Here is a 144179-nt window from a genome sequence, read left to right as displayed (position 1 = left end):
CGTCGTCTGCGTAGCAGAGTATTTTTACTTCTTTGTTTCCCATTCTATATCCTCTTCCTTTGTTGACGTTTTTGATGATTTCATCCATGATTAAATTGAAAAGCATAGGACTCAATGAGTCTCCCTGTCTTATTCCGCTGCCTATATCTATAGGTTCTGTAAGTTGTCCATCTATTCTGACTTCCATTTTGTTGTTTTGGTAGATGTTCTCAATAGTTTTTATGATATCTAGAGGGACTTCTCTATTATACAGAAGATGGATTACATCTTTGAGTCTTACTCTGTCAAATGCTTTCTTTAAGTCAATCAGACATAGAAATGCTGGTCTATTATACTCTAGTGCTAGTGATTTCTCAGTAATTTGCTTTATGACGAATATTGCATCTGTACACGATCTTCTAGTACGAAAACCCTGTTGTTCATCTGCTAAACTTATCCTCTGATTCATTACGTCTTGTAAGATTTTAATTGTAAGTTTTAGGGTAGTATTTAACAAGTTGATACCTCTGTAGTTTTCTGGCTGCTTTTTATCTCCTTTTTTGAATAGTAGAATTAGTTCGCTCGTTTTCCATTCTTCCGGTATTTTATTGTGTTTTATGATTTTGTTAATTAATGTTGTTAATTGTTCTGTCATTGCTGCTCCACAATATTTCAGTAATTCGTTTGGTATTCCATCTTTACCCGCAGCTTTTCTGTTCTTCAGCTTTTCGAGTGTTTTTCGTACTTCCTCTTCTTCTTCTTCTTTTTGTATAGACATGACTCTGTCTGTTTTTTTCAATGTGCCTCTAGTAAGTTGTCGTTCCATCGTTTTCGTGGTCTTCCCACTGATCGTCTTCCTATTGGGGAACCGTCTCTCGCTGTCCTAACTACCCTATTTGTTGTCATTCGGCTTATGTGGTCATTCCATTCTATTCTTCTGTTTCTTACCCAGTTATTAATGTTATCCACCTTGCATCTCCATCGTATATCTGTACTTCTAGCTCTGTCCTATAGAGTCTAACCATCGATTTTTCGAAGGGTTTTCATCTCCGCTGTTTCGAGCAATCTTTTTGTCCTCTCTGTGTCGGGTCGTGTTTCTGCCGCGTATGTCATTATTGGTCTGATGACTGTTTTGTAAATTCTGCCTTTCATTTCTTTTCCGATATTTTTATTTCTCCATATTGTGTCATTCAGGCAACCTGCGGCTCTGGTTGCTCTATTCACTTGATCTTCCACTTCTGTTTCGAGTCTTCCGTAGCTAGATAGTGTGATGCCTAGATATTTAAACTCCATCACTTGTTCTATTATCTGACCTTCGAGCTTTTTTGAGGAAATTAACATGTTAAATGTTCTGGCGATTATGTTGAATTGGTCCAGCATACGTTGTAAATCATCTTCACTTTGAGAGATTAGTATTGCATCGTCCGCATAGCAGATTATTTTAAGTTGTTTTTCTCCCATTTGGTATCCTTTTTTAGTTCTTACTTTTTTTATTATTTCGTCCATGATCAGGTTGAACAATAAAGGAACACGTATTTCCTGTGCACATATTAACATCTTCATTTGTGGTAATTTCTGGTGTTTCCGGTTCTATCATCATTTGTTCTTCCTCTGCATAGAGCTGTTTTAGATAGTCAATCCATGTATCCTTTTCTATGTGTTTTGGTTCTATTAGTTCCTTTGCCTCCGTTCTTTGACCTCTTATAAAGCGCCATATTTCCTTTTGGAGACCATAAAAATCATGTTCCATTTCTTTCGAAAAACGTTCCCAGTGATCATTTTTTATTCTTCTTACTACTGAATGTGTTTCGTTTCTTATAGTCTTATAATTATCGTATGCCTCTTGTGTTTTACTTGACGTATATTTTAGGTAAGCTTTTTTCTTCTCTTTACATTTTTCCTTCACTTCTGTACAAAACCATGGAGTTCTTCGTCTTGGAAGCGATTTATTTTTATTAATGTTTCTTTCACCAAGAACTTCCTTGGCTGAGGCTAATATATTAGACTTAATTTTTGCCCAGCTTTCTTCGACTCCGTCATTTTCTGTGATATACATGTTGCTGCTTTTTTCCGTTAGTCTTTTTTGGAATAGGTATCTTGTGGAGTCGTCCTGTAAGCTTTTGACTTTAATCTTGGTGGTGTATTCTGCTGTTTTGTTATCACATATATGTGTTTTCATTCTGATTTTGCACAATACCAATTTATGATCGCTTCCTATTTCTGCTGATGTTAGTGCTCTTACATCCAAGATTAGTGACGGGTGTAATTCTCTATTCGACAGAATATAGTCTATCATAGATCTTTGTCCTCTAGTGTTTTCAAAAGTGTATTTGTATTGTTCTTTGTGAGGGAAAAATGTATTGTTAATTCGTATTTAATTTATGCTGCAGAGGTCCGTCAGGAGGTCTCCGTTTTCATTTCTGATATTTTCATTATATCGCTGTTTTATTCCCGGAACTGTGTCATTGCCAGCACGGGCATTAAAGTCACCCATAATGATTATATATTGATCATTTGGGATCTCGTTTATTACAGTCTGAAGGTGTTCATAGAAGTTTTCTCTTAAGGTGGCATTCCTGTTGTTCTCAGGTGCATAGATCGCTATCACGTTCAGAGGTTTGACATCCAGTTTGACTTTTACACTAACTATTCTTTCGGAGATATATCGGCACTCTTGTACTTGGTGTACAAATTTTCTGTGAACTAGCAGTGCGACTCCTTCCTTGGCTCTCGTATCTTTTGCAACACCACTGTAAATCATCAGATAGTCATCCAGCATAATTGGACCCTTTCCTTTTTTCTTTGTCTCTTGTAGTGCACATGTGTATATTTTTTTCTACAAGCTCTTTTGTGATTTCCTGCTCTCTTGTGTTTAGAGACTTCACATTCCAAGTACCGATGCGAAGTATATTTTTCGTTTTCCATAAATTCGTTGTCCTTTTTCTCGCGTTGGTCGTCATAATGAAATCACTCCTGTTCCGAGGCATAATCCTGTTTCTATGAGCTATGGTTTTAACGTATATCAGTAGCGTGCTAACCTGGCTGTAGACCCCCTCCTCCTTTATCCGGGCTTGGGACCGGCAACAGTTCTGTCGAGCTACTCGATCACACCAAACAAAACTGCAGGCGGAGTTATTTTGGAATTGCAAAAGCATAATTTCAATGGACTATCTTGGAAAAGGTAAAACTATCAATAGCCAATATTATTGTGAATAATTATTGGACAAACTGAAGTAGGAAATCAGTGAGAAACGACCCCATATGCAGAAGAAAAAAAAAGGACAATGCAACGACAGACAGAGCCTTATGACAATGGCAAAAATTCATGAGTTGGGCTTCGAATTTCTTTCTCATGCGGCTTATTCTTTTGATTTCGCCCCCTACTATTAATATTATTGTTATTTCCAATAACAAAGGGGATTAAACAAGGATGTTATCTGTCTCCGACCTTATTTAAAATATATACCCAATCATCGCTAGAGCAGTGGAGGAAACAAGTATCCGAAATGGAAATAGACATAGGCGGTGGTAAATGTCTAACAACTTTGTTTTTCGCAGATGATCAGATAGTCGTAGCGAACGATGAGGAAGACATGGACTACATGTTTAGAAAACTAAAGAAGGAATATGAAAAATGGGGCTTAAATATGAATATGTTAAAGACAGAGTATCTTAAAATAGAGGATGATGAAGAAGATCCAGAGTTAGAAAGTAGAAGCACAAAAACATGTAAAGAATATAAATATCTCGGATCTATAATATATAAAAAGGCACTACCAAAAGAAGCATCGAAAACAGAAAGCAGCAGGGCAAAAAAGCGGTAAACATTCTAAGCTCGTTACTATGGTCTAAAGATAAGACAAAAAACGAAATTGACAATCTATCGAACCTTGGTAGAGACTATTATGACTTATGGAACAGAAGTTTGGCAGATCACGAAAAAAGATAAAAAAAAGAATAGAAGTAGTAGAAATGGATTATCTATAGAGAGCGTGTGGTATATCCAAAAAAGATCATATTATAAATGAAGATATTAGAAGGAGGACAAATACTGTATATTCCATGTAGATCAAATTGAAACGAGACACTAGTGTGATATGGTCACGTAAAACGAATGAATGAAGATAGATGGCCAAAGAAAGCTTTAAATTACTTACCACAATAAAGAAGAAGAAGGGGAAGGCCTTCATGTTGCCTGGGAAGAAAATGTACGGCACATAATGAGAGATAGAGCCATCAAAGACGGCGAATGGATAGACAGAAAATGATGGCGGTCGAAATGCGAGAAGCGGCAGAGGCTGTAGGAGCCTCGCTTATAGATAAACTATTATTATGTGTTAACAAATCTGAAGAGATAGCTCGTAAATAAAAAATTCAGTTCGAACGAAGAGATAATTAACGAAACAAACACCTATTTTGCAGAGCTTCCAGAATGGTATTATTCGGATGGCATCAAGAAGTTGGCAAAAACGTCAAACTACTGTCAAAGTGTAAAGACGCATTTCAAAGTTCCTCTCGAAAATTTAAATTTATTAGCAGTTTTTATTAGTTAAATCCGTTAAATTTTCTTTTTTAGTTTCGTTAATTTAGTTATAGTTTAAGTTTTATATAAATATAAGTCAGTTTTAGCGTTCGAAGCGATTAAATCTTGATGAGCGGACACGGTGACGGTGACCCTCCCGATCCCGGAGAGGACGAATTTTACAAGTTTAGAGAAGAACAGAATAATAATATGGAAATGGAAACAGCGGTTTCAGGTATCGATAATATTAATAAAAATGTCAATAGCAGCTCAAACGTAAGTAAAAATCAACTTCATATTTCGTCAAACTCGTCCCAAATAAACAGAAATGACATTAGAACTACCTATAAATATTTACAAACTGACACAGGTCCTTTTGAAGTAATAATTGAAAATAAAAGTGATTTACGTTTAAATGCGATTAGGGTTGGTGATATAATATTAAAAAATTGGCCGGAACTGGATAATAAAATAAAAAGAATTGATTTGGCAGGAAAACATCGAGTAAAAGTAGTTTTTGGAGAGTCAAAATGGGCCAATTTTTTAGTAGATCAAAATAAATCAAAAAGGTTTACTGAAAATAAACTTGAGGCTTATGTACCTAAATTTATGATTCATCGTCAGGGTATTTTAAGGGATATTGATAGAGACATTTCAGATGAGGAGTTAAAAAATAAAATTAAAGCCTATGACTACCTACCACTGTAAATTTACAGTAGTAGAAGTCAAAAGATTAAAAAGGAAAATTGTTGAGAATAATACTACGGTATATGTTCCAACTAAAAGTATTATTGTGACTTTTAGGGCACAAAGTTTACCTAAGTATGTAGTTATTAATAAGGTATTAATTCCGGTCGAACTATTTGTACAGAAAGTAATTTTGTGTTTCAATTGCCATCGTTACGGGCACGTGGGTGGACAGTGTCGTGGTAAGTCTAGATGTTTCAAATGTCACGGTGAACATTTATCCTCCAAATGCACGGAAAACCCAAACAATAAATGTCTTCAGTGCAAAGGAGATCATTTAACTACAAATTTTCAGCTGTGTCCTGAATATCTGAGGCAAAAAACTATTAAAGATATTATGTCTCAAAAACATTTAACATACAATGACGCAATTAAATTAATCCCCAATAGAACATATGCAAATGCAACTACTAGTGAAAATAAAACATTAAATCCTCAATTTCCCATAGAATTAGCGTCTCAAAAAGCTTTTCCACTCCTTCCCAGTCAAGCTGCTCTTCCATATTCTTCAGGTTTTTCGCAGTCTAGCCCCATAGATTCCCATAAATACACTATCTATAGAAATCCAACGAAAAGGGCCAGGCCTCAAACACCTGATCCTTGTCCCAGGCAACCAAGTGACGTCATATAACGTTGAGGAAACGTCAGTTTTTGGTTGAATATAACACGTGTTTGAAAATTACGTCATATAGACGTCTTTTGTAGGTGATTTTCAATACGTAAGATTAATGACGTTAAAATTACGTTTAAAAAACGTTTTAATTTCAGACAGCCTAAGTCTGACGTCACAAAATTGGGAGGAGCTTGCTTGTTTGTATTGACTCCAAACAATTTCGTTTGGGTATAGATAACGCTAACTATTCATAAGAAATTGCTCAATTATTGTTTACGTGGTTTGTGCCTTGTGTGATTATAAGACTTTTCATTTATATATTTAGTTGAAGAAACGTGTAAATTAAGCGATTTTTATGTGTTTTTGCTCACTGAGTTAGTTTAATGCAGTAATTCTTCTTGACAACTATTTGAGGTTATGTTTATTTGTTTTTAATTAAGCGTTAAATGAAGATATTAAGACAGCGTTAAATTAAGATATTAGTATGCTGGATAACTTGTTAATAAATTATTTATTAGTTTCCTATATATGTTGTTTCAGTTTTGACACAGTAAGTAGGTATATATAACTAGTGACAATTCTAAAATGTGAGGGCTGGTACAATCATGCAGAATTAATGATGCTTTTAGCCTAGCGCACAAGCGATCTTAAACAAGTGATAGTACTTATATCTTCGACACATGGGACGTAGGCCTATAGGTTTCATGTTATGTACCTATTTTTTATACTACTTTGAAACATCTGAAAGAGGTCACTTTTTGAAAGTATTAAAGACGTGAAAAAAACGTAGATACGATTACGTTTTAAAATCGTCACAATTATGACGTCAAATCGATGAGACAAATACACGTGATTTTCAACGTCAGTACTACGTCATAGAAACACGTCAATTGGTCATTTTTATGACGTGTTATCTACGTTATAAAAACGTCGTTTGGTTACCTGGGGTATTAATGAAGCAATCAAAATAACTAAACCAATTGAAATCGCTAGGTTACAAGGGGGTATTTTGAGTCAAGAATCTTACCGAGAGAATATTATTAAAACGAATGAAATGTCAGAAACAGAAACGATAACATTAGTATTTGAATTAGTTATGGATATATTAAAGTCTTTAAATAGGGATAATATTTTAAATGTTCAACAGTTTGAAGTGGTTAATATTATTAAGGACATACTCAATAAACAGGGATTAAGCTCGCAGACATGAACAAAACCTTTTCTATTACACAATGGAACTGCCGATCGGCAGTTTCAAATAAATGTAATTTGGAGTATTTACTTCATGAATATAAAATCAATATCGGTCTTCTTTCGGAGACTTGGTTTAAACCAAATATTTATTATAATTTCGTAGGTTATAATTGTTCACGTTTAGATAGAGAAGATGGAAAAGCTGGTGTAGCAATTTTAATTAAGGATGAAATTAGTTTTTCTGAGATAGATTTACCTCAAATGGAAAAGATTATGGCTAGGTGTGTGTGTGTTCGAATTGGTCAATTTAAGGAAGTTTATCTTGTTTCAGTTTACATAAAACCTTTGAGTAGAGTTAAGGCCCCGTCTCACCATCAAATAATTTGATCAAACTTGACAGTTAGTGACACAAAGTGACAGTTAGTGACGTCACATCCTGAGTGTTCATTGTGGATAATAATGAAAAATTTTAATTTTAAATAAAGTACAAACAAGTTAGACAACTCAATACAAAAAATTTGATCAAACTAGACTGATAGTGAGAGCACAGATTTTTAGCATTTCAAAAAAACTGCAATTGTGACGTCACTTTGACGTACTTCCTCACGTACGTCAAGTTTGCTCAAACTGTTTGATCAAATTATTTGATGGTGAGACGCGGCCTTTACACTGACACAATTTCTTAATTTTTCTAATAGCATATCAAAACCATGTATAATTGGTGGGGATTTTAATTCGCATCATTCGGGTTTTGGATCAGATCTAGAAGATTTTGAATGAAGAAACCTGTTAGAAGCAATAAACTCATTAAATCTAATATTTTTAAATACAGGGGAACCAACCCTTGTTACTAGACCAGGCCAAAGAAAAAGTGCTATTGATATTACTATATGCTCTCAAAATATCAGTCAATTATTCCAGTGGGAGGTACTTCAAGATCCCCATGGCTCTAACCATTTGCCAATACTCATGAAATGTCAACTTAGAGGAACGCCACCACCAACAAAAAGTCATAAAATATGGAAAATTAACAAGGCAAACTGGAGAAAATTTAGCACTTTTTTATATGAAAAATCATTGAATGTTATTGACGATAGTTATGACACATTATTAGAAGATATGAACGAAGCAGCTACCGTAACTATACCAAAAAAGAGTACAAATAAACGAAATACTTGGGAAAAATGCAAACCATGGTGGAATAATGACTGCCAAGATGCAGTAACGAAACGCAAGCAGTTATTTAGTAAATATAAAGAGAATCCAAATTTGGATAATCTTAATAAGTATCAAAATCAAGATGCGATCGTTAAAAGAATTACAAATGAAGCAAAGAGAGCTAGTTGGAAATCGTATTGTGAAAGTTTGAACAAAAATACTCCAATGAAAGATGTTTGGGCTAAATTAAACAGATTCAAAAACAGGAAACAAGCAAATAGACATCAAATAGAGTGGGGAGACTGGACAGAATATTTTCATAGTAAAATCTGTCCGAATTGGGTTAACGAAAAACCAAGAGAGTTCAAAAATAATTATACAAATGATCACATGCTAAATAAACCTTTCACAATGAACGAATTGCAACAAGCTTGTAAGAAAAGAAATAATACGTCTCCCGGAATAGACAACATCCATTACTCAATGATTGCTGAGATTCCATTTATAACTAAGCAGCGCTTATTAGGCATTTATAACAGTTATACAAACAAGTCGAACATACCAGACGATTGGAAAAAATATTTAATAGTACCTATTCTTAAACCTAATAAACCTAGAGATTCTGCAGACTCCTACAGACCTATTGCATTGGGGTCTTGTATAATGAAAACGTACGAACGACTTATTAAAAACAGGTTGGAACACTGGCTCGAGAAAAATCAATTATTATCAGCAGTCCAATATGCATTCAGAAGAGGACGTTCAACTCAAGAAGTTACAACATCATTTGTTACTGATGTACAATTAGCATTTACTCGTAACAACTCAATATCCTGCCTATTTTTAGACATTAAGGGAGCATATGATGTAGTTAATCTAGACATATTGACAGATAAATTATACGCCATAGGAATTCCAGAAGGGGTTATTGCGAACTTATGAAGTTATACCGTGATAGAAAAGTGTATTTAAATATAAATGGAGTGATAGGTACGCCCAAATCAACATCAATTGGATTGCCTCAAGGAAGTATTTTAAGTCCATTATTGTTTATTCTGTACACTGCTGATGTTACTAGTTCTATTACCGAAGAAACTAGAATACTTCAGTACGCAGACGACTTTTGCATTTATACGGAAAAGAAGTCGATCGAAGCTTCAATCAATGCATTAGAAAACGCCACAGAAAGAATTGCCGAATGGTCACAAAGAAATGGATTCAGCATCTCTCAAGATAAATCAGTCATGTGTTCATTTACGAGAAGACGTTATCAACCACCAAACCAAATTAATATAGGACCTTTCACATTCCCATATAAAACATCTGTTAAATACCTTGGCATAATTTTAAATCAAAAGCTCTCTTGGAAAGAACATATTCATCATTTGTCAAAAAAATGTGAAAACGCAATAAATGTACTAAGAGCTTTTAGCCACACAAAGTGGGGAGCCGATCCAAATATATCACTAATCTTCTATAGAGCACTAATAGGTCTGGATCCCGCGTATGAAAAAAAGTTGATTAATAGCAAGCTGAAAATTTGTTAATAGCTTAAGGGTGTCTAGTCGGATAAACTTTGATATATGGGAACACTGGAACAGGAGCAGTTTTAATTGTGGAACAGGTTAAAAATTTGGAACGGTCACACCACGAAAACGGCACATTTATTTTGTCCGACAGAACAGACTTAAACTCTCCGAACATAGATTAAACTCTCATGCAAAAATCAGACTGCTATTTATCACCAAATGGGAGTTTTAATGAGTGGAACATGTAGAATATGTCAAATGACAGGAATTATGACAGGTGATAAATAACAGTCTGATTTTTGCATGAGGCTTTAATCTCTGTTCGAAGAGTTTAAGTCTAATCTGTCGGACAAAATAAATGTGCCGTTTTCGTGATCTGACCGTTCCAAATTTTTAACCTGTTCCACAATTAAAACTGCCCCTGTTCCAGTGTTCCCATATATCACAGTTTATCCGACTAGACACCCTTAAGCTATTAACAAATTTTCAGCTTGCTATTAATCAACTTTTTTTTCATACGCGGGATCCAGACCTATAATACGTTCAGTGATTGACTATGGTTGTATTTTATATGGAAATGCAAATTTAACTCAATTGGAGATATTGGAAAAAATAAAAAATAAATGTTTACGACTTTGTCTTGAATGTATACAAAGCACACCAACACATATTTTAGAAAATGAAGCAGCAGAGCCTCCTTTGCATCTTAGACGGCAATTTTTGTGTGATGTTTTTATGTCAAAACTCCTAGCACAGAAAAGATCTGAGAAAATACAAAACCTCAATTCAAAAATAGATAGTCCCTTCTGGCGACGTAAAATTCATCCCAAAGTAATAAGCAGTTATCAGCTATTAATCCAATTTAATAGCGAGGTTTACAGAAATGACATCCTTCCCTTTTATAATTGTGATTATAACCTATTAGAACTACAAATTCCTTATTATTATCTTAATATTGAACCACATGTTAATCAATTTAACATAAATACGTTTGTTGAGAAAACAATTCTGAAAAGATGGCCGGAGTCCGATTGTATTTATACAGATGGATCCAAATTCGCTGAGTCAACTGGATGCGCCTTTTACCATTCAAATGAAAATCTATCCAAAAAATTTAAACTTTCAAATCAAATGTCTAGTTAAACTGCTGAGCTCATCGCAATTCTTCAAGCTTTGAGGTATATTAATATCCATCACAAGAATAAGTTTGTTATATTAACAGATAGCAAAAGTTCGGTAGACACAATAGTACAAACTAAATTATCAAGCACTTCATCAGTAGTAATTATAAAAATTTTAGAAACAATCCAGTTACTTACGAATACAGGTAAACAAATTTCTTTGGTTTGGATTAAGGCTCATTATGGAATTAACGGAAATGAAATAGTGGATAGACTTGCCAAGGATGCTACTACAACAGGGGAAACGATAGAAGAACCATTAATGCCAGTCACTGATCTACGACAATGGTTTAAGAAAAAACAAATGGAGCAATGGCAACTGGAATATATCTCTCGATTGGTGTACGATTTCATGATATCCAACCAAAAATTTATAGAAAACCGTGGTTTAACGACATTACAAATCAGCACTTCATTAAAACCTTAAATAGAGCAAGGAACAAACATGGTTTATATCCAGTTCACAAAAATAAACTAGGGTTGGCCACTTCTCAAAACTGCACATGCGGGGAGTTGGGTACTTTAGAGCATGTGATTTTCGATTGCGCAAACTTCCAGATGCTGAATCAACAGTTATATAAGAATCTACAAACAGTAGGAGTTACTCTCCCCACCAATTTAAATTCCATTTTATGTACACGAAATATAAATTTGTATAAAATTGTTTATAACCACTTAAAAAATATGAAAATTGATATTTAAAAAAAAATACTTATATAAAAAAAAGAAAAAAAAAATAATAAAAAAAATAAATATTAAAAAACAATAAAAAAAACAAAATAAAAAAAAACAAAAAAAAACAAAAAAAAAACAAAAAAAAACAAAAAAATCACAAAGAAGGCCTAAACCTCCGCGAGGATGAATCGGGTTTAGGTCTTAGCGCGAAAGAAAAAAAAAAGAAAAAAAAAATTAATATTAATTAGTGCTTTAGTATAAGTATTTAGTAATAGTGTTTTATTAGTATGTATTTTTAATGTAATGTATGTAATAGGTATATGTTTGTGATTATTAAAATATAATGTATATCAGTTAAAATTAGGAAATTGTGTTTATGAAAATAAAAAAAAAATTTGAGCTGGCCAATTGGTTCAAACCAATGTCATAAATCTAAACACACACACACACACATCAAGAAGTTGGAAAATCGTTGGATTCGTTGTACTATATTGAGGTAAATGGAGACTATGTCGAATAAAATAAAAGAAAGTTACTCATCAGACCATCTAGTCGTTCTTAGAATTCTCTTAAATGCAACCGCCTGATTTTTAAAGTTTACCTATGATATGTGCTCGCTCTTTTATGTAATAGTAACTTTAAAAACTTTGATTCATTATGATTATCGTCTCAGGATGTGATCTCAACCCAATTGGTGGTTGGATATCATCATACTATCTTTACTGTATCATCGCTGCTTTGAAAAGTTCTATAGAACTGCATTTAAACCAGTCCCTTAAAATTTTCAACCATGAGATTCTCCTTCTTACTATACTCCTTCCTCCTCTTATTTTTCCTGTATTATCAGTCTTAGCAATTTTTCATATCGTTATCCCCTCATTACGTGACGCAGATATTGTAACATTTTTATTTCTATTGTGTTGATTATTTCGTATTATTTGTCCATTTCTCTCAATACTTCCGTGTTCGTTTTCTAATCATCCCTCTGTAACGCCACATTTCAAATGACTGTTGCTTATTTATGTAGTCTTGCTTCAATGTCCAGCTTTCAAGTCCATATTGTAGTATAGAAAATACGTAGCATCTCAGAGCTTTTACTCTCAGTTCTAATCTAACTTCTTTATGCAGAGAATTGTTTTTATTTTTGAAGTGAAAACTTCTTTAGGCACGTTGTGCACTTTCTTTGGATAGGGGAAAAAGCATTGAATTCGCGACCGTCATCGCGACCCTCATCGCGACCGTCATTGCGACCGTCATCGCTCATGCTATATATTATGTGTATGTATATATACATTGTGTAGACGTATTTAAATTTATAATAAATTAAAACCTATTTTACGATGGGGAAAAAAGATTAATTTCGCGACCATCATAGCGACCGTCATCTCTTCGGCGAAATAAATTTTGTATATATATATTAATTTATTATGTGTATGTATATATACATTGTATAGAAGCATTAAATTTAAAATAAATATAAAACCTATTTTACGATGGGGAAAAAAGATTAATTTCGCGACCATCATAGCGACCGTCATCTCTTCGGCGAAATAAATGTTGTATATATATTAATTTATTATGTGTATGTATATATAAATTGTGTAGAAGTATTAAAATTTAAAATAAATGTGAAACCTATTTTTGGATGGTGAAAAAGGATTTATTTCGCGACCGTCATAGCGACCGTCATCTCTTCGACGAAATAAATTTTGTACTTTTCTATATTATGTGTATCTATACATAAATTGTATAGAAGTATTTAAATTTAAAATAAATGTAAAACCTATTTTTCGATAAAAAAAAAGGATTTATTTCGCGACCGTCATCGCGACCGTCATCTCTTCGGCGAAATAAATATTTTGTACGTATATGTATTGAAGTAAAAACTTCTTTAGGGACGTTGTGCACTTTTTGGATGGGAAAAAGTATTAAATTGGCGACCGCCGTTGCGACCGTCATCGCCTCGAAGAAATAAATTTTTGAAGTGAAAACTTCTTAAGGGTTGTTGTGCACTTTTTGGATGGGGAAAAAGTATTAAATTAGCGACCGTCATCGTTTCGACGAAATAATTTTTGAAGTGAAAATTTCTTTAGGGACGTTGTGCACTTTTTAGATAGGGAAAAAGTATTGAATTAGCGAACGTCATCGCGACCGTCATCGCTTCGGCAAAATAAATTTTTAAAGTAAAAACTTCTTTTTGGGACGTTGTGCACTTTTTAGATGGGGAAGAAGTATTGAATTAGCGACCGTCATCGCTTCGGCGAAATAAATTTTTGAAGTGAAAACTTCTTTAGGGACGTTGTGCACTTTTTGGATGCGGAAATATTATTAAATTTGAACGGGGAGAAAGTAATAAATAAGCGACCGTCATCGCTTCGACGAAATAAACATTTGAAGTGAAAACTTCTTTAGAGACGTTGTGCTCTTTTTGGATGGAAAAAAGTATTAAATTATCGACCGTCATCACGACCGTCATCGCTTCGATGAAATAAATTTGTAAAGTGAAAACTTCTTGAGGGACGTTGTGCACTTTTTGGATGGGGGAAAAGTATTGAATTAGAGACCGTCATCGCTTCGACGGAATAAATATTTGAAGTGAAACTTCTTTAGGGACGTTGTGCACATTTTGGATGGGCGAAAAGTATTGAATTAGGGACTGTCATCCATCGCTTCGACGAAATAAATATTTGAAGTGAAACTTTTTTAGGGACGTTGTGCACTTTTCCGATGGAAAAAAGTATTAAATTAGCGACCGTCATCGCTTCGATGAAATCAATTTTAGAAGTGGAAAGTTCTTGAGGGACGTTGTGCACTTTTTGGATGGGGAAAATATTATATTAGCGAACCTTCATCGCTTCGACGAAATAAATTTTTGAAATGAAAACTTCTTGAGGGACGTTGTGCACTTTTTGGATAAGGAAAAATTATTAAATTAGCGACCGTCATCGCTTCGACGAAATAATTTTTTTAAGTAAAAACTTTTTTAGGGACGTTGTGCACTTTTTGTATGGAGGAAAAGTATAGAATTAGGGCCGTAATCGCTTCGACGAAATAAATATTTAAAGTGAAACTTATTTAGGGACGTTGTGCACTATTTCGATGTAAAAAAGTAATAAATTAGCAACTATCATCGCTTCGACGAAATAAATATTTGAAGTGAAAACTTCTTGAGGGACGTTGTGCACTTTTTGGATGGGGAAAATTATTAAATTAGCGACCGTTATCGCTTCGACGAAATAAATTTTTGAATTGAAAATTTCTTTATGGTCATCACTTCGCTGAAATCAATTTTGTACATATATAAATTATGTGTATGTATACATAAATAGCATAGGGCATACGCATCGCGCATATCGTATATGATATAGGTACAGCACTTCTTTTAGGATGGGGTAAAAGCATTGAGCTCGTAATGTATATACTATAAGAAGTTTTCACTTCTGTCGGCACTCCCACGAGTGCCTTCAATTTTTTTCTTACTATTGGTATCCTGGCCCTTATTTCTATTGTTTGACCATTGTTTTCTGAAATCCAGGTTCCCAGGTATTTGTATTTATCAACACTTGCTATCGGTACATTTCCCAAATGTATGTTTGTTTGTATATTTATTTTCTTAGTTATTATCATATATTTAGTCTTTTTTAGATTCATTTTTAGTCCATATTTTTTACAGAAACTGCATGTCTTATGTTGTTAAACTGTTCTTCTGTTAATTATTATTCCTTCACTTTCGTATAGTAATGCTTCTTCAAAAATGGATTCACTATATACAGTGTGTCCACGGTTGGGGTGCCCAAGAGGAAATATTTTTTTAGTTTCAATTTTAGCGAAAAATGTCATTCTTGATAAAAAGTTTTGCTTGTTCTAAAACCCCATAAAACGAAATAAAATTCAAGTTTTTCAAATCCTGCCTAATTTTATAGCCAATTTTATGTAAATCCCTATAAATTTTTGCACTAAGTTCGAAATTGTAACAATAATCTAATGTTGCCAAGCCACAATGTAGCTTAGTAACTGTCAACTCCGATAAATAATCTGCGAATTGTCATTTTTTTTTCGGCAATGTTAAGCGTTCAATAAACAATTTATCTTGTGATAAATTCCATTATTAAAATTATTGGATTAATAATTATTTAATTATTAAATAATTGGATGTTTCAAGAAGAACTACAAAGTCTGGCTTGATAATCCACAGAAGCGAAAGGGTTGTTCTCCAAAGCGAAAGTCATTGTTACAATTTCGCACTTAGTGCAAAAATTTATAGGGATTTACATACAATTGGCTATAAAATTAAGCAGGATTAGAAAAACTTGAATTTTATTTCATTTTATGGGGTTTTAGAACAAGCAAAACTTTTTATCAAGAATGACATTTTTCGCTAAAATTGAAAATAAAAAAGTTTTTCCTCTTGGGCACCCCATCCGTGGACACACTGTATACAATGAATAGTAATGGAGACCTAATACATCTCTGCCTAAATCCTTTACTGATTTCAATTACTGAACCGAGTTCGTTTTCTATTACAATTTGTGTTCTTTCATTCCAGTAAAGGTTTGTTATTATCCGTAAGTCCCTTTTGTCTACGATTTTGGTCTTTAGAATTTGGAGTAATATTTTATGTCTTAATTTAAATTAAGCAATCAAAGCAAATAACGCCTCTCTGGTTCCTAATCCGTTTCTGAACCCAAACTGACTATCATCTATTCCTTCTTCCAGATTTTTATTTATCTTTTTGTACACTTGTACACTTTTTGTACATCTGATTATCTTTTTTATTGTGTTGACATTTTTCTTCCAATAAATCTAAAATTTTCTCCGTCATCAATTGTTTCTTTTTGTATCTGGTTTGTATCAGAATATCTTTTTGGTTTTTATCTATTTCGGTCTTTATTATTAACCATTTTTTTATCCGTTTCAGTGAAAGTAGGGCATCATCAGGATTCTGGGTTAAGTCCGTATATTTATTCTCAGTCGTGCTAGATCAGAAAGCAACTGAACTTCAAGGGGAAATCCTTTGTCTTTAATGTATGCAGATGATGTGTTGGAACGAAAGCCTGAGAGAGAAGTGGAGAAAAGATTAGAGCAGAGAATACAGGCGCTTGAAGAAAAAGGATTAAAATTCAATTTGACAAAAACAGGATGTTTAGAATATTCTTGTAAAGATGATATTCCAAATGAATATAATTGAATAGTTAGCTTATTTAGGCAAGGACTCACAAAAGATGATAGTTTTAGGTATTAGGATTGATACTACTAAACAATGAGGAAGTAGATGGAGATACAAGTAGTAAAATTAGAGCAGGATGGATGAAATGGAAAGAGGCAAGTGGACCTCTAGAAAAGTACCAATAAGACTAAACAGTAAGTTCTGTAGGACTACCTTAAGACCAGCTATAAATGCTTTGATGTATGGTACTGAATGTTGGGCAGTAAAAAAGAGGGATGAACAGAAATTGCATGCTGCTGAAATACGAATGCTTAGTTAACAAAGTGGAGTAACTAGAAAAGATAAAGTTAGGAATGACTATATAAGAGGAAGTTTGGGTGTCCCTCCTATCGGAAACAAAATGTGAAAACATGGGTTAAATTGGCTAGGGCATGTGCAACATAGAGGACCGTCCCCCGGTATGGGAAAAGGCAGAGAATAAAATGAAGATGAGGAGTGTTCTAGAAATAAGAGTAACCTCTAAACAAAAAATTATTAAAAATAAAAATGTATACCATTTTTATTCAGTTACAATGCGAAACCAAAACTGTCTTAATTTTAACTTAGATCAGAGAGTGCAGCCAGCACTCTTATCGACAATTTCACCTCTTGTTAGAGGTTCATCAGAGACTGCATAGGCTGCTTTCTCTGGTCCAGGTAAAAATTTTTCGACATATTAATCCCCCATTGCAACTGACGAGAAGGTAGTAGGTGCGTAGCGGCATCTGCTAAATAAAAGACTAAGTTTTTCAACCTAATGAAAATATTTGTAAAATAAATATTTTTAAAAGATTTTTAATTGAAAAACTTATTGGCCCATCTTCCTGGTGGTACCACGCTGCAGACGGGGGTTGTGAATTGCATAGTGTAGAATTCCTTCCCTTTTGTCTTCACTGCAGCATCCATTTGGCTTGCATATTGTAGAAGCCTTGGAGGTATCACCAGGAAGATGGGCCAATAAGTTTTTTAATTAAAAATCTTTTAAAAATATTTATTTTACAAATATTTTCATTAGGTTGAAAAACTTAGTCTTTTATTTAGCAGATGCCGCTACGCACCTACTACCTTCTCGTCAGTTGCAATGGGGGATTAATATGTCGAAAAAATTTTACCTGGACCAGAGAAAGCAGCCTATGCAGTCTCTGATGAACCTCTAACAAGAGGTGAAATCGTCGATAAGAGTGCTGGCTGCACTCTCTGATCTAAGTAAAAATTAAGACAGTTTTGGCTTCGCATTGCAACTGAATAAAAATGGTATACATTTTTATTTTTATATTAGTATTACTCCTATAGAGTAACTAGGTCCATTTTCCGTTGGAACTTTACCACGCTGCAGACGGGGGTTGTGAATTGTATAGTGTAGAATTCCTTCCCTTTTGTCTTCACTGCAGCATCCATTTGGCTTGCATATTGTAGAAGCCTTGGAGGTGTCACCAGGAAGATGGGCCAATGAGTTTTTCAATTAAAAATCTTTTAAAAATATTTATTTTACAAATATTTTCATTAGGTTGAAAAACTTAGTCTTTTAAAAAATTATTAAATTTTATATTAAAAAAATAAAAAAAAACGAGTGCCGATAGAAGTGAATACTTCTATCCGTGTCCGTGCCATGTCCTCCAAGAACATTGGCGATCATTTACCCTTATATATACAAGCTATACGCTCCAGAGGAAGCTGAAGCTGTTTTCACTTGGAAGATCCTTTTTATGGGGGATCATCCCATTCTGAGTTTGGTTTACAGTTGCTGGTGTGACTTCGCTGTTTCCACTACGTTTCTCCATTCTTCTCTCTTCTTGATTTTCCTTCCTATATTTCTAATTTCCATACTTCTTAAGTCTTCTTCCTCTTGTTGTCTCCATCTGAGTTTAGGCCTGCATCTGGTTCTTGTACCTGGTGGTATCCATTCGGTTAAAACTCTTAACGGATTGTTCTTCTCTACTTCTCTCTTCTCATTATGTGTCCATACCATCTAATTCTCTGTGCTTTTATTGCTCTAACTATGTTCTCTTAACCCATCCATTCTTGTATTTCGTGGTTCATCCATTGTCTTGTCTCCTCTTCGTTTTCCCTCTTGGGTCCCAGAATTTTTCTCTCAAAAACTTTCAGCTGCTCTTCTTCTCTTGCTGTTAATTTGAATGTCTCCAAAGCCTATAGCACTATTGGTCTTATGGTCGTTTTGTAGATTTTCATTTATGTATTTCGGCTTATCTTCTTATCTTTGAAAATGTTTTTATTTCTGTAGAATGCTTTGTTTCCTGCTTGGATTCTTGTTTTCATATCTACACTTTCATTTCTTCTGTTGACTAATACTACCAAATATTTGAACGTTTCAACCTCTTCGAAGCTGTGTGCATCTATGGTCATTTCTTGCAGTTGTGTCTTCTTTTTCTTACTTGCATTCATGTATTTTGTTATATTTTCATTTATTTCCAGTCCTCTCAGTTTGGATTCGTTTTCTATTTCTTGGAAAGTTTTCTTTAATGCCCTTTTATCTGTTGCTACTATGGTTATATCGGCCGCATATCCAATTATTTGTACTGCATTTTTGTTTATAGTTCCTGCGTTTGACAACTTTTTTTATTATCTTGTCTAATGATAGAATAAATAGTACCGTTGAGAGCGCATCTCCTGGTCTTACTCCATTTTTTATTTTTATTATTTCTGTTCTCTCTCTTCCGGTGTCTATTGTTGCTTGGCAATCTCGCATTGTCATTATTTCTATCATTCTTATAATTTTATTTGGTATTTTGCTCTCTTATAAGTCTTGGATCAATGTTCTACTTAATTTGTCAAAAGCCTGTTTAAAGTCTAGGAAAAGTATATGTGCTTCTCCGTCGTACTCGTATGTTTTTTCTATCGCTTGTTTTAGTGTATGGATAGCATCTATTGTGGATCTTCCTTTTCTGAAGCCGTACTGGTAGTCTCCTATGCTTTGTTCTGTGTATATTGTTAGTCTGTCTCTAATTATACCAGTCATTACTTTATATGTTACATTCAGTAAATTAATTGCTCGGTAGTTTTTATATATCCTGTGGTCTCCTTGTTTTGGGATTGTCACAATAATTCCTTTCTTCCATTCTTCGGGCATTGTTTCCTTATTCCATATATTCTGTATTAGTTCATAAATCTTTCTGTATAGTGCCTCACCCCCGTATTTTATAAGTTCTGCACATATTCCGTCGTCTCCCGCTGTTTTCCCGTTTTTCAGTTTGCATATTTTATCTATTACTTCTGTATAGGTCAATTCTTCTTCTTCACCTTGTTCCGGGTTCATTATTGTTTCTCTTTCTTCTTCTATATCCGTTTCTTGATACATTTCTTCGAAATACTTCTGCCACGTTTCTGCTTCTATGGCTACATTAGCTGTCCGTTTTCTACTACCCAGCTTTAAGTATTGGTACAGTGGTTTTGAATTGTGTCTTTTATTTTCTGTTTCAATCTCGTTCATAATTTCGTCTACTTTTATATTTTTCTTCGATTTAAACAATTTCTTTGTCTTTTTCCTTTGATCTTGGTATTTTTCTCGTTCCTCTTCTTTGCCTGTGCTTACCCATTTTAATCTTGTTTTATTCTTTTCGTCCACTGCTAGTTTGCACTCTTCGTCGAACCAATTGTTTCTTCTTTCTTTTTGCATTTTTCCAACCACTTTCTCTGCTGCTTTGTTTATTCCTTGTTTGATTTTTTCCACTGTTCCTCCATTTCTTGTTCCTCCTTGGACTGCATCTCTGCATTTACTTCTTTTACAAATCTTCTTTTTACTCCTTTCTCTTTCATTTATCTACGTCCCATCTTCCCTGTGCTTTTCGTATTTCATTATTTGTTGTTTATATTTTACATTTTGCAATCACTAGAATATGGTCCGAATCGATGTTGGCCCCTCTGTGAGATCTAACGTCATTTATCGACTGTTCGTGTGACTTTTTAATAAGTACATGGTCTATTTGATTCCCCTCCAGACTGCCTGGTCTCATCCATGTTATCTTGTGTATGTTTTGGTGTTTATATCTCGTGCTACTTATGTCCATGTTTAATGCCGCTGCTAAATTACATAATCTTTCTCCATTATTGTTTGTTATGCTATGTAATGAGTTTTCCCTTGCAATCTCCCTAAAGCATTTTTCTTTGCCTATTTGTGCATTGAAATCACCTATAATAATTAGTATGTCTTCTTCCCGGGATTTTTTCGGCATTTTCTTCTAGTGTTTGATAGAACTGTTATTTTATTAAGTCATCACTGTTTTCTGTGGGTGCATAGACATTAATTATGGACAACTTGCTCGGTTTGATGTTTACTCTTATGTATGATAATCTTTGACTTATGGGTTTAAATTCCATAACTTTATGTCTCATTTCCCCTAACACCATAAAAGCAGTTCCTCCATATCCTTGTTTTTCTTCTCCAGCATACCATACTGTATAATTTTCTTTTTCGATTTTCCATGTCCCCCCCACCTGGTTTCCTGAATTCCTGCAATATCTATCTTGTATTGTTTCAACTATGTCGCTATGTCGCTAGTTGTCGCATTCTATTTTGTCTATTTTTTTTGGAACATTTTCAATTTTTATGAGTTTATTTTCTCTTGCATTCCATTTTAGCGCCTTTTTTTCTACTTCTCATTTTAATGTTGTTCTGAAGCTATTTCCTTGTGGCATTTTTATGATTAATTATTTATATGGGAAATAAGCCACAATTAAAATGAAAAAAATAATTTTATTAACGTTTCGACGCCCAAATCGGGTGCCGTTGTCAAAATACAAAATATTACTAAAATAAACTAAAGTGTTGTTGCTAAGCAAAAAAATTCTTCTAATAATTTATTTAATTTCACTCATTTATATTGGCAATTCAGACATATATTATACATTTTAAAGTAGAAGACTTTAAAATGATATTGCCAATATTTATGAGTTGCGTTCCTGGGACGACTTACTGAAAGATAGTTCATTCGATTACATGAAATTAACCCCAACTCAAGAATATCCGTCATAAAAAATTATAGCATGTGATATGTCTTTAAAAAGACAACCAAATGCAACGACAGTAAAATTCTCGCGTTAGAGACTTCATAGTAAATCACAAGGGAAAACCAGGAAAAAACCCTGTGATACTATCCCGACATCGTAAGTATTTGGTCTTACATTAATTTACTCTCAAAAAATAATACCAAATTCTGACCTGTAACATGTTTAAATTATAAATATTATTAATAATACTAGATATATAAGTAATACTAAAATATAAAATATGTACTAGCTCGATATTATTGACTTACTAATCTTGGTATTTTCTTTCTATTGACTTCCTCTTTCAGTATGGGTAACCACATCCTACTGCATTCTACCGAGGAATTTGCGACACAATTGGTTTCATTTAGCATAATTAGAGCCGCTTCTTTGATTTTTCTCTTTTTACTATCTGATTCTTTCAGGACTATACTTGAATCTCTCCACTGAACTCTATGTTCATTATCCCATGCGTGTTGACATATTTGAGATCTCTCAAATTCTCTATTTTTAATATAAGATTGATGTTCACTTATTCTAACGTCTAATGGTCTTGATGTCTCACCTAAATAAAATTGTTCGCATTCACAAGGTATTTTATAAATGCAATTTTTTGTTCTTTCTTGATCATTGTTAGGTTTAGTTTTAGATAGAATAGATCTCAATGTGTTTGTTGTTTTGAATGTTGTTGAAATGTTGAATTTATTTCCTATTGTTTTAAGTTTCTCGGATAGTCCTTTTATATATGGTATTGATATTTTCCTCGTATTATTTCTGGTGAATGTTGTAGGATCCCGTTCTAAGTTGTTCTGTTCCATTCGATCCAATCTTGACAATTCCTTATTTATAAACGATAAAGGATAATCATTTTTTAATAAAACATAAAACTCAGTAGAATGCAGTAGGATGTGGTTACCCATACTGAAAGAGGAAGTCAATAGAAAGAAAATACCAAGATTAGTAAGTCAATAATATCGAGCTAGTACATATTTTATATTTTAGTATTACTTATATATCTAGTATTATTAATAATATTTATAATTTAAACATGTTACAGGTCAGAATTTGGTATTATTTTTTGAGAGTAAATTAATGTAAGACCAAATACTTACGATGTCGGGATAGTATCACAGGGTTTTTTCCTGGTTTTCCCTTGTGATTTACTATGAAGTCTCTAACGCGAGAATTTTACTGTCGTTGCATTTGGTTGTCTTTTTAAAGACATATCACATGCTATAATTTTTTATGACGGATATTCTTGAGTTGGGGTTAATTTCATGTAATCGAATGAACTATCTTTCAGTAAGTCGTCCCAGGAACGCAACTCATAAATATTGGCAATATCATTTTAAAGTCTTCTACTTTAAAATGTATAATATATGTCTGAATTGCCAATATAAATGAGTGAAATTAAATAAATTATTAGAAGAATTTTTTTTTTGCTTAGCAACAACACTTTAGTTTATTTTAGTAATATTTTGTATTTTGACAACGGCACCCGATTTGGGCGTCGAAACGTTAATAAAATTATTTTTTTCATTTTAATTGTGGCTTATTTCCCATATAAATAATTTCTCATTTTAAATTTTGTGTTTCTGCTTTGTTTTGCTTGAGCTTCTGCTTAATATCTTCCAGCTCGGTTTTCATATCCTTGATTTCATCTTTAATTCTCTTTTGCTTTCCAGGATATCTTCTTTAATTTCTTGCCTCATCTGGCTCAGCAATATCTTAATCTCTTCCATGTCCGTTAGTATTGTACTTACTTTTTTTATGAACGTGTCTGGAGCTTTTTTACTTTTATGTTGCTCTTCTTTGTCTTCTTCAATCGAGCTGTCGTGCTCCGGTTTGTGTCTTTTTCCTTCGTTTTTATTTTCTTCCGTCCTCCGCTTTGGGAAAAGGCAGAGAATAAAATGAAGATGAGGAGTGTTCTAGAAATAAGGGTAACCTCTAAACAAAAAATTATTAAATAGTATATTAAAAAAATAAAAAAAAACGAGTGCCGATAGAAGTGAATACTTCTATCCATGTCCGTGCCATGTCCCCCAAGAACATTGGCGATCATTTACCCTTACATATTTAATATTTTTTTTGCCTTAGGTTTAAGATCTATCTAGCCTGCCAATTGGTTAAACAAGTAAAAAATACCTTTTATAAAATAGTAGGTGCATATAGTAAAAAAATATATAATATTTATACCGGTCAATTTCCATGTCGTTAATTCACTCGATTTTCCAAACTTCCTATTGAAAACACTATTATTGATGACTGTACAATAAGGAATAAACATGGATACACGCTAAGATGCCATTTATGGCGACTTTTTTTAAAAACAGACAATACAGGTAACGGTTAAAGGTAAATAATATAAATGGAAAGACAGTACGAAATTATTTAATTTTGTTTAATGTACTTATTTCATTTATTTGAATTTTTTGATTTCATTAAATTTTATTTAATTTCTTTATTTTATTTAATTTTATATAATTTTATTAAATTCATTTAGGTAATTTTATTTTTAGCCAAATCGATCCAGTCGTTTATAAGTTGTTAAAAAAATATATTATGTAAAATTGTAATAAGGATAGATGCATGTATATTACCTATGTATATTACTGTATACCGCAAAGTTAGTTCACACGTCTCGATTTTTCGAATGACGCCAAATAGGATTTCAAGCCGGGGAAAGCATCATATCGAGGGATGAGTAGTATTCACTTCAAAAATGTATCACACTATATTTTTCAGAAAATCTCGACAAATCAGCCCCAAGGTTTTATTAAGGGTGTGCAAGTAGTTGGAGGGGATAAGAGAAACGATCGTGCGCGAATAGCGGAGAAATATTGCAACTTTCTTAAATAATTCATATTGTCAATTGAAATTGTCAAATTGACGTACATTTCATACCTATACTGTCATTGAAGAAGAAAAATTATATATTGCTCCACGATATTGACATGATATGCAATTATTATATAAAGGTAAATTTAATTAATTGTATTTTGCTTGCAGTACTGCATTTTAATAACTAATTTTATTTACTACATATATGATTGTTTACTTTTTAATAACATAACCTGAATCTTACTGTGTCTTCTTATTATTTTTTGGACTATAGCCTTGACAATTATCCAGTAACCAGGACTAATATAATTGGCCAATATAATTAAAAGTGCGAAGAAAGTTGCTGAGCGTAGAAACCAGGTGTCGCTTTGCCAAACTTGCAAGGTCCCAATAAAATTAGTATACATAAACCAGTTAGTGGGAGAAACAAAGAAAAATCATATTTATCTGAAGCCTTATATAATATTGAGCCATATAGAGACTCAATTCACAGATATGATAAATTACCCTGTTATGAATTTGGATATGAGATGCAACATCAACCAATTCCAGTAATCAGTTTAAATATTTCTAAAAATAACATATATAATAATAATATTATTATTTTCACAGCGGAAACGAATCATTTAATAAACAAGTACCAGTTTGTATTTACTGATGCATCTAAAAATCAAAACGATCATGTGGGGTTTGGAGTATACATGCCAAATTTAAACTACTCCTATTCTTCAAAATTACCATCTGAATTAAATATATGTAATGCAGAAATTAGTGCAATAAATAAGGGGATAAGTGTGTTCCTAGAAAAAAATATTTCAAAAGGTATTCTCTTTAGTGATTCTATGAGTGCAATAGATAAGTTGAAACAAATTGGATTAAGTGCTAAAACAGATAATGTCACATTATTAACCAGAAGATTAATAGTGGAATCCAACAACAGTGGCAATAAATTCAAATTATCTTGGATCCCAGGACATAGCGGAATTGAGGAAAATGAATATGTTGATAAACTAGCAAAAATTGGAAGTAGTCTCAAAATCCCTGCTAATATAAAAATAAATTATAATGGCATACTTCCAAAATTGAAAGCCAGAATCAAAGAAAAACATAACAATTTCTGGAAGAACTCCATTCAATTAAAAGGGAAATGGTATGGAGAAATACAAACATCATTCCCGGATACACCATGCATGGTTTAAAAAGTTTCCATATATTGATAGAAGACACTTAACGAACATAATAAGAATGGTATATTTGGAACTCATTTACATCGAATCAACATTAAAACACATCCATACTGTGAGTGTGGACAGGAAGAAGATCTAGACCACATTTTTCTTCATTGTCCAATTAATAAAGTAAATTTATGGGATATACATAAAGAGCTACAAGCTGCAGGAGCATTTGACACTTCTAATATCAAAGTCATATTACAAAATATTTAAAAAAAAACAAATAGAAGTTTTAAATAAATTTTTAAGCATCAACAAGATGAACATATAAATAAAAGAAGAACTAAAAGAAGCTAACCCAAAGTTATAACTTTTCTGTTAAATTGCTATCTAAACTCCTTTGTTGTGTTATAGTTATTGTGTTATCTGTGTTTTACTGACATTCACCAATACCATTAAATTCATAGAAACAGTATTGCATATTGCCATGAGCAAGACCAAAGGCAATGCTAAGAAATGTGCTGGCAAATGCACTAGTATGCACGCCAAAAGTGAAGAAAGAAGAAGAAGGTCCCAATGAAACCACCCCGAAGGCGGTCATGAATTGAAAATTCACAATCTTTGTTTAATATTAGTATAAAATCATGTGCCGCACTACATTTTTTGAAAAAAATGTACAATTACCCGATATGGCTGAAACCACCCTAAATCCAGTCGATAAATTAAAATTCGGGATCTATACTTGAAATCACCCTGAAACCAGTCAAACAACAGAAAAGTATGTCGAGATATGTACTTAGTTTACTTCTTGTGGTGCTGTCTCCTTTAGTGGAGGTTAGCGACTACACTGGCAAATCTGTCTCTGCGTCCAAAGCGGCTCTAAACAAGGATGAATCAAGGCTAGTCGAATCTCTGATAAGTTTAAGCCATGAAATCTGGCGCCTACCTGGATACCGTTTCCGTCGAATCTTCCCCTGGATGATCAGTTAAGCGAGGCGGTATTTTTCGTTTCTCATTGTGTCCCAGGTAAACTAATTTTTCTAACTTTAATTATCTGTAGTAGCTCCCTATCCGTACCTATTCTCATCAGAATCTTTTACTAAAGAAAGTTAAAATAAATGTATAGAAATGTATACTATGGTATACAGCAGGGGTGGGCAAATACTTTTAAACGCGGACCAAAATGAAATTTTCGTAATGTCTACCGGGCCGGATGACTATTGGGACCGTGCAAGTTCGGCAAAGCGACCCCTATTTCTACGCTCTGTACTTTTATTCGCACTTTTAATTATATTGGCCAATTATATTAGTCCTGGTTACTGGATAATTGTCAAGGCCATAGTCCAAAAAAATAATAAGAAGAAAAAATAAGATGCAGGTTGAACAATAAAGAAAACAGAAAGAATTAAAGGTTTTTGTCAGAAAAATCTTAAATCATCGCGTTAAAATGTTATAAATTAAGTACAATAATTATACTGTAGATATAGTTAGTGTTATTATTATAGTTATTATAGTTAGTTAGTGTGAATATTAATTTAGTAGTTAAGTTAAAAGTTAAAACGGGATAATACGTTAGTAGTGAATAAGAAATACTAAGGACCTTTCTGTAAGTTTTGCCTTTATATAATCATAGTAGCAGTAGTATAGTTAGAGTAGAAGCTGGCTTAGTAGGAGATGGACACAAACTCTCCCGGTCCCCCTGACAAAGGGGGCGGGATCTATGCTTTGCTTTCATTGAACTCGCAAAATTTTTTAAATTCCATACACATGCTAGCCCCGAGACATAAAAATAACATTAATTTAATAGAAAAAGAACTCTGTGCTTTAAAAAATAAATTTCAAAAGGATCAGATCATGCTAACAGAAGTTAATAACTTATCATCTAGGATTGAAAATATTAGTAGAAGAAAAGTTGAATACAAGGACACTGACTTCGGCCCATTTGATAGAGAGTGACAAGGGAAAAGCAGGTAATATCCATCCTATGGATATTGGGAAAGTATTTCATACAATGGGTACGACTGGAATTAAAGAAATGATTAGAAAAGGCATGAATAGAATTGGAGTAATTTTTAACACCTCCAAACAGGTAAATATGGTACTAAATAGCACAGAAATCCTTGAGAAAGGATTTCTTGCTTATATACCTCAAAAAATGCTAACATCAAGGGGTATTATTAGAGATGTAAGTATAAAATTTATACTTACATCTCTAATAATACCCCTTGATAATATCCCTTGTACCCTGGGATCAAAAATGGTCAACTCCATTTTTAAAACAGTGGAAATAAACACGTATATGTGACAAACACAATAGACTGGCGTTTCCTGATACATTATTATTAATTGATACACAAACTATAATATGTTAGTATGAAAATAATAATGTATCACGAAATGCCAGTCTATTGTGTTCGTCACATATACGTGTTTATCTCCACTGTTGCAAAAATGGAGTTGGCCATTTTTGATCCTAGGGTACAGAAATATTTCAATGGAAAACATAGTTAACGACAGTAAATTACAAAAAAACGGGAAAATTATATCGGCCAGAAGACTTAACAGAAGAGTTTTAGATAGCAATGGGACCGTTACATACATTCCAACAGGAACTGTACAATTACTCTTTGACGTAAGAACTCCCCCTAAAGAAATAATTATCTATTCAAACTTGGTAACAGTAGATCCATACATCCCTAATGTACAGCAATGCTTCAAATGCCTAAGATTTGGGCACTCACAAAGACAGTGCAGGGAAAAGCAAGATGCCCGAAATGTTCCGATGAACATACATTTCAAAACTTCACAGTTTCTGTACCAAAATGCCTATACTGCGATCTCGAACACCGTGCCACAAATAAAATTTGCAAAGAATTCGAAAGACAAAAAAAGATAAATGAAGTGATGGTCTTCCAAGATCTCACCTTTTTTGAAGCTGCCAAGCTGTTTCCCCAATTAAGGAAAAGCCAGAAAATTCGAGAATGTTTCAGAGGAGAAGTAGGGATTTTCCTTCTTTACTATCCAGTTCACCCAGAGCATTTACTCAAGCACTTCAAAAATCCCCATCCTCCACTTCCCATTTCCAGAGTCAAAGTCATGTGGTCCCAGTTAAAAGGAAAAATAAAGTAATTCTTAAAGACATTAGTTATGACAAAGAGGCGCATAAAGCTTTATTAAATGAGGATCTAAGCAGAAATTTACCTAGATTACCGATTTTAAACAAATTAAATGATTCACAAAAGTATATGGGATCACAAGGCCCAATTTTTGCACTCTCACTAACAAGCAATCCTGTACATTCTCAGGATAGTGTATTTTCAAAAAAACGTTGATTTAACCTCTGATAATAATATGGATTTTGCAGGTTTTGATGAGTCACATAATACATCTAATTTTAGTAAAAGTAGTGTTGACTGAATTGTCATTTATTTCTTACAGATAATATAATATATTAATTTTTATATTAAAAAGAAAAAATAATAATAATAGTAACAAATTGTATATATAGTTATGATATTTAATATTTTGCATTGGAATATTAATGGTTTCTTTAACAATAAGCAAGATCTAATGGTGTTTCTTAACGAATATGATGTTAATATCATTCTTCTAAATGAAACACATCTGAAATTTTCACAGCACTTGCATATTCCCAATTTTTACTGCTATAGGGATGATAGGATTGATGGATGGGGTGGAATAGCGGTACTTATTCATCAGTCTCTGGCAGCTGATAGGATAGACATTTCACATATTCACTTGCCTGAAAAATGGCAGGCTATCATTGTCAAATTTGAAAAAAAATTTATTATAGGATCGTATAAGACACCAGATGTTCGTTTTCGTAAGGAGATCTTTAGAGAATTGGTTCAAATGTGTGATAAACCGTTTTTCTTCATAGGTGGCTTGAATTGCCAACATTCTTTATGGGGTTCGTCATCTAACAATCCGAACGGCAATCGTCTTGCAGATCTTTTGGAGGAGGATAACTTGTGTTTTCTCAATACAGGTGAGGCGACAAGAATCTCACCGCCTGACTCAAACAGTGTCCCTGACGTAGCTATAGCATCTCCAGGTTTGGCTGTGGACTGCCTTTGGGGAGTTTTTCCAGAGATAGGAGCAAGTGATCACTTTCCTTTTGTAGTGTGTTACGGACAGGATAGAAATAGTCCCCAAAGAAATTACCCTCTTCAAGATCGCAGTATCTTTAATGTGAAAAAAGCCAATTGGGAACAATTCAACCAATATATTGAGTCTAACATTAACAACATCCCTAATGAGTCTTACACAGATTTTCAAAACCTAATATTAGACGTAGCAATGAGGGTTCATCCCTAAGAAAAAGCGTGTTAAGGCCGCGTCTCACCATCAAATAATTTGATCAAACAGTTTGAGCAAACTCCGGAAGTACGTCAAAGTGACGTCACAATTGCAGTTTTTTTGAAATTCTAACAATCTGTGCTCTCACTATCTAGTTTGATCAAATTTTTTGTATTGAGTTGTCTAACTTGTTTGTACTTTATTTAAAATTAAAATTTTTCATTATTATCCACAATGAACACTCAGGGTGTGACGTCACTAACTGTCACTTTCAGTTTGCTCAAACCAGTTTGATCAAATTATTTGATGGTGGGACGCGGCCTTTAGATTCCATAAACCACAATTACCTTGGTGGGATGAAGAGTGTTCAGTTTTAATTAAATCAAAGAGGGAGGCAGTCAAGAAGTTCAAACAGGTACCTTCTTTAGAAAACTCCATTAATTTTAAAAAAATTAGGGCACATTGTAAAAAAGAACTTAAATCCAAAAAGAAAAAATCATTTGTTGTGTTTTGTTCCACAATTTCCCCTGATACTCCAATATCAGTAATGTGGAGAAAAGTGAGAAGTTTCCATAAGGCTTTCACTAAAGCCTCAGTTAGAACTCCTAGTAATTCATCGTTAGGGGAGGAAATGCTTTGTTCATTGACTCCACCTGTATTTGAGGACATTGCGTCTCACCCAGTGAAATCTAATCGAGTGTGAACTCTTCACTTTAAACTAACTTTCATTGGTTTTGGTTGAACGAAAGGATACTGTGCCGGGCCAGGATGGTATAACATTTTCTATGTTGCAACATCTTCCACAGTCAGCCATCAAGTTCCTGTTAAAATTTTTCAATTTATGTTTAAAGGAGGGAATGCATATTCCCACTCAATGGAAATCACAAACAGTGTGTTTAATTCCCAAACCCAATAAAAATATAAATTGTCTTTCGGGCTGGAGACCAATCGTTTTATCATCGTGTGTTAGTAAACTTTTAGAGAACATGATAAAAATAAGGTTAGATTGGTATGTAGGACATTTTATGATCCTATCGCCTTTCCAGACTGGCTTTCGTAAAGGTAGAGGGGTGTCTGAGAACTTAATTCATCTGGTCAATGAAATCTCAATGAATATCTCAAAAAGGAAACCAGCAGCTGCTGTTATGTTAGACATTTCTTCTGCATATGATAAAGTGTCAATCATCCAATTATTGGACGCTTTGGGAGATCTCAATTTGCCATGGTTACTTATTGAATTGGTTAAACATTTATTGACTAATCGTTTGGTGTCTCTTCGTGATCCTATTTCCTTAAATCTGCTAGGACCAAGAACTACCAATGTGGGCCTTCTTCAGGGTTCCCCTTTGAGTCCAGTACTATTTAATATTGTCATCAATATAATCTCATTTTGTGTGCCAGAGGATGTTCTAATTACTCAGTATGCAGACGATGTTGCCCTCTATTGCTCCGGCAACAGCTGGGTGGATGTTGTGGAAAAATTAAATGGTACAGTAGAAAGTATTTCTAATAAACTTCATGATATGGGAATGTGTCTGTCATCTAGCAAAAGTCAAGCAATTTTTTTTGATAGAAATAGGAATAATATTCCGAATTCACTAATATCAGTGAATAACACACGTTTAGATTGGAAACAAGAAGTTTCTCATTTGGGAGTTATTCTAGATAGTTCCCTTTCTTGGAGAAGTCAAATTGAAAAGATGGCATTGAGGGCTTCCAGTGGAGTCAATATTATTCGTTGTTTGTGTCGAACTTGGTGGGGAGCACATCCTGCAACTTTACTCACTCTATATAAGACATACATTACATCACATCTTGACTATGGATCCATTTTTCTGGGAGGTTGTACACGTTCTCTACTTGCAAAATTGGATAAGGTTCAGTATAAAGCTCTTAGAGTGGTGGGGAGATTTATGAGGTCTTATCCAGTTCATATAATTTTGTCAGAGTGTGGAGAAACACCGTTAGATCTCAGAAGAATATGGCTAGCATCTAAATTCATTTTAAAAGTAGTAGCCTATGACAACCCAATATATGCCTCAATTGAGCAATTTCACAATGTCTTTCTGGATTACTTTAGTTTTTGGAGAAGAAAATATTTCCCACCAATACTGGCTGCTTTCCAGAATACTTTACATGAAATTCATGAGGTAGCACATAGCTCCTTATTTCCTTGTCACTCCTTTCCACTTAATATTCAGATTTCTCCTATGGCTTATGAAACTGTCAATATGGGCAAAGAGGCAAATAACCAAATCAAGTTTATGGAATGGTACCTCAATAACTGGTCGGAATATAAACTTATTTTCACAGATGGATCCAAAGATAAACAAGGTAATGTAGGTATTGGGATATACCTTAACGAGAGAACACAGTTAACAGCAAGATTACCATCCGCTAATTCAATTTGCTCAGCAGAAGTATTTGCCATTAAAAAAGCATTAGAGTTAATCCAACAGAATAATTTTACAAAGTGCCTCATCTGTAGTGATTCTAAGAGTGTTCTAGAAAAAATCACAAGACCAAGCTACAAGGCGGTAATAGACTCACAAACTCTCCAACTAAAACAAAAACTATGTGAATTTGATGAACAACATAGAGAAATTAAATTTGCATGGATTCCAAGTCACACTGGAATTATTGGGAATGATAGAGCTGACCATCTTGCGAATCTTGGAAGAAAGCTGCCTATTAGTGAAGAACCAAAGGCCCCCCCCCTTAAAGATTTTCAAATTAAATATAAAGAAAACCTATGGATTGGTTGGGAAAATCGATTCCAACAAATAGGACAGGCAAAAGGAATTACTTATTGCTCACAAGTTACAGTTCCATATAAAAAGGCATGGTTTACAAAATTTCCCAACCTGGGGAGGGGTATAATCACACAAATGTGTCGTATGAGAAGTGGACATTGTAGTGTTCCTGTACATTTATTTAGATTGAAGGTAGTGAATTCAGACCAGTGTTTATTTGTCAGTGTAGGAACTTGACAACATGTTTTATTGGAATGTACTAGGTTCCAAAGAGAGTCCCAGTTGCTTAGAAGGGAACTAGAAGGGGTTCCGACATTAACTGATGTGTTGTTTAAAAATTTAAACTCAAAGACATTAACCGCAGTGCAAAAGTTTTTAACATCAACAATGACTCGTGTGTAGCTTGCTTAAAAACTTTATGACTTTATGCTTGCTTGCAATGCATGTGCTTTGTGCTTAGTGCGGTTTTGCGTGGTAGTACTAGAACTAGACCATTAATAGTAGAACTTTAGTTATGGAACTTATAAACAATTACAAAGTTTTTTATCTCTTAATTATTTCAGATTCAGGAGCTATGAGCTTAAGCCCAGATGTACCTCAGGTACGGCTCTTGAATATTCAAGTCTATATTCACGGATCCTGGCCGGATAGCCCTGGCAGCTAAGGCCATTCAAATGAAGAGAAGAAGAAGAAGAAGATGCAGGTTATGTTATGCAAACGTAAACAATTGTATGTAGTAAATAAAATTAGTTATTAAAATGCAGTACTGCAAGCAAAATACAATTAATTAAATTTACCTTTATATAATAATTGCATATCATATCGATATTGTGGAGCAATATATAATTTTTCTGCTTCAATGACAGAAGGTATGAAATATACGTCAATTTGACAATTCCAATTGACAATATGAATTATTTAAGATAGTTGCAATATTTCTCCGCGACTCGCGCACGGTCGTTTCTTGTTTCCCTTCCAAGTACTCGCACACCGCGAATACCGCGTACGTAAGCCATGCACACGCTACTGCTTTTGGTGAAGAAAAGATACAAAAAAATTGCTTGCGGGATATTTCGACCCCTTGATAAGCAAAAGCAAGGTTACTACGCGGGTCTTGATTTAAGTATTCACCTAAAAAAATAATATAATAGCCAGTTTAATTCTAAAACCTCATACAAACAACCTTTAGGCCTGGATCCCGCGTACCAAAAAAAGTTGATTATAAACATGATCCAAGCTGAAAATTGGTTAAGGAGATGGGTACGCAGTTTCGGCTCTAATGCTATTTAAATGGGATTCTTTTTTTTCAAATCCTGAGAAAACTTAATAAGTATTTTTGAAAAATTTAAACGCAGAATGAAAGATTGCGTTCTTACCGAGGGCCGAAAATCCCTGAAAACTTCTGTAATGTTTATTTTAATAAGTTACAGGGGTGAAATACTAAGAGAAAATGTAGTGTGATTTTTAATTTCAAATATCTCGTTCAGAAGAAACTTTTTATTATTTATTCTAAGGGGCTTTCGGCCAAAGACATGCTAACCGTAGACAAGGCATACTGAGCAAAAAAGTGTAACGCGCCGCAGTCGATCGGTGGTCTATCTATCTCTTTTTATTAAGCTATACCCCTCATATGACGGACAAAGATGGCTAGACCACTCAAAATGAATATTGACCAATGGCGTCCTTGATATCGGCGTTACATCCCGATGCACAGAGCGGCCCATAGCTAGCCTAATCTACAGGTTATTATATCTATGCTTTCTGCTCTCGATAATAATTTATTTCTGCGTTTCTTTCTCACTGCGTGAGTGTTTCATTCTGCGTTTAAATTTTTTAAAAATATTTATTAGTTTTTTTCAGGATTTGAAAAAAGTGGACACCATGTCCGTGGTGATATTTTCCAGATCGAACATTCACTATTTTTGTCATACAACACACTGAGTCAAATATGATGACAAGACAGTGACAATTTTAAATATTTGACATGGCACCGGAAATATTTTGAGTTGTTGATTAAATAATATTGATAGTGTATTTGATAAATAAAATTGACTTAATTAAGTCAATTTTATTTATTTCTTAATAGGTGAACTTAATAAAAAGTTAATTGTTTTGTTTGTTATTTATGGACGATCCAAGCAGAGAATTGACCAGGATATATTTTGTGATCCAAGTATTTTGTTGTTAAAAATGTTCAAAATTGTATGCGTTCCATAGTAACAATATATTATTAAAAAATCACTTAACACTTTTCCTCTTTTCTCGATTGAGTATTACTTAGTTTTTGTTGTACATATAAATTGTTACAATCACTGAATACATAATTAGTGAAAACATTATCGTATTTATTAACGGAATTAATAATTTGCTATTATACAAGTAACAGTTATCCAAGAACATTCAAAAGCCAAAGTAAATGACATGTCAAGTAGTAATGTTTACATATCCATACCAGTGAGAATTTTACTACACGTAATTTGCCGTGTAAAGATACAAAAAGTAGCGATAGCAGTAAAATATTTGCGAATTATGTACCGATGGCCTTAAATAGCTTAACGGTGTCTTTATGGGACAAACTTTGATGTACGGGAACAGGGGAAGTGTTAATTGTGGAACAGGTTAAAAATTTGGAACGTCAAGGCCGCGTCTCACCATCAAATAATTTGATCAAACAGTTTGAACAAACTTGACGTACTTGAGGAAGTACGTCAAAGTGACGTCACAATTGCAGTTTTTTTGAAATTCTAAAAATCTGTGCTCTCACTATCAGTCTAGTTTGATCAAATTTTTTGTATTGAGTTGTCTAACTTGTTTGTACTTTATTTAAAATTAAAATTTTTCATTATTATCCACAATGAACACTCAGGATGTGACGTCACTAACTGTCACTTTCAGTTTGCTCAAACCAGTTTGATCAAATTATTTGATCAGACTACGAAAACATCCCATGTATTTTGTCATATTACTGTCATAATTCCTGTCACTTGACATGTTCTACGTGTCGTAGGTACTTATTAAAATGCCCATATGCCCAATTGGTGATAAATACCAGTCTGATTTTTGCATGAGTGTTTAATGAAAGGGTAACAAATCCATTGGAAGTTCTGTCCGACAAAATACATGGGACGTTTTCGTAGTCTGACTTTCCAAATTTTTAACCTGTTTCACAATTAAAACTTCCCCTGTTCCAGTGTTCCCATACATCAAAGTTTGTCCGACTAGACACCGTTAAGCTATTAACAGATTCCAGCTTGCTATTAATCAACTTTTTTTGGTACGCGGGATCCAGGCCTATACCATTATACCAATTTCAACAAACAAAACCCGCTAAATTTTAAATTAAGACACCCACCGACCAATCACAGCAAACGTAGACTGTTTTGATTAATCCATATTCCGTGGCGCAGAATAGTAAACAATTGTTTTTTGTTCTGTGCAATGGTTTTGTGAGTCTGTGACGGAAGTTTTTAAAACGCCAAAAAATAACTCAGCTGTCAGTTGTCACGCTGTCATTATTATTATTACCTTCAAACCACAAACCATACATACTCATAGACGTTTCACGTAAATTGTCAAGGTCAAGACAGCAAATTAGTTACCATTCCAATCCAGAGATGTCGCTGTCAGTCAATTCTTTTGTCATATTTAAAACTGACAGTTGACAATTAAATTAATTTGTTATTTACTTTTTATTTTACAGTTTGTGGCTTAAATATTTTATTATAGTGGTGTTACGTTTTTAATTAGATTTAATCACAATTTTAATCAATTGTATTAACCTCCTCTCCGTTTTTGTGAGTAGAATTTTTAGTTTACATTGATCATTCCGTGTTGTGTTTCTCCACATTTAAAAAAGAATATAATAGATCCTGAAACAGTTTATTCTAATAGACAAGTGTGTCATCAACATTTTGGGCCTATATATTTTTGGAAGTTTGTAAAAGAATATAAGGTATTTATCTAAACAATCATCCTACAAGATTCTTTCAAAAATTTTCATTCAACTCAATTACACATCAGTGCTTTCACGTGACACATGGCAGTAGTGTTTATATCATTTTGAAAACAAATTGGAACATTTGAAGTTTTCAGTAAAACATTGAATTGTCTTTCTGTTGTTTTAATTTCCTGCGAAATTTCATCAAAAATCCCGCAAAATTTATAATTTGAAATTCCTACATAACTCAAATTTGTCAATTTAGTTCCCATTCCAATCAAGAGATGGCGTTAATTCGATCCGAAAGATTAACATGGTCGTGAAACGTCTATAAGTATGTATGGTTTGTGCTTCAAACATGAAAGTTTTTGTGTAGTACTGTGACTCTGGTTTTAATTATTGTTTTAAAACAGTTAAATCCTTTAATTTTAGATTAGTGGCAAATGTGTTTTCACAAAAAACTAAAGATGTTAGAAAAGGATTTTTTTGTGCCTTGATGAAAACAGTGTCCACAGGAAAATGGCGCCATTTTAATCTGTTGTATTTGTTTCATTGCATTTTAAAATACCTATTTATATAAATTTAGACGTTGATAAGAAAGTTGTTAGCTTTTATATATTTCTTTATACCTAATATTTTTAATACTTTAAAAATGAGTAACTTTTCCAAAAATCCTGCTGATTCAGGCTATTTTGACTTTTCTCATTCTCTGTCTGGAGAAAATACTTCTTTTCAGAATGAGACCCCTTCCAATAGAAAACGAAAAGCTTCTTGTATTGAATTTGAAAATCTGGAAAAGTCTCCACCATTTTCTAGTACCTTAAATGAATCTTTTATGAACAATTTTGATGAAGTTCTAAAAAAAGGTTTGGGTAAGTGAAATCATATAATATTATATCTTACATTTAAAATATTATTATATTCTGATTTAAACCACATACATAGCTTGCATCCCCTTTAAGATGAAAATTTACCTAGATATCTGTGGTATCAAAAGGTTTGAGCTCTGGAGAAATATTTGTATACATCTAGATGTCAGATAGATTTAAAAGAGTTTTGATAGTATCAGATTGTTAACAAGTTATAACAATCTTGAGCAGATTCTTCTTGTAGTGCCTATCCATTTCGGATGTTGGCAACCATCTGCCAATCTGTACTTTGCACACTGCTTCTCTGACAAGATTTGAGTTGTTGTGTTGAACCACATGTAGATTTTTTAAATTCTTTGCCTTCCTGGTCTTCGCTTTCCTTCTAATCTCCCCTGTAAGATTAGTTGTAGCGGTCCATATCTCCAGCTGTCCTCATGATTAGTGTTGGAAAATTCTCGAGAATGAAAAATTGGAGAATATTCCCGAGAAATTCTCAATATGGAGAATTTTCTGAGAATTAACCCTATGACTCGGTTAGGGATATTGTTAAAGATGAAATAGGGTATTAAAAATCATGAAATTATATGAGACAAAACAGCAGTGTTCTTTATATTATAAAAAATACAAAAACAACAGAAAAGACAAAATGTATTTGATTAAAAAATTAAATTTTCTTCTTAACAGCAAATAATGGATGTGGTGATCTAATCTGAAAAAGATGAGGCCTCAGATTCAGAATATGTTTTTATCATTAGCTCATCGTGGTCATCTACATTCTACATTTTAATGTACTGTCAATACAGTCATGGATTGGTCTATGTCTAGCAATTTTAAATTGTGAGCAATAAAAATTACCTTACTAGCCCATTTAGCAGTAAGCCGGTTTCTTTTAGAGGAGTGGATAAAACCATAAGTACTGAAACTTCTTTCAGTCACTGCACTGGATGAAGGCATGCTTTATATCAGGGGTGGGCAAAAGCCGGCCGATCCGGCCTTTCTGCTTATGTTATCCGGCCCGTTGAAAAATACTGCAAGTAATTTTTTTCGTAGGTAGAAATTTTGCGCCTACGAAATGCTTTTATCATTTTTTCAAATCCTGAGAAAACTAATAAGTATTATTGTAAAATTTTAAAGCAGAATCAAGATTACCGAGGACCAAAAGTTCCTGAAAAGTTCTATGTGTATTTTATTAAGTTACAGGGGTGGAAAAAATAAAAAAATTAGTCTAAAAATCTTATTAAAAAAACTTTTTGTTTATTCTAAGGAACTTTCGGAACTTGCTAATAATGTAATCTTTCATTCTGCATTTCACTTTTTCAAAAATATTAGTTTTATCAGTATTCGAAAAAAATGAATGCATTTAAAAAGCATTGGTCAGAAATTTTGCGCCTACGCTCTTAATCTCTTTTATGTATTAATGTTCGTAGTGTTCATATAAATAATGAATCTCTATCTTCTGCTTTTCTTAAAAGCGTTTGTGTTTAACCCGGTCTAGGAGTGATTATTTTTTGGCTAGGGCATTGTCGTCTATCAGGACCCCCTTTCCTTCGATTTTACCCTTCATAATTCGCTGCAACCACTCGTACTTATCAATTCTAAGTATGTGTCCCAAATATGTCTGTCTTTCGCCTTTTAATGATAGTTAAAAGTTCTATGTTCCTTCCCATTCTGTACAACACCATTTCGTTTGTAATATGATCGGTCCATGGTATTTTCAAAATTCTCCTAAAAAGCCACATGACAAAAACTTCCAGCTTTCTCATTAAGTCAGCATTGATAATAATCCAATAAAGGAGAATAGAGTGAACCGTGAACGTAACATTTTACCATCTGATATCGGATTTCATTTTTTATCTGGATCCTTGCTATAACTTAATATGGACCACATTTCTTTAAAAATTTCGTAACATATTTTACTGAGCACAAATTCTTCGCAGGTACAGTAGAACCCCGATTATCCGTGCTCCTCAGGACTAGATGTTGGCACAGATAATTAAAAAGCACGGATAATCCGAACATTTATTTCTTATTATAATAACATATACTTACATATGTATGTATATCCATACATATATACCTACCATAAAAAGACAACAGAACAAATAAATCTTTCATTATGAGTCTCCCTCTCCACGTATAGAGTTTCCATCGAGTGATTTACAGTGACGCTATTTTAATAAAACCTCAAAAATGCAATTTAAGTAATACAAAATCATAGCACGGATAATCCGCAGCCCAGATAATCTGCACCCCGGATAATCCGCGCACGGATAATCAGGATTCTACTGTACACCCAAGTAAGACAATTTTTTATTACTGTTATTTATTATTAAGTCAAATTTCTTTGCCCAAATTCTTTAAAATGATACTTATAGTATTTTTGTCAAAAAAATTATGTGGGCAGAAAAAAAACTCCACCAAAAACATTCGCTTGTGCACAGCATACCCATAGGGTATAGTCCTCCAGGCCGGGAGACATTTTGAAAATTTCATTTTGGCCCGCGCTTAAAGTATTTGCCCACCCCTGCTTTATATCAACTTTTATTTAGTTAATTTTTTTCCTAAACATGTACCTTTTCACCATATGATTGGGTCTAGTTTTTCAATTGATTTTACAAAGTATGGTTTTCCAAAAAAATCACTTCCTAGACCAATAAAGTGCCAAATCTGCCATTATTTCAGCTGAGTGATCACCATGCTTTAAAGTTGCTAAATGATGTATAAACTCAGTTCCTCAACTTGTTCTTCTCTGCTTAAATGAACACCATTCTAAATATTTGCACATTAATATTGCACCAAAACAATAAACACTGACACTGTAAACATCCTAGCTAGTATTTCATGGGATTCCCCAGCCCTGGCTCCTTTGATTTTCGGGGATTTTATCTAAAATGTGATTCTCTGGCAGGCCAAAGCGAAAAAGCATTTCTCGAGCGGAGCGGCAAGTAGGTGTTTGGGCTTCAAGAATAATAATGTTTGGGATGCAAAAAATATATGGGTTGTTGTAAATATAGAAAAATCTCGCTGAGATATTTCTGGCAGAGAATATTCTCTTTTTACATCACTACTCATGATGTCACCTAGGTATACGATTTTGGCTGTTTTTATTGTAGTTAATAGCTCTTTTTCTTTTTGCATTTTCAACAAAAAACACCCTGATTGGTAATGTGATTGATATAAGACATCTTCAGGATTCAATGTAAAGCCACATTTTGAAAGCCCCAATTTTCTTGCAGGTGGCACCTGTGAGAGTCCACTACTCAACTCCATACACTATAGGAAAGATATAACGTAGTAACCTGATTTTGAAATGCAGACTTGCTTTCTTCCTACATTTGATTTCTAGAGAGTGGTACCAATTTTCATTGATGTTTGTACCATGGTAGGTGTAGTGATGTTCGAAGAGAATATTCTCGGCCAGAAAATTCTCTCGAGAATATTCTCAGCAAAAATTTTCTATATTTTCGAAAACCGAAACAAAAATAAAAACTAGATACTGGTCAAATTATTATAATTTAAAAAATATGTAGCTACGAGGGTCGTTTTTTTTTTCAACCTCCGTTTGTCCATAAAAAATTCCTGTGAAGCGTTTCGCCATTGCGGTGCGCAGTGGGCGACAGCGCATCTCCCCTGCTACACTCTACATTAATCCTGACTTCCAGGCATCAGTCTGTAGTGTGCTACACACGAAACAACATGGCCGCGACAATTAGTTCTCCCGCCAAGTGTGAATTACGCGCTGTCATTCGCTTTCATTTGACACATCAAGGATGTGTCAAATGAAACTTGTGGAAATTCCATTGCCAACGATGTTAAAGTGAAGCGACAGTTGTTTCTCACCGCTTCATCAACACGTTGAACAAGCTCATCTGTAACGACAACTGCGACCTTGACCCCCTTCGTAATGCACATCATTTCGTCCTTCTTTGAATTTTCGGCACCATTCATGCACAACTCCATCACTCATAAATCCTTCTCCGTACACTTGACACATCCTTCGATGAATTGCAGCTGCACTATTGCCTTCTGCCTGCAAAAAGCGAATGACAGCACGTAATTCACACTTGGCGGGAGAACTAATTGTCGCGGCCATGTTGTTTCGTGTGTAGCACAGTACAGACTGATGCCTGGAAGTCAGGATTAATGTAGAGTGTAGCAGGGGAGATGCGCTGTCGCCCACTGCGCACCGCAATGGCGAAACGCTTCACGGGAATTTTTTATGGACAAACGGAGGTTGAAAAAAAAACAACCCTCGTATATTGTTTTTGCCAATCACATGAACCACTAGCAAGGGTGTTTACAGTGTCAATATTTATTGTTTTGGTGCAATATTAACGTGCAAATATTTAGAATGGTGTTCATTTAAGCAGAGAAGAACAAGTTGAGGAAACTGAGTTTGTAGATAATTTTTAGCAACTTAAAAATATGGTGATCAGTCGGCTGAAATAATGGTAGATTTGACATTTTATCAGTCTAAGGAGAGATTTTTTGGAAAACCATACGTTGTAAAATCAATTGAAAAACTAGACTTAATCATATGGTGAAAAGGTACATGTTTCGGAACATAATTAACTAAAATAGCAGTTGATATATTAAGCATGCTTTCATCCAGTGCAGCGACTGAAAGAAGTTTCAGTACTAATGGTTTTTTTATCCACTCCTCTAAAAGAAACCGGCTCACTGCTGAGCGGGCTCGTAAAGTAACTTTTATTGCTCACAATTTAAAATTGTTAGACGCAGACCATGACTGAGTTGGCCACTCGTGAAAAACAAAATCCCACAACTCATCAGTACATTGAAATGCAGATTGTAGATGACTAGGATGAGCTAATGATAGAAATAGATTCTGAATCTGAGGTCTCATCTTTTATCATATCACATCAATTATTTGCTGTTAAGAAGAAAATTTCATTTTTTTATTAAAGAAATTTTGTGTTTTCTGTTGTTTTTGTATTTTTTTATATACAAATAACACTGTTGTTTCGTCTCATAATTTTGTAAGATCATAGATAAGATTAAAACCCTATTTTTCATCTTCAACAATATTCTTAAGTGTGTCATGGGGTTCATTCTCAGAAAATTCTCCATATCGAGAATCAGTACATTGAAATGCAGATTGTAGATGACTAGGATGAGCTAATGATAGAAATAGATTCTGAATCTGAGGTCTCATCTTTTATCATATCACATCAATTATTTGCTGTTAAGAAGAAAATTTCATTTTTTTATTAAAAAAATTTTGTGTTTTCTGTTGTTTTTGTATTTTTTTATATACAAATAGCACTGTTGTTTCGTCTCATAATTTTGTAAGATCATAGATAAGATTAAAACCCTATTTTTCATCTTCAACAATATTCTTAAGTGCGTCATGGGGTTCATTCTCAGAAAATTCTCCATATCGAGAATATTCTCCGATTTTTCATTCTCGAGAATTTTCCAACACTAGGTAGGTGTATGTGTTTACTCCTTTCTATTTGTTGACCCTTCACACTGATTTATCCTAATTGTGGTTCCTTTTTAGAGATCATCATACATTTTGTTTTCTTAGTGTCTTTACAGTGTGTAGTTATTGAGGTGGTATATATCCAGGTTAATGGTGGTTCAATATTTCAATTGTTTTAATCAGATCACAGTGTGTTAATAAAACTTCTACATGTTTTACAATCAAACCATTTTTAGTATTAACCTATTCACTGCTACACTATTTGTTATATGTTCCCCAGGAGAGGAGCATTTTTTTCAAATAAAACTATTGTTTTGATATTAAATAATAAATATTTATTGTTAATAAGTCCATACAAAATGTTTTTTTAATCTTTTTTTTCGTGTCACATAATATGAGTGCCATTTAATCTCTCACCCCCCGTATCATCCCTTAATTTTTTTTAATTACTTCCACCTTTTTTATTTGATATTTGGATTCTCTTCTTTGTACTGATTTCAAAAATGTATAACCCTTAATGCTTAAAGTGATTAATTTATGAGAAAAATAAAAAATACAAAAGCAAGAAAACTGGATTGAATAAAAATTATTTTTTTTTAACAATTTTATAACATTTAGAATGATTTCACTACCAAAAATTTTAACAGTAATTATTCAAAAATTTTAACAATTATTCAAACTTTCAAGTCATTTTGAATAATTATTGTTAAAATTTTCGGTAGTGAAATCGTGAAATGTTCATTCTAAATGTTTGCATCTAATAAAAAAATAATTTTTTTCAATCCAGTTTTTTGCATTTGTATTTATTTTTCTCATAAACTAATCACTTTAAACATCATGTGTTTACATTTTTGAAATCAGTACAAAGAGGAGAATCCAAATATAAAATAAAAAAAGGTGGAAGTAATTTAAAAACAAAATTAAGTGATGAGAGGGCCCCTTTCCCGGCAAGCTTAAATATGGCATAATCTTTCCCCCTTCAAGTATTATTTGACATGTTTTTGCGTTTTTTCTAAAAATCAGTGGTTTAAAAGTTATTTAAGGTGGATAGTTTTATCTGAAGAGCACTGTATATTTTTTCATACAATTTAATTATGTAAAAAGAATATACATTCATTGGCAAAATTAACTGTCCATCTTGTAGAGAGAGAGAGAGAGAGAGAGAGAGAGAGAGAGAGAGAGAGAGAGAGAGAGAGAGAGAGAGAGAGAGAGAGACATTATTGATACAATGTACCAAAAGGCCATCGACCGAAGTCTTTCAGCCAATTTACACAATTAATATACATTATTACAATATATGTTTTTTGTTAATATTAATACAATACAATAATTAAAAAAAAATATTTGTATGTAGCGGTAATCACAATATCACTGACAATTAGTTACAATACAGATGATGATTTGAATAGAGTTGTTTATTGTCTTGATGTGTAGCAGATTTCTTCAAAAAGAGTTCTTCCTGGATATCTACGGGCACTGTCCTCTGGTATCTTCACAATGTGGGGCTCAATCAAATTTTTGTTACTGTCATTAATAAAGAGATATTTAAACAGCTTATTGAGTCTCTCATTAATAGGTTCAATTCCAGTTTCCTCGTACAGCATTCTGTTGGATGGATTGTGAAGTGGATTATCAGGATGACGCATTCTAGTAATTTGTCGAAGGCTAGTTGTTTCAGCCACTTTCATATTATTTTTGGCAGGGCCTTTAGAATTATAGAAAATTGCAGAACCATACTCCAGCATGGGCCTGCAAATCATTTTATAAATATTGGCTGCTGTTTCAATCGTAATTCCCTCATTCTTGTATGTTAAACTTGTATTCTTGTATTTCTTTCAATTTGAAGAAATCATCAATATTAGACGATAGTTTATGAAAGATACAGGAGTATCTTAATACATAATACATAAATATAACAGGAGCCTTGAATAGTACAGGAACAGCTTTATTAGAGGCTATCACAGGTCTCCCTCCACTGGAATTATATATTTCGGCGGTAGCCTTTATGACCATTCTGAGACTCAAAGCAAACAATACTTGGAGACCGAATTATGTATTGAATAGGCACACAAACATTACTGGCACTATACTTAAGGAATCCATCTTTATGATGAACTCATAATATGATGACACCAGAACTAATCTTCACTGAGAAGATTAACACAATTATACCATCTAGAGAACAAAAAGTCCCAAATATGGTTCACTGATGGATCTAAAACTGCCCATGGTACTGGATCAGGAGTCTTTGGCCTAGGTCAACATACAACGGTGTTCCAGGAGGAAGTTTTTGCTTTGGTGGCCTGCATTGATGAAGACCCTAAAGCTAAGAGAATCAACATTTACACAGATAGCCAATCAGCTATTCTGGCTGTAAAGAACACTCTCACCAAATCAAAACTGGTAAGAAACTGCAAAGATCTCCTCAATAACCTGGCAAAAGACAATAAAGTGTCTTTAATATGGGTGCCGGGTCATGAAGGGGTGCATGGGAACGAACGAGCAGATATGGAATATTTAAAAAAAATAAAAAAGCGGCAAAATTAATGTTTCCACGACTAATTAGCGGCAAATTCAGCACCACCTCGATTTGAATTTGAAACATTATTCGCTGTTGTGATTCGATAAGTTCATATGAAGTTAGCGAAACATCGAATATTAAGAAAAAAGAGCGGCAAAATTAATTTTTCCACGACTAATTAGTGGCAAATTCAGTACCAACTTGATTTGAATTTGAAACATTATTCGCTGTTATGATTCGCTAACTTCATATGAAGTTAGCGAAACATTGAATATTAAAAAAAATAATAAAAAAGCGGCAAAATTAATTCTTCCACAACTAATTACAGGCAAAAAGCGGCAAATTCCTATTGTGCTGGCCATATTATTTGTGAGAAGTGATTCGCTAACTTTATGTACATGGCGGCAGCCCCCATTAATAATAATCATAATTTTTTTTAATTAGACTATGATTTTCAAAATTATGTTTGTTTGAATTTTTTCCAAAGATTTTTAAAAATTGGATTTTAGTTAAGCATCCCTTATACATTGAGAACATTTGAGTTGGAATAAATTCATTATCTCGAGAATGGCCGAATTTTGAGAGAAATCCTGAGACAGGTCGATTTTTATTTTTTAAATTATGACCTTTTGGCATATACAGGGTGATTGATTAGTGGGGTAAAGCTCAATAGATCCGCTATAGTAATAGATAGCAATAAAAGTTATTAACAAAAATTTTAGCCACCTTTGGCAGACCAAACTTATGTTTTTTTAAATGGAACACCCTATATTTTATTTTAAATTCGAAGTCCTGTTAACTTCTCCATCACAAAAGTATAAAGGTTTGTTATGTTATACAGGGTATTTACAAAGTTATAATCAATTTTGTATGAAAATCATAACAAGTTCAACTCCCTGTATAAGAAAATAAGCAAAACAGCAACAGTTTATTAATGCCATATTTTTTTGTATTGTCAAAATTTTCAAGAATGATTGATATTGCTAATTTTCTTTATATCAAATACAGTAATTTTAAATTGGAACACCCTGTATTTTATGTCACTATTGAAAAGTACCATTACTGTACTTTAATTTTTAGATAACATTCCATATGTCTAAATTTATTGGTTTTCGAGATATTTTCATTTTTCAATGGATCAGTAGCGTGGCCACCCAAATCACCAGAATTTAATTAGGCAATCCATCGATATGTCAAAGATAAACCACGTGATCTTTGGTTGGCACACAAAACTGTTCTTAACTTAAACTCAATGTAATTATTGATTTTTCTTATATGTTTTTTGTCATGATTTTGAGGTAGACGATTTTGTCATGATTTTGTCATGATTTAAAGACATTCATTAGATTAATTATTTTATAAACTTTACGTTTTTGGTGATTTTGAGTGCTGACAACATGCCTGTGACTTGTATAGTAGTGAACTGTGGAAGTCCAACTGATCGGGATAATGTTAATTTTAATTTGTTTTTTGTCGTGATTTTGAGCTTAATCTAGTATAAGACATTCATTAGATTAATTATTTTATAAACTTTACGTTTTTGGTGATTTTGAGTGCTGACAACATGCCTGTGACTTGTATAGTAGTGAACTGTGGAAGTCCAACTGATCAGAATAATTTTAATTTTAATTTGTTTTTTGTCGTGATTTTGAGCTTAATATAGTATTTAAAGACATTCATTAGATTGATTATTTTATAAACTTTTCGTTTTTGGTGATTTTAAGTGCTGAAAACATGCCTGTAAGTTGTATAGTAGTGAACTGTGGAAGTCGAGCTGATCGGATAATGTTAATTTTTTTCGTGTTCCCTCTATAGGGCTTTTCATTCACAGTCATTTGTTTTGAGCTTCTGTCATATGTCGTATAATCCGTGTATAGTAATATTATACACGGATTATACATATACAACATCTAACAGAAGCTCGAAACAAATGACAATCGATGAAAAGCCCTATTAGAAACTCATTTGTTTCCTCGCCTAACTAAATTATCAAAAAACAGGACGCACTCATGCTAGGAATTATGGTTTTTATTAATATTATTACAATTATTTATATGTGACACTAACGTAACTAGTGACATTAATTTTTAGGCCAATGTGACAAACTTTATTAATACTACATTTTAACATTTATCCCCTATTTTGTTAAAACAATATTATTTTGTTTTGTTATTTATTTATTCCATATAGACCTGGATCCCGCGTACCAAAAAAAAGTTGATTAATAGCAAGCTGAAAATTTATTAATAGCTTAACGGTGTCTAGTCCGACAAACTTTGATGTACGGGAACACTGGAAGTTTTAACTGGAACAGGTTAAAAATTTGGAACGTCAAACTACGAAAATGTTTATGTAATTTGTCAGATAAAACTTCCAATTGATTTGCTACCAATTCATTAAACTCTCATGCAAAAACCAGACTGGTGAAAAAATCACCAACTGGGCATTTTAATGAGTAAAACACGAAGACCATGTCAAACTACAGGAATCATGTTGGTTAGTAATAGCAGTCTGATTTTTGCATGAGAATTTAATGAAAGGATAACAGATCAATTGGATGTTCTGTCCGACAAAATATATGGGATGTTTTTGTAATCTGATGTTCCAAATCTGAGTTTCCAAACTGTTTTACAATTAAAACTACCCCTGTTCCAGTGTCACAATACATCAAAATTTGTCCAACTGGACACCGTTAAGCTATTAACAAATTTTCAGCTTGCTATTAATAAATTTTTTGGTACACGGGATCCAGACCTAATAGGTTTGTTCGTAGTATGACACAAACGATTAGCAACTGCTGCCAACCATCAGATGCATGAGCAGTTAACAGTTAGCGTTGTGCAGTTAATAGTTAGCATTCATAGACTACGAATGCGCATGTGTCTGATGGTTGGCAAGAGTTGCTGATCGTTCTACGAACAAACCTATCAGTAAGCACAATTTGTGATATCCATGGGTAGTTACTAACCGAAAGAGGTAGGATTCGATTTTTAAAACATTTATTTTAGAGTCAAAACATAGTCATACCTGAAACGATAAATATATATTTATCATTACAAGTTGATACTAATTACAAAAATAAATACACATTTAAAAGACCAATACATAATTACTCATGATGAAGAAGTACATTATAATTAAAAATGAATAACCATTTTCATATCGGTGCAACACAATACCAAAGCCATCTTATATTTCAGTTCGTTTAGTGAGCGCAACAAGCACTATGACTGAACAGTTTCAAAACTCATTAGTTTTTCATCAGATAATGCATATATGTTGCTATCTCCAAACCATGTAGCTGTAACATATGTACATGCATCAGGTTCTTCTTCGTCTGTCTTGCCCTGGGCATACTCAGCTAAAAATAGGATTGCTGCAATATGGCTGCAGACTTCTCTATTACCGGCCATACGCATACAATGTGCATTTGCTATGACATCAGAACTGGCTATCACCCCACCCAAGCATTTAGTCGTTTAGCATTAGATTTTTGGAAATGCTTCACCTAAAAAAAATATTTTATTTTTTTGGAAATTCTTCAACTACAAAAATTTATTTTTATTAGAGTATTTGCGTTCTTTACAATGATTGAGAATATTTTATTTAAAATCAGACATTCATAATATAATTTTAGAACAATCATGACAGTAATTCAAATAGATGGCAGTAATGAATCATTTTCAGAGAATTATGGAGTTCGCAGTTTACAGATTAGGACGACGATATGTCTGGTTTCATCCAGATATATAAACGTAAATAAATCTAATATTTAGAACCAATTTATCAAAAAGACACTAATACTGTTATCCATATATTTCTTAATGGTGAATAAATAAAATAAAGGCATACCTTTCCAACAATAATATGGAAATCAGGAAATCATTAACAATTTTTACTCCATTCAAAACAAATCCAGCTGTAAAATATTTATGTGCCTGAAGGCTTTTGTATGCTTTCATCTGCTGCTTAGAGTAGCAACTGTGAGACTTCACCAGATATGTATAAATATCTATAATAGTAACTTGATGGACTGCACTTTACTGTAAAATCCAATTCTGACTGAATTGCGTATGGATCTAAATCCCCAATTATTTTCAGCTTCAATAAATATCTAAAACAATAAAAGAAATAATGTTATTGCTTGCAAAATTCATCATTATTGATAAATATCGGGGCAAAATGAACAGTAAATAAAAATTGTTTCACCTACCTTTCTCGCAACATCTGGAGTTTCCAATAATAATTTCCTTAAATAATCAGTTTGCATTGTGGTAAAGTTTATAAAGTTCACAAAAACAGGAAACGAAATCCAAATGAATCCAAAATAGACAAAATAAGACGATAAACAATGAAAAATCATTGAAAAATAGATAGAAACATAACCTCTTTGTTAGTTTGTGTGCCAACCAGAGGTCACGTGGTTTGGATTGCCTAATAAACTGGACCGATTTTTTTGGGGTTACGTTAATAATGAAGTTTGTAAAATACCTCCAACAACAAGGGATGAGATGAAAAATAGAATACAAAGTGTATTTCGATGTGTTAAATTACAAATGCTTCGTAGACTAAGTAGCTCATTCAATGATCGTTTTTAGGCATGCATAAATATGTGTTAGGAGGTAATTTTGAACACCTTATGTAATTAAATATTAAAAATATTTTATTAAAAGTAGCTTCTAATTTTTTCAAACATGTTTTTTTTGCAAAATGTATTACTGATAAATTATTTTTTGTTCTTTATTTGTTACATTGTTACATTTACATACAAAAGTAGTGTTTAATTGTCTTCACAAAATGTTGTAATTTGTGTTTGTTTTTTTTTGTAAAATTTATTACTAATTTTCTTTCTTTATTTGTTACATTTACATAAAAAAGTAGTTTTTAATTGTTTCAAAAATGTTGCATGTGGTGGTTGTGTTTTTTTTTGTAAAATGTATTACTAATAAATTATTTTTATTTCTTTATTTGCTACATTGTTACATTGATTACCGGATTGATAATCAGTAATCGTCAATTGTCAATTCAGTCATGGCTTACTTAAAATTTAGATAAATTTAGACACCTAAAATAATTTGCTCTGAAAATTGAAAATATCTCGAAAACTAATAAATTTGGACATAGGGAATGTTACATAAAAATTAAAGTACGGTAATGTTACTTTTCAATAATGATATAAAATACAGGGTGTTTCATTTAACATTACTGAGAAAATTATGTTCTTGCGTTTTGACTCACTCTCTATTTGATATATAGAAAATTAGCAATGTCAATAATTCTTGAAAATTTGGACAATAAATAAAAAAAGGCATTAATTAACCATTGCTGTTTTACCTATTTTTATTTATACAGGGAGTTGAACTTGTTACGATTTTCATACAAAATTGGTTATAACTTTGTAAATACCCTGTATAACATAACAAACCTTTATATTTTTGTAATGGAGAAGTTAAGAAGATTTCGAATATAAAATAAAATACAGGGTGTTCCATTTGAAAAAACATAAGTTTGGTCTGCCACTGTGTTATCGAACACAGTGGCATATCGTACAATTGATTGTCGTCGTGTGATGACGTAATCGATGATTTTTTTAAATGAGACTAGGGGTCGTGTGATAGCTCATTTGAAAGGTTATTTAATTCTCTATTCAGTAATATAAACATTAACATAATTATTTATACAAGTAAAACAAAAAAAAAATATTAAAAAAATTTACACAAAAAGAAGAATGTAAGCAATTTATTTAATTACAAATACATTTTACTGATGTCAGAAAAACAGATAATATTTATTTCACAAATAAATATTGCTTTTAGCTTAAATTCAATGTCCAAACTGCTAAGAGACAGGTGGGTGGCAGTTTTAACATTGAATTTAAGCAAAAAAATATATTGATTTGTCAAGTAAACATGTATTTCTGTTCTCTGACAGCACTCAAATGTATTTTGAAACAAATGAATTACATACATTCTTCTTTTTGTCTCAATTAATTTAATTAAAAAAAATCTTTTGGGCACCCTGTATAAATAAATATGTTAACGTTTATATTATTGAATAGAGAATTAAATAACCTTTTAAATGAGCTATCACACGTCCCCTACTCTCATTTAAAAAATGATGACGTCACTAGTATGATATATATGCCATAATTTAAAAATAAAAATCGACCTGTCTCAGGATTTCTCTCCAAATTCGCCACTTCGCGAGATAATGAATTTATTCCAACTCAAACGTCCTCACTGTATATTAAAGATAGTTTTCACTGTATCTTTCATAAAGTGTGGTCCAAGATTGACAATTTCTGTAAATTGAAAGAAATACAAGGTGGATGGTTAATTTTGCAGGTGAGTGTATACATAAAAAGACTATCGGATTTCTGAATGAAATTTTAGATCTTTTTGGGTTTGACTGCCTTATAATATTCATTCCATCGCTAGTAGCCCAGTAAATGAACGGGAAATTCGGCGATACCGTCTAATTTTCAGGGGCAACTCCGAATTGCATGAAAATTTGGATTTAGGTTCTACTTACCCTCCACTTCAAAGTTGAAATTGTGCCGTTGGTTGCTTTTACTTGGGGAGTGACAGTCACCCCTTCTCGGGGGTGAAAAAACATACGTTCAAGATAAGACCGAAAATAGATAAATTGACTGATTTTAAGCAACTTTTGTTCTATAGAGTTTTTTACTTAAGTCAATATTTTGAGTTATTTGCCATTGAAAATGTTGATTTTTCGACAAAAAACTACGTTTTCAGACGGTTTTTCGCAAATAACTCAAAAAGTAAATATTTTATCGAAAAAAATATCCTTAGCAAAAGTGTAGCTTATAAAAAACCCAAAAAAATGGTGTATCAGTAAAGTCTATCAATCAAATAAAAACAAAGTTGTAGCTCATGAAAAATACGTCCCTATTCTTCTAATTTCAAATCGAATATTTCAAGGTGAAATCACCGAAAAATTAAGCACTTTTCGGGAAAAACCCATTTAAACTTTTTTAAAGTGTTTATAAAAAGCTTTGTTTTAATTATTAACAAAAGTTTTAAGATTAAAAATAAGCGAGTTACGCTCAAAATAAAGTTGCCCCTCTTTTTTTTGTAAAAAATCATGAAAATCTCGCCGTGTTTAGCTCCCCAAATGAAATTAATCGCTACCGCTTTACAAACAATTTCATTACCTATCTATTTTTTATATGATCTGTCAGTCTCATCGGTTTAAAGGGTTTATTTTTGAAAGGGTTATAATTGAGAAAGCTTGAATGGGTCACTAATCACGAGTGTATGCAACTTTTGAATAGCCATATCTTAACCAATTTTTGTCTCACGGAGAAACAAAATGAAACTAGCATATTTATAATAGCAAAACCTACATTTTTTTACTCTTAAGATTTTTCTTATCACTAACACTTTTTAAGTTATCTTGAAAAAATGAAATTTTTCAAAAATTTTTTGAATTTTTTTTTTTTTACTATAAAACCAAATGTTTTCAAAAATAAGCACTTCAAGCCAATCAAACTTACAGATCATATAAACAATACACATACAGTTAACATAGATGGTAAAGCCGAACGATTAATTTCATTTAGGGTGCTAAATAGAGGGAGGTTTTCACGATTTTTTTTACCAAAAAAAGGGGCCAACTCTTTTTTCAGTGTAACTCGTTTATTTTTGATGCTGAACACTTTTGTAAAAAACAAATAATAAGTTTTTTTTTCGATACTTTAAAAATGTTAATAAGGTTTTCCCGAAAAACGCTTCTTTCTTCGGTGATTTCACGTTGAATTATTCGATTTGGAATTAGACGAATAAGAACGTATTTTTCGTGAGCTACAACTTTGCTTCTACTCAATTTGTGGACTTTACTGGTACACAATTTTTTTCGATTTTTTATAGGCTACACTTTTGCTCAAAATATTTTTTTGGATAAAATATTTACTTTTTGAGTTATTTGGGAAAGACATTTTAAATCGCGAATAACTCGAAAAGTATTGACTTACGTAAAAAACTTTATAGAACAAAAGGTGCTTAAAATAAGTCAATTTATCCATTTCCGGCCTTATTTTAAACACGCGTTTTTCACCCCCCGAGAAGGGGTAAATGTCACCCCCCAAGTAAAAGCAACCAACGGCACAAATTCAACTTTGAGGTGGAGGGTAAGTAGAACCTAAATCCAAATTTTCATGCAATTCAGAGTTGCCCCTGGAAATTACACTCCAAAATGGTCATTTATTGGGCTATAGTAAAATATAACCAGGGCAATTGAAAACCAATGATAATATTACAAAGTTCAGTTACATAATATGCTCACGAAGTCTCAACTACATGCTTCCTACCAGTGCTAACAAAAAGCTGGTGAAATTAGTGTGAACATACTTATGTCAATTATTATGAGCGACATGTGCACTGCGCCAAGTATCATCATGGTACGCAGAGGTGACATGAGCACTGAATGGGTTAAAAGTAAAAATATAATTTGTGTTCTTGCTATGTACCCAGATTGTAATTTAATGTTTACTGTTTTAGATTCACCTGCTCAACGTACCAGCAAATCGCATAGAACCAATGAACAAAAGAAATTCTATTCTGTTCCCAATACTCCTGACCAACAAATAAAATATGGTAGAGATACTTTAGCAAAATCAAATACAAATAGTTTTGTGAAAAATTTCTCTCAGTTTGGTATGCAATCTCAGTCACCTTTACATAAAGAAGCTTATGAGATCTTGTATCCAGAACTACCCCCGTTAGAGTGCAAAAAATCTACCACCCCACTAAAAATTGACAAATCCAATTTACAAGCAAAGAAAAGGCTATTTTATAAACCACAACAGAATCTCTTAAATAAGATAATTTCAAACCATGTTATTATGAATAAAATACTCAAAGATTTATCAAATGGTGATTTATATAGGCTGGCCAAAGTTTCTAAAGCATTTAAAGAAGCCATTTTAAGGGATATAGATGCCTCAATCAGGTTTGCTGTTTCTACAGATTATTATAAAGGATATAAAGAAAATTACAGAATTACACCTCCGACCTCTCCTGAGCAAATTGAGTATGATACTGAAGCTCAAACTAGTCCAAGAGCAAAGCGATTTCAAGAATTCTACAATGTAAGTATTTGTTTATATGTATTAGGCAGTATTTTTTTTTCTTTACCCATCACCCAAATTTTTTTTCAAATTTCAAAATTTTTCTTATATATAATTATTTTATCAGTACCTAGGTAATATTATTCTTGATATCGAAATGTTCATGAAATTGTTTTATATCGTTGTATTTTTGAATTTTGACCTGTCGTATAAATAGATCACTGAGCGTTAGTGTTATCATAATTTTAATCTTAACATGTGCTAATGTCACTGTCACTTAAATCATAAACATCAAAATTCAAAGCAAACAAGATATCAGCGACACGCCATGTTGTTTATCCTTGTTCAACTTATAGCCAGGGTAGTGTCAAATTTGACCGGAGCATTTTAGCATGGCTGTTTTCTTTTTATTTAGGTAGGTGTTCCAAAGCTTATTAACAAATGATGTGTCAGCTGGCCCAAAACCGGGGATTTTAGACAAGAAAAGGTAAAATATGAAACTTGATGGAAAAACGCTACAATTTATGTCAAATATTTATCTACGTGACTTACAACTCTTAATATCATTGCTGACTTCTCTCCTAGCTTTCACTCAGGCAATCCGGGTTCAAATCCTGGCGTTGAAATTTTTTTTTGTTTTTAAGATTGACATTTTATTTTGAAAAATAATTATTTTTATAATACCACGTTTGTATTATTTATACGAGACAATATAAAAAAATCTGTATGTCTTATAGAATTATCCATAGAACTTATGAAATAGAACTATTCATTTGATCATAAATATTATGATTGACCTTAATAAGCAAAAGTTGTTGTAAATGAACCCCTGAAGCTTCCTGAGTTAGTACGACCAATCTAAGTGAAAAAGGGGGTTGCCCTCCCCACCCCTCCCGATATTTTTTTTTTATTTTTTGGACAAACCGTTTTTTCTTAATGTAATATGATGTAGAACCAAAAGATACATACAACCCTAATTTTTCACTTTTCTATCACCAACCCCCATTTTATAATAGCAATCTAAATGTTTCCCTGTTCTCTATAATAGGTATATAAAAATGGATGTTTGTCTGTATGAGGAGCGATCAATCAAAACGCAATAAATCATGTTTTTTAGAATTTGAGTTAAATTAATACTAAATAGCTTTGTCATGAAATATATCCAGTGGTTACAGCCAATTCCTTCCAAACGCAATATATCCAATAGAAAATAGCTATCGAAAGTGTGCAAATCAATCAAAACACAATAAATCCAATATTCCGCTGAATAACGCCCTTATTATAAACATAATTATTTTTCAAAATAAAATGTCAATTTTAAAAACAAAAAAAAATTCAACGCCAGGATTTGAACCCGGATTGCCTGAGTGAAAGCTAGGAGAGAAGTCAGCAAGGCTATTAAGAGTTGTAAGTCACGTAGATAAATTTTTAACATAAGTTGTAGCGTTTTTCCATCAAGTTTCATATTTTACCTTTTCTCGTCTAAAATCCCCGGTTTTGGGCCAGCTGACACATCATTTGTTAATAAGCTTTGGAATACTTAACTAAATAAAAAGAAAGCAGCCATGCTAAAATGCTCCGGTCAAATTTGACACTACCTCCCTGGCTATTATTGTGGTTTCTATGAACAAGCTGCTTATTTTGCGGTACTAGTTTCTGTGCATTAAAAAGAGACAAACAAATAAACGATTGATTTGGATTGCCCGTTTATTTAAAAAAATATATATATAATTGTCAATTTAAAAACAGAAATTTTAATGATTCTCCCAAAAGATATTAAATTTTAACCTTTTTCGAAAGAAAAGTGTTCTGTTATTATATTTGATGGTAAAAAATTTAATATTTTTCGGAATAATCGTTAAAATTTCTGTTTTTAATTGACAGTTTTTTGACAATTATTATAATTTAAAATAAACGGGCAATTAAAATCAAAAAATCAATCGTTTATTTGTTGGTGCAACTGTACACTAGTATAAAAAGTAATTCGTGAATAATTTTATGGATGGAAAAACTTAGAGTGGAGCACTATATGAAAGGCTTTATTGATATCAGTATAAATAGCATCCTTTTGACTGCATTTGACTATTGGTTTGGTATGGTATGTTGGTGGTTTGGCCTTACAATTTTCTCCTGGACATTGTCTCTGCTCTTCACGTTTCTCCATGAAGTGTTTTTTCTCATCGAATTTAATATCTGTAAATACTTTAGATGTTGAAGTTCTCGATCTTCTTACTATACTTTTTGCACTATGATTCAAATTTAGATAGGACACTGCTACAGATTGACAAAAATCTAATAAAGTAATATTTGACGTATGGTGTATTCCACGAATATACGACTGTTTTGGATTATCGCGACAATGAATATTTTAGTGTGCTACATAAAAAGTACGAAAGTATTTTGCCATAATAATTACTCCAGTAAACAACAAAATAATTTGCAATTTACTTTCGTTCTTCATATTATTTTGCACAGTAAAATATTCGTTGTCGCGATAATCCAAGAGGGTCGTATATTCGTGGAATGGGGTATATTGACTCGTCTTTATAGAAGCCATGAATGTACTAATGCCATACGCCATACCATTCAATATATTTATTTATTTATTAAACAGTAAAACCTTTTTTTTACAATCATACATAAAATACTGAAATAGAACATACAAAAATAGTTAAATTAGACAGGGGTGGCCAAGCTTCTTAATAGTCCGAGCCACTTTTCACAAGTTGAAATTTTTCGCGAGCCGCAATAAAATACTTATTCAAAAAGTATCTATGTAGAGAAGGTATTTACAATTTTTTAACAGAACTTTTACTTACTGAAAACCGAAATACAATTACGAAATATTTAAACTTAATTACATTTTTGTTTTCCTTCTTTTGATAATTATTTAGAATTTGGTGATTAATATGTGACTTCTCAGTAATTCTTTTAGATGCTGGTTAGGTAATATTGATCGGTGTTAGGATTTCACGAATTATAAAATGGAATAAAATGGTCCACACAAGTACGTTGTTCCTAATATGGACATAATTCGACAAGCATTCTTTTTTAGGGTACCTTCTTGGATTCTGGTACAAATTTCCAAAATTCGGTATTCGGCGTCGACTTATAGTTTTATTTTCGAGCTTGATCTTCTTGCGTCTCTATCAATTTTAATTCTCCAGATGTTGTTTGGGCCATATATTGGTAACAATAAAAAATTCACCTTATGAACTATGTTCATTTCAAATAAATTCGGAAAAAAAATGAAGAGACGATTTAACATATTTTAAGTCTTCAAATCTATTTTGGAGTTCGGTCAATATTCCTTCCGGCTTTTTTATATACCTACTCGTTAAGTTTTTCTAGTATAATATGGTAAAAAAAAATTTCTAAGTCGAGTAAAATGACTTAAATAAATGCAAAATGTGTACCTAATACAAATTACATCTGTAGCAAGAGTTATACAAAAATCGGTCTGGATTCGGTTGATTACTGACTTTTACATTGCGCCACTCTTATGTAATGTTCGTTAGCGCAGTTTTCGATGTGTCATATCATTCTTATCTTGGATGGAAATGGAATTTGTTACAAAGTCTTTCATGTTTGTTGTCAGTAAATTAAAAGACATTTTGAAACACATATTATGGAACGATAATAATTTTTTAAATCATATCTAATACAAAATTGAAAAATAACTCGGGTACAATCGAGAGCCACAAGTAATCCTTCAAAGAGCCGCATGTGGCTCGCGAGCCGCAGTTTGACCACCCCTGAATTAGAACATATAGAAATATTTGATATTTAAAACAAACAGTATTGAATGACAAACAGTCAAATTATAGTATTTTTACTACAAAAGCGATATTACGTATGTCAAAATTTTTGACGTAAGAGAATTGTCAAAACATTAGAATGTGACTTTTCATTATTGCCATGTTTATAATAAATTTGGCAATAATGAAAAGTCACATTCTAATGTTTTGACAGTTCTCTTACGTCAGAAATTTTGACCTACGTAATATCGCTTTTGTAGTAAAAATACTATAGTAGATTGTCCACCTGTCTAAGAAATTTCGCTAAAGAACCCCCTGTTACATCTAGATTATAACAATTACCCAATCTCATGGGCCGTGGCAATGGAGCATGGTATCCGTAATTGGTTATATGATTATTAGGGGCAAACAAAACATTGTTCCTTGTAACTCTTAGCCCGACCGCACATCAAAGAAACATGAAACGTAAATTACGTTTCATGGAAATAAACCACTGCTAAACAAATATACGTCCGGCCTTTTATGAAACTCTCCGAAAATAAAAATGTGTCATGAGCATGAATCACACTCGTTTCATTGGTAGGCGGACTTTGAGATTTGTTTAGCAGTGTTTTAGTTTCATGAAACATGTTTTTCATTTCATGTTTAATGTTTTTCGTTTCATGTTTCTTTGGTGTGCGGCTTGGCTAAAAGGCACACGAAATCTAAACAAGGATAACAGTTCTTCTGAACCAACAATTCCGGATATAACTTTAAACAAAAAAATTAAGTCACCTGACAATCTACGGTTTGCCAGAGATGTAAGTTTCAGAAGATTTTGTAATTCTGCGTAACTATACAGGGTGATTGATTAGTGGGGTAAAGCTCCGTAGATCCGTTATAGTAATAGATATCGATAAAGGTTAATAACAAAAATTGTAGCCAACTTTGAGCTTCATATTTCAAAATTAATTACAATGTTACAGGGTGTTCGATAACATAGTGGCAGACCAAACTTATGTTTTTTTTTTAATGGAACACCAGGTATTTTATTTTATATTCGAAATATTCTTAACTTCTCCATTACAAAAATATAAAGGTTTGATATGTTATACAGGGTATTTACAAAGTTATAACCAATTTTATATGAAAATCGTAACAAGTTCAACTCCCTGTATAAATAAAAATAAGCACAACGGCAATGGTTTATTGATGCCATATTTTTTTATTTATTGTCAAAATTTTCATCAATGATTGATATTGCTAATTTTCTTTATACTGAATACAGGGTGAGTCAAAACGCAAGTTTATTATTTTCTCAGTAATTTTAAATAGAGCACCCTGTATTTGATATCACTATCGAAACGTACCATTACCGTACTTTAATTTGTATACAACATTCCCCATGTCTAAATTTATTAGTTTTCGAGATATTTTCATTTTTCCATGGACCAGTAGCGTGGCCACCCAGATTACCAGAATTTAATAAACTGGGCCGATTTTTTTTGGGGTTACTTTAAGAATGAAGGTTATAAAATGCCTCCAACAACAAGAGATAAGATGAAAAAGAGAATACAAAGTGTATTTTGAAGTGTTAATTTACAAATGCTTCGTAGTGAAGTGTAAGTAGCTCATTCAATGCCCCTTTTTAGGCATGCATAAATGTGTTAGGAGGTCATTTTGAACAACTTATGTAATTAAATATTTAAAATATTTTATTAAAAGTAGCTTTTAATTTTTTCAAAAATGTTGTATTTTGTGTTCGTTTATTTTGTAAAATTTTTTACTGATAAATTATTTTTCGTTCTTTATTTATTACATTTACATACAAAAGTAGTTTTTAATTAAGAAGACTAAGTTTTCACTCTAATGGCATATAAAACAACATAATGCTATCGTACACCCCACTAGAATGAAAACATTGAGAACCTTCTCTGGTTACACCTCCGAGGCTTCTACAATATGCAAGCCATACGGATGCTGAGACTAAGGAAGATGAGGGAGTTCTACAATTTACAATTCACGTCCCATCTGCTCAGCGCGGTGAAGTTCCAACGAGAATGGTTCCCTTCGTACTCCAATCAGAGTAAATGTAAATCAAAAATGAATAACCATTTTCAATTTCGTTGCAAAACGAAAATACAGCCGAACCATATTCTAGTCCAATCAGAGAGTGCATCAAGCACCTCTACCGGTTTCGAAACTTATTAGGAAACTTATCATCAGGAGGCACATATGCTGCTCTCCCCGATCCAACCAAAACAAAACCCCAGCGTGCAGTCCCGGATTTCAACGAACGAAATGGCATTAGAGTGAAAACTTAGTCTTGTTGTAGCAGTTGCCGCTAGGGCATCTATGCCATTTCGTTCGTTGCAATCCGGGACTGCACGCTGGGGTTTGTTTTGGTTGGATCAGGGAGAGCAACATATGTGCCTCCTGATGAGAGACTAATAAGTTTCGAAACCGGTAGAGGTGCTTGATGCACTCTCTGATTGGACTGGAATATGGTTCGGCTGTATTTTCGTTTTGCAACGAAATTGAAAATGGTTATTCATTTTAGTTTTTAATTGTTTAACAAATGTTGTATGTTGTGGTTGTGTTTTTTTTGTAAAATTTATTTCTAATTATATTGTTACATTTATTGCCAGATTGATAATCAGTAATCGTAAATTGTTAGTTTTAGACAATTCAGTCATGGTTTACTTAAAATTTGGAAAGATTTAGACCCGTAGTTAATAATTTGCTCCGAAAAATGAAAATATCTCGAAAACTAATAAATTTAGTCATAGAGAATGTTATATAAAAATTAAAGTACGGTAATGGTATTTTTCGATAGTGATATAAAATACAGGGTGTTTTATTTAAAATTACTGAGAAATAATGTACTTGCATTTTTACTCACCCTGTATTCAATATAAAGAAAATTAGCAGTATCAATCATTTATGACAATTTTGACAATAAATAAAAAATATGGCATCAATAAACCATTGCTTTTGTGCTTATTTTTATTTATACAGTGAGTTGAACTTGTTATGATTTACATATAAAATTGGTTATAACTTTGTAAATACCATGTATAACATAACAAACCTTTATATTTTTGTAATGGAGAAGTTAAGAATATTTCGAATATAAAATAAAATACCTTGTTTCATTTAAAAAAAATATAAGTTTGGTCTGCCATTATGTTATCGAACACCCTGTAACATTCTAATTAATTTTGAAATATGAAACTCATACCCCGCTAATCAATCACCCTGTATGTACCTCTAGCATATCGCAAGTTTAAATGCAATATGTCTAAAAAAAATTTTAGCTTGTTTTTAGCTTGTCGGAAAGATTCTTTGTTTGTCTTCACTCGCTTTACTATTTTATTTGGAAAAATAAAATAAAATGTCAATCCCTATTGTCCTCTGCACCTCTAGCACAGAAATCTGCTTCTTCGTTTCCTAGAATACATGCCATGGAATCCAAGTAGGATGTTTGTTCTTTTTTTTTTGACAATACCTAATAAAGACCACAAAGCGACCAGTCTGATGTTTTGGGTACCGCTGCTGAATTGTCGGAATTAATAAATACTGCCTTATTACATGTATTATCCTTTATCAGTGCTTGAAGGATGGCATAAAGTTGGGCTGTATACATACTATTAAATGCTATAAGAACACGCTTAATATCGTTCTATTTTACAAATGTATCTCTTCACTCATGTCAAATCAAATAGCATACGACCCCCCGAGCTTCTTTCCAAGAGTTTTTGTATATTGTATAAGACACTTTGCTAATCTATTTTCCCGTAAGGTTCGTGTTGCTTGGTATTCACATGTTTATAAATGAAATAAATAAATTATTAAAACATACGCAGTGGCTTGCATATTCAGAAATGCAATCTAACGTATCAAGTACTACTGTTGATCTTAGTCAAAATTATAAGAATACTGCTACTTCCACAAAAATGCCAAAATTTGTAGCCAAATCTAATAAGCTTTCCACTTATTGCTTCACCGAGTTTGTGTCCATATTATTTCACAATCGTTTCATTTATTTAAATTATTTATATATTATCCAAAATAATATCCGTTAAAATATTTGTTACCTACTGTAACATAATTTCTCCTAAATGTTTTTAAAATATAACAACGTGGAATGAAGTAAACACTTCTGTTGTATGTAGGCATATGAATTTATTAAAAATTCTTAAAATTTATCCGCAAAGGAGTGGAAGTACAAAACGTTTTCGGTCAAACTGACCATCACCAGTGTAAACCTGGAAATAAGTGAACCACTAAGATTAAAAAGCAAAAGGGTGAAATTTTGACAGTTGAAAAAATAAGAAATTGTGGTTTCTTACGTCCAGTGTACAAGTAATTGTAACAAGCCACTTCAATAGGTGTAAAAACCTCTAAATTACATTATTGTTACATTCTATATTAAAAAGTAGTCGACATAAAGTCGATGTCTTAAGATTTTAAAGATCACATGTGAATGTATTTTATCCTTGCTCGAAAATTGCACAAGGTACTTGTGTTCTAGTGAGAGGTTAACGACCAACTGAATATTAGACAGTTTGGTGTCAGAAATGTATGACAAGATGTCAAAGGAAGTTAGGTGGATGTTTTATCTGTCATCCGAAAATTTTTTTAACGAAAGAGCATTAGAATTTAATTTTAAATTGGTATATTGAAATATGCAGGTATTAAAATAGTTGATTGTGAGTTCTAATTTGTAAATAAAGGTTAATGAGTTGTAATACATTCATTAGTACAAACTGAAATTTACAAGCAAAATTCTGCTCAATAATGTGATGAATTCATCACAATATCACAACTTTACTTAACTAAATTTAATTTTTCCACTCAGTTAATTTTGAAAAACAGTATATGATGTCATATAATGTTTGAGCAGACTTTTGCTTTTCGGGAAAAAAATCGGGAAAATCACCTCTAATTAGCATCTCAAATGAACGTAATCGTTACCACTTGGCAAGTTTCTTCACTCCTCTTTTAAAATCTGTGGCTAACGGACTCGCATCCAAGCCATTTTTTCACACACACACACACACACACACACACACACACACACACACACACACACACACACACACACACACACACACACACACACACACACACACACACACACACACACACACACACACACACACACACACACACACACACACACACACACACACACACACACACATACACACACACACATACACACACACACACACACACACACACACACACACACACACACACACACACACACACACACACACACACACACACACACACACACACACACACACACACACACACACACACACACACACACACACACACACACACACACACACACACACACACACACACACACACACACACACACACACACACACACACACACACACACACACACACACACACACACACACACACACACACACACACACACACACACACACACACACACACACACACACACACACACACACACACACACACACACACACACACACACACACACACACACACACACACACACACACACACACACACACACACACACACACACACACACACACACACACACACACACACACACACACACACACACACACACACACACACACACACACACACACACACACACACACACACACACACACACACACACACACACACACACACACACACACACACACACACACACACACACACACACACACACACACACACACACACACACACACACACACACACACCACACACACACACACACACACACACACACACCACACACACACACACACACACCACACACACACACACACACATACACGTTCCGCAATATTTGTGGCATCGCATACTACATCCTCAATTGTGGCACATGGGAGTAAACATACTATGATACTGACACCCTTTGTGCAGAGTGTTTATGGATAGGATTCACTTCGTTACACTCCATGGTATGAAAGATATCGTCCAATATAATTGTGGCACCGGATTCCATAATTATTTTGTAATCAGAAACTGTGTATAAAAGATGCCACAAATATACCCGTAACAAATTTCTGTGTTTCGGGGTTCCATAATTATGGCTCTTTATACAGTGTGTTTAGAGGCCATGTTGCCACGTTTGTTGTAGGAACAAGTTACTATTTTACCTTTGTCTGTGGTATAGATACTCTTTTGGTTCCTATTACGATTTTTTGTACTTAGTTCATCATAGTGTGATAGATATTTATTTCTACGCATAGTAAAAAGAACATTATATTTTATACTTTTTATTGACAGTTGATATAATATAAAATTTAATGTTTTTTTCTTCTTTTGCAAGCTTTAATTTCATTATAAACGCAATCTTTAATATTCTTCCAATTTCTTCTTTCCAATGTAGCTTTATTATCGACAATACATTGCATACATTGTTCTTTATTAGGAACAATTCCTTTTTTTATATTCACTCTGAAAAATATGAGGACTGCTGACTTTTCCTCCTTTGACCAATTTATCTTTTCTCTTCTATTCTTCCGTATAGGTGACACTGAAACATAATTTTGGAATTAGTATTAGTATTATTACCTTTAATAATGAAAACAATTTAAACACATACAGTATCTCCCAAAATAGCAGGCCAATTTCACGTAACCATATATACAAAATGTTACTTAAGAGGAAACAGTAGCGATCAACAGGTAGCGAAAACGCGTTCCAAGATTGCGGCTGTAATTTTGAATATTTTTTCGAGATATTTGGCACACGTATTCGTAATATAATAAAGAATAGCGGTACAGAGCCCAATTTGAAAAATATATTAATATGTGGAAATTACTCTGTAATTAAATACAATATTAAAAAAACGAGCCTGTACCGCCATTAAGAAGAAGAAAAAAAAATACACTTTCTTCAAATAAACTTTTTTATCCGATGCCTAGATTTTGTGTCATTTTGGAACTACTAATGAAATAAAAAATTTTAGTAGTTCCAAAATGACACAAAATCTAGGCATCGGATAAAAAAGTTTATTTGAAGAAAGTGTATTTTTTTGTTCTTCTTAATGGCGGTACAGGCTCGTTTTTTAAATATTTTATTTAATTACAGAGTAATTTCCACATATTAATATATTTTTCAAATTGGGGTCTGTACCGTCATTCTTTATTATATTACGAATACGTGTGCCAAATATCTCGAAAAAATATTCAGAATTACAGCCGCAATCTTGGAACGCGTTTTTGCTACCTGTTGATCGCTACTGTATCACCTTAATGATAGGCCGTAATATTAATTCAATTCTGTAAAGTGTAACTAACCTTTTTTTGCGATTCGTCTTTTCGTTGTTTGTTCTTCAGGCACTCCCGCTACATTATTTGGATCTATTTCAATATTTTCGTCCTCACTTTCTGGTTCAATGTTATCTGCTTCGTCCTCCAAATACGGCAAATCTAGAGAATAGTAAATTTAAGAACATATTTATTTTATAAATAAGCTAGATTTGCTCTAAATATACAAATTAATTCCCCTACATAACGCAATGTGAAATATTCTTATATACAAAATATTAGGGTATTGAAAATAAACATTTTTTTTTAATCTTGAATATTTTGCCTATCTGGGTCCATTTCAATTTAGGTAAAGAGAAATAAGGATTTACTCACAATCAATTTATTCCATCACCGACGACCGGATTCGCATACTATAATTTTCTATGCAGCCTCAGGTCAACGGTACATGGCAAACTAAATGCCGAAACCCGTAGTAGGGTGTTGTCTGGTACAAAATATGTAGCAATTATCCCAGTATTATATATGTCCAATTTTTTGGTGTTAAATTCCATTTAATTATATAAATATTTCAATGATACAAATTAAATTAATCTTACTTAGATGCCGATACAAGGAATATTATTAAATGTTTGAGAAAACACTGCAAAACTTCGTTATGATTAGATGGAGACAGGTGATTATTGGCTTTACGGCACTAATTGACGACTATCGGGAAAGTGAAGATTAACAACTAGTATAGTAAGCTAATATTTAAAGTTAAAGTGGAAAGAAATTATACATAATTACCTAAGGCAATACGTACAAATAAGGACGCAACCTTTGTTCAATGTGAGCGAAGTGGAGCAACACTTTATACCGTTTTGTGTCTTAAGTTCCCGATTATATAATATGTGAAATAGAAAGTGTTCCGATGATTCGCAAGTATGAATATACTTAAGTTGAATAGGTGAAGTTTGGACAAAAATATATATGTGATGTTGGATTACAAAACTTGTCTCCTGAAGATATTAGCATAATGAGCGAAACACGTGTCTGGCTATCCAATAAGCTGGTTTTGCTAATGGTAAAACTGTTGGACAAAAATGCCAAAATTGCAAACTTCGAGATTTTAAAAAACAATCAAGTAATAAAATGAAAAGTAAAATGTTAATGACAGTTTGAAAATACATAATATGTTCAGGATATTTAAGGCTGTTTTATCAGTTGAAGCCCATTGCAATTTTAAATGGACGTATCACTTACTTTCCCAGACTGGTTACGTCAGACACAAACTTGAAATTGATTTGAAGTAGGGAGTGCGACCGACAATTTGATCTTTACTCAGTGGCGCCGGCGGACAAGTATTTTAATGACAACAAAATGCATTATTCTCCATTCAAATTAGTTTTGTCGGGAATACCTTTTTAGATTGATTTTATCGTAGATAATATTTTAAAAAGAGTTATCACATTTTTGTCACATAGTTTGGCCTAGGTCAAACTAGTTTATCCTGATATAATAAAGATTCACACTTCAGGATAAAGTAGTACGGCCTTCTTCTTCTTCTTCTTGTAGTGCCTATCCGTTTCGGATGTTGGCGGCCATCATGGCAATCTCTACTTTTCACACTGCTGCTCTGAAAAGATTTGTAGTGGTTGTGTTGAACCACGTACGTAGATTTTTCAGCCAGGAAATCCTTCGCCTAGTACGGCCTAGCCTACACTAATTTAGCCGAGTCGAAAGTAATTTGACGAACATGTAAGGACTTTTACATGCGGGGAATTCCAAAATTACGTCCTTTATAATCCAAGGATGGTACTAAAAGTGAGAAATTTGACCTAGGCTGTCTGTCCGTCCGACCGCGAATATAACTGCTCCGTCACTATACTAGGTGGAATGACAAATAAGGTGTCAAATGAAAGCTTATAATCCCAGGATGGTACCAAAGGTGAGAAATTTGAGATAGGCTGTCTGTCCGTCGGTCCCTAAGACCGCGAAAATAACTGCTCCGTCACTATACCAGGTAGAATGAAAAATAAGGTGTCAAATAAATGCTTATAATCCAAAGATGTTATTAAAGGTGAGAAATCTTAGCAAGGCTGTCTGTCCGATCGCGAATGTAATTCTTCCGTCAATATACCAGATATAATGACAAATGAGGTGTCAAATGAAAGCTTATAATCCAAGGCTGGTACTTAAGGTGAGAAAGGACCCCGCAGAAACCTTATGGGAAATGGCTCTCTGTCGAACGCTCTGATACTTTGGATTCTGGTAGTTTTTGATATGTAGAACAAAAGGCTTCATGGGCGCGTAGCTCCAAAAAATTATAGTTCTGAGATATAAGCCTCTGAAATTATAGGTACAGTGAGGACGTTTGAGTTGAAATAAATTCATTTTCTTGAGAATGGGAGACTCTGGAGATAAATTACGAATCAGCTTGATTTTTATTTTTAAATAATAATTTTTTGGCGTATATAACATACTAGTGACGTCATCCATCTGGGCGTGATGACGCAATCGTTGATTTTTTTTAAATAGGAATAGGGGTCGTGTGATAGCTCATTTGAAAGGTAATTCAATTCTCTATTAACTAATGTAAACATTTACATAATTATTTATACAGGGTGGCCAAAACTTTTTTTAATTAAATTAATTGAGACAAAAAGAAGAATGTATATAATTTATTTATTTCGAAATACATTTTATTGCTGTCAGAAAACAGAAAAAAATGTTAATTTGAAAAATAAACATTGCCTTTCGCTTAAATTAAATGTTCAAACTGCTAAGAGGTAGGTGGGTGGCAGCTTTAATATGGAATTTTTTATAAACATTTTTTTCTGTTTTCGGACAGCAGTAAAATGTATTTCGAATTAAATAAATTATATACATTCTTGTTTTTGTCTCAATTAATTTAATTAAAAAAACATGGGCACCCTGTATAAATGATTATGTTGATGTTTATATTAGTAAATAGAGAATTAAATAGCCTTTCAAATGAGCTATCACACGACCCCTATTCCTATTTAAAAATATCATCGATTGCGTCATCACGCCCAGATGGATGACGTCACTAGTATGATATATATGCCAAAAAATTATAATTTAAAAATAAAAATTGACCTGATTCGTAATTTATCTCCAGAGTCGCCCATTCTCGAGAAAATGAATTTATTCCAACTCAAACGTCCTCATTGTACATATAACTTCAGTGGCTTATATCTTAAAACCATGATTTTTTGGAGCTACGCGCCCATTGAGTATTTTGTTCTACACATCAAGAACTACCACAATCCTAAGTTTCAGAGCATTTGACAGAGAGCCATTTCCCATAAAGTTTCTGCGGGTTCCTTTGTTCTAGGACTTCCGGTTCTAGACGCTCACTTCAGGCCAAACTAGTTTGGGCTTTAGTAACATTCTTGGATTATAAGCTTTTATTTGACACCTCATTTTTCATTCTCCCTGGTATAGTGACAGAGCAGTTATATTCGCGGTCGGACGGACCGACAGACAGACAGCCTAGGTAAATTTTGTCACTTTTAGTACCATCCTTGGATTATAAGCTTTCATTTGACACCTCATTTGTCATCCTACCTGGTATAGTGACGGAGCAGTTATATTCGCGGTCGGACAGACCGACAGACAGACAGCCTAGGTCAAATTTCTAACTTTTAGTACCATCCTTGGATTATAAGCTTTCATTTAACACCTTGCTGAAAAATCTACGTACGTGGTTCAACACAACCACTACAAGTCTTTTCAGAGCAGCAGTGAGAAAAGTAGAGATTGCCATGATGATCTCCAACATCCGAAACGGATAGGCACTACAAGAAGAATAAGAAGAAGGCCGTACTAGTTTATCCTGAAGTGTGAATCTTTATTATATCAGGATAAACTAGTTTGGCCTGAAGTGCGTCTTTATATCAGGATAAACTAGTTTGGCCTGAAGTGTGCGTCTTTATATCAGGATAAACTAGTTTGGCCTGAAGTGTGCGTCTTTATATCAGGATAAACTAGTTTGGCCTAGGCTAAACTAGTTTGGCCTGAAGTGTGTTTATTTATATCAGGATAAACTAGTTTAGCCTACGCGTGATATGATAAACTAGTTTGACCTAGGTCATACTAGTTTATCCTAGGCGGTTAGGACAAAGTAGTTTGGCCTAGGCAAAACTAGTTTGTCCTGAAATCGGGTTTGGCCGGTAACATATAGGTACATCATTTTAATATATTTATAGGTTGCAGTTACATAAGAAAAGTATCCAATTGATGAATAAAACACAAATCGTGGATAGTAGTATAATTTTCTGTCTTATTTTAAAACACCCTGGGACTCATTTCTTATCTTGTCAACTTATATCCCTAAACTAATGTAATACTTAAAAATACGCGTAAACTAAAGAACTTGTAACTTATACTACTAAACTAATAATATTTTAAGTACTTAAAAATACCCGTAAACTAAATAAGTTTAATATTTTCAAAATAACTAAGAATACTGTAAACTGTAAACACTAAGTAAGCAAGTTGATGAAGAAAATACAAGAATGAATAACTGGAAATGGATTCTAATTCAAGCGAACTGACCGACTGACCGTACGTTCATGAGATTTGTCGTCACGAAGGCGATAACGATGAAACTAAGCACCAATGCTGCGAACACGTTTCATTATTAGATTTCAATATTTTTAGCAAATTTTCTTCAAAGTTGGAACACGCTTTTCTCGATTATTACTGGACACAGAAAGGTGAAACAAAAATCAACGATTACAGAAAAAAAAAACTCTTTCAAGTGATGGGAGTAAAAAGTTTGGTTATAATAGAACGTTAAAGATTATAATCTAATTTTTCAACAGAATTTTCAAAAAAATAAAAAAAGTAAAACCATCATTTTAAAGGCAACATAATTTCGAATAACGTGTCCAAATTTCGAGACATTCTGTCGGTAAATAACAGAGAAAACACTGTCCCTAGGTTTTGGTGCACCGATAAAACAGCCTTAAATTCAAAATTTTCATGGATGCGATTAACTTAAAATTTGAGTTATTGTAAAACAAAAATATTTTACAAAGTGAAATTATTAAAAATCCTAATAATTAGCTAATTTTTATTAAATTTAGCCAAATACTTATTTTCAGCAATATTTTATTTTGTGTAGCCATTTATGAACTTTAACCCCATGAATATTTCACAAATGCCTTAAGGTGGACAAATTAAGAATTTCAACATGTTGAGAGTTTTCTTACCTTCTATGGAAATATCCTCAATGCGTTTTCCGGCAAATCGGCTGGCTTCACCTTTGTCTACAGCAATCAGTAGCCTGCTGACTTTAGTTAATTCTACTGCACTTTCATGCAATCTGTAAAATTCTCTATGTACTCTTATGTCATGTCCTAAATGTCTTGCCAGCCAATCATATTCATTCTCTGACATGTTGAACAACTGACAAACCGTCGCTACATACTTCCTTAGCTTTGTTCCACTGATCAGTGACGCGTTTTCAAGTTGTACTTCCTCACATGTCTTATTCAAGCAGTCATGACCTCTGAGGTGGCTTAATGATGGATTTGATCTCGCAAAAATGTATTTTTGTTTTGCGAAGAAATGTTACACTGATACCGGTGTCGAATCAGCAAATCGATAGACTCTTTTATTATGGGCGTCAAAATTACTGGAACTTTTCTTCCTCTCTTTCCTTCTACTTCAACGACAGTTAGAGTATCGGCCAACTTGCGCTCAATTGGTGTCAATGATTCCTTTATATCATCTGTACTTTGATCTTCCCACCTTGGTCTGTTAATATAATCGCTCATCTTGATCCGTGCCGCTTCTCCGGAGCGTCGTTTGTTAAAAAGAATGATACGGGATAAAACTAGAGTAGCAAGCCTTACCCAGGACTTGTGATTTCTCTCTTCACTTTCAATTTCTTCTTTAGCTGACAAAATATAAGTATCTATATATTTGTTCAGCTTGAGCAAATCGTTAGTTATTGGCAGCAATTGTGCTGCATTCATCTTTCTCTTGTTTAGTGTAGCAACCGCACCTGACGATATCCGAACATTCCATTCTAATTTCATAAGCTGCATAAAGGAGGACAAGGATTTATTTCACTTTACATTCCCAGATCGTAAAGCACTGCCCCTCTCTATTGATATACATTTCTGTAAACTATACCCAATTTTGAGCGCCAAACTCGGAATTTTAAATTGTGGCCTCGATGTTTCGTCATCAACTGTAGTGATGCTGACCTCCTTTGTAGCTTGAACGATTATGTCAAATTTCTCAGGAACAAGAAAGTCACTTAATGATTGTAATGGATTTTTATTTAGCTTTCTTAAAGCTACTGTTAAACGTGCCAACTGTCTCATATTTTGACGTATTAACTCATTTTGCGTTTTGCCATACTTTTCAAACTGCATTGATCCATATTTTAGTATTAATGGATCATTTTTTGCTATTTCACCAATCTGGTCTGGGATAAAACTATTCACTATAGATTGATAAAAATCCTTCGTAAATCCGAAACCATGAATATCATGTATCAATGCATTACTTTCAGATATAACATGCTTCGGTTCTGAATATTTCTCGCTGTTCAGTTTTTCTGTGCAAACATATTTGATATGGTGCCATAGATGTTTTTTCAGACAAAAGCCCAAACAATTAGGGCACGGCCCATATTCAGAATGTTTAACGAATTTTGCTTCATTTTTAGTTGGCTGTCGCATAAGTATTAATTCTCCAGTTTTGGTAGCTAATACATTGCAATTGTGATAAAAATCACCCACGCGGATAAGCTCGAGGAATCCGGCACGACGCTCTTTTGAGTTCTTTGGATATGCTAAGCATTTTGCTACTTCGCTAGTCTCTGAATGTAAAGTTTCAAAGTGTCTACCCATATGGATAACTGACTTGTCACAAATAAAACAGACGTGAGTCTTATCTCTAATCCTTTTCCCGTCTTTATTTGATGCTGCAACTACCTTTATACATGTATCTTTAGTCGTAGTTTCTTTTCTATATGACAGTATGGATTTATCACTTGCTTCCGTACTTTTCACAGTTTCTTCGCTTATTCTTTTTTTGTCTTTCTCAACTACGTTTTCATTCTGCTCTTCAGAATGCACATCATGTAAGCTATCCAAAAATGTATCCATGACTGACTTTTCATCAGGTATTCCGTTATTCGTTGTTACACATTTTTGTTCCCTACCTATTTTTATTTCACCAAATTTTTTGCTTCCAATATAGTTCGCCGTATTAGAATTATCCAATCCATTTATATCCTCATCTTCTTTTTCATTTTTTTCTTTCAAGTTACGTACTTTAGAATGTGTAGCTTGTACACTTTCGAAGAATGTATCCATAATAAACTTTTTATCAGGTGCCTCGCTATATTTTGCTGCATCTGCTTGCTCGCTGCTTGTTTTTATCCACTTAGATTTGTTAGTATGCTTTGTTCTGCATTCAGCATCTTGTGTCACCAAATTCTGCAATATTACAATTTTTTTCAAATGTGAGTTGTTTTCGTTTGGTTTGTTGTTGTTTTTACGTTTTCGAAATCTCTCGTTTTCAGATACTGCCGAGTTTGACGAAGATGGAATATATTCACTCCCTGAGGTCTTGTCTTGATCATCACTTATCATAATATCCCCTATTTGTCCGTCCAAAGAGAAACCTGTAATTTAATTAAAATTCATAGAAAAGTTGTAGAGAATGTAAGCTTCTTAGCTTGCCAAAAGGAGAGCCGAAACGTGATTGGAAAATAACAAAATAGAATTTAAGCCAAATAAAAAAATATTAAATTGTTTATTTTTATAATATAAGATATCTGGATAATTTTAATTACAGTCGCCAAATTACAAATTATTAGATTTTTTGAATTAGAAGTACCTTTGTCTTTGGCTAGTATTCAATATTAACATTAATAGAAGGAAACGAATAACATTCTTTGTTCAATACAATTAACTAAAATGTTAAAATACCTTGGGAAATTAATTATTACACGTATAAATAAATCACTTAGAAATATCAATGTTCCTGTGATACTTCTAAGTGAATGATCAAGAATTTAAACTGTGTAGCCCAAGTTAAATTAGCTTTTAAAAAAAGATACTAATTAAAAAAATAACAAAAAAAAAACAATACAAATAATTTAAATTTATTGTTACGTTTCAAACTTTATGACTTTGCAATATTATTCTTGATAATCAGTTAAAATTCAATTGTTTCAACTCTAAAATTGTCACTGTCGTCCTTACATTTTAATTTTTAATATAGATGTGTTCTTTTATCACTACTCACTATATAAAACTCCTTTATTTGTCCTGTTTATACGGAATCTAGGCCAAATGTCCTAACAATCCTTTCTATCACTTTTGGCTGCCAAATTATCCGTGTCTATGGATTAAACAGAGAAATAGGAATTCTACGAAAACCTAAATAAATCATGGCATTCTGTTAATACTGGGAGACAAACGCATAACTGGGGAAAGAAGGATAGTTAAAAGATATAGTCTGAAACGGGAACGGATCTCTATACGAAAAAACAAATGACAATGGCAACAACTACAGAATTTGTTAAGACACAGCAACACTAAATATGACTTTCATATCGACAACATCTGAGCTTCCAAGAAAACACAAGGCAACCTAGAGACACCCATGAGAGAAATAAAATCAAATTGATTACGTCCTAACAACTAAAGAGTACAAATACAAAAAACACTGGACATGAGATCTTACGGAGTGGCAAACGCAGACACGGACAGAAAAGATGAATGAAAATATATACAACCTAATGAGTCAACCCAGAAACATAAACGAAGGATGACAAGAATTAAAAAGCAAAATAAATTAAACAACAGATGATATAATAGGAAAGAAAAAAAAACAACAAAAAGAAATAAAGACTGGTACGATTAAGACTGCTTAAAAGAGAGAACACTAAAAAACTCTATCAAAATGACATGGATCTACAACCCTTCAAAACAAAACAGGGAAGAAAATAGCGGATAACAAAGCCAACGCAACAAATAAAAATAAGAAAAATTACTGCTTAGATGAAAAGCTACAGGATATTGAAAAGAGCAGAAAAAAATCATAAAATAAAACAGTTTTGCAAAAAGTCAGACCAACAAACAATATGCTCAGCAATAAAACAAGAGGTATAAAAAACCAAAAAGAAGAAATTTGGAGATAAACAGATCAGCAAAATAGGGGAAGAATATTACGGAAAAATTATACTCGCTACGGTGGAAACAAACTGGAATAAAGAAGTAAAACGAATAATACAAGATAACGACGAAGCAGAAATTGCCACAGATAAAGAATTACAAAAAGAAAAATAAAAATCTCCAAAATGGAAAAGCAGCAGGAGAAGGTGAAATAGAAGTGGAATTAATAAAATACGAAGGATGAAAATTACTTAACAAAATAAACAAGCTAATACAACAAAAATATAAACATACTATCAGATAGTTGGAACAAAGGTGTTATAGTACCTATTTATAAAAAACAACATCGGGAGGAGTCCGATAATGATTAAATTCAAGCAAACATACTAAAGATTTAAATTATGCGCTGAACGAATATTAGGATATCAGAACATTTCGAACAAATTCGAGAGAATACAACAGAGAAGTAAGACCAATCCTAACATATGCAGCGGAGACAAGGACCGATACAAGAAAGACGAAACAAAAAATCAACAATATTGAAATGAAAGTAATAAGATCAATAGCGGGCATATCATTAAGAGACAGACAAACCAACAGAAGTATACGCGAACAATGCAAAATTCAAAATATTAACAGGTGGATAAAAACAAGAAAAAAAAACTGGAACGAACATGTAAACCGAATGGGGCCAGATAGATTAGCGAACATCTGTAAAAACAACAAACCGTATAGCAGAAGACCTGTTGGAAGGCCGCCAAAAAGGTGGAAAGATAATGTACAGTCAACGACGACTGAAACAGAATAAGAGGCAGACAAACAGGAGTAATCCTAGTCGCACGAAGAAAAGGAAGAAGAAGAAGACAACAGAGAAATACACGTAATATTCATAGATTCCAAAATTGATAGTACAATTAATCGGACGAAAATGATGGAAGAGCGAGAGAATCTTGGAATCCCAGAAAAATTAAGACCTATGCCAACAATAAGTCTAAAGAACACCACAGCAAAGATGAGTTTCAACGGAACAGCTTCTAAGGAGATCAAAGTAAATAAAGGCCTGAACTAAGGCGACTCTATCTCATCAACACTGTTTAACCTAATATAAGAAACAATAATAAGAAGGACGTAAACAAAAACATTATTACAGATCAACTTCAAGTAATAGCATGTGCAGATGAGCTAGTCATCATAGCAAAGACGAGGATAACACTTATGAGAGCAGTTAAAAATTAGATAAGAAAGCAAAAAGAATAGGCCTAGAGAAAAACCAACACAAAACAAAATGCATGACGATAGGGAAGGACGACACAACAACTCAGAAATGTCTTGTAACATAAAACCATAAATTTGAAACTGTTCGACCTTTAGCTACTTGAGAGTAAAAACAGGGAAAATCTGAAAATAGAGAACAGAGGAAAGAATTTTAAAAGAAAAGAAAACAAATGGAATAAATAAAAATCTGCTAAGAAGCAAGAGTCTAAGTAAGAGAACAAAGATGTACCTGTACAAGAACTTAATAAGACCTGTTGTTAGATATGGGATGAAAATAATAATTTACAAGAAAGAGAAAGATAGCCGTCTGAAATTTAAAATAAAAAAAAAATTAAAACAATACTGGGCTTAATGTAACAAAAGATGGAGAAACAAGATTGAAAAAAAAATGCCGAAATTGAAGAAGAATTAAAGGTAGAAAATAATAGATATCTCTTCGCTTAAACTGGATAGGACATATACAGAGACGACCACACACCACACAAAGATATGCTGAGAAGGATAACTAAATGGACACCACCACAGCCCAGGTATAAAATAAGGTCTAAAAGAAGGTGGCTGGATGATGTAGAAGAACATATAAGAATAATGAAAGTTAAATACTGGAAAGTTCAGTGCAAAGACAGGAAGAAATGGAAAAGAGTCATGAAAACAGCAAAAAAACACAGCTAGCTATAAATGACATAAAGGAATAATCCACCTCACCCAAGAATAGGATTTTGAACGTCATGTCGTTACCTATACCCTACCGATTGTAATGCTTAATGAATCAATAAATAAATGGATGGTTAATCGCATGATAAAAAAGATGTTTTGTATATATCCAGGACAGTTAGTCATGTTAGTCAAGAGTTTACACATACAAGGACTGAATATAGAACGAAAAGAGAATAGTATTGTCCAAACCATTACCAATATTCAAATATAATAAGTATTGTATATGGCCGTTATCGATCGACATTATCAGAGGTTGTCGTATTAATCATATTCCAGAAAAATTTTGAGGTTTTAACTTAAACTTCTTATTAATTAATCGCTTAATGCCTTTTTTTCTGTACAATACATATTCTGGAACCAAACTGTCTCTTTCCGGTTAGAAGTAATTCGTGAATCAATTCATAACAATAACAGCAAAGAACGAGGGAATACTGCACACGAACATTTACGTACAAAAATTGTTAGTAAATCAGAGAAAGGCGAAAGAAAAGGAAACGATTCAGAGCATATTCTGTCATAAAAATAATGCATGAGTGTGTGGATTGTCCCAAAAAAACAGCTACTTATCTGCTTAAGTGATTATTTCAAACATTTCCATAAACAAAATAAATAGGTTAATATTTCTTTATAGTATCCTTTAATGTTTACTAATAGCATATAGTTAACTTTCAATTGTAATGTTGACATAAAATTAAAATAAAAACTAATATTTAAATTTTCTGTATATCTTTATATATAATCTTTAGTATCTTTAAATTTTTGGAAGGAAAATTTTATAAATTCATTTTACTATAGAATATAAGTTATTTTAACCTATCTGGAATTTCCGTCTTATTTTAATATTCTTAAAATATTTATATCCTAAAATGTACCTAATATAAATTATTTGTACTAAACAGATAATCCAAGCAATATGTTTTGAGCAGTCTTTAATTCCCGTCTAATTTGAATAATAATGTATACCTAAATTGTTTTCCAAATTTTCAGGTACTAAATATAAATCTTTTTGACAATAGGGTACCGCAAGCTATCTCGACCCTTCTTTACTATTAGGTAATTAATGCAATAAGTAACATTATTTCAATTTGAATACTTCTTACCTGCAAACCATTCTGTGAAATTGTATTATTGTATAATTCTATTGTATTTACTAAGACTCAACTTGATTTCAGTTATTTTGAATTCATAATAGACCTTCCAGGGATATTAGCAATTTGGTGATGTAATAAACAAAATATGCAAAAGAATAAACGTTTTTTTTTACTTATAAACAATATATAACAATAACTATTAAGTAAATCTTGAAATGTTTATATCTACATACTTGTGATATTGTCCCTAATCTCATGAACAACTAAAGTTTTTTATCCGTTTTTAGAAAAGGTATTAATAATTTTAAGAAAACCAGTTTTGAAGCTATTTTTGCAATAATTTAGCAAAAAATAAGCTCTTATTTTAAATGATTCTATGCTTTTTAAGAAAAAATGTGTCATTTTTCCATATAATTTATCGGTTTTACTTAGTAATTAAAATCAAATAGCGATCTTACATTGTTTATATATTGTTTATAAGTAAAAAATTACGTTTAATCTTTTGCATATTTTGTTTATTACATATTGTTATCACTAATTTTATCAAAAGCAATTGTTAGATACCTGTGTCAAAGACTGTTACTTCCCTGGTATATAAAATGGACTCACGATTCGAAATCGCTTAGCGATATGCTGACGACTCGGATCCGAATCAATTTTTGAAAACTGTTAAAATTTATAAATTATGTAAGATATCGCTTTATTTTATATTTGATTTAAGCACAAATATTTAAAGATTTAAAAAATATATATTGATTAACACAGAGTAACATTTCATCAGTAACAGTTTGATAAATTAGTTATCTAAAAACATGGGCCGACATTTTTAAATTACATCAAGAGACGACTGAGACTGAAGTAGCAAAATGCTAGAGAATACAAAAGAGGGTCGTACTGAATTTTTAGGCTTATCTGCTTGGGTGACGACCAACTCAAAATGCAGCAACATTTTAAAAATTCTGATTATAGGTCGTGTCCTAATTGTTTAGACTTTAGTATAAAAAGCAACTATGAAACCATATCAAATATGTTTGCAAAGGAAAAACGAAAAATATTCTCAACCGAACCATGATATATATCGAAAGTAATGCCCTGATACAAATAGTCATGGTTTCGTATTTACGAAAGATTTTTATCAATCTAGCTTTATTTCATACCAAATCTGTGAAGTAGCAAAAAATATTTACTTAATATTGAAAAATGGATATTTATAGAAAGAGTCACTAGGAGGCTTTTTTGTTCGTGAGAGATTTGACGTTATCATTCGGGCAAGAAAGGAGAATATCATGACTACAAATGATGACCTAATATCAAGCTCATAGTTTAAAGTCAAAACTTAGTTAATTTTACAAAAATATATATCAATAGAGAGTGAGTGCTTTGCAATCTATAAATGTTCACCTTTCTGAAACTATAAATTATATTGGATTATCAAGTGAGGTTCCTACACTATACACGAGAATGAAAAGCACAACATATCTGATACTATAATATCAGAGAACTAAGAACTAATATCAACAGACCAGTGTGAAAAGTTTAAAATACAGATGAGATCGAAAAATCATTGGGAGTGTTCAGCAAACCTACTAAATAACAGTAGTTATGGAGTTTCTTTATTAATTTGGCAGCAGTTTTGGCTGTCAAATTCGATAACATGTTGAGTAATGATTTAGTTAGCATAAAATCGCTGCACCATTTTACGTTGGATAAACGCTACCATTGACCTCAGTTGAGTGCAAATTTCATAGTATCATTAAAAACAGACGAACTGTCACAGATACATATAAAATATGAAATTAATTGCCCAGTTGGATTTGTACTTTAAGAAAGGCCACCGGAATGGCCGAAATATCATTTAAAGAGTAATTTCTACATTATGTCTGACTTGATTTAAGAGCTAGGAGTTCTATTAACATTCAGGGCACGATACTGGGTTTGTACCTAATATTGAGTTATTGAAGATAATTTATTTTATTCTATTATATTCTATTTAAAAAATGAACTATTAATGACAACTTAAAAAATGCAGCTCTAACAATTGCTTTTGATAAATTTGTTGATAACAATATGTAATAAACAAAATATGCAAAATATTAAACGTCATTTTTTACTTATAAACAATGTAAGATCACTATTTGATTTTAAATACTAAAGGTGAAGACCGGCAAATTGTATGGAAAAGTGTGTGGACTTTTACTAAAAAAGCACAAAAAATCATTTAAAATTAAAGTTTGTTAAGTCATTTTTGTAAATTTGTTGCTTAATTATTGCAAAAATAGCTTCAAAAGACGTTTTTTTGAAAACAATTAATAATCTTTTCTAAAAATTCACAAAAATCTTTAAAATGTCAAGAAGTTTTACTCAATACTTATTGCAAAATTAAAATTATTTATCCGAGAAAGCTTTTATCTACAACGTTATTGTGCGTAAAGTATTAGATGTACATGAATTTTGAAAGCACAAATTGAAGAATAAGGTTTACTTTTTCAAATTAAATTAGTTATTAAATAAAAAATTATTATTAAATATTGAAAAATTGGTTTATAAAAGTACTGTGATTTTAAGCTTATAAACATTTAAAATAACTCAGACGCAACAACATATAGGAAGTTATTTTTTACTCGAAATGTCGGAATTTTTATACGAATTTAGAACAATTCAATGTCTTAAGACGCGCGACGCTTAGAATCCGAGTTAGCATTTTGTTTATTTCTCGATTTTATTATTTCAAAAACTGAATTCATAAAGTCAAAATAAAAGTCGCAATATATCTGGTTCTACTCAACAAAAATTGATGTTTCAGTTCAAGTTAACTTATGAATCTATTTAATCGAGGAATTTGTTTAAACAATTTAAAATAAATATTTAATTTGCAAAATTTTACTTTCTTCTTATTATTAGTAATAGAAAAGGTTATGAAAAGATAGGTAACTTAAATATTTATGTATTATAAATAAATAAACAAAGATAAATAATATCTTTAAAAAATAACCTTTACAATATTTTTTATTTGAAAATCAAATCAATCCGTGTTTGTCTTGAATTATGCTTATTATTTCACAATAATTACTTTTCTTGACTAAAAAAGATTATAAATATATTTTAAACAAATTAGTTGCTATAGGCTTTGTTTAATTATAAATAAAAATAGTAAAGTTAAGTATGTAACTTGCATAATTAAAAAAAAATTAACAAGTATCGATTTGATTTTCAAATAAAAATTTATTTTTTTAATATTTATTTTTACAAGATATTGTAGAACTTACCTGCTATTGCGATTTGCTGTTCTGTTACAGAAGTACCATGAGTAGTCTCATATTTCGGAAGAAATAATAGATTTGTTTTATTAGAATTATTCACTAATGATAATATCCTTTTACTCCTTGTCGACATCGCCATCGTGTATAAGAAAATTTTTGCACTAAATTGTGGCACCTACCACACACTTATACACATTATTTTCAAATGAGAACTAAAACTGTTTTTAGGCAACAGCGCAAAGTCATCTCAGATGGCGCTACTCTACGACCACGCCCATGGTGCCACAATTACGTGTGTAAATGCATTCTGCCTCATCCTGCATTGTGGCAACATACACAGAATTAACATGATACACTTTTTATTTAAGCTCTATTCGGTCCTATGTAGCAAAAAAAGTAGCTATTCAAAGCAAGTGATGACAAAAAGTATTTATACTTTTATTAGATAGTAAAGACTACTAGAAGAAAGAAGATAGTAAAGTATAAAATTGTGGTAACGTGTGTAAGTTACCACAATTTATGAAGTTACCATAATACAGGAATATGTTCACACAAGTTACCACAAATATCCACACACACACACACACACACACACACACACACACACACACACACACACACACACACACACACACACACACACACACACACACACACACACACACACACACACACACACACACACACACACACACACACACACACACACACACACACACACACACACACACACACACACACACACACACACACACACACACACACACACACACACACACACACACACACACACACACACACACACACACACACACACACACACACACACACACACACACACACACACACACACACACACACACACACACACACACACACACACACACACACACACACACACACACACACACACACACACACACACACACACACACACACACACACACACACACACACACACACACACACACACACACACACACACACACACACACACACACACACACACACACACACACACACACACACACACACACACACACACACACACACACACACACACACACACACACACACACACACACACACACACACACACACACACACACACACACACACACACACACACACACACACACACACACACACACACACACACACACACACACACACACACACACACACACACACACACACACACACACACACACACACACACACACACACACACACACACACACACACACACACACACACACACACACACACCCACACCCACACCCACACCCACACCCACACCCACACCCACACCCACACCCACACCCACACCCACACCCACACCCACACCCACACCCACACCCACACCCACACCCACACCCACACCCACACCCACACCCACACCCACACCCACACCCACACCCACACCCACACCCACACCCACACGCACACAAACACGCACATGCACATGCACACGCACACGCACACGCACACGCACACGCACACACACACACACGCACACACACACATGTATTGTTTATATGATCTGTAAGTTTCATTGGTTTTAAGTCCTTATTTCTGAAAGGGCTGTAGTTAAAAGGGCTTGAAAGATTCACTAATCACAAGTGTATTCAAATTTAGATACACCAAATCTTAACCAATTCTTGTCTTACAGTAAAACAAAAAAATACAAATTAATCAAAAAAGCATGCCGACTTTTTTTATTGTTTCAGATTTTTAGTATCTCTAACAATTTTTAAGTTATTTTGAAAAAATGCATTTTCTCCAAAATTAAAAATTTTGAAAATTTTATTTCAAAACCAATTTTTTTCAAAAATGAACACTTTGAACCGATGAAACTTCAGATGAAAGATCATATAAACAAAACATAAGTAACTTGTGAAGCGATATCTAATGATTAATATCATTTAAGTTGCTAATTAGGTGTTGATCTTCCCGATTTTTTTTGCTAAAACAAAAGGGACCAACTTTATGTTGAGCGTAACTTGTTTATTTTTTATGCTAGAAATGATTTTTTGTAAAACAAAAGAAAGCTTTTTTAAACACTTTAAAAAAAAGTTGTAATGAGTTTTTCCCAAAAAGTGCTTAATTTTTTGGTTATTTCAAGTTAAAATATTCGATTTGGAATTTGACGAATATGAACCTATTTTTCATTAGCTATAACTCTGCTTCTGTTAAGTATAGAGACCAAATATATACACCATTTTTTTCACTTTTTTACAGGCTATATTTTTGCTAAAAATGATTTTTTCGACAAAATACTTACTTTTTAAGTTATTTGCGAAAAACCGTCTAAAAACGTGGTTATTTTATTGAAAAATGAACAAGTTCACTCGCAAATAACTCGAAAAGTATTGACTTGGTGAAAAAACTCTAAAGAACAAAAGTTGCTTAAAATTAGTCAGTTTATCGATTTCCGGACTTATTTCGGACATAACATGTTAGCTATGCGTATGCCAAATTTCATGTTAATCCAAGCGGTTCTTCAAAATTTACAGCAAAAACCGTGAAAGAATGTACTATTTTTGGTTATTTCACTTTGAAATATTCGATTTGGAATTGGACGAATAAGAACCTACTTTGCATTAGCTACAACTCCGCTTCTACTGGGTATGCAGACTTCATTCTTACACCATTCTTTTCACTTTTTTATAAGCTATATTTTTACTAATATGTATTTTTTTCGATCAAATACTTACTTTTTGAGTTATTTGCGAAAAACCGTCGAAAATAGTTATTTATGAAACAGTTCGTGAAGTATGTTTTTTGCGAACGCACGCGATGTTTAGAGCACGAGCGACAGCGGAGCGAGTGCTATACATCGCGTAAGTTCGCAAAAAGTACTTCACGCACAGTTTCATACAATATTTTATCTACGATAAACAAATAAAAAAACTGTAACTCTTCGTTACTGGAATTCATTTCTATTCTACAATTTTTAGAACTTTGACCATGACAACGCGAAAGTTAAGGATATTTAATTGTATGAAAGTGTGCCAAAGAACAGTGCGAAAAAGTAAATCCCATTTAAAATACATATTTTACTTCACGCACTGCTATCTATTATGACAGTTTTCACAAACTATAAACTTATACATAATATGAGATAAGTAGATAAACATGTTTTTTTGTTGTTAAAAATGAACATATTCACTCCTAAATAACTCGAAAAGTATTGACTTAATCAAAAACCACTATTCGCGGTGTGCAAGTACTTGGAGGCGATACAAGAAACGATCGTGCGAGAATAGCGGAAAAATATTGTAACTTTCTTAAATAATTCATTGTCAATTGAAATTGTCAAATTGACGTATATTTCATATCTACTGTCAATGAAGAAGAAAAATTATATATTGCTCCACAATATTGATATGATATACAATTATTATATAAACGTAAATGTAATTAATTGTATTTTGCTTGCATTACTGCATTTTAATAACTAATTTTATTTACTACATACAATTGTTTACGTTTTAATAACATAACCTGAATCTTATTTTTTCTTCTTATTTTTTTGGACTATGGCCTTGACAATTATCCAGCAACCAGGACCATATGACTGGCCAATATAATTAAAAGTGCGAATAAAAGTGCAGAGCGAAGAAACCAGGTGTCGCCTTTCCGAACTTGCACGGTCCTAATAGAACAAAAGTTGCTTAGAATTACAATTAGTATGCTTAATTATTATAGTCATTTTATCCAATTCCGGACTTATTTTGAATGAATGTATATTTTTTCACCCCCTGAGAAGGAGATGTAGAATTGTAAACTTGTTCTTACATAATAATAGACAATTTCAACTACCTATTCCCAAATTTTCATCCTTCCTTTATTATTTTTGGGTCAAATTGTTCTTTGATCGGGCTATAGTAAGAAAGATCCAAACAACAACCTCCACATCTCTTCCGATTCTGAGCAACTCTGCCTTCACTCATCTCAGTGTTAACACCCAGTGTGCTACAAGAAAAGCAAATCATCACTCACATGTATAAAACTAGGGTCAGCGCTATCAAAATAACAAACGAGAAAGTTACTCAAGCACTTGGACCAGATGGAATTCCTGGGGAAGTGTGGATAGCTTTAGGAAAAACTGGAACAAGTTGGCTAACAGGTTTGTTTGTAACATAATTATAGAACTGGGATATATTTCAGATGAATGGGGAAGCAGTATATTAGTACCTGTTTACAAAAACAAAATACAAAAGTTACAAAAACAAATTACAAACTGTATGGCTATAAAACGACTTTTTTTTTTTTTTTCGTGGAATTTATGGCTTTGGTGAGGACCAATTAGCCAGACTATGTTAGATTGTATAAATAGTTTGTGTAAATTGTTTCATAGTATCAAACTTGAGCATGATGTATTCATTTGTTTTGTTAGTAATATGTAGCATTAGTAAAGTGTATGGTGTTTAATTTTTTTTTTCCTTCCGCGCTAGAGCATCAACCCGGTTCAACGCCGCGGAGGTTTTAGCCCTCTTTGTGTGTGTTTTTATTTATTTTTTTTTGTTTTCTTTTTTTTTGTTTTTTTTTGTTTTTTTTTTTTTGTTTTTTTTTTTTTTTGTTTTTTTTTGTTTTTTTTTGTTTTTTTTTTTAATTGGTTAATTTTTTTTTTTACTTGGTTTATTTTTTTTTTTTTTTTTTTTGTATTCACCTTTTTTTTTTTCCTTTAATGCTTTACATTTAGTTTGTTTTGCAGAATTGCTTACAAAATTGGTTAGTAATTTTACAATTTTAGTTTACAGTTTATGATGTGTTGATGAAGTACATAAAGTATATTATTATTTCCTGAAAAAATAATACAATTTAGGTCTATTGGAAGGTTTATCTTGTAGTGAATTAAGTTTTTATATAGATTATTAATGTTTACAATATTTATTGGACATTCAAGTAAAACATGTACCAATGTACCCATTTTACCACAACTACACAGTGGATCGTCTGTAATTTTTATTTTGTGTTTATAATAAGGTGTTAGTGCATGGTTTGCACGTATTCGATTTATTGTGGCGACAAAGTTTCTGTTTGGTATTTTGTGAAACCATGGTTTTCTGGGGATCCTTGGCTGGTGTTTACAAAAGTTTGTTCCAGTTGTTGATGCACTGTATAGGTTTTGCCACATCTCATTTATTTTGTTCCTTTGATTTAAGAATAAATCGGACGGGGGTAGTTTAAGATTTAGTTCTTCTCCTGATGTTGGAGCTGTTTTTGCTAAGGCATCCACCATTTCATTACCTGTTATGCCTGCGTGTCCCTTTACCCATAGATATATGACGACTTTATTCTTGATGTGTATCTCATTATGTAAATACAGGATTTTTGCTTCAATATGATTAACTGATCTATTTATTTTAACATTTTTAAGTTTATCTACTGCACTTTTGCTGTCCGTACATATTATAAATTTGTCGTGGTTAGAGCCGAGTACGTATTTCATAGCTTGCACTATTGCTGTTAGTTCTGCAGTGTATATGGAAGCTTCCTTTGGTAAAATAAATTTTTTGTCAGTATTTTCCTCAAAATGGTAGAAGGCACAACTGGTATATTCTTTTGACTTTGATCCATCAGTGAATATAGAATCATAGTTTGGCCAGTATTTGTTTTTTGTTTCGTTGAACTTTGTTTGATTGATACTTGCTACTTCTTCACTTTCAAAATAGTAGGTTCTAATTTCACGTGAAAAAATTTGTTCAGGTGAGTAAATTAAAACTGGAGGGAGTTGGTTGGAATAGAGTATATCTGTAATGTCAGCTATTTCTGAGAAAGATTCTACTATGAGGGGGGTTTTCTTGAAGTGCCAGTATCTATGGGTCAAAACTTGAACTGTTAGTGACTGTACACTATTGAGGTAAGAAGTTTTTTTTGAAATGGTTTTTATCATGAATTTTCTGCTCAATAGTTGTCTTCTTAGTTTAAGAGGAGGTTCCACGGCTTCAGCTTGTATAATGTTTATGGGCGTTGACTTAAGATATCCCAGGCAAACTCTTAAGCATTTATTTTGTTGTATCTCGATTTTATTTAGATGTGTATCTGCTGCTGTTCCATAGAGTTGACTTCCATAATCCATTATTGATCGTACCATTGTTTTGTAGAATAGTAAAGCCGTATTTGGGTCTGCTCCCCACTTTGCTCTACAAAACGCTCTTAGGATATTTATAGAATTACTTGTTTTTTTTTGATAATTTGGTGGATACAGTCCTTCCATAATAGTTTTCTATCTAGATGCAGACCAAGATATTTTACAGAGTTACTAATACAGAGTTTATATTTTCCTATTGTTAGTTGTCTTTGATAGTTATTTCTGTTTCTAGAGAAAATACATATATTGGTTTTGGACTCGGATATGGAAAGTCCCATGTTGTCTAGGTATTTTTGGATTTTTATAAATTCAGTGTTGATATTTTCTATACATTTGTCCTCTGATTTGCTACTGGTGTAAATAACAACATCATCAGCGTATTGAATGATTTTAGACTTTTGTGATATAACATTTTCTATATCCATTGTGTACAGGCTGTAGAGGATTGGGCTCAGGATACTACCTTGTGGTAATCCAGATCTACATATTCTTGATTCCGAAATTTCTTGATTTATCTTTAAGGAAACTGATCGATTAGAGTAAGCTGATTTTATGAAGTTGGCAAAGGAGATTGGTAGACCAATATTGATGAGCTTCTCTTCTAGTATATTTATTTGAACATTATCATATGCTGAAGTTATATCCAAAAATGTGGCCAAAGTGCTGTATTTGTGTGTGAATCCTAGATAGATGTCATTTACTAGTATCGTTAGGGGTTCCAAGGAAGATCTTCCCTTTCTAAAAGCATATTGTGAGTCAGGTAATATTTTTTCATTTTCTAGCCAATATTCAAGCCTGTTCTTTATCATTCTTTCCATGGTTTTAAATATACACGATGATAAAGCTATGGGTCTATATGAATCTGCATTTCCATTCTGTTTTCCAGGTTTTTTGATAGGTACTATGATGTATTCTTTCCACATCGGTGGAAAAGGAATCCTATTTATCCAAATCGAATTGAACAATTCCAACAGGGCTTTCTTATGGTCTAAGGGCATTTTATGCAACATATTATATGAAATGTTATCCGCCCCGGGAGATTTATTATTTGTTGATTTAATGCAATGATCGAGTTCCCATAATTGAAATAACGATTGTAGGAAAGAAGTGTTCCTATTTACAGTAGCTATTTGTTGAGTAATGTTGTTTTCGACCCATGGAGGTGAGATTTTTGTGTGGAATTCGCTTATCCAGTCTTCTTTGGGGTCCATTAGGGGTTTATTCGCTTGTTTTCGGTTTTTATATCGGTTTACTTTGTTCCACACTTCTTTAATTGGTGTATTTTGATTTAGATTTTGGCAGTAATTTATCCAACTTTTTTTCTTAGTTTCTTTAAAAGTTTTTTTAGCTACTGCATCAAGTCTTTTATATTCTGTTAGATTATTAAGATTTGTAGCCTGTGTGTAGGTTAAGAAAGCTTGTTTTCTTGCTTTAGCAGCTATGTTACAGGTTTCGTTCCACCAGTCCTTTGAGCAATGATTTCTATTTTGTGCGTTTGATTTTCGTAACGGAATTGCTTTGTCGGCAGCTTTGTTAATATTGTCGATAATGCCCATTAGTGATGATTTTGGTTCTGTTGCTTCAAGGGTAGCGGTGTATACATCCCAATTAGCAGCCTTGAGTCTCCATATATTATGTTTTGTCTGTTTAATTTGCGCAGGTGGGATATTCCTTCCAAATTGTATGTGTATTGGTAAGTGATTAGAGCCATAAGGTTCTTCTAAAGTACACCACGTAATTAGTTGTGTCAGATCCTGTGTACAGAGGGTCAAGTCTACAGCTGACTTCTTATTGTTTGCTAATGTAGGTGATCCGTCGTTTATAATTACTAGGTTGCATTGTTCGATAGCTTCCAAAAGAATCTTGCCATAGATATCGTCATATCCATCGTTCCATGCCAAACTATGTGCGTTAAAGTCGCCCCCAATTATGAATGGTTTTGGAATTTGTTCCAAAAAGTTAATCCACTGTTGTAATGATATTCTAGTTCTCGGTTTAAGGTATACTGAAACAAAGTAAATTTTTTTATGTATATATGGAAAATTTACCGAGATACAAGTATGCTCAAAGTTGATTGTAGTTGGAATTGAGACTTCTTGGTATATTAAGTCTGATTTTAATAAAATGGCAGAGCCGCCGTACCCGTCGTCCCGGTCACAGCGAATATTGTTGAAGCCTTTAAAATTATAGTATTTTTCTGCTTTAAACCATGTTTCCGATAGAAGTGCAACGGAGTAGTTGCCCCTATCTAGTAGATATTCTAAGTTGTTTTTATTAGAAACTGCCGAGCGGCAGTTCCATTGAAGGATATTTATTGCATGGTTGAGGTCTGAGAATGTGATGACGTGTTTCCATTTATAGTTAATTTGACTAAGTTTTCGAGTTCTTCCTTATTTATGTTTATACTTTTTGTTACTAAAACTTTTGAGACAATTTCTATAACTAATTCTAATATTGAATTTATCATGCTCAAGTCTGAAGGAGATGCAACTGGATTATTATTAATATTTCCCTTATAGTTAATGCTGTCTAATATTCCTCCCGTAGGTAATTGAGATCTAGGGGAAGATATAATTTCATTATGCAAAATTAATGTTGGATCTGGACTATTTGGTCTCTGTCTTTTGAATGTTCGAGAATTTGTATTATTTGAATTATTATTGTAGAATATATTATTAGTTGACATTTTGTTAATTGGATTTGATGGGAATTGGGTGGGTGTATAATTATTGGGATTTAATGGAGGGAAAGTTTTGAGGCAGGAGAGGTTTGTAGTTTGTTCCGTATTTATGGATGTTACTTTTGCATAGGAGTTTCTGGGGAACTGTTTGTTTGCGTCTTGATAACTAATATTATTGGAAGACATAGCGTCTTTAATAAGTTTTTGACGCTGAAATTCTTGACACGCGCTTAAATTTGTAGTAAAATGATCCCCCGAACAGTTAAAACATTTTGGAGTGAGATCGGTCTTTTTACAATCTTTTGAGTTGTGGGATTCTTGACATTTATCGCACCTAGCCTTGCTCTTACACTGCCCACCTGTATGTCCAAATCGAAGACAATTAAAGCATAATAGCACCTTTTGTTTGTATGGTTCGACTTCCTTTAGTACCTTGTTGATTGTTATATATTTTGGTAGCACTTGTGACTTAAAACTAACTACGCATGTTTTTGTTGGAATGTATTCAGTACCGTTTTCATCTACTTGTCTTCGATTTAATCTTGTGACTTGAAGGACTTCAAATTTACAGTGTAAATCGTACATTTTTATTCTGTTTTTAACATACTCTACTGAAAATTCTGTGGAAATATCTTTTATTACGCCCTGTCTAACTAAAAGAAACTTAGGAATGTATATGTCTAGATTATTTTTTATAAATATTGCTTCATTTTTTTTAGATATGATATAGTTAGCCGATTTATAATCTTTAAATTTTATACGTATTTTATTTCTTCCTACTGCGTCAATGCTTACAATTTTTTCATCAATTTCTTTAAAATTTGTGATAATAATGTCACCTATCCTTAACGCGTTTAATCTGCCTTTAAAATCGGGTGAATTATTTTCTAAATACGCGTAAAAAGGTCCTAGGTCGTTTTGTCGGTAAAGAAATTCCTCCCTTTTTGTTCCTACTTCTTTGTTAATGTTATTTGTTATTGAAGTGTGTACATTAGCAAAGTCATTATCGATAATGGGTTTATTATTAATAAGTTTTGTGGTACTTATCTGTGTAACTGGAACAAGATTTTGGAATCCTAATAGCTCCTCCTTTGAAGATGTTGCATGTTCTGTATCCATTTGGGTTTCTAAAACATTTTTATCGGGGGCGTCGCCCCCGCTAACTGCACTCATAACTTTTTAATGTTTTTATTCCGATTTCGCTTTTTTATTTGGTGTAATTAATTTACTTTTAAAGTTCACAAAATATTTATTTAAATATCTAATTTATAGACACCGGTTTTAAAAAACAAGCTTCTTTCCTACGCACGTCTGACTACCACGACGAATGGAAGCTAAGTGATAAAACGACTTAGTCTATGACTTATGACTATGACTTAGAACGACTTAGAAAATATGGGAGAGAGTAATTGATAGAGAGATATGTGTAGAAACACTAATATCTGATAATTAGTTGGGTTTACAGGAAAACTACAGGGTAACATTCGCTTTTGCTTAATGTATACGGATGGTGTAGTGTTATTAGGAGATACTTTTTTTGAGAGGTGAGAATCTTCCTTCTTCCTATCGGACCAAGAGCTAGTCGGAAAAAAATCATTTTTAGACGGCTGATTCTTTCATATATTGTTCCTTATGCTTCCTCGAACACCGTACCGGCCATCTGGCTATTGATACAGGTTGCGTTCATTACTGCGCAGCACACTTGTACAGGTAAACATATCGAATTTAAAATTATTGTAAGACGAAAAATTTTTTTGTCATTACTTTTTAAACATTATTAGAAATATGAACTGTAATTGCCAGACATTTCTGTGGTTTAAAAAGTAATGACAAAAAAATTTTTCGTCCTAAAATAATTCAAATTCAATATACAGAGTGATTGATGAGTGTGATAAAGCTCAGTAGATCCGCTATAGTAATAGATAGCAATAAAAGTTAATAATAAAAATTGTGGCCAACTTTTACCTTCACATTACGAAATTAGTTAGACTGTTACATGGTGTTCAATAACATAGTGGCAGGAACACCCTATATTTTATTTTATATTCGAAATCCTCTTAACTTCCCCATCACAAAAATATAAAGGTTTGTTATATAGGGCTTTTACAAAGTTATAACCAATTTTTTGTGAAAATCGTAACAAGTTCAGCTCCCTGTATAAATAAAAAAAAGCACAACAGCGATGGTTTATTGGTGCCATATTTTTTTGTTGATTGTGAAATTTTTTAAGAATTGTTGATATTGCTAATTTTCCTTATATCGAATACAGGGTGAGTCAAAACGCAAGTACAATCTTTTCTCAGAAATTTTAAATGGAACACCCTGTATTTGAAAAATGTCATTACAATATTAAAATATATGTATAGGCATAGGGAATATTTTTGTATAATATTCCCTATGCCTAAATTTGTCAGTTTTCGAGATATTTTCATTTTTCAGAGTAAGTTATTAATTAGAGTGTTCTATTTAAAATTACTGTGAAAATAATGTTCTTGCGTTTTGATTCACCCTGTATTCGATATAAAGAAAATTAGCAATATCAACCATTTTTATAAATTTTGACAATCAACAAAAAAATGTGGCACCAATAAACCATTGCTGTTGTGCTTATTTTTATTTATACAGGGAGCTGAACTTATTACGATTTTCATAGAACATCGGTTATAACTTTGTAAATACCCTGTATAACATAACAAACCTTTATATTTTTGTGATGGGGAAGTTAAGAAGATTTCGAATATAAAATAAAATATCCATTTAAAAAAAAAAAAAGTTTGGTCTGCCACTATGTTATTGAACCTGTACCTGTATCTGTAACATTCTAACTAATTTTGTAATGTGATGCGCAAAGTTAGCTACAATTTTTGTTATTAACTTTTATTGCTGTCTATTACTATAGCGGAGCGGATCTACTAAGCTTTTTCACACTAATCAATCACCCTGATTTTGTGTTTACCTGTACAGGTGTGCTGCGCAGTAATGAACGCAACCTGTATCAGTAGCCAGATGGCCGGTACGGTGTTCGAGGAAGCATAGGGAACAATATATGAAAGAATCAGCCGTCTTAAAATGATTTCTCGAAAACGTTGCTAGCTCTTAGACCATATTAGGAGATACTGAGTGAGCGGCCGTGGAGTAACGGCATATTCGCTGGCCTCATACGCCAGTGCACGTGGGTTCGAGCCCTGCCAAAGACAAACCATTTTCATTTCCAATAATGACACGAGCCGTCTCACCGTGCCTCGGAGAGCACGTAAAGCCGTCGGTCTTCCTGGGCTAGTGTACATCGGCACTAGTTACTTGAAACAGGGTTAAAGATGTAAATGGCGCCGGAACTGTCCGAAAGGATCTCCCCGGCAAAAATTCCAAACGATATTATTATTAGGAGATACTGAAAGTGATTTACAAGTGATTTGAACAAAAAGTGGAATAGTGGAGATAAGCTCTTAAGAGGATCGGTACGTATTTTCGGCTGCAATGCTATTCAAATGGGGATTCATTTTTTTCTAATCCTGAGAAAACTAATAAGTATTTTTGAAAAATTTAAACGCAGAATGAAAGATTACGTTATTAGCGAGGGCCGAAAGTCCCTGAGAACTTCTATAATGTTTATTTTAATAAGTTACAGGGGTGAAAAACTAAGAAAATTTAGTGTGATTTTTAATTTCAAATATATCATTCAAAATAAACTTTTTATTTATTCTAAGGGACTTTCGGCCCTCGGTAATAATTTAGTCTTTCATTCTGCGTTTAAATTTTTCAAAAAGATTTATGGTTTTTTCAGGATTCGAAAAAAATGAACACAATGCCGTGGTAATATTTTCCAAATCTATCTTTGTCTTACAACGCACTCAGCCGAATATAATATTGTCAGCATATATTGTCAGTCAGACACTGACAATAGGGCTTTTCATCGATTGTCATTTGTTTCGAGCTTGTGTCATGTGTCACATAATATTAATATATCTACGCCATACGTCTTTGGTTTGTATCATTGGTATATAGCGATAACGTATGACGTAGATATATTAATATTATGTGACACATGACAGAAGCTCGAAACAAATGACTGTGAATGAAAAGCCCTATCAGTGACAATTTTAAATATTTGACATTGCATCGGGAATATGTTGAGTTATTGATTAAATATTATTGATATATAGTGTATTTGATAAATAATTGATTTAAGACGTGAACTTAATAAAAAGTTATTTATTGTGTATTATTTGTGGAAGATCCAATCATAGAATACATCAGGATAATATATTCTGTTATCCAAGTATTTTGTTGTTAAAGATGTTCAAAATTGTAAGCGTTCCATAACAATATATTATTAAAAAATCACTTTAACACTTTTCCTCTTTTCTCGATTGAGTATTAGTCTTTGTTGTACAAATAAATTATTACAATCACTGAATACATAGTTAGTGAAAAAATTATCACATTTATTAACTGAATTAATAATTTGCAATTATAAAAATAACAGTTATCCAAGAACATTCAAAACCCATCTCTTTAAATTAATGATGACATTTTCAAGTAGAATGACATTCTAGTAATGTTTACATATCCATACCAGTGTGAATTTTACTACACGTAATTTGCCGTGTAAAGACAGAAAAAGTAGGGATACACGTAAAATATTTGCGAATTATGTACCCATAGCCTTAAGGAAAAAAATTTAAAACTTGTAGAACAAAAATGTAATATTTAAAATGTACATTTAAAGATGAAGTTACTACATAAAATGATAACTTTGGATGGTGAAATGATTGTGAAAAGTAATAGTTTTAAGTGCCTAGAATCGGTATTATAGAGTGCATGCAATATAATAAGGGTGGGATGGATGAAGTGAAAGGAAGCGAGCGGTGTGTTCTGTGATAGAAAGATTCCAATTAAAGTAAAAGGAAAATTCTATAAAACTGCTATAAGAGCAGTATGATGTACAGAACTAAATTTTGGGCAGATACTATTCTTAGATGAAGAAGGGATAAAATTAAGGGAAGGCTAGAAGTGACACCAATTGACACATCAAAATGAGGGTGCCGGGTGCATAGATAAGATGGTTCGGGCGTGTTCAATGTTGAGATGTTAAGTAATTACTCAATATGAAGATTTGCTGATTTGCGTGTTCCTGGGGGAGTAGGGAGTAGGAAACATATTGTCAGTAAAGAGGATTGATATCGATGTGACTCGAGATAGAAACTGGGGAAATATAGTTAAAGAAGCCGACTGCGTATAAGGTTTAAAGGCATTATTTATTTTTATTATGTTTTCTTGAATAATCCGAAGCGAATTGTCATTTATGATTTATTTTTATTCGCTTTTTTTATACTCTGGCAATTGACAATCTTTTGTTTATGACAGTTCATATTCAGATTGATGGTTTCGTCTGAGATCAATTTTAATCAAATTATTTGGTAATAAGTACATTTGCAAATAAAACAAATACCTGAATATTAATTTTTAAAAACTTATTTTAGACTGGAAAAAGCCTTTATAAGAACCAGTCCCTCATGAAATGTGTCAAATGCCAAGAACTTTCTGTGGTAGAACATGATATTGCTCAATGCCAAAATATTAGATGTGGTTATATTGTTTGTAGAAGATGTGATAGTTTTTCCTTTGATCCAAGACAGTTTAAGGACACTTGTCAACACGCCCAGTTGTTGAATAGTAGCAGACCAAGGTAAGTCTAATTTTCGACTAGTATTTTAAATTTGTGTTGATATTAGCAATTTTAATATGTTCGGAAAAAATTGGGAGCTATGAAAGTTTAATGGGAAATTAAAGTTGCAAACGCTAGGTTATTGTTGGGTTTATTTGAGTGGGCACTTAACCACTATTCCACTCAATCTAAGATATCTATTATGGCTCATCCCTAGATTAAAGTTGACAGTTCTATTAAGTTTTACAAAAAGTTGACAGTTTTATTAGTAGTTTTACTAAGAGTAACGCAAAGAAGAATGGAGCGATCAATGATAGGGGCCACTCTACGAGACAGGATTAAAAACAAAGAGCTAAGACCAAAGTCATAGACGTCATTGAAAGAAGCTGTAACTTAAAATGGAAATGGGTTGGACACGTTGCCAGAATGAAGGACGGAAGGTGGACTCGCAAACTAGTTGAATGGAGACTAAGAGCCGATAAACGTAGCAGAGACTTAACGAAAGACAACAAAAGACTGGATACAGAAAGCACAAAATAGAACATTTTGGAGACAACCGGGGAGGCCTACGTCCAGCAGTGGATCGTGAGAGACTGATGATGGTGATCGACTTGATAATGCTTAAATGTATTGAGTCTTATCCTATCTAACTCTGGGCAGTTCCACATAACATAATCTGTCGTCTCGTCTGTCTTCTTCTTGATGTGCCTATCCGTGACGAATGTTGGCGATCATCATGGCAATCTTGCTGCAAAAGCTGCACAGATGTTGTGTTGAACCAGGTTCTGAAGTTCTTTAACCAGGATGTTCTTCCTCTTCCTGGACCTCGCTTTCCAAATATTTTTCCAGCAGGATGGCTTGTAGGAGGGCATATCTGGATTCATTTCGCATAATGTACTCGTCTGTAGCATGATAAAATCAATGGTGGGGCTTGACGAATTGGTCTTGCATCTCCAGTATAAATTCTATGTTAAACGCCCTGTAGATTTCTTGGCTTCAAAAATATCGTATTTTTCATTAATAAATTCATTAACTTTTTCTAGTTCTTCAGTTGTTAAGTGATCAACATTTTTTATTAGTTCTTTAGCCAGGTTAGCGTCAACTTGGCAACTTAAGCTGTATTCTTTTTCAAATATTTTTGGCACTTGTTTATTTTTTCTATTGGCGTACAGAGTGCTATTTGTTGTTCTTTTTTAAATTTAAAAGGCTTTTTGGATAAATTAGCAGCCCTTACTGGAATCATCTCAGCTACATTCACGAGACATCTGGCTATCAAGATTCCGTCATCAACAAGTTCCTCGCTTTCCACAACGCCGAAATGTAAACCTTCAGGTTTTTGACTCAGTCTCGTCAGGACTATACTTTCAGAATTTTGAGGAATTTCTGTATCTTTACTAACTACAAAATTATTGAGGTATCGATTCTTCAAAATTTAGGACGATTTCTTTATTTTCAATAAACAAAATTTTATTTTGAAGATCTGTGAAAAATGTGTTCTGCATAATGTCCATCCCAAGTACGCATTTATCTTTAATATCGGCTACAAGAAATATGTGTTTGATCAAAGTGTTACCAATTGCTATGGTTGCCGTTATTTATCCATGAATTGGAATAGTGTGACCTGAAGCTGATTCCAGAACTAAGTTTGTTTTAGTTGGCTGTAGTTTTCTATTCAGAAATCCGGTTCGAATAAATGATCTAGTTGCACCGGCATCAATAATAAAGGTGCATTTTTTATTGTCAACGTAGCCCTTAAGTAACAAATTCTGTTAATTTGTATTTAAAGTATAACTGGTAATTTGGGAGCTTTTATTAGATACAGCCGACGCCCACCCTTTAGTGTCGACTTTCATTCGTTTCCCTGGCTATTGTTTGGATATCTGTGGTCAGTTGTGGGAGATCGATTTCTTAGATACCTATCTCTACTAGTATTTATAGTAGGGCTATGTGATGGGCTTCTGGATGTCAATCTAGGCAATCTTCTGACCTCATTCTTGTATTCTTCTTTTCTTGCTTGGGATCGGCTTCTGCAATTGATTTGCAAATGTCCCATTCTTCCGCACTTAAAACATCTTCTGTTTTGATTTCGAGCTTTTTGTTGGAGATTTTGAAGTATGTTTAACATCTGGGACAAAATAGATTGTTGGATATCTGTGGTAGTGGTACTTCTTCATTTTCTCGAAATCTTATTTCTTCTAATTTTGGGCGAGATCTGACTTTTCGCCGTTTCAAAGAGCTGTTGCATTTCATCATGTAGTCCATCTATGAATGCCTGTATACCAATTTGTTCTAAAAAATCTTTAGGTGGTGAGGGTATGCCAAGTGCAGTAATCTTTTAATCTCTGCTTCAGATTTTTACAGGCTTTCATTATGTTTTTGATGTCTAACTTTCAACTGACTTTGGAAAACCTGCTTTAGATGTTGCTGGCCATATTAGTATGATACAATTGATCCAAAAGATGGCATAACCCAGACATCCAAAGTGAAAGTTATCCTCCAACATCAAATTGTTCTATATGGTCCACATAATGTTCAGAAAAAAGTCACACCATTTTGAGCGTCGGGTTTGGGGGGAGAGGGGGGAGAAATCGGTAAATTCGTAGTTTTTTAAGCTTTTCTTCAATATTTCTAAAACTATGCGGTTTGACATGAACAACCTACTATACAAAAATGTTCTACATTAAATTTGAAATCAAAAAGGCCCCATGCATAATCCTTTTAAAATTAACAAAGTTACGGAGGTAGTATAGTATAATTGGTCCAAAAAATAGGCCTAACCCAAACATCGAAAGTAAAAGTTTTCCTCCAACACCAAATTGTTCTATATGGTCCAAATATTGTTCAGTAATAAGTTTCACCATTTTGAGCTTCCGATTTGGAGGTCAGATGGGAGAGAAGTCGGTAAATTAGTAGTTTTTTTACGTTTTTCGCCAATATTCCTAAAACTATGCTTTAGCGTAAACAATGTTCTATACAAAAATGTTCTACATAAATTTTAAAACAAAAAAGGTCCTATACTTAAGTGTTAAAAAAATGAACCGTTCCAGAGTTACGGAGGGTGAAAAGTGGAGGTTTTCGATACTTTTTATATTTTTTTGGGCAATTGATGATGATTTTGGATGGTGAGGTTGACGTTTCTTCAAGGGCTTATCAATAACATACTACCGGCCACTGAAAGAGCAAATTGTATTTACAAAACACAAAACACAATCCTGTTAAAGAAAATTTCTTTCATGACTAATAATATTAAAAATTGCCCAAAGAATATAAAAAGTATCGAAAACCTCCACACATTTCACCCTCCGTAACTCTGGAACCGTTAATTTTATAACAATTATGTACAGGACCTTTTTGTTTTAAATTTTATGTAGAATATTTTTCTGTAAAACATTGTTTACGCTAAAGCATAGTTTTAGAAATATTGACGAAAAACGTAAAAAAACTACTAATATACCGGCTTCTCCCCCATCTGTCCCCCAAACCGGACGCTCAAAATGGTGTAACTTTTTACTGAACAATATGTGGACCATATAGAACAGTTTGGTGTCGGAGGAAAACTTTTACTTGGATGTTTGGGTTAGGCCTTTTTTTAGACCAGTTATACTATACTACCTCCGTAACTTTGAAACCGTTCATTTTAGAAGGATTATGCATAGGTTCTTTTTTATTTCAAATTTAATGTAGAACATTTTTGCATAGAAGGTTGTTTATGCTAACCCTCATAGTTTTAGAAACATTGACGAAAAACGTAAATAACTACGAATTTACCGATTTCTCCCCCTCTCCCCCCAAACCCGACGCTCAAAATGGTGTGACTATTTTCTGAACATTATGTGGACCATATAGAACAATTTGGTGTTGGAGGATAACTCTCACTTTGGATGTCTGGGTTTGGGTCTAAATTATACCATACTATATCTTGTCTCTAAAGCTTGTAAGAGAGAGGTATAACTATATGAGGTAATGAAGCTATCTGTCTTTCTAAACTAGATTTTAAATCTTTGTGTTGTTGTTTAATTGTATTGTCTAAATAGTTTTGCTGTTGATCTATTTTATTATCTAAATCAGATTTTAGATCATTTTGTTGTCGTTTTAAATCGTTTTGTTGTGCTTGTAATTTATCTATTCTAGTATTAATGTGACTTACCTCTAACTGAAATTTTTCATTAATTTAAGATAGACTATTTATGATTTCTACCTCTCCTCATCTTCCTCTTCTTTTCTACGCTTCTCCTTTTCCTCTTTCTCTTCTTCTCTACGTTTCTCTTCGGATATCTTTCTCAAATTTAGTAGATCTTGTATTTACCATAAACAATTATTGAATATCTTCTTATCCCACCGCTGCGCTGTCGCCAATGTTACGCTTCTTTAAAAATAAACTTTATTCAGATTCAACAATAGTACAATACTTTAACTTTTACAACACAAAGACAATCTGACAACTTTAAAATCTCGAATACAACTATTTCTATTCGCGGTGTGCAAGTACTTGGAGAGGATACGAGAAACGATCGTGCGCGATTAGCGGAGAAATATTGCAACTTTCTTAAATAATTCATATTGTCAATTGAAATTGTCAAAATTGACGTATATTTCATACCTACTGTCATTGAAGAAGAAAAATTATATATTGCTTCACAATATTGATATAATATGCAATTATTATACAGGGTGTACCGAAAAGATTCGTCATAAATTATACCACATATTCTGGGGTCAAAAATATATTGATTGAACGTCACTTACCTACATACAATAGTGGACACAAAAAAAGTTACAGCCCTTTGAAGTTACAAAATAAAAATAGATTTTTCTTCATATATCGAAAACTTTTAGAGATTTTTTATTGAAAATGGACATGTGGCGTTCCTATGGCAGACACATATTAAAAAACAGACAACGATGAAATTTGTACGCCCCATAAAATTTTTATGGGGTTTTGTTCCCTTAAACCCCCCAAAACTTTTGTGTACATTCCAATTAAATTATTATTGATGTACCATTAGTTAAACACAATATTTTTAAAACTTTTTTGCCTCTCAGTATTTTTTCAATAAGCCAGTTTTTATTATGTTTACATAAAATTTTATGGGGGTTCGTTCCTTTAAACCCCCCAAATGTTTGTGTACGTTCCAGTTAAACTATTGTTGCGGTACCATTAGTTAAACACAGTATGCTTAAAACTTTTTTGCCTCATAATTTCATAAATTGAATACCTTCATAAATTTTCATATTACATTTACATATTATTACCATGTATTTATAATCATACTTAACCATATACAAATAGGTGGTGGATTTGACAAATATTCAAAATATCTCGATAAAAACTGGCTTATCGAAAAAATATTAAGAGGCAAAAAAGATTTAAAAACAATTTATTTAACTAGTAATACTACAATAATAATTTGATAGGAACATACACAAAAGTTTAGGGGGGGTTTAAAGGAACGAAACCCATAAAATTTTTATGGGGTGCACAATTTTCACTATAATTTTTTTTAAGATACTCCTGCCATACGAATGCCACATGTCCATTTTCAATAAAAAATATCTAACAGTTTTTGATATATTGAAAAAAAATTGATTTTTATTTTGTAACTTCAAAGGGCTGTAACTTTTTTTATGTGCACATTTGTACTAAGGTAAGTTATGTTCAATCAACCTATTTTTGACCCCAGAATCTGTGGTATAATTTATGACCAATCTTTTCGTGACACCCCGTATAAAGGTAAATTTAATTAATTGTATTTTGCTTGCAGTACTGTATTTTAATAACTAATTTTATTTACTACATACAATTGTTTAACTTATTAATAATATAACCTGAATCTTATCTTTTCTTCTTATTATTTTTTTGGACTATGGCCTTGACAATTATCCAGTAACCAGGACTAATATAATTGGCCAATATAATTAAAAGTGCGAAAAATGTTGCTGAGCCTAGAAACCAGGTGTCGCTTTACCGAACTTGCACGGTCCCAATAATGTCAAACACATTAGTTTTATATAGATTTTCTGACGTCCTAGACGTCACCAGAAATTTCTGGGTTATTCCATGACATCTAGAACATTCTCGTACGTGACTGCTTCTTATTTCACGTCAAGGAACTTTTTCTATGTAGGATCAATCTACGGAACTGTAGTAACAGTATGTTACTTTCCCAATGAAAAACCCTGTATATACAGTCGAACCCGCTCATTATAACACCGGTTTAAGGAATAGAAATTTGAGGTCCCGAAATGGTGTTAATAGCCACTAATGATCGGTTATTAGAATATTCCGGTAATAGGAATACTTTTGTGACACGAAGGCTAGAAACCAGCAAATGAAAGAGTTTTAAACACCTTTAAGAGCATTTGTAACTTATGATAAGTTTCTTATTAGCCCAGTAAATGAACGGGAAATACGGCGATACCGTGTAATTTTAAGGGGCAGCACCGAATTGCATGAAAATTAGGATTTAGGCTTTACTGACCCTCCACTTCAAAGTTGAATTTGTGTCGTCGGTTGCTTTTTATTTTTTAGGGGAGCAAACAACCCCTATTATAAAAAAATCGTATAATTGTAAATTAAAGCGGGTAATTGATTCAAATCATATTTTAATAAAATGAAGGAATGTTAATTAACATGAAATAACATAGTTTAAGATTTTGTCACAGTTTAACCCTTAAATTTCACCCCCTAGAATAGTTACAATTCAAACAAACAATGTAATTGAATACCATGTCGTTACTGATTTGCATTCAAATTTGGATTTAGGTTATATTTACCTTTTATTTCAAAATGTGAATACTGCCGTTAGTTGATTTTAATTTTTTAGGGGTGAAAACTACCCCTATGATAAAAAAATCATATAATTGTAAATTCAAGCAATTTGGAATTATCTAATTATACGGTCACATTAAACTTAGATTCCTTTACTGATTAAATTTTTTGCCACATAATTTCTACCGTTATAAAAATGACCCCTTGAGAAGAAATTCGAATAGTTACATTGTTATACAGTGTGGGCCAAAGAAAACAGTCCACCTCGATATTTGGCAGTATTTATTAGATTTTAACGAAATGACGAAACAGGTTGATTTTTGATCTAATGGTGACACATTTTTACGGTACTTACATCTGTCATTTGTCAACCCCTCCCTTCCACTTCCCCACCCCTTATCTTTACATAGGGAATAGGACTCGTGTGGTAGCGCATTTGAAAGGTTATTCAACTCTCCATTCAGTAATGTAAACATTAACATAATTACGGAGTTCAAATGCTTGAATTATACATTATAAATTCGATGACTAAAATGATACTGCCAATATTTATGAGTTGCGTTGCTTCGACAACTTTATTGGAAGATAGTCCTTTCCTCTGTAAATCAACTTTAACTTTTGTAGTAAAAATTGTAGTATTTGATCAAAATTCTCGTGTTAGTGATCTCATAATAAGTCACGAGGGAAAAACCAGGAAAATAAACCTTATTTTACTAACCCGGCATGGTAAGTATTTGGCCTTACATTTAGTTTACTCTCAAAATTCACTACAAACTCTGATTTTATATGTAAGTTATTTTAAAATATAAATGTATCCTAATATGTTATGGACTTACAACGAAATTACAAAAACCATAGATAAATATCTTTTAAACTATCTCATATAATAGTACAAAATCCTTTATTTTAAGAGAAAAGACATCAAGGAGAATCCAAAAATGCAAAAATATACAGAGTATTCCATTTAAAAAAACATAGGTTTGTGTCACCCTGTCAATACGAGTGGCCTTGTATATTTGAAAATATATTTAGGGTATGGTCCTATCTGTGCCCCGACTTTATCTAAATAACTTTTTTCGTATCTCTTACTGCAAACGAGTAATTGGACTTCCTCGCACTAATGCCTCATCCTGTATGTTGTTGGTTTTTTACTCATAACTAGGTTACTTTTTAAGCTATAAAGTGCTAAAAAAACCAATTTGTAGGTTTTTCTAAGGACAATAAGAGTACTAAATATATTTTTTGAATCCCTTATTTTTTAAAAGAGTTTGAGTTAAAAGGGCTTGAACGAGTTACTAATCACCAGTGTATGCAAATTTTGAACAGCCATATCTTACCCAATTTTTATCTTACATAAAATTTAAAAAAAAAAAAACGGAGTGTTTATGCGGGTAAAAACTATATTTTTTTACTGTTTGAGATTTTTCGTAACACTAATACTTTTGAAGTTATTTTGAAAAGAATGTAATTTTACCAAAATTTAAAAAAAAAGTTTTTTTAATATAAAACCAAATTTTTCCAAAAATAAGCACTTCAAACCGGTCAAACTTACAGATCATATTAGCAATACATATATAAAGTAAATGGTAAATCAGTAACGATTAATTTCATTTGGCATGTTAAATAGGGGGAGATTTTCACGACTTATTATATATAAAAAAACGGGCCAACTTTATTTTGAGCGCAACTCGCATAATTTTGATGCTACAAACTTTTATGAAAAATAAATATATTTTTAGACGCTTTAAAAGAGTATTTATGAGTTTTCTGCGAAAAGTGCTTCATTTTTTGGTTACTTCAGCTTGAAACATTCGATTCGGAATTTTACGAGTAAGAACGTATTTTTCATGATATACAACTTTGCTTCTTCTGGGTTTATAGTCCAAGTGAATACACCAATTTGTTCCTTTTTTTACAGGCTACATTTTTTCTAAGAATATTTTTTTCGATAAAGTACTTAGTTTTTTTGTTATTTGCGAAACACTGCCAGAAAACGTGTTTTTTTTTTTGTTGAAAAATGCACATTTTCACTCTCAAATAACTCGAAAAGTATTAAAGCAGTTAAAAAACCTTATAGAACAAAAGTTGCTTAGAATTTGTCAATTTATCCATTTTCAGACTTATTTTAAACATATGTTTTTTCACCCCCGAGAAGGGGTAAATTTCACCCCCCAAGTAAAAGCAACCAACGGCGCAATTTCAACTTTGAAATATAGGGTAAGTAGAACCTAAATCCAAATTTTCAAGCAAATCCGTCTTGCCCCTGAAAATTACACGCCAAACCGGTCATTTACTATTAGGTTTCAATATTTTTTTCACTTTCAGAAATTTACTTGGAGATGTAAGCAACAATTGTACGGGGACAAGTGATTACATGACTGATATTTCGAATTCAATTTTCTCATCATCGTTTAGTCTCAATATAAGTAAACTAGATTCTTCAGGGACATTTTCTGACTTTGAAGTATCGACCCCAAAACAAAAGGTGAAGAGGAATTTATCGAAAGCTTTTGTGCCACGCTCAGAGGTAAGCATTAATTATAAGTTTATATTTTTATCGCCAACCGTCACTAAAGTCATTCATTATGGTACTCATTTGCGGCAGTAAAGTAATACTTTATTGTACTGAAAGAAGAATTTTACTTTACCTGCCGCGATTAATCGAGATTGAATGTAAGTGGTCGATGGCCGTAATCGATTATTTATTTGAGTAACTTACAATTTATTTACTTTAGTTATTTAAAAATATTGTACACAATTTGCGATATTATCGATTAAGAGGATGGATACGTATTTTCGGCTGCAATGGTATTTAAATGGGGATTCATTTTTTCGAATCCTGAGAAAACTAATGAGATTTTTGAAAAATTTAAACGCGGAATGAAAGATTACGTTCTTACCGAGGGCCGAAAGTCCCTGAAAACTTCTATAATGTTTATTTTAAAAAGTTACAGGGGTGAAACACTAATAGAAAATGTAGTGTGATTTTTAATTTCAAATATCTCATTCAAAAGAAACTTTTTATTCATTCTAAGGAACTTTCGGCCCTCGGTATAAAGTAATCTTTCATTCTGCGTTTAAATTTTTCAAAAATATTTATTAGTTTTCTTAGGATTCGAAAAAAATTATTACATTTAAAATACATTGAAAACTTTGACAGGCGTCAAAATGTTCCTTTCCTCTTAAAGGGCCTAGCCGGGTAAGATGATGAAAAGTGCCCCCAACTCGATTCGAATTGCATATAGGTCACCGTTTAGCATATATAGTGAAACTCACTTTCTGAAATTTTTAGCCCCCTAGGTGGTCATGTGACCCACCTAGAGCCTAATTAGGGTTTTTATGTTTTTATTTTTTATCTCAGCCGCATCAAGAACTAGCGAAAAACTTAATAAAAAAGTTATAAGTTTCAAAAAGTTCTGTCCGAAAATAATTTTTTTTTTAATTTTTGGCGGGAGATTTAAATTTTAGAACGATTTTAAAATTCTAAATGAGTATAAAAAAATAACTAAGACATTCGTTTTCACGAAAAAAATATATAACGTGTATTTTTGCATAATGTTTCACCCTGAATTTTTTCAAATTTTTAAAATTGGTGAAACGCACTTTTATAAATAAAAAACCGCATTTTTTGGGTTTTTTTTCGATTTTTGATACAATTTTATACATATTTTTCAAAAAAGGTAACACCGTCACTAGAATAGGTAAAAAACTGAAAAATAATTGGGGTTTGCTTAATAAAAATTTTTTGTAACGCCATCCATTTTCAAGATACAGGGCGTTGAAGAAAACACAATTTTACACATTTTGTACGATTTTGCCGAAACTACTGGCAACATTGTAATAAAACTTGGCGGGTTTTAAGAGGTAGTTATTGAGCATGTTTTGACATACAATTAAGGATTTGATATTCATCATTGGCGCGCATAGGGGTAATGGTCTGAACTTTTCAAAGAAAAAAAGATAGTACGCCACTGACATATTTCAAATTAACGATCAATTTTGAATTCCTCGTTCAATTTGCAATAAAAAAACTAGCTTCTCATTTTTTCATACGACGCGCCGTTTTACTGCAAAAAATAAAATATCTTAACGCTTCCAAAGTATTCGAATTAGTTTTTATAATGGATGTATGAGTTTATGTAGATGTACTCTAGGTCTGGATCCCGCGTATGAAAAAAAAAGTTGATTAATAGCATGCTGAAAATTTGTTAATAGCTTAAGGGTGTCTATTCGGATAAACTTTGATATATGGGAACACTGGAACAGGGGCAGTTTTGATTGTGGAACAGGTTAAAAATTTGGAACGGTCAGACCACGAAAACGGCACATTTATTTTGTCCGACAGAACAGACCTAAACTCTTCGAACAGAGATTAAACTCTCATGCAAAAATCAGACTGCCCTTTATCACATGTCATAATTCCTGTCATTTGACATATTCTACATGTTCCACTCATTAAAACGCCCATTTGGTGATAAATAGCAGTCTGATTTTTGCATGAGAGTTTAATCTCTGTTCGGAGAGTTTAAGTCTGTTCTGTCGGACAAAATACATGTGCCGTTTTCGTGGTCTGACCGTTCCAAATTTTTAACCTGTTCCACAATTAAAACTTCCATTGTTCCCATATATCAAAGTTTGTCCGACTAGACGCCCTTAAGCTATTAACAAATTTTCAGACCTACTCGTAGAAACTACTAGAAGTTTGAATACTTTGTAAGGGTTAAGATATTTTATTTTTTGAATAAAAATGGCGCGTCGTATGAAAAAATAGAAACACCGATTTTTTGTCACAAATTGAACGAGGAATTCAAAAACGATTGTTAATTTGAAATATGTCAGTGGCGTACTATCTTTATTCTTTAAAAAGTTCAGACCATTACCCCTATGCGCGCCAATGATAAATATAAAATTCTTAATTGTATGTCAAAACATGCACAACAACTACCTCTTAAAACTCGCCAAATTTTATTACAATGTTGCCAGTAGTTTCGGCAAAATCCTAAAAAATGTGTAAAATTTTGTTTTCTTCAACGCCCTGTATCGTGAAAATGGATGGCATTACAAAAAATTTGTATTAAGCAAACCCCAATTATTTTTCAGTTTTTTACCTATTCTAGGAACGGTGTTACCTTTTTTGAAAAATATGTATAAAATTGTATCAAAAAACGAAAAAATGCGGTTTTTTATTTTTAAAGGTGCGTTTTACCAATTTTAAAAATTCGAAAAAATTCAGGGTGAAATATTATGCAAAAATACACGTTATATATTTTTTTCGTGAAAACGAATGTCTTAGTTATTTTTTTATACTCATTTAAAATTTTAAAATTGTTCTAAAATTTAAATTTCCCGCCAAAAATTAAAAAAAAAATTTCGCACAGAACTTTTTAAAACTTGCAACTTTTTTATATAAAGTTTTTCGCTAGTTCTCGATGCGGCTGAGATAAAAAATAAAAACATAAAAACCCTAATTAGGCTCTAGGTGGGTCACATGACCACCTAGGGGGTTAAAAATTTCAGAAAGTTAGTTACACTATATATGCTAAACGGTGACCTATATGGAATTCGAATCGAGTTGGGGGCACTTTTCATCATCTTACCCGGCTAGGCCCTTTATGTCAAAAAGTGAAATTATGTAGTATTTTGCAATTATATTCATATAAAATAAATTAAAACTTTAACGACTTAGTAATTATTCAATTTTGATAACTATCGATTAAAAATCGACAGCAACCATCTTGCAAAAGTTATCTGTCATCACTATCATGAAATTATTATGACGTTTAAAATTTAAATGTGTTAGGAGGTCATTTTGAACAACTTATGTAATTAAACATTTAAAATATTTTATTAAAAGTAGCTTTTAATTTTTTCAAAAATGTTGTATTTTGTGTTCATGTTTTTTTTTTGTAAAATTTTTTTCTGATGAATTATTTTTGTTCTTCATTTGTTACATTTACATACAAACTAGTTTTTAATTGTTTTCACAAAATGTTGTATTCAGTGTTTGTGTTTTTTTTTTGTAAAATTTATAACTAATAAATTATTTTTCTTTCTTTATTTGTTACACTTACATACAAAAGTAGTTTTTAAGTGTTTAAAAAATGTTGTAAGTTGTAGTTGTGTTTTCTTTGTAAAATTTATTACTAATAAATTATATTTCTTTCTTTATTTGCTACATTGTTTCATTTATTACCAGATTGATAATCAGTAATCGTAAATTGTCAGTTTTAAACAATTCAGTCATGGCATACTTAAAATTTGGAAAGATTTAGATTAGTAAATTAATAATTTTCCCTGAAAAATGAAAATATCTCGAAAACTAATAAATTTAGACATAGTGAATGTTATATAAAAATTAAAGTACGGTAATGGTACTTTTCGATAGTGATATAAAATACAGGGTATAAAATTACTGAGAAAATAATGTACTTGCGTTTTGACTCACCCTGTATTCAATATAAGGAAAATTAGCAATATCAATCATTTATGAAAATTTTGACAATAAATAAAAAATGTGGATTCAATTATCCATTGCTTTTGTGCTTATTTTTATTTATACAGTGAGTTGAACTTATGATTTTCATATAAAATTCGTTATAACTTTGTAAATACATGTATAACATAACAAACCTTTATATTTTTGTAATGGAGAAGTTAAGAAGATTTCTATTATAAAATAAAATACCTGGTGTTCCATTAAAAAAAAACATAAGTTTGGTCTGCCACTATGTTATCAAACACCCTGTAACAATCTAATTAATTTTGAAATGTGAAGCTCAAAGTTGGCTACAATTTTTGTTATTAACTTTTATTGCTATCTATTACTATAACGGATCTACAGAGCTTTACCTCACTAACCAATGTTTGGTTGTGAAAATTTGGTTTAAAAAACATCTAGAGCGGCACATAGGACTACAAAAAAAAAACATGTTAAAAAAGTTTGATCGTGGTAAGGTTAAAAACCTTACCATCCGAAGTGGATGTTAACAGAATGCAGAATGGAGGCCTGTACTGACAGCCGACTGAGATAGAATGTGCTCTTTTAGATGTTCTTTTTTTTTTTCACAAGTGATAGTTTACATTTGTCATTTATAGGAAATTAGAATATCTAAAGCCCGTTTTACAGCTTGCAATTATACGCAAGAAAGTTGCCAAAAGACATGCGCAGTATGTCGTCAGCTGATTATTTCCTGCAACTTCTTGCAATTGCGCGATAATCGGTTTGATGCCATTTTCTGTGCAAGTTTTCATGCAAGTCTAGGGGAATTTGTAGGAAGTTTGATTTTTCCACAATGTCAAATGTCATAATCACTGATTGACACGGATACATGTCGATCAGCAGTTTTCTGTTTTTGAAATATCAACATTATTTCTTACATATTTCTAACTTGATTTGTTGATTATTGGCTTTTAGAAATATATTTCCCCTCTTCTTGTTCAACCAAGATCTTATGCACCATCTCTGTTCTCGGCGTTCTAAATTAGTAACTAAAAGACTGGCTGCAGCAATAGTAATACTGAAGGTTGCTCCCACTCTCTTTTTCCTTTTATATTTGGCTATTTTTAATAGTCTTGGCAGTTAGAATTTTGCTAAATAGTGTTAAATAAACAACAATAAGTCATAAAAAATCAAACAGGTCAGTATAAAAAAAAAGTTTATAAGTAAGGCTAAGAGTAAAGATTTCAACATTAATTGCAAGCCGAATTGCAAGGTGTAAAATAAAATCGAACATAAAGACCTTGCAATAGACTTGCATGAAATTTAGTCATGCAAGAAATTATTGCAGCAAGTTTTCTTCCCAGCTGTAAAACGGGCTTAAGTGTTGAAAATGTTTGGGAAAAATGAATAATCAAATTGAGAAATTTTTCGAAGTCTGTAGTTCCATAGACCTGGTTTTTAAAACTAAAATACATGAAGGACGTGAAGAAACTTGATGATGAAGTTATCATATTGTAGCCTAATAAAATAAAAAAAAAATCAAAATGTAAATTCGTACAGGTTAAAACAAATTTTATATTAAAGTTTAGGTGGGTACAAAAGATATTTTCAAGAAAGTATCCAAATCATACAAGGGGATCATTTTTTAAATAATTAAAAAGGGGTAATTTTTGCAAAAAAAATACTTTTTTAACTGCTGAGGTAATTCACTTATTAATGAAGGTCTATGGGATTCTTTTCTGCAAAGTTGAAGGGCAAATCTTTCACATAAGACTTACTATATTAAATTTGACCCCCTATTTATTTAAATAATTGTATATAAAACTTTGAAAACAAATTTGCAAAAAATTATTTTTAGCGTTTTAGATAAGCACTATAAAATATCTTGTTTTACAGATTAAGTTGCGCTATGTTACCAGTATTAAGCAAAAAAAATTGGTCGGAAAATATTTAATATTTTTTGAGATATTGAATTTGTTTTTTAAATGTTACTATACATTCAATTGCAAAAACGCGGTTGTTGCCAAAGAAATATTCACCTGCTTAAGATCTCATTATTTTTATTTTTATGTATATTTTCGATAAATGTATTGATAAATTTAAATTTCAGTTAAACTCCCCCCTAAAATGGCATTTGAAAATTATTCAAATTTGTTTATAATTTGTTTTTTTAATAACGTCGCGGGGATTAACTATTTTGAAATTCCGTTTCGATAATTGGGTTCCTGGGAATTTTTTACCGTTTTTTCTTCTTCTTTTTTTTCTTGTAGTTATATTACTACGGGCCCTTTTAGGGCTAAATTTTATTAAGAATATCGAATCTCTAAGTTGTAGATTGTAGACCTAAAAATATTAAGATTTAACTAAAATCTCTTAAATAAAATGTGGCTACTTACTGAGTTACAGGGTGTTTTATTTAAAAATTTAAAAATTATTGTTGCCAAGTACTTTAAAACTATTTGACGTATCCTTATCATACTTGGCAGAAAGTGTGGCTATTATACACCCTACTAAATTGTGATTAATAAACGTTTCTAGCTAGTTCCAGAGGCGTACGACAGGGGATAGTGAATGATTGACCCTTTCCAAATTCTACGCCACTGAGTGAATTATTATTTTAGCGAAATTTTTCGATTCTCCAATACTTTGTATGTAAGTAGCTTTATTGGTATCGATAAGGTCATCAGTTTGAAAGATATTGGAAGTTTAAACTGAATGAATGAATGAAGCAAAATAACTATGCCGTTTCATTTTTAACGTCCAATATCTCGAAAACTAATGACTTAAGCGTTACCAGTAAAGAGTATATTATTTACTTAGAAAGTATTGGAGAATCGAAAAATTTCGCTAAAATAGTAATGACCTCAGTGGCGTAGAATTTGGGAAGGGTTAATCATTAACTATCCCATGTCGTACGCCTCTGGTAGTAGCTAGAAACTTTTATTTATCACAATTTAGTAGACTGTATAGTACTCACACTTTCTGAAAAGTATGATAAGAATACGTCAAATAGTTTGAAAGTACTTGGTAAAAATAATTTTTAAATTTTTAAATAAAACACGCTGTAACTCAGTAAGTAGTCACATTTTATTTAAGTGATTTTAGACCAATCTTAATATTTTTAGGTATAGAATCTACAACTTAGAGATTCGACATTTTTAATGAAACTTAACCCTAAAAGGGCCCAGAGTAATATAACTCCAAGAAAAAAAAGAAGAAGAGGAAAAAAGACAAAAATATTTGTTAATTAGTGAAAAATTACCAGGAACCCAATTATCGGAACGGCATTTCAAAATATTTAATACCCGTGACGTTATTAAAAAAACAAATTATAAACAAATTTGAATAATTTTCAAATGCCATTTTAAGGGGAAGTTTAATTAAAACTTGAATTTATCAATACATTTATAGAAAATATACATAAGAATAAAAATAATAAGATTTAATACAGGTGAATATTTCTTTGGCAACAACCGCGTTTTTGCGATTGAAAATAGAGTAACATTTGATAAACAAATTCCATATCTTAAAAAATATTAAATATTTTTGGACCAATTTTTTTTTAATTAATACTGATAACATAGCGCAACTTCTCCTGTAAAATAAGATATTTTATAGTGCTTATTTAAAACGCTAAAAATATTTTTTTGCAAATTTGTTTTTAAAGTTTTATGTATAATTATTTAAATAAATAGGGGGTCAAATTTAATTTAGTAAGTATTATGTGACAGATTTACCCTTCAAATTTGCAGAAAATATTACTATAGACCTTCATTAGTAATTAAATGACCTCAGTAGTTAAAAAAGTAATTTTTTTGCAAAAATGACCCCTTTTTAATTATTTAAACAATGATCCCCTTGTATGATTTGGATACTTTTTTGAAAATATCTTTTGTACCCACCTAAAATTTGATATAAAATTTGTTTCAACCTGTACGAACGCATTCTAGTTTTAGTTCTCGTGTGAGTCGGACGTGTCAATAGCCGGTGCTGACGAGTAATCTAAACGCTTTACAAATACGAATAATAAGTATCGATAATTATTCAAATAATATATAGACTAATAACTCGCGTTTTTGTTTCTATTTTTTAATTAAATGAGTGCGGACACGGGCGGTAAACCGCCCCCTGAACCTGATGGACCTCCCAATACCACCCTTAGTAGTCCAGATATTGAAATGGAATCCCCTAGCAATTTTAAAGGTTTTAGTAAGGCTGAACTCAACCAAACTGTAAGTACTTCCGATCCTATTAAATCTAACGATGACAAACAAAAAGAAATTTTTAAGTATACCATAAATGACCGTGGACCGTTCCATATATATGTTGAAAATAAAGATAGCGATCTTAAAGGTAAACTTAATGCATTAAAAATTGGTGACATTATTCTTACAAAATTCCCAGAATTAGATAATAAAATAATTAGTATCGATACAATTGGCAGAAATAAATTAAGAATTAAATTTACGGATTCTAAAAACGCTAATTACCTTATCGACAAGAAAGACGATCCGGTTTTTGTTAAAAACAATTTGGGTGTTTATATACCTAAATTTATTATTATTAGACAAGGTGTTATACGGGATGTCTCAACAGAATTCTCCGATGAATATCTTAAAAATAAAATTAAAAAATTCGAAATAAATTCTAATTTTGAGGTAGTAAACGTTTCTAGAATAAATAGAAAAACGGTTACCGATGATAAAATAAATTATGTTCCTACTAAATCGTGTGTAGTAAGCTTTAAAACACAAGTACTTCCAAAATACGTTACTATAAATAAGGTGTTGAAAGAAATTGAACCATATCAACAAAAAGTCCTGCTTTGTTTCAACTGTTTGCGATTTGGCCACCAGGGGAAGCATTGTAGGAGTAACCCCCGTTGTAACAATTGCCAGAAAGACCATAATACAAAAGAGTGTCAGGAAACAACATTAACCCCAAAATGTTTTAGTTGTATGGGAGACCACTTCACAACAAATCTTAAGTCATGTCCAGAATTCAAAAGACAGAAATTAATTAAAGAATGCATGACTAATAGTAATATTAATTACCATGATGCCAACAAACAAATTCCCCGCAAATCTTATGCAGACGTAACATCAAATAACATTATTAAAGATTTTCATCAACAAAATTTGCCTTCTTCTAATTACCCTCTTGTTAACCAAAGTTTAAATAGCTCTTCTGTTACTCGTCCATTCACATTTTCGGCCAATAGTAATCATAATAAATATACAGTCGTCAAATCTTCTAAAGGCAGCAAAAGGCAGAGACCAAATAGTCCTGTCTTGACACAGTCAGATCCAGAATACACATTTAACTTTAGACAATCAGGAACTAATATTCCAATTATAAATAGTCCTTCATATAAAAATAATTTAAATTCAAATTCTCACACGCTACAAACAGAGTCAAACTCTGATATTTTAGATATAATTTTTACTATTGTTACCGAACTTTTTAAAAATTTTAGGGAAACTAATAATCCCAATGTTACTAAACAAGACTTACAGCAAATATTAATTAGTAAACAATTATTAAACGTGCACAATATACCAACTACTTCGTCGTCTTCTCAGCTATAAACAAACTCAACATTTTACAGTGGAACTGCAGATCTGCAGTTGGCAATAAAGAAAACTTAGAATATCTCTTAAATACAACAGAAACTACCATAGCAGCTTTGTCAGAGACCTGGTTCAAACAGGAAAGGTTTTATAACTTCCAAGGTTATAATATTGTTCGGTCAGATCGTATGGATGGTTACGGTGGGGTAGCCATACTAGTAAAATCCAATAGATTATTTTCAGAAGTCGTAGTACAGAAACCAGCAAGAATGATGTGTACATGCATCGAAGTGAAACTTCTACCTAATAACAAAGCAGTGTACATATTGTCAATATACATTAAACCAAAGACTCGGATAGAAGTAAGAGAATGGATACAATTTTTCGAAAACTTACCACGACCTTTTATAATTGCTGGAGATTTCAACGCTCATCATCTTTCTTGGGGTTGTGAGTTTAATGATGTCTATGGTGTTTCTTTGCTCAATGCTATTAATCACTGCAATCTTGTGTATCTCAATGATGGTGCACCCACACTTGTTACGTCAGGTAGAAAAAGTGCCATTGATCTGTCTATTTGTACGCAAGACATAGTACATTTAATATCTTGGTCAGTCATACAGGATCCTCATGGATCCAATCACCTTCCTATATATATGAAGTTTAATAACTCTGACTCAGGCGTACAAACCTATGGTCCAGTTCACAACATATGGGTTCTTAAAAGAGCCAACTGGAATCTGTACACGACAACACTAGAGGAAATGAGCACCGCATGTAACTACAACAATTTCATAGACACGATAAACTCAGCTGCAAACATTTGTATCCCGAAAAGAACAATAATAAGAAATAAGTACTGGAAGCACAAACCAAAACAATGGTGGAATGAGACCTGCAACAACATTGCTCATAGGAGAAAAGAAGCTTTCAGATTATGGAAAGAAAACCCAAACATACAAAATTTACTTGAATTCAAACGAGTTGATGCCATCGCAAAAAAAACATTCAAAGAAACAAAAAGAATTCAGTGGAGGAAATATGTTGAGAGCCTAAATCAGACAACTCCCATCACTGAAGTATGGAAAAAGGTAAATAGTTTTAAGAATCGTAAGCAGCAGAATAAGTTACCTATTGATCTGGAAGCGAATTGGATAGAAGAATTCCATGCCACAATCTCACCAGACTGGGCAAAAGAATGCATAGAATACAATCAGTTATCTTTAAAAACTGTTCCCAGAAACAACTTGTACTTACTTGAACGTTTTGAGATGTGGGAATTAGAAAGATCGTTGAAACTATCTAATAATACTTCACCAGGCGAGGACAATATAACTTACTCCATGCTGTTTCACCTCCCATTTAAACATAAAAAGTCTCTATTAGAAATCTATAATAGTATCTGGACTGGTGCAAGTCCTATTCCGGATAGCTGGAAGAACTATATAATATTACCTATTAAAAAGAAAGACAAACCGCTAGACCTCTCAAGTTCGTACAGACCTATATCCCTGGCATCTTGTATTCTTAAAACTTTGGAAAGAATAATAAAGAATCGATTAGAACAATGGCTAGAATTTGAACACATCCTACCAAACTCACAATATGGTTTCCGGAAATGTAGGTCCACTCTCGAAGCTATTACTGTTCTCGTTACAGATATACTGACAGGATATACAATAAAAAAACATACAGCTGCAGTTTTTATTGACCTTTCCTCGGCTTTTGATAACGTAAATTTAAACATTTTATACCATAAGCTGACATTAATAGGAATACCTCATGAAATATGTTCATTTTTAATTTCACTATACTCCGATAGACGACTTTCACTAAAATTAAACCAAAATCTTCAAGGATCCCGAACATCGAATTTAGGACTCCCTCAAGGCAGCATACTCAGCCCGCTACTTTTTATACTATATACAATGGACTTCGAAGTAAATTTGAATAACGTGAATATGATACAGTTTGCTGATGATATAGTTATCTACACCAACGGTACTACTATTTCAAATTGTCAGAACATTTTAAACACAAACCTATGGTCAGTTAAGCACTGGTTAGATTCAAACAACTTAATTCTTTCTGAAAAAAAATCTGAAGTGTGTATTTTTACTAAAAAAAGGGACATAACTCAAGTACAGTTACAACTGGGACCATATCTTCTTCCAATCAAAAATTGTGTTAAATACCTTGGACTCTATTTGGACAGAAAATTACTGTGGAAAGATACCATCCACCATGCAATAAAAAAAACCGAGAACGCTATGAATATTTTGAGAGCATTCTGCCATACCAAATGGGGAGCAGATCCAAATACCGCTTTACTGTTCTATAAAACAATGGTTAGAAGTATATTAGACTATGGCAGTCACCTATATGGAACAGCAGCACATACTCACCGAAACAAAATAGAGACCCAGAAAAACACAAGTTTGAGAATATGTCTTGGTTATCTTAAATCTACCCCAATAAATATTATAGAAGTCGAATCTGTAGAACCTCCACTATCTTTCAGAAGGCAGCTAATTAGTCATAAATTTATGGCTAAAGCCATATCCAAAGAAGCCAGCTATCTTCGTAACATTCACGACCTCACTGTCCTAGTACTCACCCATCCATATTGGCACTCAAAAGCTACTCCACTCCTAGTAAACAGCTATACCACACTGGCACAAATCTCTAACTCCCTGTCTATCAACAAAACTATACCTATCTACACCGAACCTCCCCATGTTTTCTTTTCAAAACATATAAAAACATACTACCTGGACCCAAAAGAAAACTTTCTAGAAACCATTAATGGAAGATGGCCTGAACACCAATACATATATACTGACGGATCCAAGTTGAATGGAAAAGTAGGCTGTGCCTTTTATGACGCAAACTCTTCCCAATATTACAAGTTCAAGCTACCAGATGAGTGTTCCATATATACCGCCGAAACAATTGCCATAGCAAATGCATTTAGATACGTCCAGTCGAGAAACACACAGAATCATGTTATATTCACTGACAGTAAAAGTGCAGTTGACCGAATAACAAACTTGAAATCATCGAAAAACCTTACTAACATAGAGGCAGAAATATTAAAACTGAACTTTGAAGCAACAAAACAAAGGAAAACAATAACTGTAGTGTGGATTAAAGGGCACTCAGGAATAAAAGGTAATGATGCAGTGGATACACTAGCCAAATCAGCCACTGACACAGGCTACCATCTAACCACCAATATTGTTCCATATACAGATCTTACCTCCAAGTTTACTTCACATTTAAAACAATTGTGGCAGCAAGAATATAATTCATCAGTCACAGGGCTTAACTATGTCGGCCACCAAAATAACATACCATTGAAAAGCTGGTTTCATGAATTAACCAAACGAAACTTCATTGTTACAATAAACAGAATAAGATCTAATCATGCTATGACTCCTTTGTACAAATATAAAATAGGACTGGATGAAAACCCATATTGTCCATGCGGAGAAGTTGGTGATATGAACCATGTAATCCTAGAATGTTCAAGAAATAAGAAGAGCATAGAATCATTTTTCGAAGAAATGGTAAATCTCAAATTTTGTTTGCCAACCAGTCTAAATTGTATAATTTTTAGTAATAATATTAACTTATATCAATGTTTGTATAATCATTTAATTCGTTGCAAAATGAAATTGTAAAAAACTAACACCATTGTAAGCAATTCTGCGATACAAAATATTATTGTAAGTGTGTTCACGAAAAAATTAACAGAAAAAAAATAATTAAAAAAAAAAGTTAAAAAAAAAGTAAAATAATGATAAACAAATAAAAAAAAAACAAAAAAAAACAATGAAAAAAAAAAGGAAATAAAACTAAACAAAATACTACATAAATAAAGCATTAAAAAAAAAACAAAAATATAATTAAAAAAAAATAAAAAAAAATATACATATAAAAAATGCACTAAACAGAAACACACATTTTACTAACACAATAACATTTATCCTAGGGTGTGAGAATTTGAAAAATCTATTTATATTGGATCAAAAAAAAATGCTCCCTTTATATTTCATAAATAAAAAATAAGTCTGGCTAATTGGTTCATGCCAAAGCCAATTATATAAAAAAAAAAAAAACCTGTACGAATTTACATTTTGATTTACATGTAGTGTAATTTTATTTTACTAGACTATTTCTACGCTCTGTACTTTTATTCGCACTTTTAATTATATTGGCCAATTATATTAGTCCTGGTTGCTGGATAATTGTCAAGACCATAGTCCAAAAAAATAATAAGAAGAAAAAATAAGATGCAGGTTATGTTTAGCAAACGTAAACAATTGTATGTAGTAAGTAAAATCAGTTATTAAAATGCAGTACTGCAAGCAAAATACAATTACTTAAATTTACCTTTATATAATAATTGCATATCATATCAATATTGTGGAGCAATATATAATTTATCTGCGTCAATGACAGAAGGTATGAAATATACGTCAATTTGACAATTTCAATTGACAATATGAATTATTTAAGATAGTTGCAATATTTCTCCGCGACTCGCGCGCGGTCGTTTCTCGTTTCCCTTTCCAAGTACTTGCACACCGCGAATTGTTAGTTAAGTCACGTTAAGTGAACTATACTAAATTTAAATTCAAGATGCAGTAGAAATAAACAAACCAAGACACGTTAAATGCTACTAGGAGCACTCCCGAATCATAATTTACAATGTATATACATTGTAAATCCCAAATCATGATTTTCAAAGTTTATACATTGTAAATTATGATTCGGGAGTGCTCCTAGTAGCATTGTCGACGTATGTAACGTGTCTTGGTTTGTTTATTTCTACTACATCTTGAATTTAAATTTGATTTAAGTTTGTATCGAGTGATGGAAATTGTACAAATTTGAACGAATTTTGAAAATTTCCTATTTTAAAAAAGAATAAGTTGCCAATAGATTAATTACTAACATTGTTACAAATTGATAATTAATAAACAATTAATGAAAATTTAACATTTTATAATTAATGGTAAGGGAGCCCAAGCGGGGATTTTTACAGTTACTCGAGATCAGATTATTACATGGGGAGAGACCTTGTACCCTGAAAATGTACCTCTACCATATCTATATTGGCTCTTATTGCAGGGGAGTTCGTTAAGGGCAGGGGGGCGAAAAAAAATATATCCTTAGAAAAACTCGAAATCGTCAGATTAAGATAAGGTAAGTAAAGTACATGCAAAACAGTGTATATTTCAAAGATCTGACAATTTGAGTGGGGCGTAAGGGAATGGGTGAGTCCCAAAGTTTCACAAGAAAAAAGCGAATATTTCGCGAAATGAATGACGGATCGAAAATCTAAAAAATACGTACTCGATATTTTTCAAAAATCTATCGAATGATACCAAACACGACTTCCCATGGAGAGGGGTGCGAGGTAAATTTAATATTTTAAATACGAATCCCGCGATATTTCGCGAAATGTACACGTATTCAATATTTTTGAAAAATCTATCGAATTGCACCAAACACGATCCCCCACGGAGGTGGAAATGGGGAGTTACTTTATTAAAATCTGTGGCAGGCCCCATTTTTATTGCAGATTTGGATTCCTTACGTAAAAATAAGTAACTTCTATTCGAGAAATTTTTTCGAATTATGGATAGATGGCGCTATAATCTAAAAAACGATTGTTGGAAATAGAAAGCTAAATTAAAAATGGAACAAGTCCCCACTAAAATGGAAAACTTTACTTAACTTTTTTTGGTTTTAGGACCTACTCTTCACAACCCAATAGGTCCCCAAAGCGCTCGAGTGACTGCACAATTAGCATACTTTGCTCCCCTACCATTAAGAACTCTGAGAACTAACAAAAATTTCGATATAATTACACAAGTAATGTCATTAAATTTTCTGCGCAAAAAATGGAAGCGAACCATTAAACATAGTTTTTTGTGCTCATTTCAAATGTGCAAAGGGCTTTTGAAAATTTCAATATGCAGGGTATTTTTTCAAGCTCACAATTACTTTATATTTTGTGTTAATCCGGACCTGCATGTAGTAAGTGGGTCGTTCCAATGAAGTAAATAATTAGTGATTATTTATTCATTAACTTTAATAATTTATTGTTAAAAGTTAATAATAAATGTGCTTTTTAATCTCACAGTTCTTAAAAATTTCAATATAATTTCAAAATTAGTCATTAAATTGTCTGGGCAAAAATTGGAGCGAACCGTTAAACTTAGTTTTTTGTACTCTTTTTAAATATGCAAACGGATTTTGAAAATTTCAATATACATGGTGTTGTTTCAAGGTCACAATGAATTTATAATTTTTTTTAATCCGGACCTGGATTTTTATGTTGTTCTGAAGCTACAGTCGGAAAAATGAAAGAATACCCATGAACGATCAAATCAATCACTTATTTTGTATTTGCTATCTTTTTCTATAACAAACGTTTGTTATTTATAGAAAAATACAGCAAATACAAAATAAGTGATTGATGTGATCGTTCATGGGTATTCTTTCATTTTTCCGACTGTATTTACTTGTGGCGTTTTTGTAATCAACTATATTAATGTAAAATAAGCCACAATTAACTAAAAAACAAATTTTATTAACGTTTCGACGTCCACATCGGATGCCGTGGTCAAAATACAAAATTTTAATAAATTAAACAGAAATGTTGTTGCTTGGTAAAAATTCTTCTAATAATTTAATTTAATCTGCCTCATTTATATCGGCAATTCAGACATATAGAGTGCGTCCATAAAGTAACGCATAAATTCATTATTTCGTAAACCGGCGACTTTAACGAAAAATCCCGAAACATGTCGATTTTTATTTTTAAATTACAATTTTTTGGCATATATATCATACTAGTGACGTCATCCATCTGGACTTGATGACGTAATCGGTGATCTTTTTAAATGAGAATATGGGTCATGTGATAGCTCATTTGAAAGGGTATTCAATTCTCTATTCACTAATATAAACATTAACATCATTATTTGTACAGGGTGTTCAAAAAAAATTTAATTAAATTAATTGAGACAAAAAGAAGAATGTATGTAATTTATTTAATTCAAAATATGTTTTACTGTTGTCAGAAAACAGGATAAACATGTTTATTTGACAAATAATTATATTGCTTTTTAGCTTAAATTCAATGTTAAAGCTGCCACCTGCCTCTTGGCAATTTGAACATTTCGTTTAAGCGAAAATCAATGTTTATTTTTTAAATAAAACATTGTTATGTTTTCTGACAGCAGTAAAATGTATTTAGAATTAAACCAATTACATACATTTATCTTTTTGCGTCAAATAATTTAATTTAAAAATTTTTTTGGACGCACTGTATAAATAATTGTGTTAATTTATTAACACCCCTCATTTAAAAAAATCATCGATTACGTCATCACGCCCAAAGGGATGACGTCACTAGTATGATATATGTGCCAAAAAATCGTAATTTAATAAAAATTGACCCGTTTCGGGATTTCCCTTAAAGTCGCCGGTTTACGAAATAGTGAATTTATGCGTTACTTTATGGACACACTGTAAAAGTAGACGACTAGTAGTGTAAAGTAGAAGACTTTAAAATGATATTGCCAATATTTATGAGTTACGTTCCTGGGACGACTTTACTGAAAGATAGTTCATTCGATTACGTGAAATGAGCCCCAACGCAAGAATATCCGCCACAAAAATCATAGCATGTGATCTGTCTTTAAAAAGACAACCACATGCAACGGTGAAAGTAAAATTCTCGCGTTAGAAATTCCATAGTAAATCACGAGGAAAAACCTCGTGATACTATCCCGACATCGTAAGTATTTGGTCTTATATTTAGTTTACTCTCAAAACTAACTGGATTTTTATTGTGATTAGTAGTTTGGTTGTTAGAGTTCTAAATAAGACATATGAAAATGTAAGGCATATAAAATATACAAGGTGGTTTCAGGGTGGTTCAAGATCTTATGTGAAAAACTAAAGTTGAATGTAAAATCCAAGGGACCCCCTATTCTTGTCTAATTGATAAAAGAAGTAAGGAGCCAAAATGTGAAAGCTATAAGTCACTTGGAAGGCAGTGCTCAATAGTGTTTAAATAATGAAAACGGGAATATTTTTATCGATTTTTGAAAAAATTACAAGACATGTTAGGATACAAAAACTTATTAATTTGTTTATTTTACATGGGAACCACAATCAGATAGGTACTGCAAATGTGGCTGCAGGGCTTTTTACAGTTTTAGCTATATCTTCATCAATGACGTTGTATTTCCCAGCCTCTTTCCAAAAAATTAGGTCGTTGAAAGCTGCATTGGCGCTGATTGGAGCCTCAACCCAGTTTTTCACATACAAAAGTGTACCGAAACGGATAAATCTGTCTAAGTTTTCTTTCTCCTTGTTTGTGAGATGGTAAAGTCCTTGGCCTAGGAAAAGGTACAACATAAGCATAAATAAGCTTAGCCATCCGCCGAGCATGATGTATAGGCCCAGGTGCTCTCCAGTGAATTTTTTCTATTGGTTTTCTTAACACCAACAGCGTCAGTTTAATAAGTTCGAGGTAGTCATCTCGAGGCTGGTCTTTCTTACTAAGATGATGTAGCAAGGACTCGATGGCACTGTTTTTTAACTCAGCTTCTCCAGCATTCTGCTATCCATGATTCCTTCAACCTTTTAAATATTGGAATTTCAGGAGAGCTTGAAGGTCCCAAACATAATGCAAATACTTTGCTCAAAATGATTTCCATTATGTGATGGCGAAACGGCAACAATAGAAGTTCTTTATTCAGCTTATTTTCAAGGAAAGTGCATGGCACCACTCTTAAGACCAGTATTGACGGCTGTCGTGTCAAAGTCCATACCAATGACTTTTTCATCAAGATCCCACGTTTTAAGAGTTTTAAGTACTGCATCACCTGTATTCAAACCTATTCCACTAGCCAATTTTGGCACCCCCAGTATTTTCTCATTTCCACCAGCATAGGAAACTAGCACTGGTAGTCTACCTACCTTTTGTGAACCTAAAATGTCGGGCAGGATTTTGCTGTCCCAATGAACAACAATTGGTTCTTTGATGTCTAAGTTTGATATAATCTCTGTTGAAAAATTCTGTCTTGCTGCTTCTCGTTTCCTTTTTGCAGAACTTCTTGAAAACGGTAATTCTGCAGGATCATGTCCAAGTGCGGCAGCAATAGGAATGATAAGCCTTACAGCTTCACAATCGGAAACTTTATTCGTGTCTAAAGCCGCTGCCACATTCATGTCAAAAAGGCTCTTCTTAACCTTTGGTTCAGAAACGTCTTCGCTTTTGCCGTCTAAAACTTTGTCTAACTTTTTTTTGGAAGAAGGTTGATATAATTCATCATCAGAAACATTTTCAGAACTGCTTTTGGCACTTAAACTATCATTAAAGACATCATCGGGTGGAATAATAGAGGAAGACGTGGATTTTTCATAAGAAACAGCTTTTTCTCTTCTCTCCTTTTCTTTTTCAAATCTTTCCAGTGTTCTTTCTTGCTTTTATATATACTCTTTGTCTTGAGATGAAATGATCTGTTTCTCTCAGTTCTTTGGTCAATTAAAAAATCTTTGTCTTGTTCTCATGAGAATTAGAGCATCCGAATGGACATTGTACGATATTGTCTACATAATATGTCTATATAATATGATTGCTCATTTGTTCTTTGTTTTTCCGTGTTTCTTCCTTTATTTTTATTTAAAAGTAACCACTGTGAGTGCACACGTTCCAATTCTTCAATTGTGCTATGACTAGCGTTTCTGTCAGATTTTTTTCACTTAAAAAAAGTGAAATCTTAACAAAACTTTTTTGTTGTAGGAAGTTGGTTCTTCTTTGTTAAAGGTTCTAAGTCCTTAACACCGATTAAGTAAATACTGTCTGCCTGACGCGTCTTAAGTGCAGTAATTTTGATTTAAATATATTTCAAACCTGAAACAAAAAAAGGCGTTAAATACCAGAAAAACAAATATTTGATGTTTTATAACTCCTTTCCACTCCAGTACCCTCATCTTGAAACTGCTGAAAATGTTTAATATCAACTGTAATAAAGAGATCAACAGCTTTGTTAACTTCTTAATCCTGAAAATCAAACAAACATTTTCTAAACTTAAGTGTTTTACAGAACTTTATGAAAACTAAATGTTGCTGAGCACTGCCTTCAATATGTTTTAGATTCTAGAGTGTTAAGATTTGGCATAGATTATTCTTTTAGTAGCTATAACAAAATGGGAGGGTCCCTAGGTCTCTAAAAAAAAACTTTAGTTTTTTGGACCACCCTAATACCGTTCTAAAGTTATGGGTCCAGAAAGAAATGAGCAGAATCGATAAAACACCTAAAAACAAAATAAAAATTATTAACACTAACGCCCAGTTCCACCAACGTGACTTAAGTGAAAATTTGATCTTAAGAAACAATTTTTACTTAAGAACAAATATTTTTGCTTAAGCTTAAGTCACCTATTATGACGACTTAAATAAAAATTTTAACTTGACGCATGCATTGAAATTTATTTTCTGTCATATATTGACAAATAAGTGAGGTTAAATTTCTTCTGTTGATATTACGTTAGGATAACTCGCATTTTTGCGATCTATTTTGATTTATATATTCCTATTCTTTGTAAATTCTACCGTAATGTATAGTATAAAGTAGTATATAATAGTTTATAGTATATAATATAGTGTTGTATAGTCTCTTTATCTTTAGTATACACACCATTGGTTTTTTTTTTATTTTCAATGATGTCCTTGTATTGGGACATCAAGGAAACCAATTCCTCGTTTTTTGATCAGAAAAGTTTACTCTTTTTTTAATTTTTCCATATTCTTATAAACCATTTCCATACTCTGACAAATCAAAACTATTACATACCTACCTTAATTTTTAAAACTCTCTAAATTTTTAAACCGTTATATTTTAAAACGAACAACTAAATTAATGCTAAACTAACTAATAAAACTAACTAAAACGATATAATAACAATTTACAATAAATATTGAAATGGCATTTTGTAATGTCTAATGACATTATTGTCAAAAATGGCACAAATGTTCTTTTTTGGTGTTTTTTTCATTAAAAACGAGTCAAAAGGTTAAGAATTTTTGACAATTTTGCAAAGTTGGTATCTCTGATACTTTAAGTTTTTTCTTGGCTAAGTTAAGTAAAAACTTGTATGGTGGAACGCAAATTTCAACTAAGAAATTTTTTTGACTAAGCAAAACTTACGTAAGATTTTACTTAGATCACGTTGGTGGAACCGGGTGTAAATAATGGACTTAGTTCTTTATTTAAATTTAATTTATCATGTTTGCATTACACATATGTATTCTTTTTCAGGTGAAAATTTTTGCATCATCAAATTCCTGCATTGACATGCCACAACCGAAGAAATTTGTACGTCGAACATCACTAATTCCAGTAGTACCATTGGAGGCTACAAAAATCAAACCTGATACTGTAGATTTGCCAAGTCCTCCTAGAAACCAACAGTATTCAGTTTGTTCAAGACAAAGCAAACGAAATTTAAAAAGATTGACCCGGTGAAGTTACTTATTAAGTTAAAAGGGACTAATATTTGTGGATCAATTTACCTGGATTAGATATTATAGACCATGCTGTATCGTCGCCCTCGTAAATTATTCCGATTTGTTTTTTTTTTGGACAAACTTACTCAAAAAGAGGTCCTTATAACAAATCCACAGGGTGCCGGGAGGTGCCGCGATCGGAAAATTGTTTAGAAAATTTTTTAAAACAAATTCAAAAATCAATATTTTTACTTCGGACAACTTTTTTTTAGATTCTTTGGGTCATTCTGAGAGAAAAAGGTCTGTTGTGATTTTTCTCTAAAATTGATAGTTGTCGAGTTATATGCGATTTAACACTTTAGCTCCCATGTGCACCACCCGTGGGCACAGTAAGTTTTCTGTTCAACCCATGTGTCCCACCGATGGGCACAAAATTTATCCTTGTTCATTTCGGTGTGTACCTGTCGTAACCGCAGATATAGATGATTTGCATTAAAAGGTGTGGCCTACGGGTTCTCTAGAATGCCTGTGGACGATGGTTCGATAATCTCGCCATTTTTTGAGTAATTAAAGGTTCTGCTATTTTGCCTATCATTGTATCATCTGCACGTGCTGTTAGCCTCTAAAATAAAGGTTACTGTAGTGCGTAAAATGAGTAAATCGTGGAAAAATAAACAAAAGTTAAGTTAAGATGAACTTAGACGAATTTTAGAGAAGAGCGATTTTTTTGAAAATGGCAGCGAGTCGGAAAATTTGTTGGACGATTCCAATTTTGAACAATTCAGTGATGGCACTAGTGAATATAGTTATCTAGAAACTACAAATGTTGTTAATAAAAACACTTAAAAAATATATAAGGTGCACATGGGTTGTTCGAAATAAAATTAGTCAAGTAATTCTTGCCAGCCCATGTGTACCACATATGACCACACTTATTTTTTTGAAAAATCATGTTCCTGTTTTAACAAAAATGTGTTTTAATTGTTCTTAACATTAATCTTCATGTCTTTATATCAAAAAAGTATAATGGGCTGGCACAAAATTTTTCAAATTATGGCCTGGGAGTTAAAGTGTTAAAATTTGAAAAACGCGAAAATGTCCATTTTCAAGACTTAATAGCTGGGTTAAAAATTATTATTATGAAAGTCAGAAAGTGACTAAATCAAAGCTTAAAGCTCCCCCTACAAGAGCCCGAAGAGATGTTTGTCATTATTTTATTACTAAGCTGTTAATTGCACCATTCCGGCAGTCCAATGGTGCATCTTACTCGCACTCACATTGACGGCCGCCTCAATACGCTCTTAGCGCTTATTGATAATAATTAAATTAATGACACAAATTTCTTCGGGATCATGTAGGGGGGCTTTAAACTTTGATTTGGTCAGTTTCTGACTTTCATAATAATTATTTTTAAATGGTTATTTTCGCGTTTCGACAACACTGAATTTTAGAGAAAAATCACAACAGACTTTTTTGCTCAGAATGACTCAAAGAATCTAAAAAAAATTATGCGAAGTGAAAAAATTATTTTTTTGAATTTGTTTAAAAAAAATGTTTAAACAATTTTCCTACCGCGGCACCTCCCGGCACCCTGTGGATTTGTTAAAAGGACCTCTTTTTGAGTAAGTTTGTGCAAAAAAAAAACAATTCTGAATAATTTACCTAACGGGGCGACGATACAGCCTGGTCTATTACCCTTTTCGAATATATACAAATATGCCATTTATATTGATATTGTTCATTGTGGTAATCCCGAGTATGTATGGTCTATTGTATATATAAATCAGTTTTTAAGAGTTTTTTACCCAGTGTTATCTATTTAGGTAAACTGATGTGATAGTTTTTCATTCCTTTAAATTTTTTTATGCGGAATTTTGACAGTTTGCCTTTGTAGCATTTACATCGCACTTACGTTTCTGTAAAGTATCTTTATAAAAGTACTAGTTTATACATCATACGTCAGATTCACATAGTTATTTACATTGTTGCTAAATGACAATAAAACTATTAAAATTTTTATTTATTTCTTTTATCTTTCTCCACCATGAATTTGCCTCCTTCTCGGCGATCAACGGCGAACGGTTCATTGAACTGTGTGGTAACCATAATCTAATCTTTGGAGAAAACTTTGTTCCCGCATAAAACGATCCTCCAAATGTCATGGAAATCACGTAACAACCGCACTTTCAATCAAATCGACCACATCGCAATAAGTAAACAGTGGAGAACATCTCTTTTAGATGTTAGATCACGCTAAAATCCTACCTAAAATCATTAGAATAATACAAATGATGTATAACCGAACAACATTCCAGGTATTACATAAGGCTCAAATCATCATCATTCTCTTTGCCTTATCCCTATGCGGGGTCGGCTTCCCTAATTGCATTTCTCCACACATTTCTATCTTGGGTCATATCAATGTTAATCCACTTTACCAACATGTCCTGTCTTATCGTCTCCCCCCAGGTCTTCTTTGGTCTTCCTCTCCTACTCCTTCCAGGAATCTGCACTTCAGCTATTCTTCGTATTGGGTGATTAACGTCTCGACATTGAACATGACCAAACCATCTTAATTGGTACCACACCTAGACTTCCCCTAATATACTCATTGCTAATTTTATCCTTCTTTGTCACTCCACTCATCCATCTAAGCATTCTCATTTCCGCCACATGCATTCGTTGTTCCTCTTTCTTTTTCACTACCCAACATTCAGTTCCGTGCATCATAGCCGGTCTTATGGCTGTTTTATAGAATTTCCCTTCAGCTTCATTGGAATTTTTCTGTCACACAACACACCACTCGCTTTTTTCCACTTCATCCATCCAGCCCTAATTCTACTGCATGCATCTCCATCTATTTCTCCATTACTCTGTAATACCGATCCTAGGTACTTAAAACTATTGGTTTTCACAATCATTTCACCATCCAAAGATGCCATTTTATTTGTAGTAGCTCCATCTTTAAATATACATTCCACATACTCTGTTTTTGTCCTACTAAGTTTTAAACCTTTTTCCTCCAGAGCTTATCTCCACTGTTCCAGTTTTTGTTCTAAGTCTCTTTTACTATTTCCTACTAACACGACATCATCAGCATACATTAAGCACCATGGAACGTTACCTGTAGTTTCGCTGTTATCTGGTCCAAAACTAATGAGAATAAATACGGACTAAGCACAGAGCCTTGGTGCAATCCTACTTTCACATGAAATTTATCGGTCTCTCCCACACCTGTCCTAACGCTAGTCGTTACTCCCTCATACATATCCCTCACAATCTTTAAATATTCACCAGGGACTCCTTTCTTATTGAGTGCCCACCACAGAATCTCTCGAGGAACTCATATCATATGCTTTCTCAAGATCAATGAATACCATATGAGCATTTGTTTCTTTACCCCTTTATTTTTCCATCAACTGCCTTATAATGAAAATTGCACCTGTTGTTGATCTACCCTGCATAAAGCCAAATTGATTCTCGGATATTTCGGTCTCTTCACGTATCCGTCTATCAATTACTCTTTTCCATATTTTCATGGTGTGGCTAAGCAGTTTTATAGCCCTGTAGTTTGTACATTGTTGTATATCTCCCTTGTTTTTGTAAACAGGTACCAGTATATTGCTTCTCCATTCGTCTGGCATTTGTCCGACTTCCATAATTCTATTAAATAGACCTGCTAGCCACCTTGTTCCTGCCTCTCCCAATGCTTTCCATACTTCCCCAGGAATATCATCTGGTCCTACCGCTTTTCCTTTCTTTAGTTTTTTGAAGTGCTTGAGCCACTTCCTCGTTGGTTATTTTGGTGACCATTGCTGCTACTGTCTCCGTTGACTCTACAGGCTGTCTGTCAAATTCTTCATTTAATAAGCTGTCAAGCTTATTAAAGCTACATAAGGCTCAAATGACGAACAAAATAGAAATAGAGAAGGGGGTAAAACAAGGCTGTATACTCTCACCACTACTCTTCAATATATGTCTTACTTAATACTTACACCATAAAAAAAAAAACGGAATCCCTTGGAACTACTTAAATGGTAAGAAACTGGCCGATATGGAATATGCAGATGATATATGCCTGGTATCACATACAATAGATATGAAGAACATGCTACGTAAACTGGAGAAAGAGGCGGCAGAAATTGGTCTCACAATGTCAGTAAGACAGTTAAGATGAGAATAGGTCAATTCCGACAGGAACAAATATACAGTGTTCCAACGAAAATTTGACCCCCCCTCCCAGTAACTCAGAAACCAAGAGTTTCTTCAGAATTTAAAAAAAACATGTCAATTTGTATCGAAAGGGGGACGAATTTTCATGCAAAATTCGTCCCCCTTTCCCTGTCCCGCATCAGCCCCCCGGTTTTTTTTAATAGCAAGTGCAGTCGAGTGGCACATCATTTGAAAGGTATTTTTTTTTTCTCTACAGGACCCTCTAATTTTTTTTTATTTGCGGAATAACTTGAAAGATAATTTTGGATTTAACTAATTTATAATAAATTTGTTTAAGTCCAAAATTATCTTCAAACTTATTACGTAAATTAAAAAAAAATAGAGCGTCGTTTAGAGAGAAAAATTACCTTTCAAATGATGTGCCACTCGACCACACTTGCTATTAAAAAAAGGTGGTGGTCGATGCGGGGCAGTAGGGGGTTACATTTGAGGGCATGAATTTTGCAAGAAAATTCGTCCCTCTTCCATTAAAAATTGACGTGTTTTTTTATATTTTGAAGAAGCTCTCGGTTTCTGGGGGGGGGGGGTCAAGTTTTCGTTGGAACAGACTGTATTATCAATCAAGAAGAAGTAAAACAGGTTCAAGAATTTTGCTACCTAGAAAGTATAGCTGGCGTACATGGTAGCATTGAGGCAGACATTAAACATCGACTTAGAAGCACAACAAGCATTTGGAACACTCCCAAACATATGGAGGTCAACACAAATTAGTCAAAACACCAAAATAAGACTATTTAATAGTAATGTTAAAACAGTATTATTGTATGGATGCGAGACTTGGGCAATAACAGAGGGAACTGTCAAAATCTCCCAAGTATTTGTAAACAGGTGCCTCAGAAAAATTTTGAAAGTATATTGGCCCAACATTATAACAAATCAAGAACTCTGGACGAAAACCAAACAAGATCAAATTGAAATTGCAATTAAAAGGAAAAGATGGAATTGGCTGGGACACACCCTAAGGAAGGAAAACGCAGACATAACAAAGAAAGCTCTAAAATGGACAAAAGAACAATTGAAGCTGACTACGGTATGAGAAAGACCTGGGGAGAGGTAGCAGCTATGGCCAGAGACAGAGTCCAATGGAGAAGCTTCGTGGATGTCCTATGCTCCTTTACGGAGTAACATGAAATAATATTGGAACAGGAAAGAACAGAACAGGCCTATACGAAAAAAGTTCAATGTTGAGAATCTGCAAAACAACGAGACAAAAATAGAATCCGTACGAGAACTAAGAGCCAAAAAAGACGAAACGTATGATACCTGAAAACATGAGCCTAAATAAATACGCAAAGAGGGGATCATCAGAGAAATATGGAGCAAAATAGAACACATTAAACTAATACTAGTCCTGATTGTTCGATTGGATTCGTAATGGTCTTGGTGTATGGTCAGGTGTTGATTTTAAGAAGTGTTGCTGGCTAAATGGGCGCAGTTCCCAAAGGCCATAAAAGAAGAAAAAAAATCCAGAACAATGCATTGTTAGTATGAAAATATGGCCGGTTTCTCTACAAAACAGTGCGTCTTCATACTTATAATGGATTTCTGTTAAAATGTCTATTTATGGACATGTCCGCCTTCTCTTCTCACCGATTCAACTTCTTTTCTACGGCACTACAGCCCAAATTGAGCCTTGGCCACCTTTATTTTTTGCCTCCACCCTTGCTTGTCTGTGGCTGCTCTTCTCCATACACGGACTCCTAAAAGGGCTTGTGCGTCGCTGTTTACTGTGTCTTCCCAGGCCTTTCTTGGCTTTCCAACCGGTCTCTTTCCCTGCATTCAGTGCTCTTTTTGCCTATTCTCTCCCATTCTTATCACATGTCCGGCCCATTGCAATCTTTGTATTCTAATGAAGTCTGACAGGGGTGCTTCATTATAAAGTTGATAAAGTTCGTTGTTGTATCGACTTCTGAAGATTCCGTTTTACCTCAGGTCCTTGTATTCTCCTCAGTACTTTCCTTTCGAATGTGTCGAGTTTGTTTTTGGATGTTTCTTTCAGGATATTGTTCTGAAGCTATTTTCTTGTGGCATTTTTATAATCAAGTATATTCAAATGGGAAATAAGCCACAATTTTAAGACACAAACCGACAGCCAAATTGTGGCTTATTTCCCATTTGAATATACTTGATTTCTTTCAGGACCCAGGCTTCACTGCCATAGCATGTTATTGGTCGAATTAAAGTTTTATAGATTCTCATCTTTGTATTTCGGTGGACACTTTTAGACCGAAATATATGGGAGAGGGCAAAATAAGCTCTGTTTGCCTGCGTTATTATCTTCCGTATTTCTCCATCTTCTGATCTGTCGGCATATATTTCTACTCCCATGTATGTAAACTTTCCAACCGTTTCAATGTCATCTTCATATATAATGTTTTGTGTGACTATATTTCTTCTCGTCTGAGTCATTATTTTTGTTTTTTCTGTTTTATTTTCCGATTCAACTGTTATACATGTTTTTGAGTCCCTTAAAAAAATGAATTTTATTTGTGTGTAGTGTCCTTAAATACATATCTACTGGCGAACCCACATATTGGCTCACAGACACAAACAAAATTCCAGATTTGGTCGATTTCTGTGTGACGAAAGGAATACCACTTGAATCCTAGACAGCACAATCTTGTTTCGATCTTTTATCCGACCACTCTCCTGTCTTGGTCATGATATCCACGAATATCCTCGAAACAGAACCTCTACCATATTTTATCTAAGTAGTAAATATACCAATTGGATTAAATTCCGGGCTATCCTTCATGAGAGACTGGATGTATGTAAACATCCCACTAAAATCTGATGGCGAAATTGACGAAGCAGTAGATCAATTAAATGAGATAATTCAGGAAGCTGGCTGGCAGTCAACACCTACACAACCAAAAGCAATCATACACAAAGACTTACCCAACGAAATAAAAGAAAAAATCGCAGAAAAAAGAAGACTAAGGAAAGTATGGCAAAGAACCCGCGCAACCCAGGATAAAAATAGATTAAACCAAGCTACAGCCCGACTAAAAACTTTGTTAAACAACGACATAAAACGATATCTACAAAATCTATCTGCCACGGAAACCTCCGAATACTCGCTATGGAAGGCAACACGAAAGATTAAAAGACCACAACTCTCTAATTCGCCTATCCGGGCCAGTAACGGACGATGGGCGAAAAGTAACAACGAAAAAGCTACAGCCTTTGCCAAATACCTGGAGGAAGTGTTCCAACCAAATGCCAAAAACAACAACCCTAATGCAGAAGATAATATTCAATTGTATTTAGAATATCCATACCAACTAGAAGCACCGTTGGAGAAATTCACATCCAAACAAGTTTTCAACAAAATCCAAACAGATCTGAATCCGAAAAAGTCCCCAGGGCTCGACTTAATCACTGCAAGAATTCTAATTAAAAGACACATATTTTTAACGCAATCTTAAGAACTGGTTACTTTCCCCTTTTGTAGAAAATGGCACAAATCATTTTAATACCCAAACCTTGCAAGCCTGTAGAAGAAGTTAAGTCCTATAGACATATCAGTCTACTTTCAGTGATGTCAAAGGTTTTTGAAAAACTCCTACTAGACAGATTACAGCCAATCCTCGTGAAAAAGCAGCTAATACCCAACCATCAGTTTGGATTTAGACAACAACATGCTACCACCGAGCAAATTCACCGAGTCTGCAGTTCCATAAACAAAGCCTTAGAAGAGAAGCAATACTGCTCAGCAGCCTTTTTGGATGTCTCGCAGGCTTTTGATAAAGTCTGGCACACTGACCTGCTATACTTAATAAGAAAAGTCCTTCCTCTCAACTACTTTCTAATCCTCAAGTCCTATCTCTCCGACCGCCATTTCCTTGTAAAAGTAAAAGATCAGTGCACTAGCTTATATCCAATCAAAGCTGGAGTACCTCAGGGTAGTGTCCTTGGACCAGTTCTTTACCTACTCTACACAACAGATCTTCCTACAAGCCAAAACATCATCACCGCTACATATGCAGATGACACAAATTACATAGGTAATATATAAAACCATTAGCGGAGGTGATCTACGTTTCTTTCGGTGCATGAAAATAGTCCAGTGGTACGGTAGGGGTTTGAATCACGAGCATAGTTGGCCGTAGCGCAAGATGTGTCATCAAATTTGTAAACATCAGTAATTACGGGAAAAATTCCAACCGTACATTTCTGTCTAAAAAAATGTTTTTTTGTTCGCCTCGGAACAACTTATGATTCCAGTATTTCTTTTATTTTGGAATGTTCAACATCCCCCTCTGAACACCGAATGCCATGTACATTTTTGTGTAAGTAGGAAGTGGATTTTTATGTTGATTAGTTAATGCGGCAAACGGTTGTGGAGGAAGCTAGGACAAATAATCCCCACAAATTATCCCTGGACAAATAATCCCCACAAAAAATTTTGGACAAAAAATATCCCAAGAAATATTTGCTGCCGAATAGTTCTCCCGTGAATGCAATTGTCTCAAATGTTTTTCATCCTCAGTGCATGAGAGTTATAGCAATCGCCATGAAACTGCACGAAAATAATGATTAGCAGATAATATTAAGCATGAATAGGGAACTTGCATAAAATTTTAAATTTGAAAAAAAATTTGTAAGTCACAACGGAACATAATTTAAAACATGTATCAAAGATAAAAAAGTTGTTTTTGTTTTCCGTTTGGGCCCCTAAAGACGATTCTAAATTCAAATTATTGCAGCTAGCCCAACACACGTCGTGACGTCATATGGTTGTGTGTTTACATTCTGCACCAACAAAGTAAACAAAATTGTATATAATTTTAAATTAGACATTATTAACGTCAGTAGAAAATACGTTTAGATTGTTTGAACTATTTTCAAAACAGAAAACTTGTACTTTTACAAAATGGCACTAAACAACACTATAGTGTTTTCTTTTATTTTTAATGTAAACCTTCTTTCCTTTCCTTCAAAAACTGTATCAAACTCCAATATCAACAAACTGGTATAGTCTGTTCGCTAAACTCAGACGCAACTTTCTAGATATTTTAATCGGTAATTTTGCCAATTTTAGTAAAATTGGCACAAAATAATTACTAAATAGTTAATAATCACTAAATAGTTAGCAATTTTGCCAATTTTTGCAAAATTCGCAAAAAACAAAAAAAATATCGACTAAAATATCTAGCCAGTTGCGTCTGAGTTTAGCGAACCGACTATATATATTATTACAATGACATACGATAAATGCCATTAGAATATAAATTTTTCTCTTATTCCGCGACGATGAGCTGGCCAAATACCAAGTATATGAAGGCCAATAAACTAAAGAAGGAGAAGAAGAATATGCCTATATACCATAAATATAACCATAAAGTTCAACTGTGTGACGTCACGGGTCGTTTGAACTATTTTAAAACACAAAAGATTTTAAATCTGTACTTCTAATAGTCCAGAAAGCCACTGCGCATCCGCTAGGAAAAATATTCTAATTCGGATTTTTTGCACAATCTTACTCAAAAAGGACTCCCTTTAACAAATGTGCATGTTGCCAGGACCAAAAGGTGGTCAAAAATTTTTTAAACGTTTTTTTTTTGTTTTTTTCCTAAAATTATTTTTTTGCATGGAAAAAAGTTTTTTTAGGTTTTTTGGATCATTCCAAATAAAAAAGGTCTTTAGTGACTTTTCTCTAAAAATGATAGTTTTTGGCATATAAGCGATTAAAAATTGAAAAATTGCGAAATCGGCCATTTTTAACCCTCAAAAACTATGTGAAAAACTGAAAATTTGAATGTTGCCAAGGTAGGTAGATATTCTTTAAACATCGATTGATGAAATCCCAAAGAGTTTTTTGCAATACAGTATTCAAAACTCCTTCGTTTTTTAATTGCTAATCAAGCGTGCGCGTGCGCGACAGTATGGTGAAAATGAAAGGAATAAATTCGTTATTTCGTAAACCGGTGATTTTAAGGAAAAATCCGAAACAGGTCGATTTTTATTTTTAAGTTATGATATTGTGGCATATATGGTATGCTAGTGACGTCATCCGTCTGGGCGTGATGACGTAATCGATGATTTTTTTTTAATAAGAATAGGGGTCGTGTGGTAGCTCATTTGAAAGGTTGTTCAATTCTCTATGCAGTAATGTAAACATTTACATAATTATTTATACAGGGTGTCCTTCTACTTCTTTTTTTGTCAAATAATTTAATTTAATAAAAAATTTTTGGACACCCTGTATAAATAATTATGTAAATGTTTATATTACTGAATAGAGAATTAAAGAACCTTTCAAATGAGCTAGCACACGACCCGTATTCTCATTTAAAAAAATCATTGATTACGTCATCACGCCCAGACGGATGACGTCACTAGTATACCATATATGCCACAATATCATAACTTAAAAATAAAAATCGACCTGTTTCAGGTTTTTTCCTTAAAGTCGCCGGTTTACGAAATAACGAATTTATTCCTTTCATTTGCACCATACTGTCGGTGGAAAATAGTGTCTCGCACGCTTGATTAGCAATTAAAAAACAAAGGAGTTTTGAATATTGTATTGCAAAAAGCTCTTTGGGATTTCATCAATCGATGTTTAAAGAATATCTACCTACCTCAGCAACATTCAAATTTTCAGTTTTTCACATAGTTTTTGAGGGTTAAAAATGGCCAATTTCGCAATTTTTCAATTTTTAATCGCTTATGTCAAAAACTATCATTTTTAGAGAAAAGTCACTAAAGACCTTTTCTGTTTGGAATGATCCAAAAAACCTAAAAAAACTTTTTTCCATCCAAAAAAAATAATTTTAGGAAAAAAACAAAAAAAAACGTTTAAAAAATTTTTGACCACCTTTTGGTCCTGGCAACATGCAAAGGAGTCCTTTTTGAGTAAGATTGTGCAAAAACTCCGAATTAGAATATTTTTGCTAGCGGATGCGCAGTAGCTTTCTGGACTATAAGTTATTATGAGTTTTTGAAGCGTGAAATTTTGGAAATCTCATTTTTAAACAAAACTGAACATTATTATGTAATAAAAAAAATGTGAAAGTCCCTATTGTAATTTTGATTATCAAATTTTGAATTCCAATTCCGTCGAAAACTTAAAATTTTACATGACAAAAGAGTGAATTCTTTTCAAAAATCGTGGAAGATATGCGGAATGAACTAAGGCTGTGGTAATCATGTTGTACTATTCGCTTTAATCATGTTGTAATATTATTCGCTTAAATCTTTTGCTCACTCTGCTTTGAATAACTATGTTCAAAACATTGCCTCTTCGTGATGCTAATAGCTGGCCCTAAAAACGATAATCTTGATTGTAATGCAAAAAACCTGTTCCCTTTTTGTAAATGGAAAATATAATGTCACTCAAATTCAATAAAATTTATGTGAATAGATTCCTCTCTAAATTACGATCATTTCATATCATTGAGCCAAGTCTGAATTTTTTATAATAACGGAGTAAATTGATATAAATAAATCTAAAATTAAATGATAGTGTAGGGAGTTAATTAGGGAGAGAAACATACATAAGTTACGACCTACATAAGTTAGAGAGAGAAAAGAAATTTTGTTGAATAAGTCTTTTGTGAATGGGTTCATAAATCTTATGGTCTTATCTTATTTTTTGTGAGGATATTTTGTCTAAAAAAATTTGTGGGTATTATTTGTCCGCCGATTTTTTGTCTGGGAATTTTTTGTCCAGAGATAATTTGTGGGGATTTTTTGTCCGAGATTATTTGTCCGAACCCCTTGTGGAAACGTAAATACGGAATGGCATCGTGTAAAGCAACTTTAATACTGAGTTCCTTGGGTACAACCCACCCTTCTACGATAGATCATATATATATATATATATATATATATATATATATATATATATATATATATTGAGGTTGAAGAGGGCGAAACACATTTCTAAGAACTGGTGTTTGGATCTTTGATTCTATTCGAAAAAATTTTTCCCAGCCAGAAATAGTGGATGTGTGAGTTATTCGTAAGGGGATTTTTCCACATTCTCTATTTCATTTGTTTTATATATATATATATATATATATATATATATATATATATATATATATATATATATATATATATATAAACTTAAGCGATCCTCATGATGTGGTGATTGATACCGAGTGGTATATCATTAAGTAAACCTATTTAAAGGATATTTTTGATAACTTCAATTAACTCTATTGCCTGTCGGAAAACCTGTATCTGTTTCGATTTCAAACTTCACATCAACAGTTCCTTCAATGACGTATCATCCTGCTTGAAACAGTAAAAAACAAACATATCCTTTGAATGCAGCATAATCTAAATTGGGATGTTTTGTTGAGTTGGTAGTAGGCATTAAGATAAGGTATAAATAAATAAATCCAAGTCAGTTTCCTATGAATATTTATTATAACTGGATATTTTGTACATAGCCTTAGCGTCAATTAGTCATTTATTGTTTTTAATATTAAATTTCTCACTTTTCACAAGAGAGAATAGTCTTCGACACCTTTCCTATAACTAAATTATCAATATATCGTTCGTTGGGTATTGACAATGTTAACTTAAATATGGGTATGTATTCTTGTTCTCATGATCATTTTTCAGTGCGTCACAGTTTTTCGATTTCTCTCTAATGCATTAAGTTTGATGAGACGGAAAAAGCGGTAGCTCCGTGATTAAACACAAAAATAATGCAGCATTACAATGGTTATATACATAAGATGTCTATTCCTAACCTACGTTTGATTCGTTGATATTTAGAATGCGCGTTATTTCTAGCCAATCAAATACACGTATTACGAACATTTGACGAAAACTTCGTCCAATTTGGCCATTTTTTAGAAGTGTCAAAGAGTCAAGTGACGGTTATTATTCAGGTCAGTATTTTGTGTACCTGTCATTTTGAAATTTCGAATTCGACTTCCCTTGTGTTTCACAACGTTTTTGTGCATTATTTTGTGTTTTGGTTTAGAATTTAGTTCGTTAAAAGTTAGTTTTGTATTTTGGTTTAGAATTTAATTCGTTAGAAGTTAGTTTATACTCCAGGTCTGTATGCAAGAAAAATATCCATAGTAAGGAGACGTAACTCATGGCTGAAGAACCTTAGGAAATGGTTTGGATGTAATAACAATGAATTATTTAGAGCCGCGGTTTCAGAAATAAAGATCGCTCTGATGATTATCAATTTTTGAAGCGGAGACAACACCTAGAGAAGAAGATAAAAACACAGTTTATGGATAGTTTTGTGTCATTTTTTAATGTTTCCATATTTATAAATTTAATTAACAATATTGTTTACTTTTTAATTATATTCCCCTTTATAAAAAATACCTACATGTTAGCATATTGTGTAAAAATCAAATCTACTAAATTACTAATTAGTTTAATTCCACAAGCTTTTCACCTATGGCTAAGTACGATTCTGGCATCTGTCAGATTCGTCAATAATTACATGAAATAAGTCTCGACACACCCAATACAGTATATTACGTCATAATTAATGACGCACTGAAAAATGATCATGAGAACAAGAATACTACGTATTTAGATGGGGTAAGCATTGTGAGGTTACCATATAATTTAAAATCTCACCTTTTTCCTTGTTTTTATTCATTGAGTTGAGATTTATATAAACATACAATGGCAAATTACAGTGTCAAGAGTTTAATTATCAATTGTGATATTTATCTTTAACTGATCGGAAGTAAAATAGATTTTATTTGATAATAATAAATCATTCATAACTTAAGGGGGAAAACTGTGTACTTATTGTGAGGAAGTATTGACGTCTACATATTTTAGAACTACTTTGCCTTGTACTTAGAAACATTCTTTTGTCGAAAAATATTCTTTCCATTTTTAGTTTTGTTTTTGTAGATTAGCTAATTACATGTTTTACACTATTACTAAACCTAGTACTTATGTAGATATATGGGTCAAAACTTACTTAACTCATCTTAAGCCTCTAAGATTGAACACACTTTGTTTTGTCAAAACCTGGCCTTATGTTATTTTCAAATCCACAAACAAAATCAATACGTAGTACTATATGTATGTAGGTACTCGTGCATAGATAAAAATAATTCACTTTTCACTAAATTTTTATGAAAAGTTTAATTTTCCACAATTTTTTTTGATAGTCAACAATACGCATATATGCGTCTGTAGTCGTTAGACTTTTGATGGGTCAAGGGATCAATCGAGCGGCATGAAAATGAAAATCTACAAGTGCTAGTATACAACTAAACATTATATTCGATAGGGAATATGACACACCGGTGAGTCATGTGCACCTCTGCAAGAAACAGCTTGACGCACTGGTGCGTCATCAGCACTGAACGTATTTTAACCAAAATTTTATTTTAAAATACGTTTATTGTGACGTTTTGATTTCCACTTCGGAAACTGTTTTGAAAGATGATTAAAAATAATAAATGTGAAAAAAATAAAAATGACAGAAAAAAAAAACTTCCAACGTATAATCACAATATTATTATAACCAATTTCATTCGATTGTGCAAATTTACCCCCACTAGAGCACTCTTCAATAAAAAGCGACCCCCTCGTTTTACGTGATTTTTTACCCAAATATTTAGAGAACTGTTTGACCTGTATTCAATTTAAAAAGTTCAGTTATTCAATACCCTGATGTTGGATTCCAACAAGATACTTCCAAATCCCCTGTATACGGGTGATCAGAAATGGTAAATTTTATTTTTAGGTGGACATATTTTATAAATCTTATTCTCAAATTTCAACTCCCGAAGTGGGGATGGATTTAATCTCTAAAGTCATAAATAGAAAAGAATATTGTGTCATGCCACTTATTATTGTGTCATTAACCTTTTCAATGGAAATTCGTATTTTATTGTGGATGACCAGTTCTCGATAAATTAATAAATGTGTGGCAGGCACGGCCCTAGGGATTTTGCCCCCCCCCCCTCTATCGTTTAGTACACCCAAGTGAATTTCAAAAATTGGCTGTCTTTTAAAATGGGGCCGGCCCTGATAAAATTTTTAACTTTTTTTACGAAATAAAAGGCAGATATCGAGCACTCAATGTTATTTAATCTTACCCAAGTATACTTTTGCTCCTAGAGCATCTTCAGGGGCATTTCGTCAAGACAAGGAAGGTATCCTCGAATGTCATTTATTATATACGATTCGTGGCAACTTAAATTAACATAATATATCTAACAAATACACTACACGAAGGAAAAACAGATAAATTTGAGTGCCGATATACTTTTACATTTTTTGAAGAGGGAGTTACAATCAAAAATGGAGGATTGTACCTCCATCTTCAAAAAATGTACATGTATACCGGCACTCAAGTTTATTGTTTGTCCTTCGTGTAGTGAATTTGTTAGATAGATATATATGTTAATTTAAATTGCCACGCAATCATATATAATAAATGACATTCGAGGATACCTTCCTTTTCTTGACGCAATGCCCCTGAAGATGCTCTAGGAGCGAAAGTATACTTGGACAAGATTATAAAATTAAATTCAGTGCTCGATATCTGCTTTTATTTGGTAAAATACATATGTATAGGTATGTATTCGAAAAATTTTAACAACTAGCAAAAATGCGACGCAAATTACGTGTAGTGCTTTATTTGTTTTTTTGGAAGTTATAGTTTATTATCAAAATAATTTACAATATTTAACAAAGCGCAGTTGAAATTGTTTCTCTTTTCTTTATAAATAATGACAGTAGGTAAGTATTAGAGCTGCTGCAAATACTTTTAATAAAATATTTGATTTATTGAATAAATTTTGTTCCTGCCTGCCAATCGTTTGCACCAACCTAAAATCTGCGCCAATTTTCGTACATACCATCGATGGAACTGCACAAATGAACTGCGCAGTCACATCGCTACGATAAATCGTTGTCGTGTATACCGTAGGTTTAAATGTTTAAATAATCAAGAAAAGTTACTATTTTGAATAAAGGAATGGTTGCAAAATTTTTAATAATAGTATCGTTTATTTATATTGCTTTTGGTGGGTTTATTTTAACTCACCACTTGGTTTTAACTTGGTTTTGTGGAATAAAAATAAATTATAAGGCACAGGTTTTTATTTCTATCACAATATTTTGGCTCTTTGCGACATCTAATCTCATTCAAAAACAGGACATACCATTTAACCGACGTTTATATGTGTTGTTTCTACAACTTTAAAAAAATTTTCTTATTGTAATGTGTTTTTCAAACTGTCATAACATAAACTAATAAACATTAAATTCATAAATAGAAAGCATAGATAGAAAGTCACTATTCACACGTGACAAGGACAAAGTGATTAACTTGCGCAAATTATAAAAGGAACTTCCCTGGATAAAATTATTTTTGAGACAATTAGAAACACACTACAAAATATTTTCTTTTTATCCAAATTATTGATAAAAAAAAATATGAGTTGAAATGGCGATACAACAAAACTGTATTATCATGTCTCATGTTTCACTTTTGGATAATCTTAATTTAGCACCCTCTATATAAGTTTTCCTTTTCTAATCAGATTTATACTTAGATTCCGAATAATTGACCCAAAACCTAATAATGTGACTATATGAAATATAATTGTTATATTTCTCACTATTTCTATGTTTGTATCAGACACAACCTTGTAGAGCTTATGATTTACAGAGTGTACCCTTCAGGTTCTTTCAATAACTGATTAGTAGGTCTAATAAAGATTTCGGTAATGTGTAAAAACAATAATTGTATGTAACTTACTAACTCAATTTTAGTGATTTTTCAGAACAGTTCAGGTGCCTCTTAGTAATTAATATTAATGGTTTCCACGCACAGTATGCAATATGTTTTGTATAGTATAATACGAGAAAATATAATAAAAAAAGCGATGGAGTAGCCGTGGCAATAAAACCTGTCGCTTAAATAGCAGCTGATCTACAAAACTGAACAATTAAGGTGGGATAAAGAACAGATCCTGGAATTAACTAAGAATAAACTCGTGGGCAATAGGAAAAGACTCACTGAGGTGACATGGAAACAGCTATAACGATTTTCCAAAAAAAGGAACTCCCTATGAGAAAGCTATAGGAGAGGTTCTACAAACAAGGAAACCTCTTAAAGAAAAGGAAGGGGATAAACCCCCTTTCTCCAAATCTGCTGGCAAAAGAATCGGGTCAGATGCCGAGGGTGCGCAGATGAAACGTTTCCGAACCGAGGAGATGATTTGCAAAGCTGCACTCAGTGGAATCAAGATGGGAATAATCCACCCGAGTACCCAGTACAACTATTAGATAATGATCAATGTTAGAGGCTGCAGAAAGCCATTCTATAAGCCGTAGAAACTACCCGAAAACGGGCCAGAGGTTAAATTCTACGGCTGTTCTTATCGGTTGGGATGGCTTTAGTTAACATGTGTTGACGACACAAACTCCAAAGGAGTAATTGAGGTGACCGAACGACTCAATCTATGGGAATGAGCACAATTGATGGCGATGAAAGGAACGAATCTGTCCAAAAACTCAGATATGTATTGCATACGACATACTAACCTAACGAGGAAAAAGAAAAGTCAATGTCTGCTGAGAAGAAGCAGACAAACGGGATATAGTCGTATGGTTAGCGTACTTCCCACGTGAGAGAGTCGCAACCTATTTCTTTCCTATGGCGGTAAGAAAAGTAATCGAACACTCTATGAGGATTGAAATACAGGTGGCCACCGGCTCTCATGCCAACTCATATCACATGGTATGGAGAAGCAAAAGGACCGGCGAATGAGGTAAGTACCTTTTTAAATACATTCTAGGAGAAGAGCGCATACTGAATAATACAGATAATTAACCTATATTAACAAGTCATGACATTATTGATATAACGATAAGTACTGAACAAATTAGTAACAAAATTGTTAACTGGCACACTTACTTTACCTTTATATAGGTAAATCACCT

General features: G+C 32.8%; 2 protein-coding genes across 2 annotated transcripts; one reads left to right on the top strand and one right to left on the bottom strand.

Moving 5' to 3' along the window:
* The first annotated feature begins 36554 nt into the window (after positions 1 to 36554).
* Positions 36555 to 128057, top strand: LOC126883985 (uncharacterized). The gene is made up of 5 exons (XM_050649757.1): positions 36555 to 37703; positions 54184 to 54773; positions 95537 to 95742; positions 104816 to 105017; positions 125851 to 128057. Exons 1-5 carry the CDS (start codon positions 37484 to 37486, stop codon positions 126055 to 126057), a joined length of 1425 nt encoding a protein of 474 aa, XP_050505714.1. The 5' UTR covers positions 36555 to 37483; the 3' UTR covers positions 126058 to 128057.
* On the bottom strand, positions 64779 to 71559 carry LOC126883986 (uncharacterized). The gene is made up of 3 exons (XM_050649758.1): positions 71001 to 71559; positions 65809 to 65940; positions 64779 to 65042 (listed from the first exon to the last, which is right to left on the bottom strand). Exons 1-3 carry the CDS (start codon positions 71185 to 71187, stop codon positions 64810 to 64812), a joined length of 552 nt encoding a protein of 183 aa, XP_050505715.1. The 5' UTR covers positions 71188 to 71559; the 3' UTR covers positions 64779 to 64809.
* Positions 128058 to 144179: the final 16122 nt, after the last annotated feature.

This window comes from Diabrotica virgifera, chromosome 4, assembly GCF_917563875.1.
Source record: "Diabrotica virgifera virgifera chromosome 4, PGI_DIABVI_V3a".
Classification (NCBI taxonomy): Eukaryota; Metazoa; Arthropoda; class Insecta; order Coleoptera; family Chrysomelidae; genus Diabrotica; species Diabrotica virgifera.
Note: the sequence above shows the minus strand (reverse complement) of the source record. Positions and strands in the feature narration are given on the sequence as shown.

Coding starts and splice junctions, on each gene's coding strand:
- LOC126883986 (XM_050649758.1), bottom strand. CDS start 71,187: ATGTCAGAGAATGAATATGATTGGCTGGCAAGACATTTAGGACATGAC. Junction 65,941..71,000: donor TGAGGATATTTCCATAGAAG/GTAAGAAAACTC, acceptor ACTATTCTCTAG/ATTTGCCGTATTTGGAGGAC. Junction 65,043..65,808: donor AAGACGAATCGCAAAAAAAG/GTTAGTTACACT, acceptor ATTATGTTTCAG/TGTCACCTATACGGAAGAAT.
- LOC126883985 (XM_050649757.1), top strand. CDS start 37,484: ATGAGTAACTTTTCCAAAAATCCTGCTGATTCAGGCTATTTTGACTTT. Junction 54,774..95,536: donor GATTTCAAGAATTCTACAAT/GTAAGTATTTGT, acceptor AACTTATTTTAG/ACTGGAAAAAGCCTTTATAA. Junction 105,018..125,850: donor CTTTTGTGCCACGCTCAGAG/GTAAGCATTAAT, acceptor ATTCTTTTTCAG/GTGAAAATTTTTGCATCATC.